The sequence below is a fragment of the Oncorhynchus masou genome, chromosome 28 (assembly GCF_036934945.1).
Source record: "Oncorhynchus masou masou isolate Uvic2021 chromosome 28, UVic_Omas_1.1, whole genome shotgun sequence".
NCBI lineage: Eukaryota > Metazoa > Chordata > Actinopteri > Salmoniformes > Salmonidae > Oncorhynchus > Oncorhynchus masou.
In genome coordinates, this window is record NC_088239.1 from 77,240,781 (window position 1) to 77,351,667 (window position 110,887).

A 110,887-nucleotide genomic window follows, 5' to 3' on the forward strand; every position below is an offset into this window, starting at 1 on the left:
AGGTTGAGTTACCTGTCTAACAGAACACAGAGGGTGTTCTTTAATGGAAGCCTCTCCAATATAATCCAGGTAGAATCAGGAATTCCCTCGGGTAGCAGTCTAGGCCCCTTACTTTTTTCAATCTTTTCTAATGACATAACACTGGCTATGAGTAAAGCCAGTGTGTCTATGTATGCGAATTACTCAACACTATACACGTCAGCTACTACAGCGACTGAAATGACTGCTACACTTAACAAAGACCTGCAGTTAGTTTCAGGAATAAGTTCGTCCTAAATATTATTAAAACTAAAAGCATTGTATTTGGGACATTCACTAAACCCTAAACCTCAACAAAATCTTGTAATAAATCATGTGGAAATTGAGCAATTTGGGCAGACTAAATTGCTTGGAGTAACCCTGGATTGTAAACTGTCATGGTCAAAACATATTGATTTAACAATGGCTAAGATTGGGGGAAGTCTGTCCATAATAAAGTGCAGCTCTACCTTCTTAACAGCACTATCAACAAGGCAGGTCCTACAGGCTTTAGTTTTGTCGTACCTAGACTACTGTTCAGTCGTGTGGTCAGGTGCAACAAAGAGGGACTTAGAAAAATTGAAATTGGCTCAGAACAGGACATCACAGCTGGCCCTTGGATGTACACAGAGAGCAAACATTAATAATATGCATGTCAATCTCTCCTGGCTCAAAGTGGAGAGATTGACTTCATCACTACTTGTATTTGTTAGAGGTATTGACATGTTGAAAGCACGGAGCTGTCTGTTTTAACGACTACCACACAGCTCAGACACCCATGCATACCCCACAAGACGTGTCACCAGAGGTATTTTCACAGTACCCAAGTCCAGAACAGACTACGGGAGCACAGGAATACATAGAGCCATGACTACAAGGAACTCTATTCCACATAAAGTAACTCATGCAAGCAGTAAAATTATATTTAAAAAACAGATACAAATACACCTTATGGAACTGCAGGGACTGTTAAGCAACAAAACATAGACACAGACACATGCATACACACACATGATTACATATGCAAACGTACACATGCATTTTGTGTTGTAGATATGTGGTAGTGGAGGGCACACGCTTAGATATGTGGTAGTGTAGGGCCCTGAGGGCACACACTGAAATCTGATATGAATGTATTGTAATGTTTTTAAAATTGCCTTATTTTTGCCGGACCCCACGAATATAAGCTGCTGCCTTGGCATCCATAATAAATACAAATATAACAGGTAAAAAGGAGATAGAAAATATAATGAAATAATATAGAACCAATAATACTAAAAATAGATAATAATAATACAAAATAGTAATAACTGCACAATATTTTAGATTCATGTTCATATTAAGAAAATCATAGCAAAGGCATAAGCAATTGTTCATAAAATACAATACATTTTTTTAAATTACAAACAACATAAATAAAATACACTGAACAAAAATATAAATACAATATGCAACAATTTCAAAGATTGTACTGAATTACAGTTCATATAAGGAAATCAGTCACTTGAAATAAATCCAAGTCTATGGATTTCACAATTTGTGGCATCTTTCATTTCAGCTCATGAAACATGGGAGGGAATTCACTTTACATGTTGTGTAAATACACTATAATATCGCAAGAACAGTTCTTAATGTCGATTTCCAGCACGCTGCCTATCGGCAGAGAGACATATTTGATGTAGTCTTTATTATGTCCTGTTATATTCCTATCAGCAGAGAGACATATTTCATGTAGTTCTTATTATGTACTGTTATATTCCAATCATCAGAAATACATATTTCATGTAGTTCTTATTATGTCCTATTATATTCCTATCAGCAGAGAGACATATTTCATGTAGTTCTTATTATATCCTATTATATTCCTATCACCAGAGAGACATATTTCATGTAGTCTTTATTGTGTCCTGTTATATTCCTATCAGCAGAGAGACATATTTCATGTAGTCTTTATTGTGTCCTGTTATATTCCTATCAGCAGAGAGACATATTTCATGTAGTCTTTATTGTGTCCTGTTATATTCCTATCAGCAGAGAGACATATTTCATGTAGTCTTTATTGTGTCCTGTTATATTCCTATCAGCAGGGAGATTTCATGTAGTTCCGTAAAAAGCAAGAAAGAAGAAGGAAAATGCATTTTAACAGCCGCTAATGACTGCTAGTAAATATTTGTCTTATGTATCCTGTGTAGTGTGACACCTTAACGTATAATTAACACAGCCAGGGCAAGATAGCACTACAGCACATGCAGTTCTGACAATCTACAGCAGAGTTCCACAACTAGCGATGACTTTATTTGTCCCCAACATTTTTCTGAGCAAAAACACTTACGTTTTTTAAAAACATTTATTGTTGTACATAAAATATTGTAAAAAGACCAGCAAATCAGCTCTAAGTGATTTCAATTTGGGGAAAATGTTCCAAAGTATTAACACGCATAATAGTGAGAAATATGTGATTGTATTCAAATGTGAGTGACTACGCTTTAGTCTTCATTTTGGGCTTCTTGCAGTCAATTCGCAGTATATGAATTATTTGTAATTATGTTCCGGCCCCCTGACCATCCGCTCAAGAAGAAAAATCGTCCCACAGCTGAATCTAGATGATGATCCCTGTCGTAGTGGCTTTTAGGGAGTCTACGGTCATTTTCAATAACAATAGTTCCTATTTCTTTCATCATTTTAGTGCTGTAATCCATTCCTGATTTGAGGGCCTCAACCTCCTCCATTAATCTAAGCAATATATCCAGCTTTTCTAACTGCTCGCTCATGCTTGTCAGCAATGCCCATCTTCTGCTGACATTGCTATAAAAACCTCTTGTTCCATGGTTATATTTGGAAGTTTAAATGGTGGCTTCCATTCAGTTTTGCAGGAGAGTTCTGCTCTTATTCACTTCGACGTGCATGATTCTTGTTGGAGCAAATCCAAGTGTTGATCAATAAATAGTTGAAGGTTCTCTATATTATCCAGAATGTTTGTTTTGTAGTTATCAGCTAATCCTCAATGTTATGATTAATTAATGGGACAAGCTGTGCATACCAAACTGCCACTTGACACATAATGTCCCCCTAAATGACTTGTTACCCTTACCTGAGAGTCTGGAGAAGATGAGGAGGAGGATGGAGAGGGAGAGATGAGAAACCATTTTTGGGTATGTGTCTCCGTTTGTTATATGGTACAAATGTACAATGTGCGTGTCAAGGACCAAGGAACCAAAGAGAATGACTGAACTTCCTAATAACTATAGCTGTCTTTAAGTCTTTTCCTGCCTCTGTTTGAGTGTCTATGCCCCCCTCAGTGGCAGATAAACACTATTACACTCTATCAACTAGTTGTAACATAAGGCACTACAATTATTACTTATGTAATTAGCACATTTGTATATCTTATATCAAATAAAATCACGTATACTGTTAATTACCCAGCAGCCTTTTTAGTTGGTGTTCAGCAGCAAAAGTTGAGACAGAGTCAGAAGTTCAGGTGCAAGAAATATATTTTTAAACTGGGTGGTTTGAGCCCTGAATGCTGATTGGCTGACAGCCATGGTATATCACACCACATACCGCAGGTATGACAAAACATTTATTTTTACTGTTCTTATTACGTTTGTAACCAGTTTATAATAGCAATTAGGCACCTCTGGGATTTGTGGTATATGGCCAATAAACCAAGGCCAAGGGCTGTATCCAGGCACTCTGCGTTGCTCGTGCCTAAGAACATCCCTTAGCCATGGTATATTGGCCGTATACCACAACCCCTCGGGCCTTATTGCTTAAATATATATTTGACAGTTTAGGTGATGAAGACTGGATCCAGAGGTTGCATTTACAATAATGTACATATGACAAAAATAATGAACAATAAGAAAAGTACATTTACTTGGCCAATAGCAATATGTAACCTCAAATCAAGGACTATGGAAAAACAGTCTGCATGAAATATTTATAATCCTCCTCCTGAAAAGAGTTTGTCAGTTGTAAACTCACTGAGTGGTGAAATATCAAAAATCAAATCAAATCAAATGTATTTGTCACATACACATGGTTAGCAGATGTTACTGCGAGTGTAGCGAAATGCTTGTGCTTCTAGTTCCGACAATGCAGTAATAACCAACAAGTAATCTAACTAACAATTCCTAAACTACTGGCTTATACACAGTGTAAGGGGATAAAGAATATGTACATAAGGATATATGAATGAGTGATGGTACAGAGCAGCATAGGCAAGATACAGTAGATGGTATCGAGTACAGTATATACATATGAGATGAGTATGTAAACAAAGTGGCATAGTTAAAGTGGCTAGTGATACATGTATTACATAAGGATGCAGTCGATGATATAGAGTACAGTATATATGTATGCATATGAGATGAATAATATAGGGTAAGTAACATTATATAAGGTAGCATTGTTTAAAGTGGCTAGTGATATATTTACATCATTTCCCATCAATTCCGATTATTAAACTGTCTGGAGTTGAGTCAGTGTCAGTGTGTTGGCAGCAGCCACTCAATGTTAGTGGTGGCTGTTTAACAGTCTGATGGCCTTGAGATAGAAGCTGTTTTTCAGTCTCTCGGTCCCAGCTTTGATGCACCTGTACTGACCTCGCCTTCTGGATGATAGCGGGGTGAACAGGCAGTGGCTCGGGTGGTTGATGTCCTTGATGATCTTTATGGCCTTCCTGTAACATCGGGTGGTGTAGGTGTCCTGGAGGGCAGGTAGTTTGCCCCCGGTGATGCGTTGTGCAGACCTCACTACCCTCTGGAGAGCCTTACGGTTGAGGGCGGAGCAGTTGCCGTACCAGGCGGTGATACAGCCCGCCAGGATGCTCTCGATTGTGCATCTGTAGAAGTTTGTGAGTGCTTTTGGTGACAAGCCGAATTTCTTCAGCCTCCTGAGGTTGAAGAGGCGCTGCTGCGCCTTCTTCACGATGCTGTCTGTGTGAGTGGACCAATTCAGTTTGTCTGTGATGTGTATGCCGAGGAACTTAAAACTTGCTACTCTCTCCACTACTGTTCCATCGATGTGGATAGGGGGGTGTTCCCTCTGCTGTTTCCTGAAGTCCACAATCATCTGCTTTGTTTTGTTGACGTTGAGTGTGAGGTTATTTTCCTGACACCACACTCCGAGGGCCCTCACCTCCTCCCTGTAGGCCGTCTCGTCGTTGTTGGTAATCAAGCCTACCACTGTTGTGTCGTCCGCAAACTTGATGATTGAGTTGGAGGCGTGCGTGGCCACGCAGTCGTGGGTGAACAGGGAGTACAGGAGAGGGCTCAGAACGCACCCTTGTGGGGCCCCAGTGTTGAGGATCAGCGGGGAGGAGATGTTGTTACCTACCCTCACCACCTGGGGGCGGCCCGTCAGGAAGTCCAGTACCCAGTTGCACAGGGCGGGGTCGAGACCCAGGGTCTCGAGCTTGATGACGAGCTTGGAGGGTACTATGGTGTTGAATGCCGAGCTGTAGTCGATGAACAGCATTCTCACATAGGTATTCCTCTTGTCCAGATGGGTTAGGGCAGTGTGCAGTGTGGTTGAGATTGCATCGTCTGTGGACCTATTTGAGCGGTAAGCAAATTGGAGTGGGTCTAGGGTGTCAGGTAGGGTGGAGGTGATATGGTCCTTGACTAGTCTCTCAAAGCACTTCATGATGACGGAAGTGAGTGCTACGGGGCGGTAGTCGTTTAGCTCAGTTACCTTAGCTTTCTTGGGAACAGGAACAATGGTGGCCCTCTTGAAGCATGTGGGAACAGCAGACTGATATAGGGATTGATTGAATATGTCCGTAAACACACCAGCCAGCTGGTCTGCGCATGCTCTGAGGGCGCGGCTGGGGATGCCGTCTGGGCCTGCAGCCTTGCGAGGGTTAACACGTTTAAATGTTTTACTCACCTCGGCTGCAGTGAAGGAGAGACCGCATTTTTCCGTTGCAGGCAGTGTCAGTGGCACTGTATTGTCCTCAAAGCGGGCAAAAAAGTTATTTAGTCTGCCTGGGAGCAAGACATCCTGGTCCGTGACTGGGCTGGATTTCTTCCTGTAGTCCGTGATTGACTGTAGACACTGCCACATGCCTCATGTGTCTGAGCCGTTGAATTGGGATTCTACTTTGTCTCTGTACTGACGCTTAGCTTGTTTGATAGCCTTACGGAGGGAATAGCTGCATTGTTTGTATTCAGTCATGTTACCAGACACCTTGCCCTGATTGAAAGCAGTGGTTCGCGCTTTCAGTTTCACGTGAATGCTGCCATCAATCCAAGGTTTCTGGTTAGGGAATGTTTTAATCGTTGCTATGGGAACGACATCTTCAACGCACGTTCTAATGAACACGCACACCCCGAATCAGCGTATTCGTCAATGTTGTTATTTGACGCAATACGATGATGGAAGCGGTCTTGGAGTGTGGAGTCAGCTTGGTCGGACCAGCGTTGGACAGACCTCAGCGTGGGAGCTTCTTTTTTTAGCTTTTGTCTGTAGGCAGGTATCAGCAAAATGGAGTCGTGGTCAGCTTTTCCGAAAGGGGGGCGGGGCAGGGCCTTATATGCGTCGCGGAAGTTAGAGTAACAGTGATCCAAGGTTTTTCCGCCCCTGGTTGCACAATCGATATGCTGATAAAATTTAGGGAGTCTTGTTTTCAGATTAGCCTTGTTAAAATCCCCAACAACGATGAATGCAGCCTCCGGATAAATGGTTTCCAGTTTGCAAAGAATTAAATAAAGTTCGTTCAGAGCCATTGATGTGTCTGCTTGGGGGGGGATATATACGGCTGCGATTATAATCGAAGAGAATTCTCTTGGTAGATAATGCGGTCTACATTTGATTGTGAGGAATTCTAAATCAGGTGAACAGAAGGATTTGAGTTCCTGTATGTTTCTTTCATCGCACCATGCCTCGTTAGCCATAAGGCATACACCCCCACCCCCTCTTCTTACCAGAAAGGTGTTCGTTTCTGTCGGCGCGATGTGTGGAGAAACCCGCTGGCTGCACCGCATCCGAGAGCGTCTCTCCAGTGAGCCATGTTTCCGTGAAGCACAGAACGTTACAGTCTCTGATGTCCCTCTGGAATGCTACCCTTGCTCGGATTTCATCAACCTTGTTGTCAAGAGACTGGACATTGGCAAGAAGAATGCTAGGAAGTGGGGCACGATGTGCCCGTCTCCGTAGTCTGACCAGAAGACCGCCACGTTTCCCTCTTTTTCGGAGTCGTTTTTGGGTCGCTGCATGCGATCCATTCCGTTGTCTTGTTTGTAAGGCAGAACACAGGATCCGCGTCGCGAAAAACATATTCTTGGTCGTACTGATGGTGAGTTGACGCTGATCTTATATACAGTAGTTCTTCTCGGCTGTATGTAATGAAACCTAAGATGACCTGGGGTACTAATGTAAGAAATAACACGTAAAAAAACAAAAAACTGCATAGTTTCCTAGGAACGCGAAGCGAGGCGGCCATCTCTGTCGGCGCCGGAAGTAGAACAAAATATGCTTTGAAGACCATGTCTCAGGTGCAAAATAGAAACTGTCAGTCTTGCCAAACAGTCTTGCCAATCTCGGTAATGGCCCTGGGGACTTTAAGTAACATCCACCTGGTAGACCGTGTCTGGTAACCGCTAGTGGTGAAGGAGGACAGGCTATAGAGGTAGTGGGGGAGTTTACCCAGAAGGGATTTGTACAGTACCTTGCGAAAGTATTCGGCCCCTTTGAACTTTGCAACCTTTTGCCACATTTCAGGCTTCAAACATAAAGATATAAAACTGTATTATTTTGTGAAGAATCAACAACAAGTGGGACACAATCATGAAGTGGAACGACATTTATTGGATATTTCAAACTTTTTTAACAAATCAAAAACTGAAAAATTGGGCGTGCAAAATTATTCAGCCCCCTTAAGTTAATACTTTGTAGCACCACCTTTTGCTTCAATTACAGCTGTAAGTCGCTTGGGGTATGTCTCTATCAGTTTTGCACATCGAGAGACTGAAATTTCTTCTCATTCCTCCTTGCAAGACAGCTCGAGCTCAGTGAGGTTGGATGGAGAGCATTTGTGAACAGCAGTTTTCAGTTCTTTCCACAGATTCTCGATTGGATTCAGGTCTGGACTTTGACTTGGCCATTCTAACACCTGGATATGTTTATTTTTGAACCATTCCATTGTAGATTTTGCTTTATGTTTTGGATCATTGTCTTGTTGGAAGACAAATCTCTGTCCCAGTCTCAGGTCTTTTGCAGACTCCATCCATCTTCCCATCAATTTTAACCATCTTCCCTGTCCCTGCTGAAGAAAAGCAGGCCCAAACCATGATGCTGCCACCACCATGTTTGACAGTGGCGATGGTGTGTTCAGGGTGATGGGCTGTGTTGCTTTTACGCCAAACATAACGTTTTGCATTGTTGCCAAAAAGTTCAATTTTGGTTTCATCTGACCAGAGCACCTTCTTCCACATGTTTGGTGTGTCTCCCAGGTGGCTTGTGGCAAACTTTAAACAACACTTTTTATGGATATCTTTAAGAAATGGCTTTCTTCTTGCCACTCTTCCATAAAGGCCAGATTTGTGCAATATACGACTAATTGTTGTCCTATGGATGTATAAAAGGCACCAGTTAGTTGTTCTAATTGAGGTAGTATGTACATGTAAATATGGTTAAAGTGACTGTGCTGATATGATAAACAGAGTAACAGCAGCGTAAAAGAGGGGTTTGGGGGGGACACAAACACAATGCAGATAGTCCGGGTAGCCATTTCATTACATGTTCAGGAGCCTTATGGCTTGGGGGTGAAAGCTTTTGAGAAGCCTTTTGGTCCGAGAGAACAGTCTATGATCAGAATAGCAGCCTTACCTTGGTCTGTACATTTAGCAGGTTCCTCCTCTTGAAGACAACAGTGCTGTACATCACATCATCGGCAGGAAATGGGTCCTGCTGGTAGACAGACAAAGGGGGTTGATGATAAAAACGTATCAGTCTACATGTATGAGATGCCTTTGTACATTTACATAATCCACAATATAATGCATGCATTTGTTTTAACAGCACTGTGTCAGTCAGGTCAAATAGGAACAGCACAGTATCAGTCAGGTCAAATAGGAACAGCACAGTATCAGTCAGGTCAAATAGGAACAGCACAGTATCAGTCAGGTCAAATAGGAACAGCACAGTATCAGTCAGGTCAAATAGGAACAGCATAGTATCAGTCAGGTCAAATAGGAACAGCACAGTGAAGCAACTTAGGCCTATTGTGTCTGCAAAGCCAAACAGGAAATCACAACACCTTAACTGCTCGCTAACTGCTGCTCGCTACAGATCAGATTATTAGCTCAACACTGCAATCTACTTTGCGAAACTCAAATCACACTGTCTCTACAGTTCTTGGTATTTTTGACTGTAAATATAGAGTTAACGGTTATAGATTGTACAGTTACAAATGGACATGAAGCTATAGCTGAATAGCTAATTTGTGATTTAAGTCCATCTGATGTTCATGTCCTGTCCATGGCCTGCATTTTTCACAGACAGTGGGTTACCCACAAGGCCTTGAGACAGATGTGAGGAACATAAGTGTAGCCTACCACTGAGGTGTTTGTTGTCTGGTCCAAGGCCTTATTGTCCTCTGGAATAAAGAGATATACATTATTAGAGACCTCTGAGATACACTAGAACAATACTGAATAAATTCACCATAGAAGAGTTATACTTTTTAGTCTCATATGTCAAGATTCATTGTTTATAACATAGGCTAACAGTTGTCAAGGAAAAGATTTGTCTCCAGAAATCTCCAAAATCAAACATTACTTTTTCATTGCAGTTATTATAGAATGAATACTTACTATACTTTCTCCACATCTTCCATGTGACGAGAACAACAGCTATCACCACCACCAACATGCCCAGAGGAATCAGTAGGACATTTACATCTATAGAACTGATAGTGATACTGTGTTTATTGTACAGTCCGTAAAACCAATGTTTAAAATATATATTTCGCCTGCTATGACAAAATGGAAACATTTTTTTCAGCTCTTCACACCTTTTGTGTGAAACTTCTACAAACCACAGAGGTATGAGGAAATGGTATATGCCTATAACAATCTTGGCCTTATGTGACCTAAATTCTAGTGTGAAAAACAGAACATGTTAACTTTCTGCATATTTCTATTGTCATCCATTTGGAAGAGTAAGTATGAAAAACAGCTGTCTGAGTGATAATTACCTCATGGTGACCTTCTCCTTGCTCCCCTCAGGTCCTTCGACTGTGTTGTCAGTCTGAACAGGCTTAGCAGTTGGAGAGAAAGAGGATTGTTCAGTGGTTGGAGCTTGGGTTGCTGTGAGGTAAAAACAACAATGGTATTATGACTGGTGTACCAGAGAGACACAGGGTAGACTGAACTGTAACAAGACAGTGGCTAAGCTATGACCTTGTCCAACTTATTTAATTTACCCCAATATGTGGATTTGAACTTAGTATATTAGCACATCGAAAAGTTTTCAATCAGGTTGCAATCCAATTTGTTTCAGATGACAAGCCAGGATAAACCAGGTTAATACTTAATTCTACAGTATCTGATTGTTCTCTACTCACTGGTCATAGTGGTGGTACTTTGTGTGGTAGTTAATTGTCTGACAGTGATGTGAACAGGCATTATAAGGTCTCCCACTCCACACATGTACCAGCCAGTGTTCTCCGGCTTCAGTCCACCCTTAGTCACCGTTAAGACATTTCTTCTGGTGACATCAGTGGTCCACATAGAGTTCTGGAGTACCTGAACAGAGGTACAGACACCAAAGGTCCTGAGTGATCAAGTGTTTTTTGTAACAACTGACCACAAATATCATAATGATGATATGATGGATAGAGAACAGAAAGTAGACTTATGCCAACAGTCCTCATTTCAACTTGAACAATAATAGTGATATCAGTAAATGAAACCAGAACACCAATCATATGGAAGAGTTGCAGGGATCTTACCTGGTACGACAGATAGGTGGAACCATTCTGCCCTGACATTTATTCCACCATTGACGTCCACGCCACAATAGTAACGTCCAGAGTCCTCTGGCTCCAGATCAGTCATGGTCACGGTCATGGTTAGCAGGTTGATGTCATCAAAGACTGAGGCCTTAGCTGTGCCCTTAGGAGGTTTAGCGTGTACAACATGGGAGCAACTATCAAAATGATCTCCTTTACATAAGTATTTAGAATGTTTGATATAATAATGATGATAGGGACATGGGATGGTGATGGAGTCTCCTGTCTTCACAGACACACGATAAGCACCTGAAGACGCAACAGAAAACACAGATTAGAATTCAGAATCTCACAGCAGAAAAATGACATTCCATCTGGACTCTAACACACATAATACAGGAAGTGTTATTGATAAGACAAGCTACTGTTCCTGTCTTCAGAGTTTCAGCATGTGTCCAGTCTCAGTCCCTTACCTCAACTTCAGCACGTCATAGAAACATGTTACACTTTCATATAAAAAAAAATTGTTGGCACATCCAGCCCCCCCCTCCTCCACAGAGGGCAGAAACAACAGTTGAAGTCAGAAGTTTACATACACCTTAGCCGAATACATTTAAACTCAGTTTCACAATTCTTGACATTTAATTCTAGTAAAAATTCCCTGTCTTAGGTCATTTAGGATCACCACTTTATTTTAAGAATGTGAAATGTCAGAATAGTAGCAGAGATAATTATTTATTTCAGCTTTTCTTTATTTCATCACATTCCCCGTGGGTCAGAAGTTTACATACACTCAATTAATATTTGGTAGCTTGCCTTTAAATTGTTTAACTTGGGTCAAGCGTTTTGGGTAGCCTTCCACAAGCTTCCCACAATAAGTTGGATGAATTCTGGCCCATTCCTCCTGACAGAGCTGGTGTAACTGAGTCAGGTTTGTAAGGCTTCCTTGCTCACACACGCTTTTTCAGTTCTGTCCACACATTTTCTATGGGATTGAGGTCAGGACTTTGTGATGGCCACTCCAATACCTTGACTTTGTTGTCCTTGTGCCATTTTGCCACAACTTTGGAAGTATGCTTGGGGTCATTGTCCATTTGGAAGACCCATTTGCGACCAAGCTTTAACTTCATGACTGATGTCTTGTGATGTGCTTCAATATATCCACATTATTTTCCTCCCTCATGATGCCATCTATTTTGTGAAGTGCACCAGTCCCTTCTGCAGCAAAGCACCCCCACAACATGATGCTGCCAGCCCGTGCTTCACGGTTGGGATGGTGTTCTTCGGCTTGCAAGCATCCCCCTTTTTCCTCCAAACAAAAACGACGGTCATTATGGCCAAACAGTTCTATTTTTGTTTCATCAGACCAGAGGACATTTCACCAAAAAGTATGATTTTCGATTTTCGTCCCCATGTGCAGTTGCAAACCATTATATGGAGGTTTTGGAGCAGTGGCTTCTTCCTTGTTGAGCGGCCTTTCAGGTTATGTCGATATAGGACTTGTTTTACTGTGGATATAGCTACTTTGTACCCGTTTCCTCCAGCATCTTCACAGGGTCCTTTGCTGTTATTCAGGGATTGATTTGCACTTTTCGCACCAAAGTACGTTAATCTCTAGGAGACAGAACATGTCTCCTTCCTAAGCGGTATGATGGCTGCGTGGTTTATACTTGCGTACTATTGTTTGTACAGATGAACGTGGTACCTTCAAGCATTTGGAAATTGTTCCCAAGGATGAACCACACTTGTGGAGGCCTACAATTTTATTTCTGAGGTCTTGACTGATTTCTTTTGATTTTCCCATATCAAGCAACTAGGCACTGAGTTTGAAGGTTGAGTTACCTGTCTAACAGAACACAGAGGGTGTTCTTTAATGGAAGCCTCTCCAACATAATCCATGTAGAATCAGGAATTCCCTCGGGTAGCAGTCTAGGCCCCTTACTTTTTTCAATCTTTTCTAATGACATAACACTGGCTATGAGTAAAGCCAGTGTGTCTATGTATGCGAATTACTCAACACTATACACGTCAGCTACTACAGCGACTGAAATGACTGCTACACTTAACAAAGACCTGCAGTTAGTTTCAGGAATAAGTTCATCCTAAATATTATTAAAACTAAAAGCATTGTATTTGGGACATTCACTAAACCCTAAACCTCAACAAAATCTTGTAATAAATCATGTGGAAATTGAGCAATTTGGGCAGACTAAATTGCTTGGAGTAACCCTGGATTGTAAACTGTCATGGTCAAAACATATTGATTTAACAATGGCTAAGATTGGGGGAAGTCTGTCCATAATAAAGTGCAGCTCTACCTTCTTAACAGCACTATCAACAAGGCAGGTCCTACAGGCTTTAGTTTTGTCGTACCTAGACTACTGTTCAGTCGTGTGGTCAGGTGCAACAAAGAGGGACTTAGAAAAATTGAAATTGGCTCAGAACAGGACATCACAGCTGGCCCTTGGATGTACACAGAGAGCAAACATTAATAATATGCATGTCAATCTCTCCTGGCTCAAAGTGGAGAGATTGACTTCATCACTACTTGTATTTGTTAGAGGTATTGACATGTTGAAAGCACGGAGCTGTCTGTTTTAACGACTACCACACAGCTCAGACACCCATGCATACCCCACAAGACGTGTCACCAGAGGTATTTTCACAGTACCCAAGTCCAGAACAGACTACGGGAGGAGCACAGGACTACATAGAGCCATGACTACATGGAACTCTATTCCACATAAAGTAACTCATGCAAGCAGTAAAATTATATTTAAAAAACAGATACAAATACACCTTATGGAACTGCAGGGACTGTTAAGCAACAAAACATAGACACAGACACATGCATACACACACATGATTACATATGCAAACGTACACATGCATTTTGTGTTGTAGATATGTGGTAGTGGAGGGCACACGCTTAGATATGTGGTAGTGTAGGGCCCTGAGGGCACACACTGAAATCTGATATGAATGTATTGTAATGTTTTTTAATTGCCTTATTTTTGCCGGACCCCACGAATATAAGCTGCTGCCTTGGCATCCATATTAAATACAAATATAACAGGTAAAAAGGAGATAGAAAATATAATGAAAATAATATATAACCAATAATACTAAAAATAGATAATAATAATACAAAATAGTAATAACTGCACAATATTTTAGATTCATGTTCATATTAAGAAAATCATGGCAAAGGCATATGCAATTGTTCATAAAATACAATACATTTTTTTAAATTACAAACAACATAAATAAAATACACTGAACAAAAATATAAATACAATATGCAACAATTTCAAAGATTGTACTGAATTACAGTTCATATAAGGAAATCAGTCACTTGAAATAAATCCAAGTCTATGGATTTCACAATTTGTGGCTTCTTTCATTTCAGCTCATGAAACATGGGAGGGAATTCACTTTACATGTTGTGTAAATACACTATAATATCGCAAGAACAGTTCTTAATGTCGATTTCCTGCACGCTGCCTATCGGCAGAGAGACATATTTGATGTAGTCTTTATTATGTCCTGTTATATTCCTATCAGCAGAGAGACATATTTCATGTAGTCTTTATGTCATGTCTTATTATGTCTGTTCCTGTCCTTTCTCTTCACTCTGTCTCTCTCTGCTGGTCTTATTAGGTTACCTTCTCTTTCTCTCCTTCTCCAGCTGTTCCTCATCTCCCCTAACTACCTCGTTCACCCTTTCCCCACCTGTTCCCTTTTTTCCCTCTGATTAGGTCTCTATTTCTCTCTCTGTTCCTGCTACTTTCGGTGTCAGATTCTCGTTTGTGTTTCTCATGCCAGAAGCAAGCTATCGTCTCGTTTGCTTCCTCCTTGTCCTATCCTGTCGGAGTCTGCCTGGCAGGTGCATCCTGTACACTACTAACTGTCTTTCGTTTGCACTGTGTCCAGTTCATCTGATGCTACGTGTGATCAGGTACCACCGTTCCTCTATGACCCGCGCCTACCCAGAGCGACCTGCAGCCTGTCGCCGCTACCCAGCTATTCTCCTCTGCTGCTAAGGGGACTCTCTTGCTATTCATCAGAGGGACTTTATGTTTCATTTGTCGCCCTCTCTGCGGGTAGTCTATTGTGCCATTGTCAACGTCTGAAGAGGATCTATGTCTTTCCTGTTTTCTCATTAAAGAACTCTGTTTCTGTTAAACCGCTTTTGGGTCTTCACTCAAGTGCATAACAGAAGAATCTGACCAAAAATGGACCCAGCGACTCTGGATCCTTTTCACTCAGCCGTCGAGATCCAGGGAGCGATGCTAGGCAGACACGAGGAGGAATTGTCTGCTGCTCGACATGCCGTTGAGACCCTGGCCGCCCAAGTCTCCGACCTCACAAGACAGATTCACCATCTCCACCTCGATCCACCGCCCACTTCCAGGGTTTCCGAGTCTCCGGAGCCCAGGATCAATAACCCGCCGTGTTACTCTGGGGAGCCCACTGAATGCCGCTCATTCCTCACTCAGTGTGATGTGGTGTTTTCTCTCCAGCCCAACACTTACTCCAGGAGCACAGCTCGCATCACCTACGTCATTTCTCTCCTTACCGGACGGGCCCGTGAGTGGGGCACGGCAATCTGGGAGGCGAGGGCTGAGTGTATTAACCAGTATCAGGACTTTAAGGAGGAGATGATACGGGTTTTTGACCGTTCTGTTTTTGGGGAGGAGGCTTCCAGGGTCCTGTCTTCCCTATGTCAAGGGAATCAATCCATAACGGATTATTCTATTGAGTTTCGCACTCTCGCTGCCTCTAGTGACTGGAACGAGCCGGCTTTGCTCGCTCGTTTTCTGGAGGGTCTCGTCGCCGAGGTTAAGGATGAGATTCTCTCCCGGGAGGTTCCTTCCAGCATGGACTCCTTAATAGCACTCGCTATTCGCATAGAGCGACGGTTTGATCTTCGTCGCCGAGCTCGTGGAAAGGAGCTCGCGTTCTCCGTTGCCCCCCTCTCCGCATCACTGCCACCTGCCGCATCACTGCCACCTTCCTCCGCCGGCTCGGGTTCTGAGCCTATGCAGCTGGGGGTTATCCGCATCTCGGCTAAGGAGAAGGAACGGAGAATCACCAACCGCCTCTGTCTCTACTGCGGCTCCGCTGGTCATTTTGTCACTTCATGCCCAGTAAAAGCCAGAGCTCATCAGTAAGAGGAGGGCTACTGGTGAGCGCAACTACTCAGGTCTCTCCTTCAAGATCCTGCAATACCTTTCCGGTCCATCTCCGCTGGACCGGTTCATCAGCTTCCTGCAGTGCCTTGATAGACTCTGGGGCGGAGGGCTGTTTTATGGACGAGACCTGGGCTCGGGAACATGACATTCCTCTCAGACAGTTAAGGGATCCCACGGCCTTGTTCGCTTTAGATGGTAGTTCTCTCCCCAAGATTCAGCGTGAAACGCTACCTTTAACCCTCACTGTCTCTGGTAATCATAGCGAAACCATTTCTTTTTTAATTTTTCGTTCACCTTTTACACCTGTTGTTTTGGGCCATCCCTGGCTAGTTCGCCATAACCCTTCTATTAATTGGTCTAGTAATACTATCCTATCCTGGAACGTCTCTTGTCATGTGACCTGTTTAATGTCTGCTATCCCTCCTGTTTCCTCTGTCTCTTCTTCACAGGAGGAGCCTGGTGATTTGACAGGGGTGCCGGAGGAGTATCACGATCTGCGCACGGTGTTCAGTCATTCCAAGGCCACTTCTCTTCCTCCACACCGGTCGTATGACTGTAGTATTGATCTCCTTCCGGGAACTACTCCCCCCCGGGGTAGACTATACTCTCTGTCGGCTCCCGAAAGTAAGGCTCTCGAGGATTATTTGTCTGTATCGCTCGACGCCGGTACCATAGTCTCCTCCTCCTCTCCCGCCGGAACGGGGTTTTTTTTTGTTCAGAATAAGGACGGGTCCCTGCGCCCCTGCGTGGATTATCGAGGGCTGAATGACATAACAGTTAAGAATCGTTATCCCCTTCCTCTTATGTCTTCAGCCTTCGAGATCCTGCAGGGAGCCAGGTTTTTCACCAAGTTGGACCTTCGTAACGCTTACCATCTCGTGCGCATCAGGGAGGGGGACGAGTGGAAGACGGCGTTTAACACTCCGTTAGGGCACTTTGAATACCGGGTTCTTCCTTTCGGCCTCGTTAACGCTCCAGCTGTCTTTCAGGCACTAGTTAACGACGTCCTGAGAGACATGCTGAACATTTTTGTTTTCGTTTACAATGGACGATATCCTGATTTTTTTCACTGTCTCTCCCGATTCATGTTCAGCACGTTCGACGCGTCCTCCAACGCCTTTTAGAGAACTGTCTTTATGTGAAGGCTGAGAAGTGCACTTTTCATGCTTCCTCTGTCCCTTTTCTCGGTTCCGTTATTTCCGCTGAGGGCATTAAGATGGATCCCGCTAAGGTCCAGGCTGTCATTGATTGGCCCGTTCCTAAGTCACGCGTCGAGCTGCAGCGCTTTCTTGGCTTCGCGAATTTCTATCGTCGTTTCATCCGCAATTTCGGTCAGGTGGCAGCTCCCCTCACAGCCCTTACTTCTGTCAAGACGTGCTTTAAGTGGTCCGTTTCCGCCCAGGGAGCTTTTGATCTTCTCAAGAATCGTTTTACATCCGCACCTATTCTTGTTACACCTGACATCTCTAGACAGTTCGTTGTTGAGGTTGACGCGTCAGAGGTGGGCGTGGGAGCCATTCTTTCTCAGCGCTCCCTCTCTGACGGCAAGGTCCACCCTTGCGCGTTTTTTTCTCATCGCTTATCGCCGTCGGAACGTAACTATGATGTTGGAAATCGCGAACTGTTCGCCATCCGCTTAGCCCTAGGCGAATGGCGACAGTGGTTGGAGGGGGCGACCGTTCCTTTTGTCGTTTGGACTGACCATAGGAACCTTGAGTACATCCGTTCAGCCAAACGACTTAATGCGCGTCAGGCTCGTTGGGCTCTGTTTTTCGCTCGTTTCGAGTTCGTTATTTCTTATCGTCCGGGCTCAAAGAACACCAAGCCTGATGCTTTATCTCGTCTCTTCAGTTCTTCTGAAGTCTCCACCGACCCCAAGGGGATTCTCCCTGAGGGGCGTGTTGTCGGGTTGACTGTCTGGGGAATTGAGAGGCAGGTAAAGCAAGCACTCACTCACACTCCGTCGCCGCGAGCTTGTCCTAGGAACCTTCTGTTCGTTCCCGTTCCTACTCGTCTGGCCGTTCTTCAGTGGGCCCACTCTGCCAAGTTAGCCGGCCACCCCGGCGTTCGGGGTACGCTTGCTTCCATTCGCCAGCGTTTCTGGTGGCCCACTCGGGAACGTGACATGCGTCGTTTTGTCGCTGCTTGTTCGGTCTGCGCGCAGACTAAATCCGGTAACTCTCCTCCTGCCGGCCGTCTCAGACCGCTTCCCATTATCACCGGACTGCCTTCGTCAGCGGGGAAGACAGTTATTCTTACGGTTGTCGATAGATTCTCTAAGGCGGCTCATTTTATTCCTCTCGCTAAGCTCCCTTCTGCTAAGGAGACGGCACAGATCATCATCGAGAATGTTTTCAGAATTCATGGCCTTCCGTCAGACGTCGTTTCGGACAGAGGCCCGCAGTTCACGTCTCAATTTTGGAGGGAGTTTTGCCGTTTGATTGGGGCTTCCGTCAGTCTCTCGTCCGGCTTCCATCCCCAGTCTAACGGTCAAGCCAAACGGGCCAATCAGACTGTTGGTCGCATCTTACGCAGTCTTTCTTTTCGTAACCCTGCGTCTTGGTCAGAACAGCTCCCCTGGGCAGAGTACGCCCACAACTCGCTTCCTTCGTCTGCGACCGGTCTATCTCCTTTTCAGAGTAGCCTCGGGTACCAACCTCCGCTGTTCTCATCTCAGCTCGCCGAGTCCTGCGTCCCCTCCGCTCAGGCTTTTGTCCAGCGTTGTGAGCGCACCTGGAAGGGGGTCAGGTCGGCACTTTGCCGTTATAGGGCGCAGACTGTGAGAGCCGCTAATAAGCGTAGAACCAAGAGTCCTAGATATTGTTGCGGTCAGAGAGTATGGCTCTCCACTCAGAACCTTCCCCTTAGGTAGCTTCTCGCAAGTTGACCCCGCGGTTCATTGGTCCGTTCCGTATTTCTCAAGTCATTAATCCTGTCGCAGTGCGACTTCTTCTCCCGCGATATCTTCGTCGCGTCCACCCGGTCTTCCATGTCTCCTGTGTTAAGCCCGTTCTTCGCGCCCCCGCTCGTCCCTCCCCCCCCCATCCTTGTCGAGGGTGCACCTATCTACAGGGTCCGTAAGATTTTGGACATGCGTCCTCGGGGCCGTGGTCATCAGTACCTAGTGGATTGGGAGGGGTACGGTCCTGAGGAGAGGAGTTGGGTTCCCTCTCGGGACGTGCTGGACCGTTCGCTGATCGATGATTTCCTCCGTTGCCGCCAGGTTTCCTCCTCGGTGAGTGGGGGGGGGGGGGGTACTGTCATGTCTTATTATGTCTGTTCCTGTCCTTTCTCTTCACTCTGTCTCTCTCTGCTGGTCTAATTAGGTTACCTTCTCTTTCTCTCCTTCTCCAGCTGTTCCTCATCTCCCCTAACTACCTCGTTCACCCTTTCCCCACCTGTTCCCTTTTTTCCCTCTGATTAGGTCTCTATTTCTCTCTCTGTTCCTGCTACTTTCGGTGTCAGATTCTCGTTTGTGTTTCTCATGCCAGAAGCAAGCTATCGTCTCGTTTGCTTCCTCCTTGTCCTATCCTGTCGGAGTCTGCCTGGCAGGTGCATCCTGTACACTACTAACTGTCTTTCGTTTGCACTGTGTCCAGTTCATCTGATGCTACGTGTGATCAGGTACCACCGTTCCTCTATGACCCGCGCCTACCCAGAGCGACCTGCAGCCTGTCGCCGCTACCCAGCTATTCTCCTCTGCTGCTAAGGGGACTCTCTTGCTATTCATCAGAGGGACTTTATGTTTCATTTGTCGCCCTCTCTGCGGGTAGTCTATTGTGCCATTGTCAACGTCTGAAGAGGATCTATGTCTTTCCTGTTTTCTCATTAAAGAACTCTGTTTCTGTTAAACCGCTTTTGGGTCTTCACTCAAGTGCATAACACTTTATTGTGTCCTGTTATATTCCTATCACCAGAGAGACATATTTCATGTAGTCTTTATTGTGTCCTGTTATATTCCTATCAGCAGGGAGATTTCATGTAGTTCCGTAAAAAGCAAGAAAGAAGAAGGAAAATGCATTTTAACAGCCGCTAATGACTGCTAGTAAATATTTGTCTTTTTAAGGGGAATTGAAAAGGGAAGACTTCCTATTTCTAGAGGCATTTAAAGGTTTGCAGTGGCAGTGATGAGATTGACCGCTCAAGTTATTTAATGAATGTGGATCATTGAAAGTGGCAGTATAGACATCTTCCATGTGACTAGGACACCAACTGTCTCCACCACCAACCTGCCCAGAGGAATCAGTAGGACTTTTAGATCTATGGAACTGATAGTGAAAGACTATGTTTACTGTGAATTACAGTCCATAAAAGATCACAGATAAATACATATTTTTTATTATATTTTTGTGCTGCTATGACAAAATGGACAAAATGGAAATATTCACACCTTTTATGTGAAAAGTGACCATCCAATAATAGAATGCTGCTAATTCTACAACCTCAGAGATATGAGGAAGTGGTAATTGTACCTGTCTCCATGAAATGTTTCTATAACAGAGTCTGAGGAAGTGTCTTAGCCTGTACTCTGTGTGAAAAGGTTTAAGGAGGGTGTTAAGGAGGGTGTTTTTTGTGTCCTAAACTCTAGAGTGAAAAACATTGATCTTCATCTTCAGTCCACTATTAGTCAACATTAAGACTTTCCTTCTGGTGACATCAGTGGTCTGTTGTAATGTTCTCTCCACACAGGAGACACTGCCACCAAGTCAAGACCGAGACTGGAGCGTGACAAGGAGTCAGAGACCGGGGCAAGACTGAGAGCAGTAAAATGCAAGTCCAATTGAAGACCACAATTGTTATACTGTCAAATCGCCCTCGTAATAAGAGTTAAAATATCCAGTATTTCTGTGTTCATATTTCAGAAGAACATGTGGATTCTTTAGACATTCAAAATTGTGGAAAAAGGCATGTTGAGGACTGTGGCAGACCAGGGGTTGGGTCAAAACGTTTACACAGATCAGACACGGACAGAGTAGGATTAGCTCAGTTTCAAAGGTGTTATTAAAATAATAGTTCAAAAGAAAAGAATAGGTCTCCCCGATGAGACCCTCTCTGGGATAACTGTAACTGACAGACTTACAGGTTATGTCGTTGTCTTTTGTTTGAATTGTTTACGTGTCCGCTGTGCGGGGGAAATGATAATACAAGCGGAACTACGTAGCTAATACTGTTGTAACGGGGATCCTTATTGTAGCAACACACTTTTGGGGGGAAGGCAATCCTGCGCTGCGTTAGCTAAGTTTTCATGTCATCGGGTGTAGTTCATAAAGGTTGAAGAGTGTATGTTAGGATGAAGTGTGAATTCATGCCAGGAATAATACGTGTGAAGTTTGATTTCCTCCCTTCTGTAATAAGCAGCCAATGAGGTATTTTTTCCTTTATTCATGTGTTTAATCTGAACCCGTTATAATGCCGGTTAAACTGTTATGCATGTAAGCACTTCAGAGTTATACCAAGCTAATAAGTCACTCGTAAGATAAGGTTGTAAGAGTGTGCTTAACTGTATTTTTCATTTACTTTATAGTTCTCACGGAAGGTGATAATTCTGACTAAAACTACAGAATAAAGCCGCCAGTTAAAATCAAGGAACGGTTGTGCTCATGGTTACTGAAGGGAGCTACAATAACGTCTTCTGGGCTCCGGGTCTTGCTGTATCCTGTGGGGATCACAAACTGAACTCACTCCTGTTACCTCTGCAACCGTCCCCAACTATACGGGAGTCCTTTCTTCCCCCAGTCTCTTTTCTGTCTGCTGCCCTCCTGACAGCTTTATGAGACTTGCACAGCTGGTGAGCAATCAGCCCTTGATTACTCACCAACTCCCAATCAGCCCCATTTAGTCCTGGCCGGGGAGCCCGTCGAGACCTGGCACGTCCAGCAGATGTATACTCCGTCTGTCACCAGGCCTCGATGAGTCTTCCCCTGGTGGCTGACCTGCTGTACGCCACCCCCCCCCCCTCTCCCCTTAGCTCTGTTGGGGAGGGGACTGTCATCAGTGCGACGTATGCCTCCCTTCTCGATAGGCCATCCGCGTTTCTTCGCCTCTGACCTGTGCACAACAGAAAAAGAGAAGCGTTGAAGGGACAAGAACGATCTGGTGACCCGATCGTTTGTGTCCCTTCCCCTGGCCATCCAGACCAGGGGAGCATGGTCCGTGACCCGGGTGAAGTGCGTAGCTAACATGTAATACTTGAGAGTGTCGAGTGGCTACTTCACCACTAGAGACTCTTTCTCAACAATAGGGTATTTTTCTCTCTGTGTATCAGCTTTCGAGTGATGTTCATGATGGGGTGCTCCTCCCCATCGTGTACCTGGGACAGAACGGCCCCTAGTCCCATGTCACATGCATCCATATGGACCAATATCGGCACGTGGAAATCGGGCATTACGAGAATCGGATGGGTGCACAGCGCTTCCTTCAGGCGCCCGAACACCCCTTCTGTCTTGTCGGTCCATTTCACTGTTTCGGGAGGCAGGCCCTGGTTAGATTGGTGACTGGGGAAGCTAAAGCCGCAAAGTTGGGGATAAACCGGCTCTAGCATCCTGTCAGTCTCAGGAAGGACTTGACCTGTGTCTTGGTGCATGGAATGGGTCAGTCATGTACCGCGTGAACCTTCCTCTCCTGGGGCTTGACGTTCCCCCGTCTGATCAAATACCACAGGTACTCCAACTCCTCGAACCCTAGTTTGCATTTGTTGGGGTTCGCGGTCAACCCGGCTTGTCTGAGCGCGTCTAGCACCACCTGGAGGCGCGTCAGGTGCTCTTCCCAACCTTGGCTGTGGATGACGATATCATCCAAATAGGCCGCTGTGTACTGCTGGTGGGGTCGAAGTACTTTGTTCATCAGTCGCTGGAATGTGGCCGGGGCTCCGTGGAGACCGAACAGGAGCACCCGGTACTGATACAATCCGTCTGGTGTCGAAAATGCCGTCTTCTCCCGGGAGGAGGCTGCCAATGGTAACTGCCAATATCCTTTGGTCAGGTCAAGGGTGCTGATGTACCGGGCCTTTCCCAATCAGTCGATGAGCTCGTCCACCCTCGGCATGGGGTATGTGTCGAACAAGCTTATGTCATTCACACAACGGAAATCATTACAGAAGCAGAGGCTACCTTCTGGTTTGGGCACCAACACGATGGGGCTGCACCATGCACTGTGGGACTCGTCAATGACCCCCATCCACTTCCTGTTTCATGGCCTTCCTTCGGGCCTCCAGAATACGATATGGCCTCTTTCATACTATATCCCCGGGTACGGATGTGGTGTTCAATGAGGGTCATGCAGCCCGGCTTCTCAGAGAACACCGCCGTGTTTCGATCTACAAGCTCCTTGAGTTCTTGCTTCTGGGCCGGGTCAAGGTCCTCATTGCCCGGGACCACTACGTTTACCATTGGCGTCCTGGGTCCCGACCATGACACGGCAAAGGCTGTCCTCTCGTGCCACTTCTTCAACAGGTTCACATGGTAAATCTGTTGGAGTTTCCGACTCCCCGGTTGCCATCCTTGGTAATTGACAGGTACCAGCTTCTCAATCACCTCATATGGCTCATGCCATGTTGCCAGGAACTTACTTTCGGCCGTGGGGATTAATACCAATGCGTCATCTGCTCCCTCATCGTCTCCACGTGCTCTACCACGCTGCGTAAGGGGGTCAGTTGGGCTTCCCACACCTCCTTGGCGAGGTCCAGTAGACGGCGTGGCCTTCTCCCATTGAGGAGTTTGAAAGGGGGAAACCCAGAGGAGGACTGGGCTACTTCTCAGATTGAGAACATTAGGTGGGGTATTAGCTGGTCCCAGTTCTTCCCGTCCTGCTCGATGACCTTCCACAGCATTTGTTTGAGTGCTTTATTGAAGCGCTCGACGAGCCCATCCGTCTGCGGGTGAAAGACGGAGGTCCAGATCTGTTTGCTCTGCATTAGAGCACACAACTCTTTCAATAGGCGGGACATAAACTCAGTACCTTGGTCTGTCAGGATCTCGTTTGGGATGCCCACCTGGCTAAAGAGGTGGAACAGCACCCGGGCGATTCCCTTGGATACCAGTGGCATAGTCTACTATTACCAGGATGCACTGGTGTCGTGCTGTTTTTACCAGGGGTCCCACTATGTCCATGGCGATGCATTCAAAGAGTACCCCGATGATCAGTAGGGGGACCAGTGGGTTTCGGAAGATGGGGCAGTCATTTGACACTCCGGGCAGCTGCGACAGTAGTCTTCCACGGCCCTCCTCATTCCGGGCCAGTGGAACCGGGCGGCGATCCGTTCCCGGGTCTTCTCCATTCCCAGGTGTGCCTCCAAGAGGTGGGTGTGGGCCAGCTGAAGAACGATTCCCACATACCGTCGGGACAGCAACAATACTTCTTGAAATTCCCCCTGTTGGCGCAACACCTGATACAAAAGGTTATTCTTGATTTGGAAATGGGGGTATCGCCAATCACTCAACCCCGGAAGTAGCTGTCCATCCACCGCTATCACTTGGGCTGCGGCAGCTTTCAAATTGGGATCCTCCCACTGGGCTGTCCGGAATTGTCCCCTCAGTGTCTCGACGGGCCGCCCGAAATAGAGGAGGGGGAGGCTGGGTTCTTCCTCCTGTGGTTCCCCAGGGGGGTCGGGTTCCGGCACCCCCTCCGACTCCGACCCCGTAGATACAGGTTGGTCAACCCTTTGCTTCCTGGCCGCGTCACTATGTTGGCCCATACGGTTGGATACCGCTTTGTGTCCCCGTGAACACAGGAAATGGACATCTCCCTACCACGTTCTGTCTCCTGGTTCAACCTGCTCGTGGTTACTAGGGTAACTATACCTCTGGAGTCTAATAGAACTTCCGTGCTGTGTCCGTCAACCTTCACCGGGACCATGGGGGCAGTTGATTCGTTGTGTGCCCAACAGAAGGTGACGTAGTTCACAGCATGACTCATCTCGCCTCCAGGGCTTGCTGATGGCATCGACTCCTCTCGAGCCGGGCAATTCCAGGCAATGTGGCTCGGGCACCACACTCAAAACAACTCCTTTGGTCTCAATCCACCTGGAGTCATCGGTGGCTGGGTCAGACCTACCCCAGCCGTCTCTCCAGGGGTTTGCTGCCCTTTGGCCACGCCGACTGTCGGTTCGGCGTACACAGCAGTGGGGCTGTCCTTCCGACTCCTCGAACGGGTCGCTGTCTCGGCCTGGCTCCCACTCAGCAGGGCCTGAGTATTCTGATGAGTCTCCACTGCTTCCAGGAGGCCCTCCAAGGTCTGGGGCGCACATAGACTCGCTGCCCTCTTCATGTCATGGGGTAGTGCCTGTAGGAAGCAATCCAGGACCACTTTGTCTAGGATGGAGAGGGTGGATACGTCGGTTAGGAGCCATCCCCTGGTGACACGCAGTATGTCACTCATCTGGGCTCAGGGGGATGCGTTCACTACGAACCTCCAGTTGTGGAAGAGTTGAGCCCGATGGGCCAGGCTATACCCGTAGCGGATGAGTATCTCCAGTTTGAGTCCGTCGTAGTTAGCCGCCTGTTCATCGTTCAGGTCCCAAATGCGCCTTTTGGGCATTCTCGGGGAAGGAACGGGGCCAGCAGTCTGGCCCACTCCTGTCTTGGCCATCCTTCCCATAGTGCTGTCCGTTCAAACATACAGAGGTAGGTTTCGATGTCGTCAGCTTCTGTTCGCTTGATTAAAAACTGGTTTGGATGTGATTCAGTAGACGATTCAGTAGACGCTAGAACCGTCTTAGCTTCCTGATTTTCTCAATGAGGCGGACGTTTTGTAGCCGTTGTTCCTCCAGCGTTCGTTCCTGAACCGCCTGTTGGGCTTGTTGGGCCCGGATGAACTGAGCAATGCAGCGTAAACGTCAACCCTGATCTGACCACGTTATCAGAGTGCTCGCAATCTCCACCACTTGTGGTAGACCAGGGGGTTGGGTCAAAATGTTTACACAGATCAGACACGGACAGAGTAGAATTAGCTCAGTTTCAAAGTTTATTAAAATAATAGTTCAGCACCAATTAGTCCAGTCCGGAGAGCCCGTCGAGACCTGGCACGTGGAGCAGATGGAGCCATCGCCTCGTGATGTATACTCCGTCTGTCACCAGGCCTCGACGAGTCTCCCCCTGGTGGCTGACCTGCTGTACCCCACAGGACAAATAGAGCTACTCTACAAATGATTTAAAAAATGTAAGCCTATGTGTAATCATAGAATTACATACACAATCCCTATTATTTTCATATATGATCTCTGTGGGTCTTTTAGCTTAGAACTAGTAAAGATTTGTCATACCACTTTTAACATGCATTACCTTTTAATGTGGCAGAAATACAACGAGTCATGATGTTTTCAACTGATTGTCAAACAATCACTTTGAAAGGGTAAACCTGCAGGCTACCCATGAAAATTCCCCCAATCACAAAAAAATTCCAATCTATGATTGTCACTAGGTCTACACTTATAGACTGAATTGATGCGTCCACTGCTTCATGTGACTGGGACACCAGATATCACCACCACCAACATGCCCAGAGGAATCAGTAGGACTGTTAGATCTATGGCACTGATGGTGATCCTGTGTGGCTCAGTCGGTAGAGCATGGCGCTTGCAACGCCAAGCGTCGTGGGTTCGATTCCCGCTGGGGCCACCCATATGTAAAAGTAGTGGCCCCAGCCGACTTGTAAGTCGCTTTGGACAAAAGCGTCTGCTAAATGGGATATATATATATATATATTGTGAAAGACTATGTTTATTGTAAAATATTGTCCATAAAACATCTAAGATATTAATATTTTTTTGTGATCATTTTTGTGCTGCTATGACTAAAGGGAAATATTTGTTCAGCTCTTCACAACTTTTGTGTGTGAAACTTGGCCATCCAAGAATAGAAGGCTGCTACTTCTACAAACCACAGAGGTGGGAGGAAGTGGTAACTGTCTATGTCTCTGTGATGGTGAATGTCTCTATGACAACACTGCCTTGGTCTATACTCTGTGTGAAAATGTTTAAGGAGGGTGTTTTTGTGCTGTAAACCTTAGTGTGAAAAACAGAAAATGTTAACTTTCTTCATATTGCCATCCATTTGGAAGAGTAAGTGTGAAATACAGCTGTCTGAGTGATAATTACCTCATGGTGACCTTCTCCTTGCTCCCCTCAGGTCCTTGGACTGTGTTGTCAGTCTGAACAGGCTCAGCAGTTGGAGAGAAAGAGGATTGTTCAGGGGTTGGAGCATGGGTTGCTGTGAGGTAAAAACAACAATGTCATTATGACTGGTGTACCAGAGAGACACAGGGTAGACTGAACTGTAACAATACATTGTGGATGTATTTGTCCAGTTTAATCTTTTGTCCAGTTTATTTCATTTACACCAACTTGGAAATTTTGACTAAGTATTCCCAAAAGCTTTGAATCATGTTTACAATCCAATTTATTTTAGATGATCAGCCAGCAAGACTGGATAAACCAGGTTAATACTTAATTCTACAGTATCTGATTGTTCTCTACTCACTGGTCATAGTGGTGGTACTTTGTGTGGTGGTTTGTTGTCTGACAGTGATGTGAACAGGCATCATAAGGTCTCCCACTCCACACATGTACCAGCCAGTGTTCTCCGTCTTCAGTCCACTCATAGTCACCATTAAGACGTTTCTTCTGGTGACATCAGTGGTCTGCTGTAGGGTCACTGATGTTCCATCAAGAGCCCCTGAATTCCTCTCCACACAGGACCCACTGCCACCAATCCTGCACCACCACTTCCTATTTCCAGTGTAGCTACTGTAACAATTTACAATAACACTCCCTCCTTCAACTCCAGTCACCTCCTGTTGGTCCACATAGAGTTCTGGAGTACCTGAACACAACGCGGCAGGGTAGCCTTGTGGTTAGAGCGTTGAACTAATAACCGAAATCCCCAAGCTGACAAGGTATAAGTCTGTTGTTCTGCCCCTGAACTAGGCAGTTAACCCACTGTTTTGAGGCTGTCATTGAAAATAAGAATTTGTTCTTAAATGACTTGCCTAGTAAAATAAAAATTAGGTCTTGAGTGATGAAGTATTTTTTTGTAACAAATATCATAATGTATAGAGAACAGAAAGTAGACATATACCAACTTTACCAACTTTCCTCATGTCAACTTGAACAATAGTAGTGATAGCAGTAAATGAAACCAGAACACCAGTCATGTAATCATTTGGATGAGTTGCAGAGATCATAGATGGAGTGACAGATAGGTGGAACCTTTCTATCCAGACATTTTGTCCACCATTGATCTCCACAACACACCAGTATTGTACAGATTCCTCTGGCTCCAGATCAGTCATGGTCACAGTGATTGTTTGCTGGTTGATGTCATCAGAGATTGAGGACTTATCTATGCTCTTGGGCGGGTCAGCAGGTACAACAGGGGTGCAACTATACAAATTATCTCCTTTACACAGGTATTTCACATGGGTTTTGTATTTCTGAACATAGTGACATGGGATGGTGGTGGAGCCTCCTGTCCTCACAGACACACGATAAGCAACTGTAGACAGAACAGAAAACACATTAGATTGGAATCCAACCAAATTCTCACAGCAGAAAAATAACATTCCATCTGGACTCTAACACACATAATACAGGAAGTGTTATTTGTAAGACAAGCTACTGCTCCTGTCTTCAGAGTTTCAGCATGTGTCCAGTCCCTGTCCCTGACCTCAACTTCAGCGCTTCATAGAAACATGTTACCCTTACCTGAGAGTCTGGAAAAGATGAGGAGGAGGAGGAGGAATGAGAGATGAGAAGCCATTTCTGGGTATATGTCTCTGTATGTTATATGGTACCAATGCACAATGTGTGTGTCAAGGACCAAGGCCCCAAATCGAATGACTGAACTTCCTAATCTCTATAAGGCTCACACAAGATAGTATGATTTTCTGTGGAGCAGGTGGTCTTTATTTGACCTGTATTTTAGTGTCAACAGTTCCAAACAGTGTATTTGTAAATCAAACAGAACCAATGATCATAATAGTGCCAAATTATGGGACAAATCCTTTCCCTTCTTGTAGTTTCTCCTAAGGAGCTGGTTCATAGTAGCTCCCATCCATCTCCACAGTCATTCGTTGCGTGAAGCAAAGCGACAATCACGGATTCTTCCACCAACGTCGTTTCATCCTGAAGTATGTTTTGTCTGCTGGAAAACATTTATCTGTCCTCTGCTTGACATTCTGTTGACGTGCCTGGAAGAATGATGGACACCCTAAGCAACACAGTATACAGAGAAAATAGCCATCTTTTAGCAAAGTTAAAACAGCAAGAGGGAGGAAATTTCATACTAATTAATAGGCTCCTCCTCTTCGTTGGGCTAAGATTTGACTACATTTCCCATAATGTTACAGTGTTGATGCACAGATCCCATCTATAGTGAATTGTGGCCACATTCAGTGAGGTAAGCTGTTTCTGGACACTGTTTAAGGAGGGTCATGTTCACTATGCATCAAATTATATTTTGGGGGGCTTGTCCAATTAAGAAATATTTTTTGTTTGTTTACAGTTTGTCTACGGTGTGTCTTACTGAACACGACCCAGGATGATTCATTTTGTAGTACTCCAGCACATTAGTACAGTCAAAGAGACCTTTGCCAAGACATTCAATAGTAGCATGGTCTAAAGTAGTGTATTTGGACCATTCTCTCTCGGGTCTCTCTCTCTGTGTCTGTCTGTTTCACTGAAGCAGTAACTTACATGACGTGTCTTCACTGTCAACCGTTACGGGTGGCTCACGAGGCAACATGCCAATCTGCTGTATTGGCCTCAAGCAGTTCTAATGCCACGTGACATGGACAGAGAGAACAAGACAGAGAACAGTTATCTCCATTACCAACATCTTCAACCAGAAATCAACTGAAATCAACATTACAAACCATGTGCATTTGTGAGAATGTGAGAAATATAAATTGTGGCACTATACTTCAGAGAATTTTATTTCAATGTTTTTCCAAAGTTCTCCCATAACAAGTAGGCTCCTATATTATATTTGCCTAATTATGATCTACAAGAGAGAGCAGAGGACAGAGTGGTTGCCCATCTCCTCAAAGTGTATGACTAGGTCCTTGAAGGCATCCTCACGGTATAGGTTGCTTGCCCAGTGTCAGAAGTCATCCAAAAATGTGTGTAGGTCTTCCACCTACAGTGTGAAATATAGAGGGACTTGTGTGAACCCTGAACCCTGAACCGTTAGGCTACCTCATGTCCTTGTGAAATGCATTGTGTCCTTCGCATTTAAAGCCTGCCACGAAACATAAATTGAAAATGTGTCACATTTATAATCTTGCATTCATGATATTGAGTTTCATGTGCTGTTGCTTTTAAAATCCTATAGATGGTAGTACAGTTTAGCACAGAGCCTTACAGAATAGACAGCTCTGACTTTTCACATCCTGTGTTGCGGCATTTTCTCTGTGCTGGACCATAGCTCATCTTATTCTTCCATCTGGTTAAGAAGCTGCTCTCAAACCTTCAGCTCTGGATAGACAACACACTTTCACTCACAAATAAGAGAGTAAAAATAAAAACGTGCACACCTGAAGTGTCAGGTTGGGAAAAGTGAAAACTAGAATGGGTGCTCCAGCACACAGTGCAGAGAGAACATTAATAAACACGTAACGTTCCGGTCAAAGAGACCTTTCATTAGCAGCCTAAGACATTCATTAGCAGCCTAAGACATTCATTAGCAGACTAAGACATTCATTAGCAGACTAAGACATTCATTAGCAGACTAAGACATTCATTAGCAGACTAAGACATTCATTAGCAGCCTAAGACATTCATTAGCAGACTAAGACATTCATTAGCAGCCTAAGACATTCATTAGCAGCCTAAGACATTCATTAGCAGCCTAAGACATTCATTAGCAGACTAAGACATTCATTAGCAGACTAAGACATTCATTAGCAGACTAAGACATTCATTAGCAGCCTAAGACATTCATTAGCAGACTAAGACATTCATTAGCAGACTAAGACATTCATTAGCAGACTAAGACATTCATTAGCAGCCTAAGACATTCATTAGCAGACTAAGACATTCATTAGCAGCCTAAGACATTCATTAGCAGACTAAGACATTCATTAGCAGACTAAGACATTCATTAGCAGACTAAGACATTCATTAGCAGCCTAAGACATTCATTAGCAGACTAAGACATTCATTAGCAGACTAAGACATTCATTAGCAGACTAAGACATTCATTAGCAGCCTAAGACATTCATTAGCAGCCTAAGACATTCATTAGCAGCCTAAGACATTCATTAGCAGACTAAGACATTCATTAGCAGACTAAGACATTCATTAGCAGCCTAAGACATTCATTAGCAGACTAAGACATTCATTAGCAGCCTAAATATTCTGTTTGGCAAAGAGGCCTACAGGAGACACAACCAAACCTCATACTGCTAAAAGATGGACATAAGTTCTGCACTTGTGGACATATATTACGTCAACTTTAAGTTTAAAAAAAAGAGGTCTGCCTCACTCCTCACGATGCATGTTCATAACTTTTGAAATGACTGTCCATGCACACCTGGGTGTAAATTAGTCATTGATTATTATTCCATATTGCATGAATGAATAGTCTATGGCTACATGTGTAGTCTGTAAAGGCACAATCAAATGACAACTGTCCTAGTCCGTTGTCCTAGTAGCATAATGGATACAGGTGATGATGAAGGTGGAAAGGCTTAAAATGTTTCATCAGATCAATATACATTGTGTTATATTACTCTACTCCTTTAAAATCAGTAGGCTTTGGAGAGCTAAATCCCTCGCTCACACAGTTTGAGAGCCGTGCGGTCTCGTCCATGACACTGGCAGTGGCTGCACGCTCTCAGCAGCCAAACAAACTCCATGCTGTGCATTAGTAGTCTCGGAAACCCAACCTGACTGGTCACTGTTGCACGCTCTCAGCAGCCAAACAAACTCCATGCTGTGCATTAGAAGTTTCGAAAATCCCAACCTGACTGGTCACTGTTGCACGCTCTCAGCAGCCAAACAAACTCCATGCTGTGCATTAGTAGTCTCGAAAACCCAACCTGACTGGTCACTGTTGCACGCTCTCAGCAGCCAAACAAACTCCATGCTGTGCATTAGTAGTCTCGAAAACCCAACCTGACTGGTCACTGTTGCCTAGAGTCAGGTTTTCGATACTAGTGGATTAGCCGCACCAGATCATTAGTTATTTGTTTCAGATTGTTGTATTTACGCTGAGGTTGGATTCAGTGTGGCACACCTTGATCATCCAATCCCAAAATAACTGCATAAAGACTGGTCTGGTTGCATAATAACTTACATTATGCTATGCTTTATCTTGGACAGGTCGCAGTTGCAAATGAGAACTTGTTCTCAACTAGCCTACCTGGTTAAATAAAGTGAAATAAAAATAAATAAATGAGGTGTTATTAGGCTACTGACTCTTTGACATCTGTTTACTAAATGTAGTACATGTGTAATAAGGTAAAAGCGTGTGTGTGTGTGTGTGTGCGTGTTTGTGTGAGTGTCAAATGATGGGGCTTGACCTCGCTTACTTGTCAACATTCAAAAGGTCTTTGTTATTATTATTAAATATTTCAGTGCAGACAGTGAGCCTTCAGCTGACATATTTTCAATACCAGGATTGTTTTGAGGGGGTTTACATGCAGTATGAATATCTAGGATATAGGTCATCACTGTAAAATAGTATTATTTGTTAATACTATATACTACAAGTAATACCCATTTCCAAATTATGTCCATTATCAATATTGATTGGGAAAGAAATGCACTGCAAATTAAGGTTTGTCATATACAAAAAACAAAAGGCTAAACACTTGCTACTGTTTAACAAATGGGGGCACCCATCTATCTGACTGTCATTTGTCATTTTATGAATGGAAACTTTGTAACCGCTGATTGTACACGTTTCCACAATACTGCCGCGTGTAGGTTTAACTTTATTTGATGGACAGAAAATTGTCCAATAGTGGCACTCCCTTGAACAGGAAGTAAAATGACAGTCAACCAATAGGTATCACCTACATTTGCGTTCCTTTTTCCTCTGTTTTGTCACGCCTGGTTGTCCTCTCATAGGTGAGATATTTCATAAACTCTACTCTTTTACACAAATAACTCAAATACTGCCAGGCTTTTGACGTGCGTACATTTTTATACTGGATAAAAACATTTCATAGAGAAACATAAACATAGATACAGCGGTAGGTTTATTTACTACCTCAAGGCACAGGTCTACGCTAAAAATACACATTGCAGCCAAACAGGAGAGCGACATCCTATGCAATCGGCGCTACTGTTTTTAATAAATTAGTTGATTTCTGACAGATTTACCCAGTGCTTTAGATTTATATGTGGAGAAATTTGAGAGGAAATATGGCTATCTTAATACTCGGGTTACCCTTCACAATGCAAAGAGAGGTCATTATAGCAATCGATATGCTTTTGAAATGCAATAATATCTGAATGTCTGTAGCCCTAATATTTTTGACATGTGTATATACAGTATATATGATAGTATAAATACCTCACATGTGACTAGTAATAAGACTAAGCAATTAGCCAATTAAAATGTTTATCTGACTCCATAAAGATGATTTAGCAATATGGAAGAACAATATATTTGAGTTACACTAATAAGCAATCAAGAAATGTCTGAGAATGGAATCCTAAATACAAGTGTATTTAATTACTTTGGAAAATGAAGGGATTACATACAAGGCATCAAGCTTAAGTTATAAAGCATTAACAAGCATTACAAGACATTCAATGCTGGACCATAGCTAATTTTCTTCCATCTGGTTAAGAAGCAGCTCACCAACCTTCAGCTCAGGACAGACAACACACTTTCACTCAGAAATAAGTGAGTAGAAAAATAAATACAAAATATGCACAGGTCACAGGTTGGGAAAAGTGAAAACTAGAATGGGTGCTCCAGCACACAGTGCAGAGAGAACATTAATAAACACGTAACGTTCCGGTCAAAGAGACGTTTCATTAGCAGCCTAAGACATTCATTAGCAGCCTAAGACATTCATTAGCAGACTAAGACATTCATTAGCAGCCTAAGACATTCATTAGCAGCCTAAGACATTCGTTAGCAGACTAAGACATTCATTAGCAGACTAAGACATTCATTAGCAGCCTAAGACATTCATTAGCAGCCTAAGACATTCATTAGCAGACTAAGACATTCATTAGCAGCCTAAGACATTCATTAGCAGACTAAGACATTCATTAGCAGCCTAAATATTATGTTTGGCAAAGAGGCCTACAGGAGACACAACCAAACCACATACTACTAAAAAACAGACATAAAGATTTTGCATTAGTGCTGCACTTGTGGACATACATAAGCTTAATAAAAAAAAGTAGCAGTCAAAAGTTTGGACACACCTACTCATTCCAGGGTTTTTCTTTATTTTTTACTATTTTCTACATTGTATAATAATAGAGAAGACATCAAAACTATGAAATAACACTTGTGGAATCATGTAGTAACCAAAGAAGTGCCAAAGAACCAAAGAAGTGAGAGCCAGGTTCATCATAGCGCTTGATTGTTTGTTCAAATCAAATTTTATTTGTCACATACACATGGTTAGCAGATGTTAATGCGAGTGTAGCGAAATGCTTGTGCTTCTAGTTCCGACAATGCAGTAATAACCAACAAGTAATCTAACTAACAATTCCTAATCTACTGTCTTATACACAGTGTAAGGGGATAAAGAATATGTACATAAGGATATATGAATGAGTGATGGTACAGAGCAGCATAGGCAAGATACAGTAGATGGTATCGAGTACAGTATATACATGTGAGATGAGTATGTAAACAAAGTGGCATAGTTAAAGTGGCTAGTGATACATGTATTACATAAGGATGCAGTCGATGATATAGAGTACAGTATATACGTATGCATATGAGATGAATAATGTAAGGTAAGTAACATTATATAAGGTAGCATTGTTTAAAGTGGCTAGTGATATATTTACAACATTTCCCATCAATTCCCATTATTAAAGTGTCAGTGTGTAGGCAGCAGCCACTCAATGTTAGTGGTGGCTGTTTAACAGTCTGATGGCCTTGAGATAGAAGCTGTTTTTCAGTCTCTCAGTCCCAGCTTTGATGCACCTGTACTGACCTCGCCTTCTGGATGATAGCGGGGTGAACAGGCAGTGGCTCGGGTGGTAGATGTCCTTGATGATCTTTATGGCCTTCCTGTAACATCAGGTGGTGTAGGTGTCCTGGAGGGCAGGTAGTTTGCCCCCGATGATGCGTTGTGCAGACCTCACTACCCTCTGGAGAGCCTTACGGTTGAGGGCGGAGCAGTTGCCGTACCAGGCGGTGATACAGCCCGCCAGGATGCTCTCGATTGTGCCTCTGTAGAAGTTTGTGAGTGCTTTTGGTGACAAGCCGAATTTCTTCAGCCTCCTGAGGTTGAAGAGGCGCTGCTGCGCCTTCTTCACGATGCTGTCTGTGTGAGTGGACCAATTCAGTTTGTCTGTGATGTGTATGCCGAGGAACTTAAAACTTGCTACTCTCTCCACTACTGTTCCATCGATGTGGATAGGGGGTGTTCCCTCTGCTGTTTCTTGAAGTCCACAATCATCTCCTTAGTTTTGTTGACGTTGAGTGTGAGGTTATTTTCCTGACACCACACTCCGAGGGCCCTCACCTCCTCCCTGTAGGCCGTCTCGTCGTTGTTGGTAATCAAGCCTACCACTGTTGTGTCGTCCGCAAACTTGATGATTGAGTTGGAGGCGTGCGTGGCCACGCAGTCGTGGGTGAACAGGGAGTACAGGAGAGGGCTCAGAACGCACCCTTGTGGGGCCCCAGTGTTGAGGATCAGCGGGGAGGAGATGTTGTTACCTACCCTCACCACCTGGGGCGGCCCGTCAGGAAGTCCAGTACCCAGTTGCACAGGGCGGGTCGAGACCCAGGGTCTCGAGCTTGATGACGAGCTTGGAGGGTACTATGGTGTTGAATGCCGAGCTGTAGTCGATGAACAGCATTCTCACATAGGTATTCCTCTTGTCCAGATGGGTTAGGGCAGTGTGCAGTGTGGTTGAGATTGCATCGTCTGTGGACCTATTTGAGCGGTAAGCAAATTGGAGTGGGTCTAGGGAGTCAGGTAGGGTGGAGGTGATATGGTCCTTGACTAGTCTCTCAAAGCACTTCATGATGACGGAAGTGAGTGCTACGGGGCGGTAGTCGTTTAGCTCAGTTACCTTAGCTTTCTTGGGAACAGGAACGATGGTGGCCCTCTTGAAGCATGTGGGAACAGCAGACTGGTATAGGGATTGATTGAATATGTCCGTAAACACACCAGCCAGCTGGTCTGCGCATGCTCTGAGGGCGCGGCTGGGGATGCCGTCTGGGCCTGCAGCCTTGCGAGGGTTAACACGTTTAAATGTTTTACTCACCTCGGCTGCAGTGAAGGAGAGACCGCATTTTTCCGTTGCAGGCAGTGTCAGTGGCACTGTATTGTCCTCAAAGCGGGCAAAAAAGTTATTTAGTCTGCCTGGGAGCAAGACATCCTGGTCCGTGACTGGGCTGGATTTCTTCCTGTAGTCCGTGATTGACTGTAGACCCTGTCACATGCCTCTTGTGTCTGAGCCGTTGAATTGGGATTATACTTTGTCTCTGTACTGACGCTTAGCTTGTTTGATAGCCTTACGGAGGGAATAGCTGCATTGTTTGTATTCAGTCATGTTACCAGACACCTTGCCCTGATTGAAAGCAGTGGTTCGCGCTTTCAGTTTCACACGAATGCTGCCATCAATCCAAGGTTTCTGGTTAGGGAATGTTTTAATCGTTGCTATGGGAACGACATCTTCAACGCAGGTTCTAATGAACTCGCACACCGAATCAGCGTATTCGTCAATGTTGTTATTTGACGCAATACGAAACATGTCCCAGTCCACGTGATGGAAGCAGTGTGGAGTCAGCTTGGTCGGACCAGCGTTGGACAGACCTCAGCGTGGGAGCTTCTTTTTTTAGCTTTTGTCTGTAGGCAGGTATCAGCAAAATGGAGTCGTGGTCAGCTTTTCCGAAAGGGGGGCGGGGCAGGGCCTTATATGCGTCGCGGAAGTTAGAGTAACAGTGATCCAAGGTTTTTCCGCCCCTTATTGCGCAATCGATATGCTGATAAAATTTAGGGAGTCTAGTTTTCAGATTAGCCTTGTTAAAATCCCCAACAACGATGAATGCAGCCTCCGGATAAATGGTTTCCAGTTTGCAAAGAGTTAAATAAAGTTCGTTCAGACCCATCGATGTGTCTGCTTGGGGGGGGATATATACGGCTGTGATTATAATTGAAGAGAATTCTCTTGGTAGGTAATGCGGTCTACATTTGATTGTGAGGAATTCTAAATCAGGTGAACAGAAGGATTTGAGTTCCTGTATGTTTCTTTCATCGCACCATGCCTCGTTAGCCATAAGGCATACACCCCCACCCCTCTTCTTACCAGAAAGGTGTTTGTTTCTGTCGGCGCGATGCGTGGAGAAACCCGTTGGCTGCACCGCATCGGATAGCGTCTCTCCAGTGAGCCATGTTTCCGTGAAGCACAGAACGTTACAGTCTCTGATGTCCCTCTGGAATGCTACCCTTGCTCGGATTTCATCAACCTTGTTGTCAAGAGACTGGACATTGGCAAGAAGAATGCTAGGAAGTGGGGCACGATGTGCCCGTCTCCGTAGTCTGACCAGAAGACCGCTACGTTTCCCTCTTTTTCGGAGTCGTTTTTGGGGTCGCTGCATGCGATCCATTCCGTTGTCCTGTTTGTAAGGCAGAACACAGGATCCGCATCACGAAAAACATATTCTTGGTCGTACTGATGGTGAGTTGACGCTGATCTTATATACAGTAGTTCTTCTCGGCTGTATGTAATGAAACCTAAGATGACCTGAGGTACTAATGTAAGAAATAACACGTTCGACTAAACAAATCAAAATATATCAATACGGAAAATGTCAAGAACTTTATGTTTCTTCAAGGGCAGTCGAACAAACAATCAAGCGCTATGATGAACCTGGCTCTCATGAGGACCACCACAGGAAAGGAAGACCCAGAGTTACTACTGCTGCAGAGGATAAGTTCATTAGAGTTACCAGCCTCAGAAATTGTGTCTGTTAGTTCAAGTAGGTCAAGCTGTCATCAAGGCAAAGAAAGGGTGGCTACTTTGAAGAATCTAAAATATATTTTGATTTGTTTAACACATTTTTGGTTACTACATGATTCCATATGTGTTATTCTATCATTTTGATGTCTTCACTATAATTTTTCACTATGTAGAATGTAGAAAATAGTCAAAATAAAGAAAAACCCTTGAATGAGTCGGTGTGTCCAAACTTTTGGCAGGTACTTTATATATTATTTACATGTCCACCTCACAACACATGTTCATAACTTTTGAAATCACTGTCCATACACACCTGTGTGTAAATTAGGAAATTGATGAAAATACCATATTTCACAAATGATTAGACTATGACTACATGTGTAGACTATACAATGTTGTTGTTTTTTTTACACAAACTTCTAGAATTCGTTTTTTCTTCGCCTCCTTTTTATGGATGCCAATTGTTTGCCAGTAATCAAGTATTTCATCACTTGTCGAATTAATGTTAAGACCATTATTATTTTTCTTGATCCGCATTTGAGCTAACTCAAGAATACGAGATTCCCTCAAATTAAAAAGGTCTGTAGCTGGCACCTTATTCATTACATAGGATGTGTATTAATTAAATATCAGGGAATCTAATGGAATAAATTATCTAAACTTCCTATGGACCCACGGAAGCAAACATGAAGGATACGACCTGAACCGGACATTCCGAGTAATCAAGAATACTCCTAAGTATCCAGTCGCCATTTACCGAACCGAACTTCCAAAGTTATCAAAATAATCCACAATTTCTTAATGATATATCACTTTGGGGTCACCTTTTACTGTAGTGGGCATTGTACTTGTGTACCTGGACCATTTGTCATGCAACTCCAGGTAACAGAGAGCATATAAAGTAGTGCCAAGCCTACATGTCTGAACCAGTAATTGTCTACTTTGCAGACAGACAATGCATTTGGTCTTGCCGAGGACTCTCCACGGGACAAAGAGTTCTGCTCATCTGCTTAGAAGACTCTTCTCCCAAACGTACTTACCTACTTTAACGCTTTTTACCAAGGTAATGTGAATTGTTGAGTAATTTAAATGATCAGATAATATTCATATTTTTAATTAATAATGTTCATATTCGTGGTTTTGCTTGACACATTTTTTGCGTGCTTTTTATAGGCAAAGTGATGAATGCATTAGTTAGCACTACTGATATATGTATTTAACAATTTTCCAGGATCCATGCCCATTGTGTGATGAAGCAAAAGAAGTCCTTGAACCATACAAACACAGGGTGAGGTTATGTTTCTCAGAAAAATGCACCTTAAATGTTTGCTGAACAATTGGATAAGTGTCTGCTAAATGGCACCTTGACTTTTTCCACATTTTATTACATTACAGCCTGTTTCAAAAATGGATTAAATAGTTTTTCCCCCCTCATCAATCTATACACAATACCCCATAATGACAAAGTACATTCCATAAGTATTCAAATCCTTTGCTATGATACTTGAAATTAAGCTCAGGTGCATCCTGTTTCCATTGACCATCCTTGAGATGTTTCTACAACTTGGTTAGAGTCCACCTGTGGTAAATTAAATTGATTGGACATGATTTCGAAAGGCATACACCTGTCTATATAAGGTCCCACAGTTGACAGTGCATGTCAATGCAAAAACCAAGCCTTGAGGTCGAGGGAATTGTCCTTAGAGAGTCGAGACAGGATTGTGTCGAGGCACAGATCTGGGGAAGGGTACCAAAACATTTCTGCAGCATTGAAGGTCCCCAAGAACACAGTGGCCGACATCATTCTTAAATGGAAGAAGTTTGGAACCACCAAGACTCTTCCAAGAGCTGGCCGCTCTGCCCAACCAATCAATCGGGGGAGAAGGGCCTTGGTCAGGGAGGTGACCAAGAACCCAATGGTCACTTTGACAGAGCTCAAGAGTTCCTCTGTGGAGATGTGAGAACCTTACAGAAGGACAACCATCTCTGCAGCACTCCACCATTCAGGCCTTTATGGTAGAGTGGCCAGACGGAAGCCACTCCTCAGTAAAAGGCACATGACAGCCTGCTTGGAGTTTGCCAAAGGTCATCTGAAGGACTCCCAGACCATAAGAAACAAGATTCTCAGGTCTGATGAAACCAAGATCGAACTCTTTGGCCTAAATGCCAAGCGGAATGTCTGGAGGAAACCTGGCACCATCCCTATGGTGAGGGATGTTTTTCAGCAGCAGGGACTGGGACATTAGTCAGGATCGAGGGAAAGATAAACGGATCAAAGTACAGAGAGATCCTTGATGAAAACCTGCTCCAGAGCGCTGAGGACCTCAGACTGGGGTGAAGGTTCACCTTCCAACAGGGCAATGACCCTAAGCACACAGCCAAGACAATGCAGGAGTGGCTTTGGGACAAGTCTCTGAATGTCCTTGAGTGGCCCAGCCAGAGCCCGGACTTGAACCCGATCGAACCTCTCTGGAGAGACCTGAAAATAGCTGTGCAGCGATGCTCCCCATCCAACCTGACAGAGCTTGAGAGGATCTGCAGAGAAGAATGGGAGAAACTCCCCAAATACAGGTGTGCCAAGCTTGTAGCGTCATACCAGAGAAGACTCGATGCTGTAATTGCTGCCAAAGGTACTTCAACAAAGTACTGAGTATAGGGTCTGAATACCTATTTAAATGTGATATTTTTGGGAATTAAAAAAAAATACATTTTCAAACATTTCAAAATACCTTTTTTTGCTTTGTCATTATGGGGTATTGTGTGTAGATTGAAGAGGAAAGAAAACAATTTAATCAATTTTAGAGTAAGGCTGTAACGTACCAAAATGTGTAAAAAGTAAAGTGGTCTGAATATTTCCGAAAGCACTGAGTGTTCAAAACATTACGCTTTGAGACAGTTGAGACATGGATTGTGTATGTGTGCCATTCAGAGTGTGAATGGGCAAGACAAAAGATTGAAGTTCCTTTGAACGGGGTATGGTAGTATGTACCATGTGTACTGGTTTGTGTCAAGAACGGCAACACTGCTGGGCTTTTTACGCTCAACAGTTTCCTGTGTATATCGAGAATGGTCCACCACCCAAAGGACATCCAGCCAACTTGACGCAACTGTGGGAAGCATAGTAGTTACCATGTGCCAGCTTCTCTGTAGAACGCTGGACACATTGGAGTCCAGGCCCCGACGAATTGAGGCTGTTCTGAGGGCAAAAAGGGGGCGGTGCAACTCCATATTCAGAAGATGTGTCTAATGTTTGGTATACTCAGTGTATTATGAAAAGGTCAATTTACTAATGAATGTCTTCTTTTATTTCTGTTATTTACAGTATATTTTTCTGCAGGTAGATATCACACTGCCGGAGAACAAAATTTGGTGGGACAGATACAAATACGACATCCCAGTTTTCCATCTGAATGGACAGTTTCTAATGATGCACAGAGTTAGCACTTCACTCCTGGAAAAACGGTTGGCTGAAGTGGATGAAGAACAACAATAAAATGACTTTGCAATAGTGTAGCCTACTTAAAGCTAGAATCCAGGTCACCCCACCTGTGTTTTGGTAAAGAACTGAGGGATGGGCACTATAACTATGCTCAAATTCATGGACAGAGATATAGATGCAAGGTCAGACCATGCATGATATTAAAATGATCGTTTTAACCATTTTCTTTTAAGGCTATTCAGTGTTTGTTTGCATTTACATTGTTTACAATTATTGGGAGTAAAATAAGCTTCTATTTTGGGTTCTCATGGAGTGTGACAGTTGAACAAAGCTCATGAGGCAGGGTAGCCTAGTGGTTAGAGCGTTGGACTAGTAACTGGAAGGTTGCGAGTTCAAACCCCCGAGCTGACAAGGTACAAATCTGTCGTTCTGCCCCTGAACAGGCAGTTAACCCACTGTTCCCAGGCCGTCATTGAAAATAAGAATTTGTTCTTAACTGACTTGCCTGGTTAAATAAAGGTTAAAAATAAGTTATATTCTTCAAAGATTAATGTATATATATCATTATTTTATAAGTCCAAAAATGAAAGTAGCAACTAAGCATTCCCTCTTTAAATATACAGTTATGGCCTACTGACTCCCGAGTGGCCCAGCATCATCCGGGTTTGGCCGGGGTAGGCCGTCATTTAAAATAAGAATTTGTTCTTAACTAACTTGCCTAGTTAAATAAAGGTTAAATAAAAATTATATGTACAGTTGAAGTCGGAAGTTTTGCCAAATACATTTAAACTCAGTTTTTCACAATTCCTGACATTTAATCCTAGTAAGAATTCCCTATTTTAAGTCAGTTAGGATCACCACTTCATTTAAAGAATGTGAAATGTCAGAATAGTAGCAGAGAGAATTATTGAGAATGATTTATTTCAGCTTTTATTTCTTTCATCACATTCTCAGTGGGTCAGAAGTTTACATACACTCAATTAGTATTTTGTAGCATTGCCTTTAAACTGTTTAACTTGGGTCAAATGTTTTGGGTAGCCTTCCACAAGCCTCCCACAATAAGTTGGGTACATTTTGGCCCATTCCTCCTGACAGAGCTGGTGAAACTGAATCAGGTTTGTAGGCCTCCTTGCTCGCACACGCTTTTTCAATTCTGCCCACACATTTTCTATGGGATTGAGGTCAGGGCTTTATGATGGCCACTCCAATATGTTGACTTTGTTGTCCTTAAGCCATTTTGCAACAACTTTGGAAGTATGCTTGGGGTCATTGTCCATTTGGAAGACCCATTTGCGACCAAGCTTTAACTTCTTGAGATGTTGCTCAATATATCCACATCATTTTCCTCCTTCATAATGCCATCTATTTTGTGAAGTGCACCAGTCCCTCCTGCAGCAAAGCACCCCCACAACATGATGCTGCCACCCCCGTGCTTCACGGTTGGGATGGTGTTCCTCAGCTTGCAAGCCTCCCCCTTTTTCCTCCAAACATAACGATGGTCATTTTGGCCAAACAGTTCTATTTTGTTTCATAAGACCAGAGGACATTTCTCCAAAAACTACGATCTTTGTCCCCATGTGCAGTTGCAAACCGTAGTCTGGCTTTTTTATGGCGGTTTTGGAACAGTGGCTTCTTCCTTGCTGAGTGGCCTTTCAGGTTATGTCGATATAGGACTCGTTTTAGTGTGGATATAGATATTTTTGTACCTGTTTCCTCCAGCATCTTCACACCAAAGTACGTTCATCTCTAGGAGACAGAATGCATCTCCTTCCTGAGCAGTATGATGGCTGCATGGTCCCATGGTGTTTATACTTGCGTACTATTGTTTGTACAGATGAACGTGGTACCTTCAGGCTTTTGGAAATAGCTCCCAAGGATGAACCAGACTTGTGTAGGTCTACAATTTTTCTTTCTGAGGTTTTGGCTGATTTCTTTTGATTTTCCCATGTCAAGCAAAGAGGCACTGAGTTTGAAGGTAGGCCTTGACATACATCCACAGGTACACTTCCAATTGACTCAAATTATGTCAATTAGCCTATCAGAAGCTTCTAAAGCCATGACATTTTTTAAATATTTTCCAAGCTGTTTAAATGCACAGACAACTTAGTGTATGCAAACTTCTGACCCACTGGAATTGTCATAAAGTGAATTATAAGTGAAATAATCTGTCTGTAAACAATTGTTGGAAAAATTACTTGTGTCATGCACAAGGTAGATATCCTAATCGACTTGCCAAAACTATAGTTTGTTATTAACTAGAAATGTGTGGTGGCTGAAAAACGAGTTTTAATGACTCCAACATAAGTGTATGTAAACTTCCGACTTCAGCTGTAGGCATTTTTTTATTTGACTGAAATAAATATAGGCCTATAATTTTCTTAAGTGAAATGCATGCTTATGGTGATGATTATCTTTTGTCAATACATTTTAAATATCAAAAAGACAGCCGTCTTACATTGGATGAATAATAACCAAGTACCGGTAATTGATTTGAAAGTGAAAGTTCCTGGATAGACCACCAGGATACGCCAAGGTACCCGAGATCATCATTCCGCCGAGGACCCTCCCATTGGTGGCAAGTTTTGTTTCTGCAATAATCTGATTGGATGGGGGAGACCGTTATTGTATGTCTGACTGGCTAGACGGCTTGATTTACCAGCTGACTGGGGGGAAGTTGGCGTGGATCACTGACATTAAACCAAACGATTATTTGATCATCTTGCGTCGCAGTGTGTATAATCATAATTTGAAGACTTGGGATCTCACACTGAAGGTATGTATAGTTTAGATATTAGTAAGTACAAATGGTAAAATGTAAGGTGTGGCACATGAGTTAACAAAATTAACATTTCGTTTTGTGTCTGGCTCAATACACCCACACACCCTGCTGTCAAAACAATGCAATGGGGTTCACAATGCATAAAGCTAATGTTAGTTACAGTGTTACAATCTAACAGTGTTTTGACAACAGAGCGTTTTGGATACGTGTACTGTGTATGTTATTACTTGTCTTTATGAACAATGTCAATAGTCACCGTGAAAGAGTGTTATTTTTGTAAATGGTCTGATAAATTGCGAGGCTACTTTCATTTATCTAACATGTACAGTGCATTCAATTTTCTGAAAACGGTATCTGCTCTTTGAGTCTTCTTGGCAGCTCTCTCTTTGGGACTTGTCTGTGATAATCCCAAAAATGCTGTCATGAGGCCGAGGGCACATTTGCTCCAGAACGTTAGTTAATTAGTCAGAGCATTTCTCGTACAGTTGTCATTGCGTTCAGCTGTTGCATTATTGTTGACTCGTGTAGGCTTCTTCAATTGGACAGCCAAGCCAATGATGACATACAGACTGAAAAACATGACAATATTATATTTTTAATTAAAAATAAATACATATTTTATTTTTTAACTTTAACACACTCTTTTAAAGTGTGTCTATTACAGCAAAACGGTCAAATTACCCATTTCAATTTCACGTTGAGTGCACAGACCGCACACACACTATGGATAGTTAGTTACAAGTAACTGCCAAAATAAAGGAAACACCAACTTGGTGTTAATACGGCGTTGGGCCAACACAAGCCAGAACAGCTGTCTGGAATTCTATCGGAGGGATGCGACACCATTGTTCCACAATAATTCCATAATTTGGTGTTTTGTTGTTGATGGTGGTGGTGGTGGCTGTGTAATACCAATATTCACATTGCACTGTGCTGTATGTGGAGAGTTTAGCATTACTAATGATCTCTGTGGTGTATTATTTGGATTAAAATATGAATTACACTAAAGGTTAGACTAGAACTTGTGTGAAACACATGGTGAACGGATATCGTTGTGGCTATAAAAATGATAGATGGATTAATACTATTCTGTTGTCTGCCTGAGCCTCATAGACAACAATGATGCAAAGCATCCTGGGGGATCACAACAACAGAAGTTGTCATGTAACAGAGAACAGTCAGGTTCTAATAGGCTGGGGTGTAAAATAAAGGCTGATATTATATGCCTTTCCTATGTTTGGAAGACCATATAGTAACAACGAGGAAATAAGATGTCGAAGAGAATGTTAGATTGAGGCAAGGGGTCACTCACAGACAGTGCTGAGGTCAATTGTAATCAAATTAATTTAGTCAACAAAAATTATAATTTTCCTTAATGGAAAAAAGGAATTTCAGTTAACTGCCTGAATTGACCGACTAGCAATGGCATTGACACCAACCATGCTCACAGAACACAGCCCCAGGGAGCAACAAAGTAGATTTACAGTGCAGTATGTGGGAGGACGGCATAGTGTTATAGTGTCCTACAATGTGTCTACTGTGAAAATATCGATTGGTCAGTGCTGTGGCTACCAGGTCTCACAATCCACTGTTGTAGCAGGCATTGTGCCAATTCTCAATGGCTGTCAGCCATCATGAAATGGGAAAAGTACCCATCTGAAGTGGTGACTGTGCAGATGACAATCACTCCCAAGGTTTCTCTGAAGTGTCAGTTTCCTTAGTGTGTTATAGCATTGTACATCTGTACGTGCCTTGGTAAGATGGAGGGATAAAATAGTGAAGAATAGTGGAGAATTGGATATGGCTCTACTTCCCAGATGCACCAAAATAGTATTCTCAGTGTGTGTTTGAATTTACGTGTGTGGGTGTGTTCAAATAGATAGTCAGTAGTAGTAGTAGTTATTTGAATCAATCTAAATGGGCACCCTTCCAGCACAAGGCCAATGTTGTTTTTTACCCCTGAAAACATCTGTACAGTGGTTTTGGTCAAGTAGTATCTCTAGTTTTCCATTGGATTTAACTGATCATTCAAAATCCCTATTTCGCCAAAGAGCTTGTTGCTATGCAATGGGATAGCTTGTCACTCCTCGTCACTCCTCTGATTGGCCCAGAAGAGTAAACAAATCATGACATGTTGATGTTGTTTATCTCAGACTTGATCTACTACTTGACAGCTGGCACAGTGCCAAACTAATCCCCTGCAGTTTCACATTAAACTGACAGTGACGCGTAATATTATTATTATTATTATTAATATTATTATTATTACATTAAGTGATTCTGTGGTGATACGGTAATATCCTCTGATTGACAGGGGTAATCCCTCCGAGTTAAAGGCACTAGCCCCTATGGGCTGTATCCATATCCGCGTTGGTTTCCCCTCCCCTTGTCTGTTCAGAGCCACGACAGTTCGACGCCTTCTATTAATTGCACAAAGCACAGTGACATCAATGGCAGTTAGAAAAGCCATCACAGACAATCAGGCCTTCATGCCAAATGGTATGTATGTCAACTCATAGATTATATGTGTCAGCCAGGGCCTAAACACAGATAATGTTCTAGTAGCAGATGACATTCATATTCTGACTATCTCTGAAACCCATTTAGATAATACCTTAGATGACACATATGCTACAGTGGTAGCAAAACATGGTTATAACATCTACAGAAAATACAGAAATGACAGTGGTGGAGGTGCTGTTTATATTCAGAACCACATTCCTGTAAAGATTAGAGAGGATCTCATGTTAAATACTGTTGAAGTAATATGACTACAGGTTCATCTTCCTCACCTGAAGACCATTCTGGTGGGAAGCTGCTATAGACCAAGTGATAACAGTCAGTATCTGGATAACGTGTGAAATGCTTGATAATGTATTTGATATCAACAGAGGTATATTTTCTGGGTGATTTAAATATTGACTGGCTTTCATCAAGTTGCCCAATCAAAAAAAAAAAACGTTTCAAACTGTCACCAGTGCCTGCAACCTGGTTCAGGTTGTCAGTCAACCTACCAGGGTAGTTACAAACAGCATAGGAATAAAATCATCAAACATGTATTGATCACATCTTTACTAAGGCTGCAGAAATGTGCTTGAAAGCAGTATCCAGATCCATCTGATGTAGTGATCACAATATAGTAGCCATATCTAGGAAAACCAAAGTTCCAAAGGCTTGGTCTAATATAATGTATAAGAGGTCACACAATAAGTTTTGTGGTGATTCCTATGTTGCTGTAAATAATATTTGTCGGTCCGTGGTGTGTAATGAGGAGCAATCAGACGCTGCACTTGACACATTTATTAAATTCCTTATTCCAGTTACTGATAAGCAGCACCCATTAAGAACATGACTATAAAAATGGTTAAATCCCTGTGGATTGGTGAGGAATTAAAAAATTGTATGGTTGAGAGTGATGAGGAATGGTAAATAAGTCTGGCTGCACAACCGATTGGCAAACATATTGCAAATTGAGAAGTCATGTGACTAAACTAAATAAAAAATAAACTACACTATGTAACAAAGATAAATGACATAAAGAATGATAGTAAAGCTTTGGAGCACCTTCAATGACATTTTTGGGAAAAATGCAAACTTTGAATCATATGGCTCATTCATCACAAAATTGACTGATATTGCCAACTACTTTAATGATCATTCATTAGCAAACTTAGTCATGACATGCCAGCAACAAACACTGACACTACACATCCAAGTATATCTGACCAAATTATGAAAGACAAGCATTGTAATTTTGAGTTATGTAAAGTGAGTATGGAAGAGGTGAAGCAATTATTGTTGTCTATCAACAATGACAAGCCACTGGGGTCTGACATCTTGGATGGAAAATTACTGAGTATAATAGTGGACAATATTGCCACTCCTATTTGACATATTTTCAATTTAAGCCTACTAATTTAAGCCTGGAAAGAAGCAAAAGTAATTCCACCACCTAAGAATATTAATGCCCCCTTTACTGGCTCAAATAGCCGGCCAATCAGCCTGTTAACAACCCTTAGTAAACTTTTACAAAAAATTGTGTTTGACCAGATACAATGCTATTTTACAGTAAACAAATTGACAACAGACTTTCGCACTCTTATAGGGAAGGACATTTCAACAAGCACAGCACTTACACAAATGACTGATGATTGGCTGAGAGAAATTGATGATAACAGCCCCCATAATCTTTTTTTGTTAGACTTCAGTGCGGCTTTTGACATTATCGATCATAGTCTGCTGCTGGAAAAACATGTGTTATGGCTTTACACCCCCTGCTATATTGTAGATAGACAGCTAACTCTAACAGAACACAGAGGGTGTTCTTTAATGGAAGCCTCTCCAACATAATCCAGGTCGAATTAGGAATTCCCCAGGGCAGCAATCTAGGCCCCTTACTTTTTTCAATCTTTATGAAAACAACATGCCATTGGCTTTGAGTAAAGCCATTGTGTCTATGTATGCGGAGGACTCAACACTATACACGTCAGCTACTACACCGACTGCAACACTTAACAAAGAGCTGCAGTTTGTTTCAGAATGGGTGGCAATGAATAAGTTGGTCCTCAATATTTAAACTAAATACGTTGTATTTGGGACAAATCATTCACTAAACCTCAACTAAATCTTGTAATAAATAATGTGGAAATTGAGCAAGTAACCCTGGATTGTAAACTGTCATGGTCAAAACATATTGGGGAGAAGTCTGTCCATAATAAAGTGCGACTAACAGCACTAACAAAAATTATATTCTACATCAAGTAACTGATGTAAGCAGTAAAATTAGATTTTTAAAAACAGAGAGTAATGAGAGAGCATTACACCTTATGGAACAGTGGAGACTGTGAAGCAACACAAACTGGCATCCACACAATTACATGTTTTATTTAACTAGGCAAGTCAGTTAAGAACAAATTCTTATTTACAATGACGGCCTACCCCGGCCAAACCCAGACGACAATGGGCCAATTGTGCGCCGGCTTATGGGGTTCCCAATCACAGCTGGTTGTCGAACCAGGGTCTGTCTTGACCCCTCTATCACTGAGATGCAGTGTCTTAGACAGCTGCGCCACTCAGAAGCCCACACGTACACATTTTTAATTTTTTAAATTTTACTAGGCAAGTCAGTTAAGAACAAATTCTTATTTTCAATAACGGCCTAGGAACAGTGGGTTAACTGCCTGTTCAGGGGCAGAACGACAGATTTGTACCTTGTCGGCTCGGGGATTCGAACTTGCAACCTTTCGGGTTACTAGTCCAACGCTCTAACCTCTAGGCTACCCTTGCCGCACATTGATTTTGTATTGTAGAGATGTGGTAGTGGAGTAGTCTGTGGTGAAATCTGTTGTATTGTAATGTTTTTATTGTATAAGGCAGTTAAATTGTATAAGGCAGTTAATTTTGCTGGACCCCGGGAAGAATAGCTGCTGCCTTGGTAGGAACTAATGGGGATCCATAATGAATACAAATGCAAATACAGATGCTACACAGCAGCCATGCCTCTCTAGATACAGTGGTTTTGCTCATGTTGTGGTAAGATATAGGATGCCAATTCTTGTTTTAGGTTAGCTAGGCCACAGTTTAAGCCATACTTTGAGCAGTTCTGTACTAAACGCTAGCCCTGTCTAGCCCTTTCCCACTATAACCGAAGAGATATACTGTAGCCTATTTATACATGTGGGATTTCTGTTGAGGTATTGGATTAAAAGGGCATCTGAAAAACAAAAGGGCAGATTTTTTGCTCTAATTTGTGCCCGGGGCAGCATGCCATGCAAAAGGCAGCATGGAGTCCTTTTCCTGCCATGCCACAATGGTCGGTTGGCAGCACACACAGAGCTGGGTGGGCACTGTCCCTGGCACACACAGTCAAAGCCCCTTTGTACTCAGTCCCACATTGGCTATTTATATCCATTAACTTCCTTATTGCGGTTGATTAACCACAAACGAGTCGCTATGGGGTTTTCTCTCAGAAAAGTATGCAGCTATGTTATGGTCAAACACTAGTTGAAGAGGAATGCTGTAGTGTAGTTGTGTGGGAACAGTGTAGATAATTGTGCCAGCCTAGAGTCAGTGGATGCTCACAGGCATTTGAAATGGGATATTCTCGATAAAAAATGAGTTGAATGCTCGAAAATGCAAAAATGTTAACCATGTGTGTAGAGATGTTTGGAAAATGAATTTGTCTGCTGGCATGCTGTTGAAAGGTGTGAGTAAAACTAAAAAGCTAAATTGTGTTTAAAACAAACCGGCTATACAAGAGTTGGAAGTTCTCATGTGTGTGGTTTGGGACTGGCCAATGCATATCCACTGTCTTTGAAACAATTATTTTTGGTCTAATGTGAAAAGCCTTTGTGGTGCGTTTCACTTGGCTGAGTGAAAATTAATAAACAAATTGAAAAACATGAGCCTCCTACATCTCTTGAGGTCTAAAAAAATGACCACCACCTACGGAAACCACCTTAATACATTGTGTTTGGCATCAGTACACTATATCAGTTATTGTTTTAAACCTTTTACTACCAAAACCAGAAAAGTGTTTAAATGCAGTTTTCACAGACAGCATTATTAGCCAATTAGTCTTAAAGATTAGACATTTGGAAAGATTTAAGACACCACAACTATTGTGTGTGTGTGTGTGTGTGTGTGGGGGGGGGGGGAATTATATATGCGGTCATGCAAGCTTAGGGAGAGCCCAGAAGTGCAGTCTTTTGCAGAGCTAGTTCTCACCAAACTGGCCTACTTCCTATGTGCCCCTTCCTCTAGCTGTTTAAATGAACCACACTTTGTCCCAAAGGACACTGAGAATGGAAGGAAGAGGAGGGGGGGGATCTACGACTCTGCGTCCTTAAAGATGGAATTAAGACTGGTTAGAGGTTACCGGCTGTGGTCAGCGGGGTGGTGGAAAGCAGTCTGTCAAACAAGCTATATTTAAGTCTCTCTGGTCCCTTTCCCACAGTGCTAGAGCTCAGAAAATGCGAGAGGGGGAGAGACCTCAAGTTGAAGCCAAACAGCATGGCTAGCTAGCATGGAATGCTATCGTGCTATCCTATCCTCTACTCAGTTTACTGTTTCATTTGGGGGCTGATTCACAAGTACTCTAACTGTGTGATTTGGGTCAGGCCTAGATGGCTTATCATGCCATTGTGCTACACTATACTGTTTCAGTTGAGGACTGATTCACAAGTACTGTAACTCACTAACCCCCTATCTGATACATCTACTGCAGCCCTCATCCTCCACATACAACACCCATTCTGCCAGTCACATTCTGTTAAAGGTCTCCAAAGCACACACATCCCTGGGTAGCTCCTCTTTTCAGTTCGCTGCCGCTAGCAACTGGAACGAGCTGCAACAAACACTCAAACTGAACAGTTTTATCTCAATCTATTCATTCATAGACTCAATCATGGACACTCTTACTGACAGTTCTGTCTGCTTTGAGTGATGTTTTGTTGTCTCTACCTTTTTGCCTTTTGTGCTGTTGTCTATGCTCAATAATGTTTGTACCTTGTTTTGTGCTGCTACCATGCTGTGTTGTCATGTGTTGCTGCCATGCTGTTGTTGTCTTAGGTCTCTCTTTATATAGTGTTGTGTTGTCTTTCTTGCAGTGATGTGTGTTTTGTCCTATATTTATATTTTATAAAAATAGATATTTTTTTATCCTAGCCCCTGTCCCCACAGGAGGCCTTTTGGTAGGTCATCTTTGTAAATAAGAATTTGTTGTTAACTGACTTTCCTAGTTAAATAAATGTTACATAAAAAATGTAATAAACTGTGATTGGGGTCAGGACTAGCTAGCTTAGAATGCTATCGTTCTACACAGTATACTCTGTTTCAGTTGAGAGCTGATTCACATGTAGCACACTGAATGATTTGTTTTTGGGGAGGGCTGAGGAAATCTGCATGGAATAAAGCCATTGTTTATCCATTGTGATGGCACAATCTGGGAATTCCTAGTTACACAACATTTTACTGGAAGAATTCAAGCCAATCCGATAACTGTGAGTCACAATTTGAAAAAAGCACAGTCTTTCCTCTCTGTCCTTTATCTTAAAATGATCGGCGACTAGAAAGACCAAACACAGGGTAAATTTATCCGATACATTGTTGCTGCAGAGAGACTGACCTCTGAAAGATGGGAAACGAGTTAATAGGCCTCTGCACAATGGTTCCTCAATAAAAGGCAAACCACAGTGTTATGACTCACGTTAACTATGTTATTGGTCAAACCTAAAAACAATATTAACCTATTCTATTGATATGGACATAAGACACTGTTTCATTGAATAAGTAACATTTAACTTGAAGGTGTTGGATATTGGTTGTCACCAACTCTGTAACAATGTATACACTTAGACTACTGTTTCTTACAACTGAGGGACTTGACTGACCAAGGGCCTAGACAAAACAGTGTGAATCAATCTACAACCCAACAAAACGTTATACACTTGACCATAAGCCACATTCTTTCATTGTTAAATACTTCACCCTATCAAGGCTTGATCTAGCCTGGTTGAAGCAGACTGACGTGAGCGTTCAGTCCAGTTTAACCAGGCTAGGCTTGTGAGTAAATCACTGATGAGAGTTAAGTGCCTGGTCCAAAGGCTTCGGCAGTAGAAGGGGCTGCCAACTGTTACACACAGAGCCACAGCTGTGACTTGAATGCAGGACAGGAGTGGTATCCTGTCCACTGAACAGCTTATCATTTGATGCCGCTCTCGTCCACTGGAACCAGCCCCAAGCTCATTTAACACACTGTAACACATACTGTAGCACACTGACAAGTAATTTAATGGGAGATAGAGACAGCAACACTATGCCATAGTGGGATTGACTGGGAAAGGCTTACAGTATAACCTCGTTTATCACTTTATCTCATCGTTCCAGAGCCTCCAAATATTGTAGTGAATAGGGAGGATAGCCGATATGAACCGAAAGACCTCGACACACTAGACTCTGGGCCTCTTTGCAGGGTGATATGCAGACCTGGAGTGGCTTATTCTGTGGGCTGCAACTTGTAAAAAACATAGCAGAAACATAGCTCTTTATTCTAGTTGAGAGAGGGGCATGTATGTTCTACACAATACATTTTCTACAACATTCTGTAACATTGAATGCTCCTGAATAAGCCTATGACTGTGTCCCAGTATCCACGCTATGTATAAGCCCCATGACTGTGTCCCAGTATCCACGCTATGTATAAGCCCCATGACTGTTCCCAGTGTCCACGCTATGTATAAGCCCCATGACTGTGTCCCAGTATCCACGCTATGTATAAGCCCCATGACTGTGTCCCAGTATCCACACTATGTATAAGCCCCATGACTGTGTCCCAGTATCCACGCTATGTATAAGCCCCATGACTGTGTCCCAGTATCCACACTATGTATAAGCCCCATGACTGTGTCCCAGTATCCACACTATGTATAAGCCCCATGACTGTGTCCCAGTATCCACACTATGTATAAGCCCCATGACTGTTCCCAGTGTCCACGCTATGTATAAGCCCCATGACTGTGTCCCAGTATCCACGCTATGTATAAGCCCCATGACTGTGTCCCAGGATCCACACTATGTATAAGCCCCATGACTGTGTCCCAGTATCCACACTATGTATAAGCCCCATGACTGTGTCCCAGTATCCACACTATGTATAAGCCCCATGACTGTGTCCCAGTATCCACACTATGTATAAGCCCCATGACTGTGTCCCAGTATCCACACTATGTATAAGCCCCATGACTGTGTCCCAGTATCCACGCTATGTATAAGCCCCATGACTGTTCCCAGTGTCCACACTATGTATAAGCCCCATGACTGTGTCCCAGTATCCACGCTATGTATAAGCCCCATGACTGTGTCCCAGTATCCACACTATGTATAAGCCCCATGACTGTTCCCAGTATCCACGATATGTATAAGCCCCATGACTGTGTCCCAGTATCCACACTATGTATAAGCCCCATGACTGTGTCCCAATATCCACGCTATGTATAAGCCCCATGACTGTTCCCAGTATCCACGCTATGTATAAGCCCCATGACTGTGTCCCAGTATCCACGCTATGTATAAGCCCCATGACTGTTCCCAGTATCCACGCTATGTATAAGCCCCATGACTGTTCCCAGTATCCACGCTATGTATAAGCCCCATGACTGTGTCCCAGTATCCACGCTATGTATAAGCCCCATGACTGTTCCCAGTGTCCACACTATGTATAAGCCCCATGACTGTTCCCAGTGTCCACACTATGTATAAGCCCCATGACTGTGTCCCAGTATCCACACTATGTATAAGCCCCATGACTGTGTCCCAGTATCCACGCTATGTATAAGCCCCATGACTGTTCCCAGTGTCCACACTATGTATAAGCCCCATTTACATTTACATTTAAGTCATTTAGCAGACGCTCTTATCCAGAGCGACTTACAAATTGGTGAATTCACCTTCTGACATCCAGTGGAACAGCCACTTTACAATAGTGCATCTAAATCATTAAGGGGGGGGTGGTGAGAAGGAATACTTATCCTATCCTAGGTATTCCTTGAAGAGGTGGGGTTTCAGGTGTCTCCGGAAGGTGGTGATTGACTCCGCTGTCCTGGCGTCGTGAGGGAGTTTGTTCCACCATTGGGGGGCCAGAGCAGCGAACAGTTTTGACTGGGCTGAGCGGGAACTGTACTTCCTCAATGGTAGGGAGGCGAGCAGGCCAGAGGTGGATGAACGCAGTGTCCTTGTTTGGGTGTAGGGCCTGATCAGAGCCTGGAGGTACTGCGGTGCCGTTCCCCTCACAGCTCCGTAGGCAAGCACCATGGTCTTGTAGCGGATGCGAGCTTCAACTGGAAGCCAGTGGAGAGAGCGGAGGAGCGGGGTGACGTGAGAGAACTTGGGAAGGTTGAACACCAGACGGGCTGCGGCGTTCTGGATGAGTTGTAGGGGTTTAATGGCACAGGCAGGGAGCCCAGCCAACAGCGAGTTGCAGTAATCCAGACGGGAGATGACAAGTGCCTGGATTAGGACCTGCGCCGCTTCCTGTGTGAGGCAGGGTCGTACTCTGCGGATGTTGTAGAGCATGAACCTACAGGAACGGGCCACCGCCATGATGTTGGTTGAGAACGACAGGGTGTTGTCCAGGATCACGCCAAGGTTCTTAGCGCTCTGGGAGGAGGACACAATGGAGTTGTCAACCGTGATGGCGAGATCATGGAACGGGCAGTCCTTCCCCGGGAGGAAGAGCAGCTCCGTCTTGCCGAGGTTCAGCTTGAGGTGGTGATCCGTCATCCACACTGATATGTCTGCCAGACATGCAGAGATGCGATTCGCCACCTGGTCATCAGAAGGGGGAAAGGAGAAGATTAATTGTGTGTCGTCTGCATAGCAATGATAGGAGAGACCATGTGAGGTTATGACAGAGCCAAGTGACTTGGTGTATAGCGAGAATAGGAGAGGGCCTAGAACAGAGCCCTGGGGGACACCAGTGGTGAGAGCGCGTGGCGAGGAGACAGATTCTCGCCACGCCACCTGGTAGGAGCGACCTGTCAGGTAGGACGCAATCCAAGCGTGGGCCGCGCCGGAGATGCCCAACTCGGAGAGGGTGGAGAGGAGGATCTGATGGTTCACAGTATCGAAGGCAGCCGATAGGTCTAGAAGGATGAGAGCAGAGGAGAGAGAGTTAGCTTTAGCAGTGCGGAGCGCCTCCGTGATGCAGAGAAGAGCAGTCTCAGTTGAGTGACTAGTCTTGAAACCTGACTGATTTGGATCAAGAAGGTCATTCTGAGAGAGATAGCGGGAGAGCTGGCCAAGGACGGCACGTTCAAGAGTTTTGGAGAGAAAAGAAAGAAGGGATACTGGTCTGTAGTTGTTGACATCGGAGGGATCGAGTGTAGGTTTTTTCAGAAGGGGTGCAACTCTCGCTCTCTTGAAGACGGGAGGGACGTAGCCAGCGGTCAGGGATGAGTTGATGAGCGAGGTGAGGTAAGGGAGAAGGTCCCCGGAAATGGTCTGGAGGAGAGAGGAGGGGATAGGGTCGAGCGGGCAGGTTGTTGGGCGGCCGGCCGTCACAAGAAGCGAGATTTCATCTGGAGAGAGAGGGGAGAAAGAGGTCAGAGCACAGGGTAGGGCAGTGTGAGCAGAACCAGCGGTGTCGTTTGACTTAGCAAACGAGGATCGGATGTCGTCGACCTTCTTTTCAAAATGGTTGACGAAGTCATCTGCAGAGAGGGAGGAGGGGGGAGGGGGAGGAGGATTCAGGAGGGAGGAGAAGGTGGCAAAGAGCTTCCTAGGGTTAGAGGCAGATGCTTGGAATTTAGAGTGGTAGAAAGTGGCTTTAGCAGCAGAGACAGAGGAGGAAAATGTAGAGAGGAGGGAGTGAAAGGATGCCAGGTCCGCAGGGAGGCGAGTTTTCCTCCATTTCCGCTCGGCTGCCCGGAGCTCTGTTCTGTGAGCTCGCAATGAGTCATCGAGCCACGGAGCGGGAGGGGAGGACCGAGCCGGCCTGGAGGATAGGGGACATAGAGAGTCAAAGGATGCAGAAAGGGAAGAGAGGAGGGTTGAGGAGGCAGAGTCAGGAGAAAGGTTGGAGAAGGTATGAGCAGAGGGAAGAGATGATAGGATGGAAGAGGAAAGAGTAGCGGGGAGAGAGAGCGAAGGTTGGGACGGCGCGATACCATCCGAGTAGGGGCAGTGTGGGAAGTGTTGGATGAGAGCGAGAGGGAAAAGGATACAAGGTAGTGGTCGGAGACTTGGAGGGGAGTTGCAGTGAGGTTAGTGGAAGAACAGCATCTAGTAAAGATGAGGTCAAGCGTATTGCCTGCCTTGTGAGTAGGGGGGGAAGGTGAGAGGGTGAGGTCAAAAGAGGAGAGGAGTGGAAAGAAGGAGGCAGAGAGGAATGAGTCAAAGGTAGACGTGGGGAGGTTAAAGTCGCCCAGGACTGTGAGAGGTGAGCCGTCCTCAGGAAAGGAGCTTATCAAGGCATCAAGCTCATTGATGAACTCTCCGAGGGAACCTGGAGGGCGATAAATGATAAGAATGTTAAGCTTGAAAGGGCTGGTAACTGTGACAGCATGGAATTCAAAGGAGGCGATAGATAGATGGGTAAGGGGAGAGAGAGAGAATGACCACTTGGGAGAGATGAGGATCCCGGTGCCACCACCCCGCTGACCAGAAGCTCTCGGGGTGTGCGAGAACACGTGGGCGGACGAAGAGAGAGCAGTAGGAGTAGCAGTGTTATCTGTGGTGATCCATGTTTCCGTCAGTGCCAGGAAGTCGAGGGACTGGAGGGAGGCATAGGCTGAGATGAACTCTGCCTTGTTGGCCGCAGATCGGCAGTTCCAGAGGCTACCGGAGACCAGGAACTCCACGTGGGTCGTGCGCGCTGGGACCACCAGATTAGGGTGGCCGCGGCCACGCGGTGTGGAGCGTTTGTATGGTCTGTGCAGAGAGGAGAGAACAGGGATAGATAGACACATAGTTAACAGGGTACAGAAGAGGCTACGCTAATGCAAAGGAGATTGGAATGACAAGTGGACTACACGTCTCGAATGTTCAGAAAGTTAAGCTTACGTAGCAAGAATCTTATTGACTAAAATGATTGAAATGATACAGTACTGCTGGAGTAGGCTAGCTGGTAGTGGCTGCGATGTTGACACTACACTAATCAAGTCGTTCCGTCGAGTGTAATAGTTTCTACAGTGCTGCTATTCGGGGGCTAGCTGGCTAGCTAGCAAGGTTGATTGCGTTCCGTTACTTTAAAAGAACGACAATAGCTGGCTGGCTAACCTAGAAAATCGCTCTAGGCTACACAATTGTCTTAGATACAAAGACGGCTATGTAGCTAGCTAGCTACGATCAAACAAAACAAACCGTTGTACTGTAATAGTTACTACAGTGCTGCTATTCGGGGCTAGCTGGCTAGCTACGTTAGAAGAACGACAATAGCTGGCCAGCTAACCTAGAAAATCGCTCTAGGCTACACAATTGTCTTAGATACAAAGACGGCTATGTAGCTAGCTAGCTACGATCAAACAAAACAAACCGTTGTACTGTAATAGTTACTACAGTGCTGCTATTCGGGGCTAGCTGGCTAGCTACGTTAGAAGAACGACAATAGCTGGCCAGCTAACCTAGAAAATCGCTCTAGACTACACAATTGTCTTAGATACAAAGACGGCTATGTAGCTGGCTAGCTACGATCAAACAAACGTTAAGGACGACAAATAGCTGGCTAGCTAACCTCGGTAAATTAAGATAATCACTCTAAGTCTACACACTCTAAACTGCACAATTATCTTGGATACGAAGACAACTATGTAGCTAGCTGACACTACGCTAATCGAGTCGTTCAGTAGAGTGTAATAGTTTCTACAGTGCTAGTGGACAGTGGATGTTAGCTAGCTGCTTAGCTAGCTGCTGGGCAGATACGTTAGGACGACGAAATACGATAATTATGCAATTGTCGTTGATACAAAGACGGCTATGTAGCTGGCTAAGAAGAAATTGCTAAGATTAGACAAATCAAACCGTTGTACTATAACGAAATGTAATGAAAAGTTATACTACCTGCGGACCGAAGTGTAGATGCGACCGCTCGCTCCAACCGGAACCGGAACAGAGCCCCATGACTGTGTCCCAGTATCCACGCTATGTATAAGCCCCATGACTGTGTCCCAGTATCCACACTATGTATAAGCCCCATGACTGTGTCCCAGTATCCACACTATGTATAAGCCCCATGACTGTGTCCCAGTATCCACACTATGTATAAGCCCCATGACTGTTCCCAGTGTCCACGCTATGTATAAGCCCCATGACTGTGTCCCAGTATCCACACTATGTATAAGCCCCATGACTGTGTCCCAGTATCCACACTATGTATAAGCCCCATGACTGTTCCCAGTATCCACGCTATGTATAAGCCCCATGACTGTGTCCCAGTATCCACACTATGTATAAGCCCCATGACTGTGTCCCAGTATCCACGCTATGTATAAGCCCCATGACTGTGTCCCAGTATCCACGCTATGTATAAGCCCCATGACTGTTCCCAGTGTCCACGCTATGTATAAGCCCCATGACTGTGTCCCAGTATCCACGATATGTATAAGCCCCATGACTGTTCCCAGTATCCACAATATGTATAAGCCCCATGACTGTGTCCCAGTATCCACGCTATGTATAAGCCCCATGACTGTTCCCAGTGTCCACGCTATGTATAAGCCCCATGACTGTGTCCCAGTATCCACACTATGTATAAGCCCCATGACTGTGTCCCAGTATCCACGCTATGTATAAGCCCCATGACTGTGTCCCAGTATCCACGCTATGTATAAGCCCCATGACTGTGTCCCAGTATCCACGCTATGTATAAGCCCCATGACTGTGTCCCAGTATCCACGATATGTATAAGCCCCATGACTGTTCCCAGTGTCCACGCTATGTATAAGCCCCATGACTGTGTCCCAGTATCCACGATATGTATAAGCCCCATGACTGTACCCAGTATCCACGATATGTATAAGCCCCATGACTGTTCCCAGTATCCACAATATGTATAAGCCCCATGACTGTTCCCATACCCACACTAGAACACTACTTAGAATGAACCAATGTATTTGCCATGCATTTTAATGCTAGCCTGTGTGTTAGTGTGGATACTGGCACAAAGCCAGTGTCTCCATAGGATTAAGTAGAGTAGGTGAGTGAGTGAGGGTCTAGGAGGCAGTAAGGGATAAATGAAACTTCAGAGGAATCTCCACCTCGCTTATCAACGACACTCAGGCTTATCTAGGCACAACAGTGCTTTCACTGTGTGACTAGGTCCTATTCACTGACAAGAATTGCATTTCATGCTCTTGTTTTTGAAGACTTAGTCCAGTCAGATTCAAAGCTGTCATCGCAATAAGCGAGTTAGCATGGTCTAATATTTAGAAGTTAGCTTAGCTATGTCAGTTAATTTTAAACTGTGATGTCCACACCCAGTGCTTAACAGCTCTCTGAGTAGTTAATAGTTTGCAGTATTTCAAAACATACAGCCTACAGAATGTCGACATGGGTCATCATTCACAATTTATAGGATATTCTCACATGCAGATGTCCTTAACGTTCACTGTGTCACTGTCCTTGTCTAATTTTATTCTGGTGTACAAGTTTAAGGCAGGAGAGTCCATTTAAAAAAAAAAAAAATTCTAATGCACTTTGACGGTCTTTCCCAAAAGCATGACTCAGAATATGTTTACATCCTTTTCTCCACCATGGGTACTTGAGTCAAATAGTTTTACATTGAGTGACTGATTTACAAAGAATGACAAAAGTCTAAAGAAAGTACCATGAGTAAAGTGTTCCTGAAAGTCGATCAACAATGATTAATGTTCCTGTTTTGGAGGTCTGACTCGTCATTACTATTGTCTCCTGCTACGGTCATAGTTAGTCTCTTGCCTCAATTGGTCAAACCTTGTGACATGGTTGGAGATCACAGGTTCTCACAGGGGAAACATTCTGTTGCTGCACCGTGGCTTTGAAATGTAGCTTATGGCATTAACGAGAGCTGCTGTAGTCCACCCTGGCATGGGTTGCCTCGCTCCTATGCCTTGACGATGAGGTCAACAACAACATGTGAGGTCACCCAGTGCCAAACCACAACTTTTCAAAGCACATTGGTCCTGACCTGGAAAATGGCTACCCAAAAAGGTGGAGTGAGGGGCACACCGGGGTGGAGCAAGTTACCATTCAAGGTGTGTGTGTGTGTGTGTGTGTGTGTGTGTGTGTGTGTGCAAAACAAATCAGTCAATGAAGTTTTGTTTTCTGCATTTGCAACCTTAGTTGCAGGTTTGCAACTTAGGTGTATTTACAGTACATCTCACAACCACTATCTATCTCCACACCCACTTAAAGCATCTATAAGGGTCTACAGTAGGCTTATGTTTCCATGGGTTGTCTGCACACCAGGTTGAATGAATGACGCAACAGGAAGTGGTTTGACATTTTTCACTGACAGTTGAACAAATACGCAACACCACCCACAGAGTGCCAAGGAGGCTCTGCTTCCTCTGTATCCAAACACAATGTGAAACAACTGTGTTCTTGCCCTTCCCTATCATATGTCTGTACCAAATACTATTCTAAATCATTTTAAATACTTTAGCTGTTCTTGATTGAACTTGCCAAGCACAATGGAACCAATGGAAAAGTCCAGAAAGTGAAAACCCCACCCACTTGACACTTCAGGCATGCTAAAGCAAACGCTCAAAGTATTTGAAAGATTTCAAATAGTATTTGAACCCAGGTCTCATCCCTACCACTTCTCCATCATTTAGATTTTTACACCCACTCACAAACAGTTGAGTTGTGTAATCTGATAGGCATTGTGAAGAATTTAAAAAGTCGCTATCCTGTTGTCTCACTGGTCCTAGTCAGGAAGAGTTCATTGGCATGGTTGAATGTACAATACTGAAAGCTCTATCTGTATCCAATAGCATGTCATTCACATTTCTTTGTACTGTAATAGGGAGTGCCAGAATTATAGTGCGTGGTTCCAGGGCATAAGATCATTATCTGAAAGGAACGTCCTCTGTGGACGTGTTAACAACGTGTCTAGTAATATTACGTCTTCTCTAAAGCTCTTTAGCGAAAACTCTCGGGGAAAACCAGCTGAAGGGCTCTACTGTCTCAGCTGTATACAGATATAAAGATGCCATTGTTTATCGTTTGCTGCTAGTTTACAGTTAAACCCCTTGTGTTATGTACGTGTCTTGTTTAATGTTGATTAATTGCTATGCTGGCATACGGATGCATTTCAATAGGGTTCGGTTGCATAATTAGGTAGCTTCAAATGTTTATAATTAACATCTTTGTTTATAATGTGTCTTGTTTAATTTACATGCTATCATATGGATGTGTTTAGTGTGGTTACGTTGTATGCTTAGTTAGCTACAAATATGGTGAGTTATATTTAATCATTGTTCAACCAACCACATCTTTAGCCTGCAACACTGGGTATTGTTGTCAGTGTGGCCTTCCTCCAATCTGCTGCGTTGACAGAATGTTTACCTGAACACCAGACATATGACCTTAGCCGCATTGATGCAAATTAGTTTTGTGTTGACATCATTGTTTAGTTGTGTTGTCGCAGTCACCCTCTGTCTGTTTTCACTTTCCCTAGTTGTTCGGTGCGGTCTGGAATAGCTGAACTAGGACGCGGTTAATGCCGGCGCACTGAATAGACGGACATCTGTGTTTAGTCTGTGGCAGTTGGAATGTGATCGCTGTCTTCGCATGTTCATTTTTGTGGTAAATATCAACACAAGCTAGAGGGATTTGTACATTCCTTTAATAAGCGAGTAAGCATTAAGAGAAAACATTGACAGATCCCAAACATCTAATCTCTCAATACATTCAATCAAAAACGTAGAATATATTAAGACACTGCCTTTTGTTTATTTTGAGTGTGGTATGTTATGTTAGTGTTACTCTGTTTGGAGTAGTAAAGAAACATAGGTTGTACAGACTACTATTAATTCTTCTTCTGTATAGTTTTTAATCTATCCTCTGTCACAGGGAAGCAAGGAGATCTATACAGATTAGTAAAGCCTCCGTCATTTGAGAGTGGTTTTATACTAATAACCTATATAGATCTCCAGCACCTCAAGAGAGATAACCTTTAGTATAATTTTAACAGAAACATGGTCGGGAGGCCCTGCATATTACAGTAGGTCAAACAATGACTGGCATGTCTAACAATATTGATGTAACACAGGAAATGGAAAGGATTCTACTTGACTATGGACTATAGTTGACTGAATGTTCTCAGGTGAACTTTACTAATTTCATATCTTAGTAATTACTACACCACAAAATATAGCTTTTAACAAAGGTAGATAGACCTATTCAGCAAATCACATTTTTTTATTGGTCACACATATTTAGCACATGTTATTGCGGGTGTAGCGAAATGCTGGTGTAGTGGCAGATTCAAAGCATTGAGTTTGACCTTCAGGATTTCACACCAAAAGAAGATACTGTATTCAATCCCATTGTTCCACCTGTATGTATGACGCATCAACACACACACTTTATGATGCTTGAAACCCTTGTCAATATCACTGTATCTCTCCCTTCCTCTACTCCAGACAGATGATGCTCAGTAACCAAGCCAGACGCCAATGAAAGATAACCGTCTGCTGCCATGACGACCAGTCGCTGCACTCTGTTGCCGGAGGTGCTGCCAGAGCGTTCTGACTCTGCCCACACAGGGAGTTGCTTGAGCGACAGGGACTTTGATCCAATGGGTAGCCTGGACTACCCAACAGAGCCTGACCTCCCAGGAAAAGCAATGGAAGAGCAGAGCAGTCCGGCCAATGGAGAGCCGCAGTACTACATGCAAGTGTCTGCCAAGGATGGGCAGCTGCTGTCACCTATCGTGGGAGCGTACGCCAAACAGAGGTATGGACCTGCCAATCATGGATGGAATAGAGTTTTGTACGAGTGTGGAGGGGGGGGGGGTTGGTGGGGGTCAGAGGTAAAGTGAAGCTAGTTTTAAAAATATACCCAAATATAACCAAACACGTTTTCTGAATGGTAACAAATCAAGTGCCTCTCAAAAGGATTTCCCCCCTCTATCTGTCTGGGATGTCCTTCTTGTTCTCTGTGCAGTGAAAGAGGACTATATAGATCCTACAGATGAGTAACTATGGCTTCAGACAGCTACATAACTTACATACCAATCACACTAACTGGCCCTGTGGGGTAAATGTCTGTACATTTGAAACACAACAAATGTCCTGTTCTGGCCGGATGGTGCAAAGTCTAAATTTAGCACCTTGATTAGCATGTATGCCTGACGGGACTCTGTCACTCACACACACACACTATGGGAGACAAAGGGGGGCTTTAGCGGCAACAGCTGCAGTCATGCAGACTGGGTCACAACTGTTAGCCCCCCCCCCCCAAAGCCCTCTTGATAATCAGCCTGTGGCATAGAGCCAGCTAGCATAGGGTAGCTTAGCTTAGAGATAGATAGCATAGTAGCAAAGCAGTAGCTAGCATAGATTGGCATACAGTAGAGCTGGTAGCATACATTATAGAATTGGGATCAACTTAATTTGCTACCTATTACAGAATAAATATTACAGAATAAATTGCCATGGTAGCTACAATCTACAATGTATTATTTAATAAATACTGATTGAAGAGTATGTGCTATCCGAGTCCAAGGTCTACTTGTGCCGTCTTTCCAACTCTATGTCTGGCCATTGGCAAGACAACACAAACAGATCTGGGACCAGGTTATAAATATGTATTTCTGTCATATATGTCTAATATAAACTAAATCAACAAACATTATCGCCATAGATGTTTATTAGTTGTTTTCGTATCCAGTGACGTTGTCGTCATGTTTGTTCTGTTGATGATCAACATGGAAAAACAATTTCCAGATTAGGTTTAAAGGCTTTTATTACTTCAAAGTGCTCTAGCAAAATCTTATTATTAATTCATTTGTCTGACAAGATGATGTTCATTCTGTTGTGTTAGTTATTGGCAGCGACGAATGTTTATGTTCAAGGGGAGGTTTGTTGAGTGAGGGGCTCATTCATTCCATCAAAGACATCGGCTTAGTTTCCTGATGAAATCAAGGCGATCAACAACCCAACATAATCATTATCCAGATTAGAGGATTAGATGCCATATAGGAGATTGGTGAATCATAGATTACAGTCCATATAGTAAATGAAAGTAATAATCCTCCTTGCATATGTTGTTTTAATCCAGAAAATGTTTGATTTGAGTCTGTAATCTAAGAGATGTACTGTATGTATGCATAGTACAGAGACAGAATAGACAGGGTATTCTAACAATGTGTGACAGCGTCAAATTACACCAACTCCTTCCCAGGGTTTTGTTATTTAACCAGCTAGTTTTCTATCCACTGAAATATTGACCTGATATTTTTGAAAACCTCTATTCAGTGAATTGTGATGTCCAATCTTAGTTGTTATTGTTCTCAGAAAGGGGGAAGGGTGGATACCTAGTCAGTTGTCTAACTGAATGCCTTCAACTGAAATGTGTCTTCCGCATTTAACCTAATCTCTGAATCAGAGAGGTGCGGGGGCTGCCTTAATCGACATGCATGTCTTCAGCGCCCGGGGAACCGTGGGTTAACTGCCTTACTCAGGGGCAGAAAGACAGATTTTTACCTTGTCAGCTTGGGGATTCAATCAGGCAACCTTCCGGTTACTGGCACAATGCTCTAACCACTAGGCTACCTGCCCAGATACTTAGACAGATGCTATTGTTCTCAGAAAGGGGGAAGTAGGATCCCTAGTCAGTTGTTATTATTCTCAGAAAGGGGGAAGTAGGATCCCTAGTCAGTTGTTATTGTTCTCAGAAAGGGGGAAGTAGGATCCCTAGTCAGCTGTTATTGTTCTCAGAAAGGGGGAAGGGGAATACCTAGTCAGTTGCACAACTGAATGCATTCAGCTGTGTCTTCTGCATTTAACCCAACCCCTCTGAATCAGAGAGGTGCGGGGTGCTGCCTTAATCAACGTCCACGTCATCAGCGCACGGGGAGCAGTTGTGTTGGGGGTTAATTTCCTTGCTCAAGGGTGGAACGGCACATTTTTCCACCTGCGGTCCCAAGCTTCAAGGGGGAACAGAAAACACCAGCCTGTGAAAACATCAGCGTATCTAAAGACAATTTCTTTCTGTTCCTCTTTTCCTCACCTCGTTCCATATCGCCGAAGCCCCCTGCCTGAGCGGCCCATGTGTCGGATCTGTCATGACGGAGGGGGTCAGGAGGAGCTGCTCTCCCCCTGTGAGTGTGCAGGGACCCTGGGTACCATCCACCGGAGCTGCCTGGAGCACTGGCTCTCTGCCTCTGGCACCAGCGCATGTGAGCTCTGCCACTACCAGTTCACTGTACAGAGGAAGAACCGGCCACTGATGGAGGTACAGTATACAGACGCATAAATACACACATGCACACACAAAATGCAGCATGTAAATAAACCATTGTCATAATCACATGCTATCCATACACATACTGTGCATGGCCCTTCTGTCTCCATCTGTCCACATAATCCCAACAAACACATATATGTTTGTCCGCGCTGGGCTTAAAACCAGGCCTAGGGCCTGTCCTGTTTTTCCATGTTACATCAAAACAACATGCCAAAGGATTTTCTTGGCTCTTGCTATCTTTTAGGAAGAACACAGTCTAGTAAATTTGTCATTTATAGTTATATGCTGTGGTGTGAAGTTTGGTCTATATGCACAGATGGAATATGAAGTGAAGGGGGTTGAAGACACTTTGGGCTTCTGGTAAACATTCCATGACACTTCACACACCCCACTTCCTCTACATTCTCAGCAGGTACACTAGTTGTCAACCAATCCTCCATGTTACTGTGGGTTATATCATCACACTGATGTTACTGTGTGTCTTATTAGCAATGTAACAGTTAAAAGTCTTTCAGGGGTGAGTTTCCCAAAAGCTCTTAAATCGCAAAATAATTGTCAACACATAGCAAAAACACCTTGTCATCTGTCCTCTGTAAATTAATACTGCAAGTGAATGAATAAATCAACTCCAAATGAGTTTTGGTTCTCGTGGTAATAAGTAAGCTCACTGCTAATATCGGTTGTATTTATGAATTTCTTTACCCCTCATTTCCCCTTTTATTTGGAGAAGATTTCACCCCATATTTTAGTGGAATTAATTCGACCACAATAATAATAATGTGTGTGTGTTAGTGTCCTCTCTCCACAATAATCTCTAGCTAACATGTTATTACCCCCTAGCATCTCCTCCATACTTTCTGCATCAGGACACTGCCTCCATATATAATATATAATTGGATAGCGGTGGTGCAAAGTGGTTGTTTGGTGGCAATTACATCCGTACCATGCATACCATGGTAGCATTTCTCATCAGACCTGGGTTCAACAACTATTCCAAAACGTTCAAATACTTTGATCGTTTTCTTAAACCTGTATGGTGTGCCGAATTGGTGGGATTTGCGATTTTGGGACAGTTCTATCTATTGGTTCCACTGTGCTAGGTGAGCTCAATCAAGCACAGCTGAAGTAACTGAAACAATTTAAAATCGTATTTGAACCCAGGTCTGATTCCTCATGAATATAATATCATCTATATATCGTGCCTCATCGTCTGGATCATAAAGAGAGCTTTGTTCCATGAGGTTTTGAGGATGCACCAGGATTTTTATTTTATATTCGTGGAGCCATAGACTTTTAATATTGACAAACCACAGACATTGTGGGTTGGTTTGCGATTGAATTTCTCGTTATGTTCAGGAGAAGTCTACTTTCCAAATATTTGAAGAATGGGCTTTATTTAAAGATGAACTCTGGAACTTTTGTATAATTTCATCCAGTAGTTTTGAAAATGACGCTCACGAGCCAAAAGTGTTCCCTGGTTTTTGTGTACTATGTCATCAATCAAATTGTGCAATATGTTGTCTATTTCGTATGATATGTTACGCCCCGAAAATCAAACAAATGTTGAACTATATGTTACCAATTTGTTGTGCTTAAGATCCTGGCGTGCATCTTTAATATACTGAAACCAAATATATTTTTGGGTAGTTGGCAATCCAAGCTAGCTGTCTATCAAAGCAAAGCGCATGTTGCTTTGGAATAGAGGTTGTATGAGGGAGAAAATGGCATAGCTAAATCAGCAAGGCATCATTTGGTTGGCTCTAGCCCAACCTAGCCCAGTCCCCGAAGACCTGACTGGCATCCCGTTTTAGAGTAAATCCAGTTACACTCTCCTATCTCAACATATTGCTATAAAACTCAGTTAGCAATTTTCTTCTAGCAATACACTGTTCCTGTTAGCTGGAAGACCATAAAACAATATACTGGTGTTAGCTGAGCAAATATAGAATTTACTGTCACAAAACCTCGAGAACCCAAGGGTGGTTACCAGAGCCCTATACTACAGTACATACCTGGTTTGAGGAATTAGCGAGGTAACTTGGTCAATTGAGTTCAACTCGGGATAACCAATACCAAGAAAGTGGCTCATATTTTAGCCAGGTACATTTCTATGGCAATGAATCCTCCTGGGTAGGCTAACTCCATTTATCCTGAATTAAGTGTTGAGTCGCGAGCTGAGGAACAATGAAATCAGATTCCCTCCCTCTCGCAAAGATTGCGTCATCACCCCCTTCATTTGAGAAAGACAAGTGACAAAATATTTTATTGATCAATCAATCAAATGCTTTTTTGGTGTGTTAAAAAATAACATTGTTAAAATACCTATCACGTTACACATTTAGTGTCGATGCACGCGCATCATTTTCATGACGTTGTCAGCCAACCCGTCTATAAAGACTTCAACAAGCTTATTTCACATAGCCTGTTGAACTTTATTTAATTTTGATTTCGGCACAAATGAAAATGTGGCATTGACTCGCCCATTGATTGATGTTTCGGTTGTCAACAAACGTGACATTTTCTTTCCTCTCTCCGTCTCTAGTGGGTGCGTAACCCGGGCCTGCGCCAGGAAAAACGGACGCTGTTCGGCGACATGGTGTGCTTCCTGCTCATCACGCCTCTGGCCACAATCTCCGGGTGGCTGTGTCTGCGGGGGGCCGTGGACCACCTGCACTTTTCCAGCCGCCTGGAGGCGGTGGGCCTCATCGCCCTCACCGTGGCCCTCTTCACCATCTACCTCTTCTGGACCCTGGTGAGTGGTGGAGGGTGACAGCCAGTACATCTCAGCAGAGGTCAGACTGATTTTGGGTGTTTCTTGTGCATTTTGCGTAAATTCGTTCCTGTTTTCCCTTGGATGTGTCTGTGATGCAAAACCCTTGCACAGATACATCGCATTATTCACAAATGCCTCATAAGGAGTCACATACAAGCCATTTGACTGGTAAAAAAACCAATCTAACAAGTATAAACATTAGTTGACTCTCTGGATCCTCCATTCCTATTGTGTATACTGTAGGATCCTCTTTTCAGGGTGCTATGCAGGAAATAGGAATGCAACCCTGGGAATTTAGCACTTTTAGTCAGCTACTTGGTTTGCTCATGGTAAAAGATGCCGTTATGCACAGATCTGGGATCAGCTTACCTTGTCCCAATTCTAGACATTACTCAACACAAAACCAACGTCAGACCAGTTTCTAGTGCAGGGATGGGCAACTGCAGGGATGGGGGTGAGGATCACAAAAAATCTGAACTCATCATGAGGGGCTGCAGTTGTTTGCGGGTCTTCGTACCCCAGATAGCTGGCTGCTAGACTAATTTACCAATCTGAAAGTTAGCTGACATTGGTTAATTGAGTGACTATCAGTGACTGACATAAAATAAACTGCTGACGCACAACCAAATTTCACCTTGTGTATTGTACTATTCTAACTTGGTAAATTGAGACTGCGTTTTTTTTAAATGGATTGATCAGAGGGCCTTCAAAAGGGGCGGTCGCATGTGTAACAGTATAACTTTAGACCGTCCCCTCGCCCATCAACAACTGCACACATCAACAACTGACACCCACGAAGCATCGTTACCCATCGCCCCACAAAAGCCGCGGCCCTTGCAGAGCAAGGGGAACTACTACTTCAAGGTCTCAGAGCAAGTGACGTCACCGATTGAAACGCTATTTTGCGCGGACACCGCTAACTAGGTAGCCATTTCACATCCGTTACACATGCAGCCTGCCAGCTGTCCATCTTTGGTCTAGGGGCTTTAAAAAATAAAAAAAAGTTTTGAAACATTTAACCATTATTTAACTAGTCAAGTCAGTTAAGAACAAATTCTTATTTACAATGACAGCCTACCAGGGAACAGTAGGTTAACTGCCTTGTTCAGGGGTAGAATGACAGATTTTTTCCTTGTCAGCTCAGGGATTAGATTCAACAACCTTTCGGTTACTGGCCCAACACACTAACCAGTAGGCTATCTGCCGCCCCAACAGCTTCCTCTTCCACTTGTTTGGGCTTGCATAATGCATTACAGTAATGGGCACAGTATATACAGTATTTAAACCTGAATTTGCCTCTCTCTACCACAGGTGTCGCTCAGGTATCACTGTCGACTGTACAACGAATGGCGGCAGACCAATCAGAGGGTGGTGCTTCTCCTCCCCAGGTCACATGGTGAACCGTCTGCTCCGCCCTCTTCACGAGGCCCATCTCGTGAAAAATGGCCATCCAAAGAGACTATTGTCTGAGCAGCCCTTTCTTCAAAAGCCATGAAAGAGAAACACTGAGGAAGAATGGGGATAGTTCCATAGGCACCAGAACAGTATTTGCTTCTGATGCCCTCCAGTGCTGAACTTTGAATTGCCCACATGTCATTAATGGGCACCTAGGAATGGTTTAAACACACATTTACTAAGGCGGTGGAGTTACTGTACAACAGAGACCTTCTCTACGGTGAAGCATCCATTTTGGACTCAAAATGCAGCATAACATCCCACCACTGCCACCAATATGTCATACAGGGATGGACAGGTACATTTGTTGATATAGAAGTGGTGGAGTGCGTAGTTGGTCATAAAGCATTTGGACTGAAGGACAGCCAGGAAAAGTTTGCCACTGTGACCATATGCTGTGATTGTTGTTTTCTGCACTTCACAGGAGTCACCATTGTCTGGTTCATATAACATACCAACATAAACCTGTGTATAGTATTACTATATTAGTCACATTCTACCAATCAACAAATCAAAGCTCAGAGTGTAAATAAATACTTCAACTACTTCAGTATTTTACATAGTATTAAACTCTTACCTTTAAATGTATGGGTATCTGTGCCTCAAACCAAGGTCATGTTCATTATGCACCAGATAACTTACTGAAACAGTGGGGGACTACACTCATTTTTCATTCTATTTCAAAAGTATTTAAAACGTTTCACTACGGTGTGCCCGTTTCACTACGGTGTGCACGTTCCAACTTAAGACAGGCTTTGTGGAGTGTTAAACAGGGCATAGGTTGATGTAGGCCTATACTAGCTGCTCAGTCTTTCTTTGCAAGTCCTCCCCTTAGATAAGAACAACATTAATAGTTGAAGTACATTGAGGTTGACCTTAACACAAAAGGGACATTTTGAATTAATTTATATTTTGGCTACAAAGTAGTTGTGTGTGAAAATACAATATTGGTCTCAGTTGAGAACTGGTTGACTGTGGTATATGTTAGTTTCAGTCATTCACTTCACTTACAAATAGCTGTGTTTGTTATACATCCCATCTTTGACTCACGAGTGGTCATGTGTCATTGTGTTAATGTTCTTTTGTTCAAGGATTTTGTAGTCGCTGCCTTGTAAAGTATTCTGTGATAGTTCTCTTCCTAGAAATGGTTGTATAGCCTAGCCAAGACTATTCAGGTTGATCAGAAGGGCCAAAAACACTTAGATTTTCTGTCTAGAGAACTTGTTATACCAGATGCATTAACCTATCAAAGTATTGTTTTTTTGTTTTTTTTTTAAATCTGAGTACCTGGTGCACTTATTTAACTCTTCAGCATCTTCATTTGATTAAATTTCAGGCTTCACTTTGAGCTTGTTGGTGAAGTGGAATAAACTTCCGTTATGTTTGTGTGTGTCGGTGTGGCAGTTTGATCAAATGTATTCTCTCTTATCAGCGGTTTCCAATAAAAATATGAACTTAAAGACTCCGGAGCTGTTCTAAATGTTACATTTCCATTAAAGTAGAAGTGATTAACTGAACCAGCTCACATAACCATCCTTCCAGATAGTGTCAGATTGGTAACCTTAACGCATACTCCGATTTGAACATGCAAGGAGTATTACTTGACTTTCATAAAGCATTAAATGAATACAATTAAGTACCAAGCCATAGAAAAGGATAGGATACTGTTCTCTATTCAAGAGAAATAAGATTACATTGAGTCAAAAAAGACTGCCTTTGAATAACAGGAAGGCTAGATAAACTAGATAGGGGTGTATTCATCAGTGCACAATCTAGAAAAACATTTTGCAACTGACAATGTTTTGGAACAAAAACGAGTTTGATTGGATAAGTTCTGTTTGATCCCTCCATGTCTACCGTTTGCATCCTAGTTAAATGCACCCCAGTTGCTTGGTCTTGGCTAGATGAGATCCAGCTTGACAAATGTTTGTTTGCATTTGAGCCAACGCTAACCCTTCTCCTAACCCGCTACATTAAATCATCCTAACTTGCTGCGTATGTTGTAACCTGCTACGAAAAGTCAAATAGGACTTAGGAATTTGACAAAAGCAGAATCCTTCTAGCCATGACCCAATTGCTTCAGAATAACCATCAAACAGATCAGGGCCCCTTTATTCACAAAGCATCTCAAAAGGAGGAGTGCCGATGTAGGATCAAGATGACTGATTAAACATGTAATCCTATATGATACGCTTCGAATATGGGCAAAGATTTTTTTTAAGTTATACAATATTCCTGTCTAATGGAAATACAACAAAATCAATAGTTTATTTTTTTCATTAAATGTGAAGGTTACAGAAAGTCAAACAACGCATGCATATGACCACAAATCTGATGGCGCAAATAAAAATCGGTCCGCTAAAATTTTAAATGTATGCATATGACCGACCGCCCAAATGACTTAAGAAATATTGGCAAGGGAATATGAGTTTCTGAAAAGGTATGTCTAGTACAGCATAAAAACGCATTTTTGCATTCAGATTCATAAGTTAACATGAGTATATACAGTCATGCTAAATTCAAAATTAACAAATGTCAATTGAAGATTTATCAGAGTACAATCATGATCACAGACCCATTGGTTTGAGGAATAATGCCAAAACAGCCATCTTTAACTATTACTTGGCTGCTGGCTGAGTTTGTTAATACAGAAAATACTAACCCTTGACACGTTAAGCTAAAGCCAAGCTATTATATGGACATTAAACCTGTACCAGACATGGATCCAGCAATTAGTGGTTTATTTTTTGAAGGGGCTCCTGGAAGAAAATCTGACCAAGACAGCAGGCTCGAGTTTGCTATTTCTGCATCAAAGCTGATGTGATACAATTAAATAAAATGAAAACAATTTTCCCACAGAGTCAACTGGTAGTATACAGCATTGTCTTGTAAAACAGTCTTGGCTGTAGAATATCGAGTCAAATATATGAAGAATATAGCAGACAGGAGATTCTTCTCAGTAACCAGGTTTCCATCCAACCTTTCCATGCAGATGAATGACCGGATGATAAAGTTACGACAGTAAATGTGTCAGTAAAAACGTCCCAATGTCGACAACAAAATAAACCAGGCAAGGTGAGATATTTTGTCAGTGAATTTGTGCTAATTGCAGTTGAAATGCTTTTATCAGCAAATATTTGTATAAAAACCATCATGTTGCAGTAAACTTGGGAGTCACGTGATGTAGCCGACTACCAAGGAAATAAAACAATCTTTAGAGTTGAATGCTATGGAAACAAATGTTTTTTTTTTGTTCGATACAGGAAACTACATCGTCATGCACAGCCTTTTATCCACAGCAAGTCAGTTTGATGGAAACACGCCTGGTGGGAAAATTGCCACATTTTTTCTATGTTGTCTTCAGAATATTCATGTGAAAATCTCAACTATTGGATGGAAACTTAGCTAATGGAACACTGACACCTTGTGGTGTAGTGTGTAACGTTCAGACAAACTTTGCCAATACCTGCAATACCAAAAGCGGTCATCCATAAGTACACGAATGGAGGACCATTTCGAAAAGCTGCGTGCTTCTTTCAAATTGGAAAGTTTTATTCTTTCTAGTTTCACATAAACATTAACTACATTCTGAAGTATGCAACAACCTGGCTGTCTAACTAGTGTCTGAGCGAGAGAAAAAAAACACTAATAAAATTACCTTCTATAAAAGAGGCCGTTAAAATGTTATATTTATCGAAAATCAGATGTAAAAACAAAACAAAGTCACAGCACCACGAGGTACAGATTCATTCTGCAAGCTGCCTCTCCTGCACAGAGCTGTCCAAAGTAATACTCTACAAAAGAAACTACTGGGACTAGAAGACATTATTTGGTTCAGAAAAATGCAAGTAGTGATGGTTCATTTTAAGATTACACATAAAAAAATAATGTAGGGAAGAAAACAGTTTTACAATCTTGAGATATGAGGAATTTCAAACTAAAAAGAGCAGAATAGAAATTCACACGGTTCTTATAATACACTAAAAAGATACAAAATAGTTCTGTGGTAGTTCGGTTGGCAGCTGAGACTGGTTGAGAGAGGGGGTGTGAAGGGGTGGGGGTGTACTGGTAAGATCACATTATGGAGCAACCCCTCTTGGTGGCACGTGGGTCTCCCTGGAAAGCCACAAAACAACCACATTTCAGTCGATCTACACAATATCAACAAAAAAATATTTTGTTGAAAAACGTTGGATGCCAATACCACAGTATATTCTCGGTCAGTCTAAAACAACTATCAAACATGGTGATTTTTGCAAGACAGTGTTGCATGGGCTTTCTCCTCGCAGTGATTTTCTTTCAGTCCATAATTGCTCAATTCTAATCCAAATAAATATTTAATTGCTGAAAATAGCTATGGTTATCCATAAAGTCCATTTACCTGCTGGTGGAAGAGATCTTCCTCAATGACCTCCACTCCCTCGTCATCCTCATCATCATCTTCCTCCATGGCTGTCTTGTACGAGGTGCTCCTCCTGGCCACCTCCTGGAAACAAGCAGAAACCAGGGTTGTGTTCATTAGGCACCGAACAGAAGAAAATTAACTGAAACGAGGGACGACAGGAACTTGTCCAGCAAGAAATATTTGATTCCGTAAATTAAAAAAAAAAAAAATTAAAAATCTAGTGCGCCCTATGGAACACCACCCTACGTAGGGGAACGTAGGTGCGTTACGCTCTATAACATTGGATCCAGGGGACTAAGGAAAGCTGATTAGAATACTGCTCTGACAGCAGCAGTAAAAGGTGGAACAGGGCACCACCTGCTGGTGAAACGATTACAGCAGACGAGGGGTTGTTTATAGACGGGGCCAAAGACAGAAATATCATATGGGGCCCACTTTAATAATATCCTCTTGAAGCTAGGGGGCACTATTTTTATGTTTGGAAAAATAACGTTCCCAAAGTAAACGGCCTATTTCTCAGGACCAGATGCTAGAATATGCATATAATTGACAGATTAGGATAGAATACACAAAAGGAACATTTATTGTGTAACTGGGAGTCTCGTGAGTGAAAACATCCGAAGATCAAAGGTAAATGATTCCTTTGATTGCTTTTCTGATTCGTGACCAAGCTACTTGATGCTAGGTGTACATAATGTTTTGTCGGGCGATCGATAAACTTACAAACGCTTGGATTGCTTTCACTGTAAAGCATATTTTCTAAATCTGACACGACGGGTGGATTAACAAAAGGCTAAACGGTGTTTTTTGCTATATTGATTATATGAATATAAATATTTGTAGTAATATTATTTGAATATGGCGCTATGAAATTCAGCGGTTGTTGATAACAATTATCCCGGGATGGGTAGCGTCAAGAAGTTAGAGACAACTTAACAACTCAGCCCTCCATAAGTCCTTTATAAGACTTGTATAAATGCTACATAAAGTGGATTAAAGGTTCTGTACTTCTCCCTGAGGGTTGAGCAGCAGCACCTGGACATCTTCCCCTGTTCCCCAGGACGCCTGGCTCTTCCACACCAAGTCTGTGGGGGGGTTGGAGGCCACACCCGCATTGGATGCCCACACCTGGGACAGAGAGAAAACACAGGTTTCAAGGTTATGGGAATGTGATGTAAAGTAACTTAATAGGCTACAATTCTAAAATGGATATTCTCCATAGAAAGTGCTCTTTAGTCCAGGGCTAGGTTTAATCCATGTCCAGGAAATCTGCCCATACAAACATCAAATATCTGCTTGTTGTTCCTCCTCACCATTGATAAATCTAACTCCGCTCTACAGTGTTATACCACAGTGAAGCAACATAATTAATATCTACTTTCCTGTGTATTAACTAGCAGAAAATGCAGTCTTACCGTGACTTTCTGGCCTGCCTTCAAGACATATTTGGGAGTAAACTTGTAGGTGGCAGAAACTTCTCCGATGGTCCTGGTCAGCTCATAGCCCACCATGGCCTGGTTCTGGGGAAGAGGACAAGGAAATACAAGTTCATTATAATAACTATATGTACCCTTTATTTACTGTACCACTGACATGAATCTCTTTTTCAAGGGAGCCCTGGCCACGAGTTTGATTAACTTTGTGTGTATAGTTTAAGTGATAATATCACAGGCTGTGGTTTAAGCTGTAGTATTTGCAGTCAGGGTTGGGGCAATTGCAGTGGAAGTAAATTATGTTTCAGAAAATATAATTCAAAATAAAATTGAAAAATACATACTGGTTCTCTTAATTTTAAGGTGGTTTATAGGCAAACGGACGCACAAATGGTTTATAGACAATCTGGAACACAGCCTTCATTATTAAATAACAATTTGACTCGCCTAGTTAAAAAGTTACATTACCGGTGAAGTTCTGCTGTCAAACAAAAGCAAACACGTGTGAGCGCACACTAATGTTTGAGAACAAATGCAAACATTCAAATGTACGCGAGAACATGAGATAGCACAGTACGCGTCCCACTCATCTGCCACCCTCACCTCATTGGTGGTGTTGTGCAGGCGGATGAACTTCCCGTCAGTGTCGAGCTCATCAATGCACACTGGGCCGGTGGTGGAGGCGGAGTGGGCGATGGAGACGGAGCTGCTGGCCTCCTGCTCTTCCACATCCACACGCTTTCTCTTTCCCCGGGCGGTACGCACGCTGCGAGAGCTGGACTGAGCACGGGAGACGGTGACACGGGACGACGGGCTGGGGGACAGCTTCAGTCTAGTGAAGGGAGAGAGAAAGATTTATCAAATTAACACCATTATATTCTCAGTAACAGCTCAACGACAAGCTGGGAAGTTAACATTTCTCCTGCATGAAGAATCTACATCGATGTGTACATGTCTGGCCAGTTGGAACACCAGATCAGCCTGGGACCTGACCCAGAACAGGAGAGAGGAGCCAAACATTGAAGCGCTCCACTCCAAAGAGAAGATGACACTGATTGTATCTGAATTGTGTGTTGGTTTCCCCCCCCCCCCATCCTAAAGTGTGCTCACCCAAAAGTCAATTTTTACATCCGCATTCATGCAGAATTTTGTGTGCATAAGTGTGACTGTTGCATGAGTCACTCTCCTCTCCTCCCTCCAGTAGTTTCCTGTAGGCATTGATCTCTGTATGCGTCTCTCTTCACCCTCACCTCTCCTCCTCTCCCTCCAGTAGCTTCCTGTAGGCATTGATCTCCATGTCCAAGGCCAATTTGACATCCAGCAGCTGCTCGTACTCATCCAGTTGCATCTGCATTTTGGCCCGGATCTCCGCAATCTCCCGCTCCTTCTCCCCCAGCATCCTGCGACTGGTGTCCCTCTCCTGGGCCAGGGCTGACTCCAGCTCGTGGATCCGGTCCTGCCATCCACGGGTCTAGAGAGATATTTTACAGGTTAGGGTTGTGTTCAGTGGGACACACAAGTTAGACAAATTATGTGTTCAGGTAGTACCTCATTTCACCTCAACATTGTTATTCCTGTGTAACATTACTCCTGTATCCTCCATATCATCTCTCATCCCTTTTTGCATTCTGGCTAGTTTATGTATCAGGCTCTAGTCTAAATGTGTAGTCCAAACCATCAACCTCTTTAAAAAGTAACTGGATAGCATCGTAACCATTGTCAGTAGATCGTAATAATGGTACAACCGTCACCTCAAATCATGTAAAAACACCTTTCCAATACATTTTATTAAATGAGGTCTCACCTCTTTCTGCATGCTGGCCAGCTGGGAGGCTAGGCTCTCCACACGCAGGCACGACTCCCGGAGCTCCTCACGGGCCATGCTGGCCGACGAGCTGTTCATCTCCGATGACAGGCGCACGTTCTCCAGCTGCCCCCGGGGTACACAGGAGGACAGAGCAGAGTTAAAATGGGTTGTGTGGGTACAAACAATGTTAATTTCACACATACGGAAGGATGGATAGTGCAACGCCTCACAAAGAGGAAGTGAACGTCACAGAGAGGGCTTCCTGACCAGCCAGAGAGGAAGTGCAACACCAGAAATTGGTCTTTTTAGATTTGCTGTGTAACGCTGCGCTTGATGACGTGACTTTACTGGTATCCAACAACTAGTAAGTTTGACACAGATTTACATGCACTGTTCCCAATGGGTCACCCCAGCATGGCGAGACCCACTGAAATGAGGTTAACTTTATGGTCAATACCACAGCAAGTCAGGAACAGAATCTCCTAAAAGCCTTGGTATATGACCAAACAATAATGGGCCCTCCATTCTGCATCAAGGATCTTGGATGTTGTGTTTCTGCCTTGCACCTAGGCCACAAGTTAACAGGTAGGAGTGTGTTTTCTGTCTCACCTTGGCCACGTAAGTGTTCTCCATCTCGTCCTTGTACAGTTTGACCTGCTCGTCGTGCTGCCCCCTCATCTCAGTCAGGGCCTGGGCCAGCTTGAACTCGTACTCCACAGCCCGGCCAGAGTCCACCTCCACCAGACGAGTCTCGTGTCTACTCCTTGTCTCCTTGATCTCCTACAACACAGAAGGAGAGACCCTTTTTAAAGGAAGTACTATTCAGTAGGGGAATTGGGACAGAAGAGCCCATACACTAAAAACAGTCTCAGACGAAGACATAAGACTTTAAAATGAGCTAGGGTTGCCTGAACGGTACCTAACAAACTCACCTTCATGAAAGGGAGAAGACAACACTTTTTAGATCTCAGCCTCTGCATCTCAGAGGAAGCAACAAGGAACTATCCAAAGGGAACCTGAATGGCGCAGCGCTCTAAGGCACCATCAGTGCTTGAGGCGTCACTACATACCCAGGTTCGATCCCAGGCGGTATCACAACCGGCCGTGATCAGGAGTTCCATAGGGCGGCGCACAATTGGCCCAGCGTCGTTCGGGTTAGGGGAGGGTTTGGCCGCGGTGGGCAGTCATTGTAAGTAAGAATTTGTTCTTAACTGACTTGCCTAGTTAAAATAAAGGAGCAGCCCAAGGAATGTGCCAACAAACACAGCCATGTTCAGGATCTCCTTTTCACAATCATTATGTTTGTAACAATATCTATAATTAGAACCATATTCTAAAAGTTAGCCCAACTCTAAATACATTGCTCTGGTTCAAGGTAGTACACACATTCAGGGAAAGGTGTATGACCATATGGCACTCTGAAGGTCTGCTTAGCAATATAACACTACAGGCATGTTGAGACTGACCACATGTGTGGGGCGGCTTGTTTTACCATTACATCGTGCCGTACACAACATCACATACTCAATTGTTGCGTCCAGAGGACACAGAGCCATGTCTGATCAGAGTAATTGTTTGACATTGGACAAGTAAACCAAATCACATTTGGACAACTCAAATATATATTCTTCTTGTCAGTCTATATATATTTTTACTTGTCTAGGACAAGTTTTGTCAAGCCCTGTATACTATACTTCTATACCTGATTCACATAAGATACACTACCGTTCAAAAGTTTGGGGGTCACTTGTTTTCCATGAAAACAGAGATGAAATTAGTTGCAAAATGAATAGGAAAGTCAAGACTTTGACAAGGTTGTGTTTTTTAATTGAAATAATTGTCCTTCAAACTTTGCTTTAGTCAAAGAATCCTCCATTTGCAGCAATTACAGCCATGCAGACCTTTGGCATTCTAGTTGTCAATTTGTTGAGGTAATCTGAAGAGATTTCACCCCATGCTTCCTGAAGCACCTCCCACAAATTGGATTTGCTTGATGGGCAATTCTTACGTACCATACGGTCAAGCTGCTCCCACAACAGCTCAATAGGGTTGAGATGCGGTGACTGTGCTGGCCACTCCAATATAGACAGAATACCAGCTGACTGCTTCTTCCCTAAATAGTTCTTGCATAGCTTAGAGCTGTGCTTTGGGTCATTGTCCTGTTGTAGGAGGAAATTGGCTCCAATTAAGTGCCGTCCACAGGGTATGGCGTTGTAAAATGGAGTGATCGCCTTCCTTCAAGATTGCTTTTATCCTGCACCCCCATACCATCACATTGCCTCCACCATGTTTACCAGACGGCATCAATCACTCCTCCAGCATCTTTTCTGCGTCTCACAAATGTTCTTTGTGATCCAAACACCTAAAACTTAGATTCATCTGTCCATAGACAATGTTGTAAATTACTATTATAGCTCGAAACAGCTGATTTTTAATGGAATATCTACGTAGGCGTACCATCACTCCTGTGTTCTTTCCCTTAGTTACCCTGGTTAAGCAGTCTTTATACTGAAAACTGTTCACGTCATCAACCTGCTGTTGTGTATACTGTGAGATTTGCCTTTGCTGCACCAAACATTCACACTAAAAGACAGCTGTGCTATAACTAAATGAATGGTGAGCATGTCTATAGCTATAACTAATGGAGGTGTTGGACAATTCTCTGACCTCCTCGAACATGTTCTTGCGGAATTCCAGCTCCTCAGACAGGCTCTGGTAACGGTTCTCCAGGTCGATGCGAAGCAGAGTCTCCTCTCCCAGCTGCTTCTTGGCAAAGATCAGGCCAGAATCCAACTGTAGGAGAAGAACAAGAGGGTTAATACGTGAATGAGTTCTAATCTACTGGATGTTTTTGAAGTTGTGGACTATGAAAAGACAATTGAGTTAAATTGTCAAAATGTTGCAGATTGTAAATGGCAAAGAAGATCTCCAATTCCGCAAAGTTAAAATCTGATATACTGAATAAGGCTTAGGAAAGAACAAGACTGGGTACGTGTGTGCAAGAGCTATAAAAGGATGGGCTCATGGCTGGAATAAAACTTGGTTTCCATGCGTTTGACTCCATTCCAGCCATTACACTGAGCCATCCTCCTATAGCCTCTTTTAACAATGTAATTAAGATGGAGGAGAGTTAGATTGCCCCCTTCTGGTTAGTGATGCAAAATCTCCTCAGATAAGGTCTCTATCCAAATGTCTATCTAAATGTGCTCAGCAGCTGTGAGATCTGTTTCAACTCATCTTCCAGGTGCATTCATTACAACAAATGCTGAGATATATATATATATATATATATATAAATAATAAATTAAAAAAATATATATATACACGATAGTTGGTTTCGTCAACAGTAAGTTTCACTCAAGCAACAATTGAACTATTCAATGTCAATTTTGAAAACAAATTGTATAAAGATGATTGAATTTATGCATGGCAATTTCAATAGGCTGACTAACAGCTGCCATGACCAATTACAATCTTGACGATAGGAAAAAAGTTAGACACCGTAAACAGTAACTTATCTTTGTCTGATTGATCCATACTGCCATCACTTTGAGGAAAGCCTGTTACAAATTAAAAGTATCGTTATCATCATCATTTACCTCCTGGACAGTTCCCTGCAGGTCAGCCAGGCTGGCTTCCAGGGCCCTCTTCTCTGACAGTGTGGTGGCCAACACCGCTTCCTTTGAGTTCAGCTGGGTCTCCATGTCCCTGAGCCGGGCCAGGGCCCCAGCCGCATCAGACTCCTTCTTGGCAAAGCTGCAGGCAGAAGTGGAGGCACAGCAGCATTGAGTACGGCCCAGCCATGGAGGTAGTGTGTGTGTGTGTTTTAAAACGCCAATTACTGAAGTCCCCATTGTCATATAGTCAACGGTGCCTTTGAGTAAAAACACGTGAAACATATCAGCAACGTTGCATGCCATAGCCTTGTAGAGGTGGTTAGTTAGGATGGCGAGAGTCGTGATGTCATCATTTCTCTTGGTATTCAAATACCAGGACACGAGGCCTGTTGTCTTCAATTGAAATAGCATAAACAGTAGGGTTGCAAAAGTCCATTGGATCTAAGGATTGCTCACTGGCAAACCATAAAGTCACAGTAAATTGGACATTTGGGTGAACTAACCGTTTAAACTAGTCAGGTTAAAGCCGACCATGGTAATAATGAGCGTAGATTTTAGTCGTGTTTACCCAGGCTACATATAAACAAACAGTCAAACGTAAACAGCATCTCATAACATATTGCATAAACTATCCTATGATTTCACTGAAAGAAAATCTGCTATTTTTCATCAAAAAATTCATACGCAACAGACGGCCATATTTGGTTTGAGATTAATATCAAACTCCACATTCAATCTGGAGTTCCTGTGCACACAACTGACTGCTCTGAGTAGCAGAAAGGGAAACAAAATGAGGTTATTCTATTGGCTATTTGTTGAGGCTCATATCTAGACCGGTAAGTATGAAGGCTCCAGATGAGACCAACATAGCAGTCCTCTGGGCGGTGCCCTCCATATACACAATACTGCGGAGTTCACGCTGTGTACTGACTGGGGTTGAATGGCGGGAACCAGGTTACCGAGATTTACCGCCCAAAACCACTCCTCTTTTCCTGGGATAAATAACTGAGAAACCGGTAAATTATAAGAAATTATTTCTATGAACAGCATGGCGTGAAATGGAACTGTTAAATGATACGTGATGTCTAAATTTGACTTCTCCACGGCCTCTGCATGGTGAATCAATGCTCAGGGTTTGACTGACTTGTTGGAAAGGTGACATCCTATGACGGTGACACATTGAAAGTCACTGAGCTCTTCAGTACGGGACATTCTACTGCCAATGTTCTATGGAAATTGCATGGCTGTGCGCTCAATTTTGTACACCTGACAGCAACAAGTGTGGCTGAAATAGCCAAATACACACATTTGAAGGTTTGTCCACATAATTTATGTAGTGTACTTTAATAATGCTTTTGAACGACAGTTCCGGTTTTTGGCGGGAAATACCGGGTTACCCGAGTTGGGGCTCCCGAGTGGCCAGTGGTCTAAGGCACTGCATCGCAGCGCTACAGCCGTCACTACAGACACCCTGGTTCGAATCCAGGTTGTATCACAACTGGCCATGATTGGGAGTCCCATAGGGCGGCACACAATTGGCCCAGCGTCGTCTGGGTTTGTAAAAAATAATTTGTTCTTAATTGACTTGCCTAGTTAAATAAAGGCCAAATAAAAATGTAATAAAACGCGGGAGAAAAGTGAGTTACTCTCAGGATGGAAGATTTGTAAAATATTTAACCCTAGTACCGACTAAGATCATAGGATGATTCAAACATGCAGTAAATACACGTCTAAAGGTCAATGTAATGGTGCTTCTGGAACAGTAGAGTTCAAGGGAAAAAGGGGTGTGGAGTTATTTCACCAGTAGCCACTGAGGATTTTACAAACATCACAGGACAGCGGAGTCAATCACCACCTTCCGGAGACACCTGAAACCCCACCTTCTCACCCCCCCCCCCTAAATGATTTAGATGCACTATTGTAAAGTGGCTGTTCCACTGGATGTCAGAAGGTGAATTCACCAATTTGTAAGTCGCTCTGGATAAGAGCGTCTGCTAAATGACTTAAATGTAAATGTAAAGATTTGCGGATGCCAGGGGTGTTTGAAATTAAGATTTTTTTTTTTAAAGGGAGGCGTGGTGTGTATACGTCAGTGGGAGGGAAGCATTCCTGCCGAGCGCTGGCATTTCCTGTCTCACACTCGACTTGGGGGCGTGAGGTATGCGTAGGTAGAGCACACTGTGTGGAATACAGGGGGAATGTCTGGTATTTCACACACAGCTGAATGCAGGGGGGAAAATGTCTTATCCGACACACGCTTTCATGTTACAGAAGAATTCTCTAGGTAGACGAAATGCATTACAGAAGAACAAAGCTGCTTCTTTCAGACAAAGACCAATAATAACATGTTACCACGTAGTGACAGGCTTACTTTATTCTATAGTTAATGAGTGCTTGCTTCATTGTTTTTCCCAGTACCTGCGCTAGGGCGTGATTTTCTATCTTGCTTTACAAAAATAAAATACACAAGAAAAAGCCAAGTCCTAGCCACCATGCTTCCAAATCTGCATTGATTGCCGTTTGGGGTTTTAGGCTGGGTTTCTGTATAGCACTTTGACATCGGCTGATGTAACAAGGGCTTTATAAATACAATTGATTGAATTTGAATAAGGAAATCAGTCCCTTGAAATAATTCCATTCTGCCCTAATCTATGGATATGCATCTGTTGATCAGATTTTTTTTTTAAGTAGGTGCGTGGATCAGAAAACCAGTCAGTATCTGGTGGGACCATTTGCCTCATGCAGCGCGACATCTTTGCATAGAGTTGATCAGGCTGTTGATTGCAGCCTGTGTAATGTTCTCCCACTCCTTGTGCGAATTCTGTATATTGGCGGGACCTGGAACACGCTGTCGTACACACTGATACAGAGCATCCCAAGGGGTGGCATGTCTGGTGAATATACAGGCCATGGAAGAACTGGGTCATTTTCAGCTTCCAAGAATTGTGTACAGATCCTTGCAACATGGGGCAGAGCATTACGCTGAAACACGAGATGATGGCGGTGAATGAATAGCACAACAATGGGCCTCAGGATCTTGTCACGGTATCCCTGTGCATTCAAATTGCTAATCGATAAAACGCAATTGCGTTTGTGGTCCACAGTTTCTGCCTGTCCATACCATAACCCCACCGCCACCATAGGGCACTCTGTTCACAACGTTGACATGAGCAAACCGCTCGACCACACAATGCCAACTGCCCTGTACAGTTGAAACTGTGATTCATCCACAACGTGCATGATTCTCCAGCATGCCAGTGGCCAAAGGTCAGCATTTTCCCACTGAAGTCAGTTACAACGCTGAACTGCAGTCAGGTCAAGACAACGAGCTTCCCTGAGACAGTTTGTGAAGAAATTCTTTGGTTGTGCAAATCCAGTTGTGTCAGCCTTCCGGGTGGATGGTCTCAGACGATCCCACAGGTGAAGAAGCCGGATGTGGAGGTCCTGGGCAGGTGTGGTTACACGTGGTCTGCGGTTATGAAGCAGTTTGGACGCTCTGACGTCATCATTAGCTAAACATAGCTTCATTTCTACCTTGTTTGCCATGGCATTAGCTAGCAAGCTAACCAAGCAAACCAAATGACAGCAAGCTTTCATTAAAATTCCTGTTAGCTCACGTTAGCTAGCCTGTTTAAACTGATTTGTTAGCTAACATAAATTGCACTTGAGGGCTGACTTCTCATAAGTTTGTGTAGTGCAAAAATTAAGGAAGGATCCAACTATGGTGGTAATTTGTGTCATGTCTGACTACTGCAGTATGGCTTGTCCATGTGGTAGCCAACAGCAACAAGCTCAGACGAGCTATATAAACGTTGTGTCAGCATCCAGCAGTGATCAGCTTGGTGGTTGCATAGTAATGGTGTCACCAGACCCAATTCTAAATCGAGTTGGCACCAGTCGTGAAACTGGGCTGCACTGGCCCAGGTTTCCCTCGACCCAGCTCGGATTTGGCCCTAATTTTAAGTGCAAGTGGAAACAGGGCTTTATTGTCCTCAGCACAAGGTGCACCTGTGTAATGATGCCGTTTAAATCAGTGTTAATATGCAACACCTGTCAGGTGGATGGATTATCTTGGCAAAAGGATAAATGCTCACAAACAGGGATTTAAACAAATTTGTACGCACAATTTGAGAGAAATAAGCTTTTTCTGCTTTCGGAACATTTCTGGGCTCTTTTATTTCAGCGTATGAAACCAACACTTTACATGTTGTATTGATATTTTTGTTCAGTATTCCACCGACATAACCCAACACATATTGAAAAGTACACAAGGTGGCCAAGCACTAATGTTTTAAATGTAAGCAAAGTAGCTGCCAGCTTGGTTGGCAGAGCTGGACAAAAGGCTACTTTCTGTAGGAAATGGGCTGAACAACTGGTTCAATGAGGGGGACCGAACACAGACATCTTGCAGCTGCCATGTCACTCTTTGCAGAGGGTTGAAAAGCCATTTTATATCCAAGATGTCCTGCCACCACAGCACACAACCTCTAACCCACCCATGCCATGCACTGAAACTACCCAGAGTACTGGAGAGAAGAATTCATTAGAGTAGCAAAACTTCCGACAGGCCCTGTTTCAGTACTGGTCAAATATGACTAGTATCAAAGGACTTTCATGCATGCATTGACTGGGCTGAACAGAAATGTCACCATTAACATTCCATACTACGACATGAGTACAGTACCCAAAAAATATTGCAGTTTTGAAACTTCACAGCAGTTAACTGTGGTATTTTGGACACGGTAATGACAGAATAACTGCATTGTGCTATAGTTGAACTTCAGTTATACTGCAAAATTAAAATATATTTTAGACAGTACTTTCTGCATACTGCAATCTTTTTGTAAGGGTCGTCCAAAAGTTTAGTAAAACACTATTTCGAGCAAGGTTAACTTTCAACTAGTCTAGCTTGATTTCCCCAAGATGTGGACTATTTGATAGAAGTTTGTCAACTTAAGATAAAATGAGAGGGGTAGGTCAAGTCCACGCTCAGGTTATCTAGAGAGTACTGGGCTGGAAAGAGACCGTTGGAGACTGGAGTCAATGGCACACATGCTGCAGCAGGATTACTGGCAAATAATGGGCATCTGTTCAATGTAATCTTCCAACAGGTGTAGAGTCTGCTTGATGCTTCAGTCAATCAAAAAAGCTTCCAACAACACTTCCAAGTTCAATTAAAGATGTCACATGTTTGTCACCATACTTTGCCAAGAGGGAGAAATAAAATGATTATCATAGGCTGTAGAAAATGTGGTACATTTCCAGGTTGTGTGAGAAAGGAGTAGTTCTGGAATGTTCCCTTTGCGAATCACAAGTAGAAATGCATTTCTTAAATTGCTACGTCCCAAAGTCTTGAGGGCAAATATGCATAGCTGTGCAAAGCCACTAGGCAGATGTTCTGAGGAACCAGTAAACCATGTGTTTGCACACACTTCAGTGCAACTGCCTGCTACTTCATCTTCAGCGATAACGCATTAAAATCTTCACAGTGGAACGAGTAATGTTCTAACGTTAGTCTAGACTACAAAATTACAACATATGGCCACCACCATTTTTATGGAGCACAGGTGTTAAAGCTAGAGGTCGACCGATTATGATTTTTCAACTCCGATACCGATTATTGGAGGACCAAAAAAGCCGATACATTTTTTGTTGTTGTTGTAATAATGACAATTACAACAATACTGAATGAACACTTATTTTAACTTAATATAATACATCAATAAAATAAATTTAGCCTTAAATAAATAAAACGTTCAATTTGGTTTAAATAATGCAAAAACAAAGTGTTGGAGAAGAAAGTAAAAGTGCCATGTAAGAAAGCTAACGTTTCAGTTCCTTGTTCAGAACATATGAAAGCTGGTGGTTCCTTTTAACATGAGTCTTCAATATTCCCAGGTAAGAAGTTTTAGGTTGTACTTATTATAGGACTATTTCACTCTATACCATTTGTATTTCATGAACCTTTGACTATTGGATGTTCTTATAGGCACTTTAGTATTGTCAGTGTAACATTGTAGCTTCCGTCCCTGTCTTCGCTCCTCCCTGGGCTCGAACAAGAAAAACAACAGCCACCCTCGAAGCAGCGTTACCCATGCAGAGCAAGGGAAACAACCACTCCAAGGCTCAGAGCGAGTGACGTTTGAAACGCTATTAGCGCACACTAACTAGCTAGCCATTTCACTTCGGTTACACCAGCCTCATCTCGGGAGTTGATAGGCTTGAAGTCATAAACAGCGTGATGCTTGACACACAACGAAGAGCTGCTGGCAAAACGCAAAGAAAGTCCTGTTTGAATGAATGTTTACGCGCCTGCTTCTGCCTACCACCACTCAGTCAGACACTTGTATGCTCAGTCAGATTATATGCAACGCAGGACACGCTAGATAATATCTAGTAATATCAACCATGTGTAGTTAACTAGTGATTATGATTGATTGATTGTTTTTAAGATAAGTTGCTAGCTAGCATTAAACTTACCTTGGCTTACTGCATTCGCGTAACAGTCTCCCTGTGGAGTGCAACAAGAGAGGCAAGTCGTTATAGCGTTAGACTAGTTAACTGTAAGGCTGCAAGATTGGATCCCCCGAGCTGACAAGTTGAAAATCTGTCGTTCTGCCCCTGAACGACTCAGTTAACCCACCGTTCCTAGGCAGTCATTGAAAATAAAAATGTGTTCTTAACTGACTTGCCTCGTAAAATGTGTATAAATATTTATAATTAAAAATAAATAAAATCGTCCAAATTGGTGCTCAAAAATACTGATTTCCGATTGTTATGAAATCTTAAAAATCGGCCCTAATTCAATCGGTCATTCCGATTAATCGTTCGACCTCCAATACAAACTGAACAAGTTCCACAGACATGTGACTAACAGAAAGGGAATAATGGGTCCCGAACAAAGGGGGTTCAAAATCCAAAAAGTAAGTCAGTATCTGGTGTGGCCACCAGCTGCATTAAGTGCTGCAGTGCATCTCCTCCTCATGGACAGATTTGCCCGTCCTTGCTGTGAGATGTTACCCCAATCTTCCACCAACGCACCTGCAGATCCAAGACATTTCTGGGGGGAATGGATGGCCCTAGCCCTCACCCTCCATTCCAACAGTTCCCAGGCGTGCTCAATGGGATTGAGATCCGGACTCTTCACTGGCCATGGCAGAACTCTGACATTCCCGACTTGCAGGAAATCATGCAGGGTCACATCAGGATGAGCCTGCAGGAAGGGTACCACATGAGGGAGGAGGTCTTCCCTGTAACGCACAAGAGTTGAGATTTCCTGCAATGACAAGCTCAGTCCAATGATGCTGTGACACACCACCCCAGACCATGACAGACCCTCCACCTCCAAATTGACCCTGCTCAAGAGTACAGGCTTCGGTGTTACGCTCATTCCTTTGACGATAAACGCGAATCCGACCATCACCCCAAGTGAGACAAAACAGCGACTCGTCAGTGAAGAGCACTTTTTTGCCAGTCCTATCCGGTCCAGCGACGGTGGGATTGTGCCCATAGGCGACGTTGTTGCCGGTGATGTCCTGCCTTACAACAGGCCTACAAGCTCTCAGCCCAGCCTCTCTCAGCCTATGGCGGACAGTCTGAGCACTGATGGAGGGATTGTGCGTTCCTGGTGTAACTCTGGCAGTTGTTGCCATCCTGTACCTGTCCCGCAGGTGTAATCTTCGGATGTACCAATCCTGTGCAGGATGTAATCTTCGGATGTACCAATCCTGTGTTGTTACACGTGGTCTGCCACTGCGAGGACGATCAGCTGTCCATCCTGTCTCCCTGTAGCGCTGTCTTAGGCGTCTCACAGAACGGACATTGCCCTGGCCACATCTGCAGTCCTCATGCCTCCTTGCAGCATGCCTAAGGCACGTTCACGCAGATGAGCAGGGACCCTGGGCATCTTTCTTTTGGTGTTTTTCAGAGTCAGTAGAAAGGCCTCTTTAGTGTCCTCCATTTTCATAACTGTGGCCTTAATTGCCTACCATCTATGAGCTGTTAGTGTCTTAACGACCGTTTCACAGGTGCATGTTCATTAATTGTTTATGGTTCATTGAACAAGCATGGGAAACAGTGTTTAAACCCTTCACAATGAAGATCTGTCAAGTAATTTGGATTTTTACAAATTATCTTTGAAAGACAGGGTCCTAAATAAGAGATGTTTCTTTTTTTGCTGATTTTAAATTCATGTGTGGTACAGGTACAATATAAGTATTAAAGTTCTAAACTGGAACATGGTCCATAAAATGAAAGTAGAGACCCTTAAATATTGTTCATATTTTTCAAATGGAACACGTGCAATATGCATCCTTAGAGATAACTACATTACCATGTGTACTGTAAATGCATGTTGTCAACAATAGACTGCTGATCAGGAAGTACCGTGTGTTAACACTCCCCAATAGAAATCTATATGGAATAGTAGTATGTGTGTGAACTTTATTGCTGTTCAAATGATCTCTTATAGGCTAACAAAACCTGCCACGTGACTGTATAATCACATGACCAGGAATAGTACACAAAGCTTAATTACTTCTGAATATTTAAATAGCCCATCTGGTCAGTCTTCCAAACTGACCCCAGTCTAGTTCTGCCCAGAAAAACAAGCCTTTTTTATCTGGCAATAGAGTATGCAAATGAGCAAATAATTGGATAAAGCATTAGTAGAGGAAATAAGGAGGCAAGACATGTCAGGAATTGGTTTGCGGATTATAGATCCCTTTCCAGTTGACGTCACGCAGATATGCGCGCAAACTCTTGATGGCAGTAAGATAACTGTCGCCATCTGTTCCCATTCAACACAGCCTAGATTTACATTTTTATTACTTCTAAAAAATAACTTTTTGCAATTCTCATACACTTACGATGTTTTGATTCTTGCTTCAGTCACTAAGATTATATTTGGTTGTGATCTTTGCAAATTAACTATTTTGGATGCAGCATTTGTTAGCTATAATGCTAACGCTCATTTATATAGTCTGTAGCAACAGTTAGACAGAGCTATTTTACAGGTTGAAGTGTTTTTTAAGTATAATAATTTGCGATGACAAAACATTAAGCAGTACAGCATTAAAATCCAAAAGTAGTGTGAAATGCACTCATAAACAACATGTAAAGAGAGGCTAATTTTGCTGGTGTTTTAAGAACTCCTCCTTGATCTGCCGCCCTCATGCAACAATGTTTGCAAACACAGAAAGGGTCTACTGTGAACTCTGAGATGGGCGAAATCAGCATTTTCCCTATACGTTGAATTGATATGAATGTACTGGTTGTTTTTGTTCTTAGGCAAACTCAAGGATTGTAAATGTGTGGATATTATCCAAATGAGCCAAAGCCTCTAATATACTAACTGTAACCAGCCGGTAGAAATTTGTCGTACTGATTTTAAAGTCACATGTACATGCTACTTTGTTAGCCCTAAACACCAAAACAAGTATGTGGCAATCAAGCGTAAACAGTCATTCAGACTTGTCAAATTACTTCTACCTGCCTCTCCTACCATTGACTTACAGCATTTACATGCAGCCAGAGGGTGGGGATAAGGATAGTGGACAGTGTATGTGGTACTGTAGTAAATTCCTACAACATTCATCATAATCATTGGCTCATTTTATTCCCCTCTTCCTTCGATGACTATGAATAATTGTTGTGGGAATGACTACTTCTGAATCCTCTCCCTGACTCAAATAGCTCTAGGCCATCTACACCTCGGGAGAACCACAACATTCCCTGCATTTTTTACAGCTTACACAACTTTATAGGCAGGAAGTTAGTAGAGAGAAAAGTAGAAAGTGAAGTGACCAAGCCCAAAAGCATTTACTGCACCAAGGGCTCAAATGCCAAGTGAGATAAGGGATTGTAAGTAAGCATGTCCTTGTAAGGTCTACACCTGTTGTAGTCAGCACATGTGACAAAATTTGATTTGAAAAGTCAAGATTTTGGAGTTAAAGTCCACTTTAGTAGGATACTATAGACATTCTGTCGTATAAGGAGTTTATATTGTATCATGTTACTTTTTGATAAAAAAAAACAAATGACAAACAATGAGTTTGTATACACTCAAGTTGTATTTTGACTGGGCAGTGGTCGCTTGGAATGGCTCAGATTTCAAGATTGAGACAATGACGCTATGAGATCCATTCAACCGTTAGGATGGGGGAGGGGCGCCTACCTTAATTCCTATCAAAAAGGTGTGGCACTTGGAAAAGACAGTAACACCCATGCTTGAATTTATACGGAAAACAAAACTGACAAAAGAAAAACGAATAAAAGTTACTGTTTGTATACATTAGTGTTCTACTAAAACCAGTTATAAAAGGGAACAAACCAACTGTGTGTTTTCAACGTAGGCTACTTGTTCACATTCTCTTGGGTAGACCATTCGTGAACAGTAAAGAAATTGGATACATTTGAAACAACTTTACCGAGGTTATCGGTCTGATGTTGCAACCACTTGGCTCCAATGTTGCAATTCACAGTTTTAAGTGTTCAAATGTGCAACACTTCGGCGACAAATCGGGGAATTTTCACATAGGCCTAATTTCAACAAATGTTCTCGTAAATAAAATAAGTTACTTACTTCTGCAATAACTGCTCATGGTCGGATTTGATCTTTCCCAATTCAATCTGCAACCTCGCGCGTTCTTTGGCGGTGTCATCGAGAGATCTTCGAGCGTCAGCGAGCTCGGTTTCATACAGTGATTTCAAACCAGTAAGCTCCCGGGTTCTTACATCTTCCTTCTCAGAAATCTGCAGGTGAAGAACGCTGTTCTCGGACTCTAGACTCCGGACTTTGTCGATATAAATGGCTAGACGGTCGTTCAAATTGCAGAGGTCTTCTTTCTCCTGCAACCTGGATATCCTCGTGGGGCTCAATGGAGTGCTACCGGCGGTCGAGCGGGTGCTTATTCTTTGGCCGGCCGGAGTTGAAGTTGCGGTTGCCATTATGAAGCAAAAATGCTGAATCAAATAGAGAAATATACATTCAATTAAATACGGTTTAAAAACGTCAAAATATATATTTTAAACGGTGGGAAAATGACCACGGCAGACTGAATTTGGCAAAGCTGTAGGACATGAAATACAGGTCGCTTATCCGCTAACCTAAGCAACAACAAAAAAGGTTACAAAATACATCAATTTACAACAGAAGGAAGTAAACCAAAAGTAGCTCACGTAAGGCAAAATAAAGCAGGCAGGCGGTGGAATGGGGTTAGAAATATAAGAAAGCCGCAAAGCTCATGCAAGTATCTTACTTTGTCTCAACCAAAAGAAAGCAGGCTTGACGAATATGGCCGCTCATGAATATGTAAAACTAACGTGACCTCAACCAACCAATGGTAACATGCAACGCAATATGTCCTTTCAACTTTAGCATTCGAGACAAAATTCAAAATAGATGGAATGCGTTTTCATGCTGCGCATCGTGTACTCCCTAAGCGGACGGTTGCCTCCCACAATGTATCCAATGTTGCGCCAAAATAACCACTAAAACAACCACACGTGGTCAGTATGAGTAACCTCTGTATTTTATGCAACATATATGTATATATATATATTTATGCGTGTGTCGTATAAAATACAGAGGTTTCTTATATAAACATATATATATATATATATATATATATATATATATATATATATGGCCTAATATTTAATTTTTATGGATTTACTTTGCGTTTAATTAGATATCCATATTATTAAATATTTAATTTGTAGTCCATTGTGACACTTTTAGTGTAGGCTGCATAACACACACAAAATGTATGTTTTGATGATGACCATTTAAGCTATAACCTCTTGCCTCATATGAAATATTTGAAATATTTAATTAACAGAGTTGGTAAGCTCAGTGTAGTGTTGTAAACTGTGAAGGCATGTAGGCCTATGTAAAAGTATATAAGCCCCCCATCACACCTGTCACTAGGCTACCACAAGAGCTCCTGCCAGATGGTCAACTTCACAGCACCGACAGACAACAACAAGCAGTGGAGGCTTCTGAGGGAGGACAGCTCATAATAATGGCTGTAAAGGAGCGTATGGGATGACAGTATTTGATACAATTCGAATAATTCCGCACCAGCCATTACCACAAGCCTGCCCTCCCCAATTAAGGTGCCACCAACTCCTGTGACAACAAGGCTTAACAGGGCATGTGATAAATAACATACTCGTCAAGAGATTTTTTCTCTGGGTTTCCAAGGGTTTCCAAGATATTACACATAAGTTTATAGGCTTGTCATTGGGGGCGGCAGGGTAGCCTAGTGGTTAGAGTGTTGGATTAGTAACCAGTGCAAGTTCAAATCCCAGAGCTGACAAGGTACAAATCTGTCGTTCTGCACCTGAACAGGCAGTTAACCCACTGTTCCTAGGCCGTCATTGAAAATAAGAATGTGTTCTTAACTGACTTGCCTAGTTAAATAAAGGTAAAATAAATATATATTTAAAAAATTTACTCTCAAGTAGCCTAATCAAAGTAGTAACTCTGTCATTGGTGTTATTTTAAATATGCCAGTGAGTGAATAGATCATTCATACAATCCACAAAACATCACAATATTGAAAAAATCTATACATCTATTGATCTGTGTCTAATATGGGGTAGTACAGAACATGTACTGTAGGTGTAGTACTGTACAGTTGTGGGACACATTGACACTTTATTTTGTCTACAGTCAACCCTGTTCACTGCCTCAGGCTTGTATTTCCTGGCACGTCTGCTGTCTGTCTACTGTACTCTGACAATATGGTAATGAATCAATACATGCATCTCACAGTATATGACCCTTGTACAGAAGCTGCCTGTATTTTGGGGGGTTTGTTAAAGTTGCATGGTGTTTATTTCTTAGTATCATAATTGTAACTTTCTTTTCATTTTATTCTTTCTGCTTGTATTTATATTTTGATGTATTTTCTGTCATTTATGTTATTCAGGTCTCATCTGTAAAAGACACATTGGTCTCAGTATGACTCCCTGATAAAATAAGGTTAAATTTGTAAAAAAAATAAAATAAGATTACAATTATGACATAACATTCGATAACAAACAAAAGCTTGATTTCAAAATAAAATTAAAAGATAAATGTATGAACAAATATATTTGATGATGATAGCATTTTATAAAGCAAATCCTGACAGGCCTCTAAAAGGTTTTGGTCAGAGGGGCCAAAATGGACTTTGCAGACACCCTGTTTTGACTGAAACCAGTTGGAGGTGTGAGCACATTATTTGACAGGATGTAATGCAACTTACTTTCCTTTTACAGGCTGACCTTCACCTCTCCTTGTGATGCCTATCTCTCCTAAACAGATTCAAGGCATCAATCAATCAAATGCTATTTTGTCACATGCTTCGTAAACAACAGGTTTAGACTAACAGTGAAATGCTTAATTATGGGTCATTTTCCAACAATACAGAGTAAAATATATATATATTTTTTAAATAGAAATAGTGAAACAAGGAATAAATACACAGTGAATGAGTAAAAAATAACATGGCTATATATAGGGTTTTCCAGTACCGAGTCGATGTGCAGGGGTAAAAGGTCATTGAGGTAGCTATAGACATATAGGTAGGGGTAAAGTGACTAGGCAACAAGATATATAATAGCAGTAACAGCAGTGCATGTGGGGACTGTAAAAGTTTTTGTGAGTGTGTGTGAGGGCTCCGTATGCATGTGTGCGCATGTTATATGTGTGTGGACATATGTCTTTTGTGTGTGTGTGTGTGTTGGGGTGTCAGTGTAAGTATGTGTGAGTTTGTGGGTAGAGTCTAGTGTGTGTGCATAGAGTCCGTGCAAGAGAGTTAGTACAAAAAAGGGTCAATGCAAGTAAGCAATTTGAATAGCTATTTAGCAGTCTTGTTTAGCAGTCTTACGGCTTGGGGGTAGAAGCTGTTGGTTCCAGACTTGGTATACTCTACCGCTTCCCGTGTGTTAGCAGAGAGAACAGTCTATGACTTGGGTGGCTGAAGTCTTAGAATTATTTTAAGGCCTTCCTCTGACACCGCCTGGTATAGAGTTCCTGGATGTCAGGGAGCTCAGCTCCAGGGATGTACTGGGCCGTACTCACCACCCTCTGTAGCGCATTGAGGTCGGGTGTCTTACAGTTGCCATACCAAGCGGTGATGCAGCCAGTCAAGATGCTCTCAATGGTGCAGCTGTAGACCTTTTTGAGAATTTGAGGGACCATGAAAAATTCTATCAGCCTCCTCAGGGGAAGAGACGCTGTCATGTCCTCTTCACAACTGTGTGGGTGTGTGTGGACCATGTTAATTCCGTAGTGATGTGGACACAGGAACTTGAAGCTTTCGACCTGCTCCACTACAGCTCAATCTATGTGGATGGGGGTGTGTTCGCCCCTCCGTTTTCTGTAGGCTGCCTCATCATCATTGGCGATCAGTCCTACCACCATTGTGTTGTCAGCAAACTTGGTGATGGTGTTGGAGTCATGCGCGGCCACACAGTCTAGGATGAACAGGGATTACAATAGAGGATTAACTACACACCCCTGAGGGTCCTGAGCTTGGTGATGAGCTTGGAGGGGTGTTGAATTCTGAGCTGTAGTCAATGAACAGCATTCTTACATAGGTATTCCTTTCATCCAGGTGTGTGAGGGCAGTGTGGAGTGCAATAGAGATTGCGTCATCTGTGGATCTGTTGGGGCAGTATGCAAATTAGAGTGGGTCCAGAGTGTCTGGGATGATGGTGTTGATGTGATCCATGACCAGCCTTTCAAAGCATTTCATGGCTATGGATGTGAGTGCTATGGGGCGATAGTCATTTAGGGCAGGTTACCTCAGCGTTCTTGGGTAGGGGAGACTATGGTGGTCTGCTTGAAACAAGTTTATATTACAGACCGGGTCGGGGATAGGTTGAAAATGTCAGTAAAGGCACTTGTCAGCTGGTCAGCGCATGCTCTGAGTACGAGTCTTGGTGGTCCATCTTGCCTTGCGGCCTTGCAAATGTTAACCTGTTTATAGATCTTATTCGCATTAGCTCCGGAGAGCGAGATCACACAGTCGCCCCGAACAGCTTGTGCTCTTATGCATGGTTCAGTGTTGTTTGCCTCTAAGCAAGCATATAAGGCATTTATCTTGTCTGGCAGGCTTGCACCAATGGGCAGCTCGTGGCTGGGTGTCCCTTGGTAATCCGTGATAGTTTGCAAGCTTTGCCACGGGCGTCAGAGCCGGTGTAGTAGGATTCCATATTTGTCCTGTATTGGCATTCTGCCTGTTTGATGCCTGTTTATGTTTAGGCATGAACAAATCCACATATTTTCAGAAATGTATCATATTTGTAGTTACCTGGTCATTTATGTATCCATTTTTTTTAAATGTATAATTTCAATAAATATCCTAACATGATATGTAATATTCATCCTGTATGATAGAAAATAGGCTAAATCTGACTCATGAAATGTCCAACGCCCAAATAATTTTTCCTTTGCAGGCACCGAAAATCATAGTGCTTCTTCACATGAAGGTGATATATCTGAGCGTACATTTGCACCACATTCAGTAGTAGGCTATGCAAGGCACAGAAAGGCAAACATCGTCATCTTTAATCCAAGTTACTATTTCCAAAGCACATCTCTGCTATTTCTGTTTAAAAGATGCAGCATAGGAAATCAAGAAATCCAATCACAACACATGTTTTCTGGAAAGATGCAAACGTAGGCCAATCTTTGCTAAAAAACGTGTTTTATTCACACCCTAAATCCCTCTGCTTGCCCTATTTGTGATGGACGATGGATGCAGATTGGGTCATCAGCGGCGGTCCCTCACAGTCCAGACCCAATGTGGTGGTAGTGTTGGTCTGTGATCCACTCCAAACTGTAAATGCATAAATAATGAATACTAATTGTGCCAATATTGCACAAAAATAATGTCATTTCAAATATTACCACAAGGTAGCTACTTTACCTGCTTCATTCATAATGAGAAAACTAACTGGAACAAGCTAACGTTAGCTAGCTAAGTTGCTAATTACCTTAATAGCTAAGTTAGTTAACTGGCTATCTAATATTAACTAGTAATACAAAATGTGCCTAAACGCATTAAAACGTTAGCTGTCACCTTGAGCCTTGATAGGGATTAAACAAAATTCCTTATGGGAAGGCAATTTTGTTATTACATTTACATTTACATTTAAGTCATTTAGCAGACGCTCTTATCCAGAGCGACTTACAAATTGGTGAATTCACCTTCTGACATCCAGTGGAACAGCCACTTTACAATAGTGCATCTAAATCATTTAAGGGGGGGGGGGGGTGAGAAGGATTACTTATCCTATCCTAGGTATTCCTTGAAGAGGTGGGGTTTCAGGTGTCTCCGGAAGGTGGTGATTGACTCCGCTGTCCTTATTAGTTAGCTAGCTATCCCTACTGGTTGCTGGCCAAATTAGCTAAAGTTTTTGATTCTAGTTACTAAGATAAATAAAACATCTCAAATTAGCTATTCACTTTAGCGTGAACGTCTTTGTGGTATTTTCTGAACAGCTTCTCACTTCTTTGTTTCCCCAGTCGTCAGTTCGAGCACACACCGTTTACACACTCATTTGTGGCGCCAAAATGTAAAAATTACAGTTTGAACTCCACAGTAGATGTGATTCTTGTTGCTAGGCTACAAGTTACTGTGGATTTAGCTTATGGTTTGAGCGCGTTTATCCAGAGGGAATACAAAAATTATAGCTAGTGTCTGAAAGAATGATACTCATTAAATATTTGTCAAATTATTGAGCCATATCCTCAAAATTCAAATGAGCATAAAAAAATGTGTCCTTAATAAGCATATCAAAATGCATATAATAATCCTGATGTGGTCCTCAGTCAAGAGCATGTGCATTGTATATGCTGAGAAAACATACTATGTAGGCCTACTGTCAGTATTTGTCAACATGAAAATAGCATGTCACATACGTCAAGATATTGAATGAGCCCATATCCGGCCATAGGAAATGTCGATGTGTGATATTCGGAGTCATCCCTATATCAAATGTTGAAAAGACATACAGATTCAGAATTTGTCAGGATATGGTGCATGTCCACAAAACTCAAAATATTCATTGGAAATGGTCTATATTTTGTAGAATATCAAAAATGTGTCATGTAAATATATCCCCTGAAATGGAAACATTTTAACCAGTGAATGTTATCGGATGATGCAGTCTGTGCTAGCGAAACAGTCCTGTAGCTTATCATCCACTTCATTGGACCACTTCAGAATTTAGCGTGTCACTGGTTACTTCCTGTTGGAGTTTTTGCTCGTAAGGAGGAAGCAGAAGGATAGAGTTATGGTTTGATTTGCTAAAAGGAGGATGAGAGAGGGCTTTGTGTGCATTTCTGTGTGTGGAGTAAAGGCAGGGTTGGGTCGGTTACTTTCTAAATGTAATCAGTTACAGTCACAAGTTACCTGTCCAAAACTGTAATCGGTAATGTAACTTTTGGATTACCCTAACTCAGTAGCATAATCTGATTACATTCAGTTACTTTTAGATTACTTTCCCCTGAAGAGCCATTAGAAGAAGACAAAAATGTATGTTACCAATTGAACGACATCTATTGCAGGAAAATCAACGTCAAAGTTTATATAGCTGGCCATAAATGGATGTTACATTTTACTTTATGGGTTGGTTATGTAGGCTTCTTCTAACCCAGCTTTCTACTACATAAGATTAAATTATATCTTTACATTAAAATCCAAAGTCTATCTGAATTCCACTCATTCCAATAAATGTTATACCCATTGATCTTCAAGAATAGGACTTGGAAATATGAAAGTATAGATTAGCCAAATTGTTTTACCTGTGTCACACCCTGATCTGTTTCACCTGTTCCTGTGATTGTCTCCACCCCCTCCAGGTGTCACTTATTTTCCCCAGTGTATTTATCCCTGTGTTTCCTGTCTTTCTGAGCCAGTTCGTCTTGTATGTTAGTCAAGTCAACAAGCGTGGTTTTCCCTGTTCGCCTTTTGATATTCTCTTTATGATAGTCTTCCCAACTTTCCCACCTGTCTGATCATCCTGCCTGATCATCCTGCCTGCCCTGACCTTGATTCTACCTGCCCTTCGGTATCTTTTGGACTCTGAACTTGTGTCATGATAACCTGAGCATAACCCCAAAACTAAGGACTTACTAGCCAACCCTACTCTGTTGTTTATTATTTTGTTGTCATGGAGGACTGACTGGGTTCATTGATTCAAGTTGAAAAATAAATGCTGCACCCATGGAACGGCATGCTTTGAGCACTACTGAAAAGTGCTATTTACATGTGAAAAATGAGTACCATATGCTGCATTTGCTATAGGCCTATTGTTTACCGTTTTGTTGGTAACACTATGATATCTTGTTAATATGCAGGTGTTTAAATTGAAAATCCACAGATTAAACTGTAACAAAACAGTCACCCCCACCTCTGTTTTGGTACAAAGCTGTGGCATGGGCCTGTAAAAATGTAACCACTCTCAGATTAACAGACAGAGCTATGGATGCAAGGACTGACTATCCATGATATCAAAATGTATGTTTTAACTGTGTTTTGAGTCTATACAGTGTTAGTTCACATTTACAAACATTGGAGAAGACAAGTTCATATTTTGGGTTCTCATGGAGTGTGACAGTTGAACTAAGCACATGAGGCATTTATAAACTATATTCTCCAACAATAAATGGATATATACAGTGGGGCAAAAAAGTATTTAGTCAGCCATCAATTGTGCAAGTTCTCCCACTTAAAAAGATGAGAGGCCTGTAATTTTCATCATAGGTACACTTCAACTATGACAGACAAAATTTTAAAAAAAATCCAGAAAATCACATTGTAGGATTTTTAATGAATTTATTTGCAAATTATGGTGGAAAATAAGTATTATCGGATTCATATGGAATTGTTGTTCAATTTAAATGTTTGAATATGAAATTATTCGTGATGGGATGAAATGTAATTTTAGCTTCTAAAATTTGAGATTTGGGTTATCATAAGGTAGGGCTCAATCAGTGGCCTGCCCCTGTGAAGGGACATGGGCTATAAAACGTTTCAAACACTCCCTCTTCTCCCTTCCTATATAAAGCCTTGACGACAATATAACCTCCTGTTCTGAGGACGTGAGGACAACGGTTCGATGTCAGAATGGTTCAGATAATAACTACAGAACGAAGCCAACATCAGCGTGAGCTTTGGTTGCGAATGGTATGAACTTTGAACTCTTATTCACTACAGAAGTGATACCTCCTAGCCGTTGAGTTAGCAACAGCAGCTGCAAACGAGGGTTAGGAAGGAACAGACAGTATTTATTGCATTTTCCTTTTCCAAATGGGTGATAATTTAGAATGCATAAGATACTGTATTTACGATAACACAGCTTCACCCTTTGTTCCTCAGTCTTCCCGCTCTTTCGCTCAAACCCAACCACTTTTCTTTTGTGTAACCAGCTGTCATATCTGTTCCGCCCGCTAGGGACATTTTCCTTTATGATGTAATTTGTAATCAAGTTATGATTTAAATATGTGTATGTGTAATTCTGTGTGATTAGTTAGGTATTTAGTAAATAAATAATTAAACCCAATTTTGTATCGCTGATTCAACTTGTGAGCCAGGGTTCGTGCAGATAACCAAGAATTTACAACTTTCAGATGAGACTGAATTAAGATGGCGATTAATATTGACTGCTATTGATGTAAAATATTACTAGGTCTTTAAGAGTTTATTCAGAAGATAACAGCTCTAGAATATTCTTTTGTGGTGCCGACACTCTAGTTAATTACATTTACATGATTAGCTCAATCAGGTAATATTAATTACGGAGAAATTATTTTATAGAATAGAATAGCATGTCATATCACTAAAACACGTCACACTCCTTCTCACCAGCATTACGCACTCCTGCCACCATCAGTACGCACACCTGCCTTTCCCCGTCACTCGCATCAGAGTATTATTGGACTCACCTGGACTCAATCTCCTGTTTATTATCTCCCCTATATTTGTCTATTCCCCACGGCTGCATTGATTGTCGAATGTCGTTGTGTTGCCCGTGTGCCGACGCTGTGCGTGTCTTGTTTCCTGTCTGTTCCTTATTAAATGTTGACTCCCCGTACCTGCTTCTCATCTCCGGAGTTGGTCTTACAGAATGCAGCAGCTACCAAATGAAGCATCGGGGAGTGCTGGCTTTCCGGTTGGTGGTCACGTCGGGTTCGGGGGCCGCCACCGATGGAACAGGGGGTGCCTAAACCAGCTCGTCAGGCTGTCAAACTCTAGCTGGCTTGAGAGGTTTTTTGTCCCGGTTAGCTCGGAGGAGCCCATCCCATGTCAGGCTTCAGCTGGATCATCAGGTTTTTACGCCCGACCGGCTCATCAGGCTGCTACACCTCCTCCGGATCATCGGACTCCCACGCCTCAGCAAGATTGACAGGCCTTCATGCCTCAGCCGGATCGTTGGGCACCTATGCCTCAGCCGGCTTGCCAGGCTCTCACGCCTCTGCCGGTTCTTTGGGATTTCACGCCCAGCTGGCTTGTCCAGTACCCGTGCCTCGGCCGACCCGTCAGGCTCGCCCAGGGGGATGCCGGGTGGCGCCCCTAGAGGGAGGGTACTGTCACTCCCGCTCCCGCTCGCTCTCCCTGGCACTCGAAAGCGCCAAGGCTCCCCAGCATTACACACTCTTGCCACCATCAGTACGCACACCTGCCTTTCCCCGTCATGCCCATCAGCGTATTATTGGACTCACTTGGACTCAATCACCTGTTTATTACCTCCCCTATATTTGTCAGTTCCCCATCTCTGTTCCCCGCGGCTGAATTGCTTATCGAATGTCGTTGTGTTGCCCGTGTGCCGACACTGTGCCTGTCTTGTTTTATGCCTGTTCCTTATTAAATGTTGACTCCCCGTACCTGCTTCTCGTCTCCGGCGTCGGTCCTTACACATCCTTTCTGAATTTAAAAATAACCCTCAAAGTAATCATCCATTTTTTCAAAAGTATCTGCAATCAGATTGCAATATTTTTGCTGGTAACATAATCCCTTTTATAGAAAAAAAAATATGCCTCCTAGACTGATCTCTCTGCTACCGCATGGCAGGCGGTACTGGAGCACCAAATCTACATTGATGATGGTCACCTCGCTTCGAGTTCTTAGGAAACTACGCAGTATTTAGTTTTTTAATGTATTATTTCTGACTTTGTTACCCCAGGAAATCTTAAGTCTTATTACATACTGCCGGGAAGAACTATTGGATGTAAGAGCAACGTCAACTTACCAACATTACGACCAGGAATACGACTTTCCCGAAGCGGATCCTCTGTTCAGACCACCACCCAGGACAATGGATCTAATTTCAGTAGTCGACCCAAAACAATGGCGCCGCAGAAGGGGCAGACAAAGCGGCCACCTGGTCAGGCTCCGTAGACGTGCACATCGCCCACCACTCCCGAGTACACTACTAGCCAATGTCCAGTCTCTTGACAAGAAGGTAAATTAAATTCGAGCAAGGGTCTGTTTCACGGAAACATGGCTCTCTCGGGATATGTTGTCGGAATCGGTTCAGCCACTGGGCTTCTCCATGCATTGCGGGTGTATGCTTCATGATTAACGACTCATGGTGTAATCATAATAATAACATACAGGAACTCAAGTCCTTCTGCTCACCTGACCTACAATTCCTTTCAATCAAATGCCAGCCATTTTACCTACAGTACCAAGAGAATTCTCGTCAGTTATAGTCACAGCAGTGTACATTTCCCCTCAAGCTGACACCAAGACAGCCATCAAAGAACTTCACTGGACTATATGCAAACTGTAAACCATATATCCTGAGGCTGCATTTATTGTAGCTAGGAATTTTAACAAAGCAAATCTGTGAACAAGGCTACCTAAATTTTACCAGCATATTGATTGCGCTACGCACATGGGCAATACCCTCGACCACTGCTACTCTAACTTCCACAATACATACAAAGCCCTCCCCTAGGCAAATCTGACCACGACAACATCTTGCTTCTATCATCTTATCAGCAGAAACTCAAACAGGATGTACCAGTGACGAGAACCATTCAACGCTGGTCCGACCAATCAGAAGCCATGCTTCAAGATTGTTTTGATCACACTGACTGGAATATGTTCCGGTCAGCCTCAGAGAACAACATCTACCTATACGCTGACTTGAGGAGTATATTTATAAAAAAGTGCATTGGAGATGTTGTACTCACTGTGACTATTAAAACCTACACTAACCAGAAACCGTGAATGGATGGCGGCATTCGCGCATCCACCGCATTTAACACGATCCACCGCATTTAACCATGGAAGAGGTCTGGAAATATGACTAATATAAACAGCGGTTATTCACTCCGTAAGGCAATCAAACAAGCGAAATGCCAGTACAGGGACAAGGTGGAGTCACAATTCAACGGCTCAGACACGAGACATATGAGGCAGGGTCTACAGGAAATCACAGACAACAAAAAGAAAACCAGCCAAGTCACGGACACCAACGTCAAGCTTCCAGACAAACAAAACACCTTCTTTGCCCGCTTTGGGGATAACACAGTGCCACCGTCATGGCCCACTAACAAGGACTGCGCCCCCCCCTGACGTAAGTAAAACATTTAAACGTGTTAACCCTCGCAAGGCTGCTGGCCCAAACGGCATCCCTAACCGCGTCCTCAGAGCATGCGCAGACCAGCTGGCTGGTGTGTTTACAGACATATTCAATCGCTCCCTATCCTAGTCTGTTGTCCCCACATACTTCAAGATGGCTACCATTGTTCCTGTACCCAAGAAGGCAAAGATAACTGGACTAAATTACTAACACTCCGTAGCACTCACTTCGGTCATCATGAAGTGCTTTGAGAGGCTAGACAAAGATCATATCACCTCCACCTTACTGACCACCCTAGACCCACTTCAGTTTGCATACCGCCCCAACAGGTCCACAGACGACACAATCACCATCACACTGCACACTGCCCTATCCCACCTGGACAAAAGGATTACCTATGAAAGGATGCTGTTCATTGACTACAGCTCAACATTCAACACCATAGTACCCTCCAAGCTCATCATCAAGCTGGAGGCCCTGGGTCTCAACCCCGCCCAGTGCAGTTGGGTCCTGGACTTTTTGACGGACCGCCCCCAGGTGTTGACGGTAGAAAACAACATCTCCACTTCACTGGCCCTCAACACTGGGGCCCCACAAGGCTCAGCCCCCACCTGTACTTCCTATTCACTCTCCATGACATCTACAGCACCCAATGTCAGAGGACGGCCAAAAAGATCATCATGGACATCAACCACCCGAGCCACTGCCTGTTCCCATCACTACCATCCAGAAGGCGAGGTCAGTACAGATGCATCAAAGCTGGGATGAGAGACTGAAAAACAGCTTCTATCTCAAGGCCATCAGACTGCTAAACAGCAATCACTAACTCAGAAAGGCTGCTGCCTACATTGAGACCCAGTCACTGGCCACTAAAATAAATGGATCACTAGTCACTTTATACAATGCCACTTTAATAATGTTTACATATCTTACATTACTCATATCACATGTATATATTGTATTTTATTCTCACATTTGTTATAAAGATGAGACCAAGGCACAGTGTGGTATGTGTACATTCTTATTTACTTAAAGAATGAACACCTAACAAAATAACCAAACAAAACATGACTCTTTACAAACGATTGCTGTCAGGCAACTACACATAGACAAGATCCCACAAACACCAAAGGGAAATGACTACCTAAATATGATCCCCAATCAGAGACAACGATAAACAGCTGTCTCTGATTGGGAACCATATCAGGCCAACATAGAATTACAAAAAACCCTAGACCTACAAAACTCTAGACATACAAAAACCCTAGACAATACAAAACTGGCATACCCACCCTAGTCACACCCTGACCTAACCAAAATATAAAGAAAACAGAGATATCTCAGGTCAGGGCGTGACATTTATACCATCTATTGCACCTTGCCTATGCTGCTCAGCCATCGCTCATCCATATACTTACATGTACGTATTCTTATTCACCCCTTTAGATTTGTGTGTATTAGGTAGTTGTTGGATTACTTGTTAGATATGACTGCACTGTCGGAACTAGAAGCACAAGCATTTCGCTACACTTGCATTAACATCTGCTAACCATTTGTATGTGACAAATCAAATTTGATCTGATTTGACTGTAGGTCCAAGAGGCTCCTTAACAGCTTCTACCCCCAAGCCATAAAACTGCTGAACAGTTCATCAAATGGCTCCACGGATTATTTGCATTAACCCCCACCCCTCCCTTTTTTAAGCTGCTGCTACTCATTGTTTATTTTCTATCCATAGTCACCTTACTCCAACCTACATGTACATATTACCTCAATTACCTCGACTGACCTGTACCCCTGCACATTAACTTGGTACTGATACCCCCTGTATATAGCCTAGTTATTGTTATTTTATTGTGTTACTTTTTATACTTAAGTTTATTTAGTAAATATTTTCTTAACTCTTATTTTTCTTAAAGCTGCATTATTGGTTTAAGGGCTTGTAAGTAAGCATTTCTACACCTGTTGTATTCGACACATTTAACAATTACAATTTGATTTGAATGTGAATTTTCTTGTTTGCTAACGGCCCTATGCAGCTGGTTGAGTGCGGTCTTAGTGCCATCATCAGTTTGTGGTGGCAAATAGAAATCTACAAAAAAATATAGATTAAAACTATTTTGGTAAATAGTTTGGTCTGCAGCTTATCATGAGTTATTTCTAACTCAGACGAGCAAAAACTAAAGACCGCACACCAGCTGTTGTTAACAAAGAGACACACCCCTCCTCCCTTTATCTTACCTGAGTATGCTGTCCGGTCTTGACAGTGCATTAAAAAAACAGCGAGTTATATATCCATGTCCGACTGATAAATCTAGGATATTACAGTTTTTCAGGTCCTTTTGATAGGATAGTCTGAGCTCATCCAGTTTGTTCTCCAGTGACTGTACATTGGCCAGTAGAACAAAGAGCATCCAGTTTGTTCTCCAGTGACTGTACATTGGCCAGTAGAACAAAGAGCATCCAGTTTGTTTTCCAGTGACTGAACGTTGGCCAATAGAACTGAGGGCAATGACGGTCTATTTGCTCGAGGACGTAGTCTTGTCAGGTTGCTGCCTCACCTGTCTCTTTTTCACCCCCACTTCCTCTTTCAAGTCCCTAGATTCGGGCCTAGTCCGGAGTAAGCAGAACGTCCTGAGCTGCCTACTCGTTGAAGTAGACATTTTCTTCTAAATCGAGGTTAGTGATTGCTGTTCTGATGTCCAGAAACCATTTTAGATCGATGGCAGAGACATTAAGTATATATTTATTTTAGATAACTGTAAAAAAAACACAAAAATTGGTCAGGAGCTCATAAAACAGCTTCTATCCACTGTAGCCGCCATCTTACATTTTACTGACAATTAGGCCTATCTCTATAATGACAATTAGGCCTACCTCTATAACGACAATTAGCCCTACCTCTATAATGACAATTAGGCCTATCTCTATAATGACAATTAGGCCTATCTCTATAATGACAATTAGGCCTATCTCTATAATGACAATTAGCCCTACCTCTATAATGACAATTAGGCCTATCTCTATAATGACAATTAGGCCTACCTCTATATTGACAATTAGGCCTACCTCTATAATGACAATTAGGCCTACCTCTATAATGACAATTAGGCCTATCTCTATAATGACAATTAGGCCTATCTCTATAATTACAATTACATTTAACATTTACATTTAAGTCATTTGGCAGACGCTCTTATCCAGAGCGACTTACAAATTGGTGAATTCACCTTATGACATCCAGTGGAACAGCCACTTTACAATAGTGCATCTAAATCATTTAAGGGGGGGGTGAGAAGGATTACTTTATCCTATCCTAGGTATTCCTTAAAGAGGTGGGGTTTCAGGTGTCTCCGGAAGGTGGTGATTGACTCCGCTGTCCTGGCGTCGTGAGGGAGTTTGTTCCACCATTGGGGGGCCAGAACAGCGAACAGTTTTGACTGGGCTGAGCGGGAACTGTACTTCCTCAGTGGTAGGGAGGCGAGCAGGCCAGAGGTGGATGACCGCAGTGTCCTTGTTTGGGTGTAGGGCCTGATCAGAGCCTGGAGGTACTGCGGTGCCGTTCCCCTCACAGCTCCGTAGGCAAGCACCATGGTCTTGTAGCGGATGCGAGCTTCAACTGGAAGCCAGTGGAGAGAGCGGAGGAGCGGGGTGACGTGAGAGAACTTGGGAAGGTTGAACACCAGACGGGCTGCGGCGTTCTGGATGAGTTGTAGGGGTTTAATGGCACAGGCAGGGAGCCCAGCCAACAGCGAGTTGCAGTAATCCAGACGGGAGATGACAAGTGCCTGGATTAGGACCTGCGCCGCTTCCTGTGTGAGGCAGGGTCGTACTCTGCGGATGTTGTAGAGCATGAACCTACAGGAACGGGCCACCGCCTTGATGTTAGTTGAGAACGACAGGGTGTTGTCCAGGATCACGCCAAGGTTCTTAGCGCTCTGGGAGGAGGACACAATGGAGTTGTCAACCGTGATGGCGAGATCATGGAACGGGCAGTCCTTCCCCGGGAGGAAGAGCAGCTCCGTCTTGCCGAGGTTCAGCTTGAGGTGGTGATCCGTCATCCACACTGATATGTCTGCCAGACATGCAGAGATGCGATTCGCCACCTGGTCATCAGAAGGGAGAAAGGAGAAGATTAATTGTGTGTCGTCTGCATAGCAATGATAGGAGAGACCATGTGAGGTTATGACAGAGCCAAGTGACTTGGTGTATAGCGAGAATAGGAGAGGGCCTAGAACAGAGCCCCGGGGGACACCAGTGGTGAGAGCGCGTGGTGAGGAGACAGATTCTCGCCACACCACCTGGTAGGAGCGACCTGTCAGGTAGGACGCAATCCAAGCGTGGGCCGCGCCGGAGATGCCCAACTCGGAGAGGGTGGAGAGGAGGATCTGATGGTTCACAGTATCGAAGGCAGCCGATAGGTCTAGAAGGATGAGAGCAGAGGAGAGAGAGTTAGCTTTAGCAGTGCGGAGCGCCTCCGTGATACAGAGAAGAGCAGTCTCAGTTGAATGACTAGTCTTGAAACCTGACTGATTTGGATCAAGAAGGTCATTCTGAGAGAGATAGCGGGAGAGCTGGCCAAGGACGGCACGTTCAAGAGTTTTGGAGAGAAAAGAAAGAAGGGATACTGGTCTGTAGTTGTTGACATCGGAGGGATCGAGTGTAGGTTTTTTCAGAAGGGGTGCAACTCTCGCTCTCTTGAAGACGGAAGGGACGTAGCCAGCGGTCAGGGATGAGTTGATGAGCGAGGTGAGGTAAGGGAGAAGGTCTCCGGAAATGGTCTGGAGAAGAGAGGAGGGGATAGGGTCAAGCGGGCAGGTTGTTGGGCGGCCGGCCGTCACAAGAAGCGAGATTTCATCTGGAGAGAGAGGGGAGAAAGAGGTCAGAGCACAGGGTAGGGCAGTGTGAGCAGAACCAGCGGTGTCGTTTGACTTAGCAAACGAGGATCGGATGTCGTCGACCTTCTTTTCAAAATGGTTGACGAAGTCATCTGCAGAGAGGGAGGAGGGGGGGGGAGGAGGATTCAGGAGGGAGGAGGATTCAGGAGGGAGGAGAAGGTGGCAAAGAGCTTCCTAGGGTTAGAGGCAGATGCTTGGAATTTAGAGTGGTAGAAAGTGGCTTTAGCAGCAGACAGAGGAGGAAAATGTAGAGAGGAGGGAGTGAAAGGATGCCAGGTCCGCAGGGAGGCGAGTTTTCCTCCATTTCCGCTCGGCTGCCTGGAGCCCTGTTCTGTGAGCTCGCAATGAGTCGTCGAGCCACGGAGCCTACCTCTATAATTAGGCCTACCTCTATAATGACAATTAGGCCTACCTCTATAATGACAATTAGGCCTACCTCTGTAATGACAATTAGGCCTACCTCTATAATGACAATTAGGCCTACCTCTGTAATGACAATTAGGCCTACCTCTATAATGACAATTAGGCCTATCTCTATAATGACAATTAGGCCTACCTCTATAATGACAATTAGGCCTACCTCTATAATGACAATTAGGCCTACCTCTATAATGACAATTAGGCCTACCTCTATAATGACAATTAGGCCTACCTCTATAATGACAATTAGGCCTACCTCTATAACGACAATTAGCCCTACCTCTATAATGACAATTAGGCCTACCTCTATAATGACAATTAGCCCTACCTCTATAATGACAATTAGGCCTACCTCTATAATGACAATTAGGCCTACCTCTGTAATGACAATTAGGCCTACCTCTATAATGACAATTAGGCCTATCTCTATAATGATAATTAGGCCTACCTCTATAATGACAATTAGGCCTACCTCTATAATGACAATTAGGCCTACCTCTATAACGACAATTAGCCCTACCTCTATAATGACAATTAGGCCTACCTCTATAATGACAATTAGCCCTACCTCTATAATGACAATTAGGCCTACCTCTATAATGACAATTAGGCCTACCTCTATAATGACAATTAGGCCTACCTCTATAATGACAATTAGGCCTACCTCTATAATGACAATTAGGCCTACCTCTATAATGACAATTAGCCCTACCTCTATAATGACAATTAGGCCTACCTCTATAATGACAATTAGGCCTACCTCTATAATGACAATTAGGCCTACCTCTATAATGACAATTAGGCCTATCTCTATAATGACAATTAGGCCTATCTCTATAATGACAATTAGGCCTACCTCTATAATGACAATTAGGCCTACCTCTATAATGACAATTAGGCCTATCTCTATAATGATAATTAGGCCTACCTCTATAATGACAATTAGGCCTACCTCTATAATGACAATTAGGCCTACCTCTATAATGACAATTAGGCCTACCTCTATAATGACAATTAGGCCTACCTCTATAATGACAATTAGGCCTAT

General features: G+C 43.2%; 4 protein-coding genes and 1 long non-coding RNA gene across 7 annotated transcripts; 2 read left to right on the top strand and 3 right to left on the bottom strand.

The window, feature by feature from the left end:
- Positions 1–27,563: 27,563 nt before the first annotated feature.
- On the bottom strand, positions 27,564–28,922 carry LOC135517064 (polymeric immunoglobulin receptor-like). The gene is made up of 3 exons (XM_064941087.1): positions 28,868–28,922; positions 28,353–28,658; positions 27,564–27,989 (listed from the first exon to the last, which is right to left on the bottom strand). The coding sequence occupies exons 1-3, from the start codon at positions 28,920–28,922 to the stop codon at positions 27,637–27,639; spliced, it is 714 nt and encodes a 237-aa protein (XP_064797159.1). The 3' UTR covers positions 27,564–27,636.
- A 4,266-nt stretch (positions 28,923–33,188) lies between these two features.
- c28h5orf63 (chromosome 28 C5orf63 homolog) lies at positions 33,189–41,938 on the top strand. The gene is made up of 4 exons (XM_064943430.1): positions 33,189–33,235; positions 39,227–39,341; positions 39,510–39,566; positions 41,601–41,938. The coding sequence occupies exons 2-4, from the start codon at positions 39,234–39,236 to the stop codon at positions 41,769–41,771; spliced, it is 336 nt and encodes a 111-aa protein (XP_064799502.1). The 5' UTR covers positions 33,189–33,235; positions 39,227–39,233; the 3' UTR covers positions 41,772–41,938.
- Positions 41,939–43,191: 1,253 nt separating this feature from the next.
- On the top strand, positions 43,192–72,129 carry LOC135518330 (E3 ubiquitin-protein ligase MARCHF3-like). Of its 2 annotated transcripts, XM_064943429.1 has the most exons (6): positions 43,192–44,490; positions 62,648–62,775; positions 63,615–63,927; positions 66,225–66,429; positions 68,984–69,193; positions 70,526–72,129. In XM_064943429.1, the coding sequence occupies exons 3-6, from the start codon at positions 63,671–63,673 to the stop codon at positions 70,682–70,684; spliced, it is 831 nt and encodes a 276-aa protein (XP_064799501.1). In that variant the 5' UTR covers positions 43,192–44,490; positions 62,648–62,775; positions 63,615–63,670; the 3' UTR covers positions 70,685–72,129. The 2 variants fall into 2 exon arrangements, with proteins under 2 accessions (XP_064799501.1, XP_064799500.1); XM_064943428.1 differs by lacking the exon at positions 62,648–62,775 and having other exon boundaries at positions 43,193–44,490.
- Positions 63,614–66,229, bottom strand: LOC135518332 (uncharacterized). The gene is made up of 2 exons (XR_010452142.1): positions 65,932–66,229; positions 63,614–64,885 (listed from the first exon to the last, which is right to left on the bottom strand). It is a non-coding gene; the product is annotated as an uncharacterized LOC135518332 (long non-coding RNA).
- Positions 72,130–72,918: 789 nt separating the features above from the next.
- Positions 72,919–93,289, bottom strand: lmnb1 (lamin B1). 2 transcript variants are annotated; one of them, XM_064943426.1, is made up of 12 exons: positions 93,190–93,289; positions 92,514–92,893; positions 81,914–82,070; positions 80,982–81,107; positions 78,924–79,094; positions 78,312–78,437; positions 77,758–77,978; positions 77,111–77,339; positions 76,490–76,594; positions 76,083–76,202; positions 75,051–75,155; positions 72,919–74,785 (listed from the first exon to the last, which is right to left on the bottom strand). In XM_064943426.1, exons 2-12 carry the CDS (start codon positions 92,876–92,878, stop codon positions 74,744–74,746), a joined length of 1,767 nt encoding a protein of 588 aa, XP_064799498.1. In that variant the 5' UTR covers positions 92,879–92,893; positions 93,190–93,289; the 3' UTR covers positions 72,919–74,743. The 2 variants fall into 2 exon arrangements, with proteins under 2 accessions (XP_064799498.1, XP_064799497.1); XM_064943425.1 differs by having other exon boundaries at positions 93,110–93,196.
- Between the last annotated feature and the right edge of the window lie 17,598 nt (positions 93,290–110,887).

Excerpts from the sequence above, each read along its gene's own strand:
- c28h5orf63 (XM_064943430.1), top strand. The coding sequence starts at position 39,234 with ATGCATTTGGTCTTGCCGAGGACTCTCCACGGGACAAAGAGTTCTGCT. Across the intron at positions 39,342-39,509 it reads CTTTAACGCTTTTTACCAAG|GATCCATGCCCATTGTGTGA; the intron begins GTAATGTGAATT and ends ACAATTTTCCAG. Across the intron at positions 39,567-41,600 it reads TTGAACCATACAAACACAGG|TATATTTTTCTGCAGGTAGA; the intron begins GTGAGGTTATGT and ends TGTTATTTACAG.
- LOC135518330 (XM_064943429.1), top strand. The coding sequence starts at position 63,671 with ATGACGACCAGTCGCTGCACTCTGTTGCCGGAGGTGCTGCCAGAGCGT. Across the intron at positions 63,928-66,224 it reads GGAGCGTACGCCAAACAGAG|CCCCCTGCCTGAGCGGCCCA; the intron begins GTATGGACCTGC and ends ATATCGCCGAAG. Across the intron at positions 69,194-70,525 it reads TCTACCTCTTCTGGACCCTG|GTGTCGCTCAGGTATCACTG; the intron begins GTGAGTGGTGGA and ends TCTCTACCACAG.
- LOC135517064 (XM_064941087.1), bottom strand. The coding sequence starts at position 28,922 with ATGGCTTCTCATCTCTCATTCCTCCTCCTCCTCCTCATCTTTTCCAGA. Across the intron at positions 28,659-28,867 it reads CATCTTTTCCAGACTCTCAG|TTGCTTATCGTGTGTCTGTG; the intron begins GTAAGGGTAACA and ends TTCTGTCTACAG. Across the intron at positions 27,990-28,352 it reads GTTCCACCTATCTGTCACTC|CAGGTACTCCAGAACTCTAT; the intron begins CATCTATGATCT and ends CCGCGTTGTGTT.
- lmnb1 (XM_064943426.1), bottom strand. The coding sequence starts at position 92,878 with ATGGCAACCGCAACTTCAACTCCGGCCGGCCAAAGAATAAGCACCCGC. Across the intron at positions 75,156-76,082 it reads TGCTCAACCCTCAGGGAGAA|GAGGTGGCCAGGAGGAGCAC; the intron begins GTACAGAACCTT and ends GCTTGTTTCCAG. Across the intron at positions 74,786-75,050 it reads AAGATCTCTTCCACCAGCAG|GGAGACCCACGTGCCACCAA; the intron begins GTAAATGGACTT and ends GTGGCTTTCCAG.